Consider the following 144,179-nt stretch of genomic DNA (forward strand, 5'->3'; position numbering starts at 1 on the left):
GACAGACAACGGAAATCCAAAACTCAGACACACTGCAAACTCACAGGATTAAACAGTAAGAGACTAAGGAGAAAAGCAAGAGCAGGAAGGCAGCAACCAAAAGACAACAAGGGTTAACACCCCAATCGCTCACAGGAACAGATCATTACAACCACCAGTAAGTCTGGATCACATCACCTCACCAGACCAGTATAGGTAAGCTATAGCTGGCATTAATGGAATAGTCCAGCCAGCATATATAGGAATGGAGCAAACGTGACCGGCTCCCCCACAGCATGTGATCAAAGAGACTAACAATCAGCCCAGCAAAGACTTATTGCTAGTCTGCCTAAGTTTGAGGGTTGACGCCCGCGTCTTCCTGCGCTGATCAGACATCAGAGAAGTTAGCAGACAGAGTGCCAGAATCTGTAGTCTCCCTCCGCAGATTCTGATGCCACCATGACAGTTGGTGATGCTTGCAAAAATCTCCTTGTGACACATTAATGGCAATCTCCTGCTACTAATGTCTGATCAGTGTGTGGACCAACCTCCGTAATCCCAAAATTACTAAAACCAAAAATCTAATGGTTAAGTGCTGTGCTGCTTTGACTCGTCTGACACTTGTGTGCCTTCAGATGGCTGCAAGGACAGACATTGACTAAAGAGGTAATATCTTGAGCAGATAACAGCAGACAAAGTAACTTGTGGATTTCAGCTTTCAGCAGAATCAATCAGCGCTCAAGATATTGTGGGGGAAATTAACTGTTTTACCTGGTATATATGGTATATCAACCGTTACCATTATTATCACAGCATGGAGGATTAAAGTAAGAAGCAGCATAAATAACTCTGCTGTCTGTATAAGCCTGCAGCTGTTGTGTACTCCAACAGTGGCATTATAGTTTCCTAACATCTCTTGTTTTAGGAATTAGTAGAAGCTTTAGCAGTTGGACCCCCACTGATTGGATATTGTGAAATTAAAGGGGATAGCAAATCACAGAAGATAACATACAGGTAAATTTTTTTTTACAGAATTATAAAATGGTTCCTAAAGGCTACTTTACACACTGCGATATCAGTCCTGATATCGCTAGTGTGGGTACCAGCCCCCATCTGTTGCGCAACACGGGCAAATCGCTGCCCGTGCCGCACAACATCGCCCAGAGTGGTCACACATACTTACCTGTCCGGCGACGTCGCTGTGACCGGCGAACCGCCTCCTTTCTAAGGGGGCGGTCCGTGCGGCGTCACAGTGACGTCACTGAAGCGTCACTGAACCGCCGCCCAATAGCAGCGGAGGGGCGGAGATGAGCGGGACGTAACATCCCGCCCACCTCCTTCCTTCCTCATAGCGGCCGGGAGGCAGGTAAGGGGAGCTTCCTCGTTCCTGCGGCGTCACACGCAGCGATGTGTGCTGCCGCAAGAACAAGGAACAACTTCGTTACTGCTGCAGTAACGATTTTTAAGAATGGACCCCCATGTCGCCGATTAGCGATTTTGCACGTTTTTGCAACGATGCAAAATCGCTTATCAGTGTCACACGCAACGGCATCGCTAATGCGGCCGGATGTGCGTCACAAATTCCGTGACCCCAACGACTCCGCATTAGCGATGTCGCAGCGTGTAAAGCCCCCTTTAGAGCAACTACTATAAGAAAAACACATTCTAAAATCAGGTTTCACAAGGAAAATCAATGGGTTCTTGTAAGCCAAAGTCCAATCTGTCCACCTATACAATAACTGTTGCTTGGCGATCAAATAGTGTTGCACACAAAGGTGTAACTAGAGTTCAATGGGCCCCAAAGCAAAATTTAGACCTGTTTCCCCTTCCCTCCACATGTTGGTCAAATGGAAGGGCCGTTCTAGAGTTCTAAATCCTATCAAGACATGCAGGTTACTCCCCCTTCATTTTATAGTCATGTTCCCCATCCTGTACTAATCTCCACCATCCTGGGCCCCTTCCTAGTATATATGTCCCCCTCCTGGTATATAAGTCTCCCATTCTGTCCCCATCCTTGTATATATGTCTCCCACCCTGATATACTTGTACCCCATCCTGATATGTATGTCCTCCATCATGAGCCCCTTACTTGTATATATGTCCACATACTGGCTTATATGTCCTCATCATGGGCCCATCATGGTATATATGCCCCCCATCCTGGGCCCATCGTGGTATATATAACCTTATCCTGGGCCCCTTCTTTCTATATATAGTCCGTATTCTGTCTCTAACGCATAAAAAAACACACATAAAAAGCCATCCTACCACCTTCCTCTGCCCCCATGTCGTACAGTGCCCTCCTCTGTAGCTGACGCAGTGGCCGGCAGCTGACAACAGTGCGTCTGCTATAGTAACGCATGACGTCACTGTCATTACATCCCCAGTCACGGTTGGGCCAACGTCAGCTACCGGACCTCTGTTTGGCTGGCAGAGTGTATTGCACAGCAGAGACCCAACAGGTCCTCTGATGCACATACAGCTGAAGTAGGTGCTGGGATCAGCAGGCCCCCTCTACTGACAAATCCACCTCCCTCTTTCCAGCTCGGTCACGACCTCTGCGACCACAATCGTTACGCGCCTGGTTGCACATGACCTACCTCCGGAAAAGCATGTGTATTACAATGTCTGATACTAACAACCCTTCTCTAATGTAATTCTTGTGACTTAAATCTGTCTACAATATGCGAGTGCTACAGAAAAGTGAGGTATTTGTCCAATGCACGTCGTTAAAGTAGCAGAGTCACCAAGCCGGTTAGACTGGTGACCTCCTCTTTCCTATAGATACACGGCTGCGCAACCTTATATTTTTGTCATCTGAGTAGGATTATATATAAAGGTTGTCTAGTTTTTGAAAAATATACATATTTTTTTTAAGAAAAGTTTAAAAAATATAAATAAGACGTCTTCTCATCTGTTCAATCCTCGCAGTTGCTCCAGTGGTGCCTATCAGTACTTAGAGCAGTGTTGAGATAACCAGATGTCATTGCCTGGGTAAAGGATAATTGATGACGTTTACTTTGGTTTTAGCGCTCCTGTGCTTTCCACTGAACAAAAATCCGATCCCCAGTTCTTACCTCCCCCAGCATCATCTGTAAGGGGAAAGTAAAGGGGACCCCATACTGTCACTTGGTATGAAATGACTAAATAGGACACCTATACTGGCCCTCAGACTGGGCTCCCCGCGCTGTCTCTGGTCTCAGACGTCCGCTTGATAGTAGTGAGGTCTGAGCCCCCAGCGTGACCCTAACTCCTGTTCGAGCCCTGTTCTTACTCCCCCTTTTCCCCACCCTTAGGGACACACCAAAGAAACCCCAGAAAATGACATGGACAGGGGAAAAACAAAAACTCATACACACTGCACACAAACAAAAAGGAGAGACTATACGTGTACAGGAGGGAATAAAGCATAAGGATGGAAGTAAACACACAACAGGGAAACTTCCACACCACTCAAACAGCAAACTTCTGGTCACCCAGAATATGTTCACCACAAAGACCGGCATCACAGGAGCATAAGCTGAAGCTATTATCGGCAGCAACAGACTCCCAAACCGTAAATAGGGAGGAGACAGTTGAATAGGAATGCCTGAGTCTCAAGGAGTCGCACACCACTACACAGGAATTAACTCCTGCAGAACTGGAAAGCAGTGGAAAAGACTCAACCAAGGACCAGCTGAGGCTGAGCAACTAGGAGAAATCAGGTTGACTCTGCAATGTGAACAGAGTCCAACGCCACTGCGACACCCCGAGAGTGTAGACCTGAACACCGCATGACACTTACACACTATATGGTTGACCCACCCCACCAAAAAGGGAAGGTTGGGACAATTTTTATTTAATGTGTATGGGAGCCTGATGGGCCACAAAAAGCTGATTCTCTCTAGGGAAAAAAGGATAATGGGCCATCCATAGTGCAGGTTCTTTTTCCATCTAAGCCCTTGCCCATTATTTTTTTTTAAAAAGTACCAACCTTCAAATATTTTTTTTATACCATCTCTCCAATCAATGGTGAGAATTTATCATTGGAGGTATTTTCAAATCAGTGGAATGATCTTTTTAAATTGCAAAAGCAAATTGTAAAAAGTGTACCAAATATAAGCACAATGAATGAAGAATTTGTTAAAAAATGTCATCAGCTTTGGGTTTGTACTTTTAAGCACTCATTCACATGACAGCTTTTTCCTCTACAAGTGCAATCTGTGTTTTTTTCCTGGATAGCAGTCGTACATATAGGGCTTTTCATATGTCCGTGTTTTGAGTTCTGTGCAAAATCACTGAGAGATGTCCGATATTGATCTGTGTGTCGGAATAATTGCGTCATGGGTTAGTGAAAAAAAAATCAGACAGCACTTTTCATTTTTTATGGACTAGGAGACGGTAGAGAAACTTTTTTTCTCTCTCGCCAGAGAAAAACTGATGAAACCGTGAGGACACGGGGGTCAAAAACATTGATAGAATTCAGACAGATTTTCTAGGATGAAGTAATCACTGATGTAACTGTGAGAAGTCATGATTTAACACCACTCCTTCCTTACAGTGAAATTGCACCAGGATATGCAAGGAGCAAATCCAAAATCCAATGGAGAACCTCTCACTTCCCAAACCATCCCCAAAGAGGCACAGAAAGTAAAGAAAAGAGCAAAATACATTAAACCTTTAAAAAATGTGGCAGGTTTATTAAGGAGAGCGGAACAAGTTCACTCTACACCAAAAAAATTGGCAAAAATGAAAAATTTTCCCCAATTTTTCTTTCTATTTTTTTATTCTTTTCTTCCAAAGTGAATTCTGTCCTCTACAACAACGCATCTTTGTACAGTGATTGCCTTGGGGAAACTACGTGCCTGTGGACGAAATGTCATTGCCCATTGTCCATTAGTAATCTGGCAAGGAATATCAAACGCAATTCGTCATTGCATTTTTTCCATTTTTTGGGGAATAATTCTCAAATAGTGACTTTTTGATTTGCGGCTCACACCTTTTTTTAACAATCGACTTTTGTTGTTTAGTTTTCTGATTCCTATGTTAATGTGGGTTTTCCAGATATTTTAGCCGATTCATCAAATGTAAAAAAAGAAAATAAATCATAAAATTTGGCATAAATGTATTACAGTTAGTGTTGAGCGGACCCGGATCCGCAAAATCCGGATCCGCACGGTTTGAGAGCCCGATCCGAGTCCGACCAGTACCCGGGATTCAGGGTGCACGATCCGGATCCGGGTTTTTTTTTTTTCTTTTTTTTCTCTCTCTCACCACCTCACCCATTCTCAGAATCATATTATGTCCAATAGTTATTTTTGCTATTTTTTTTTAGCTAATTTGTATTACACAGCGTGGCTAAAAAGGGGTTAAATTGCGCTGCCGAATACAGAACGATCACTGAGGATCAATGTGAGATCATTCCTACGATTTTATTGTTCAACGTGTTTCGGGGTGCATTTACACCTTCTTCAGGAACATAAATCAATAATGTACATTATTGATTTCTCTTCCTTAAGAAGGGGTAAATGCACCCCGAAACGCGTTGAGCAATCAAACAGTAAGAATTGATTTCTGTTTCTGAAGGGATAAATGCACCCGAAATGCGTTGAACAATAAAATCGCAGGAATGATCTCACATTGATCCTCAGTGATCGTTCTGTATTCGGCAGCGCAGTTTAACCCAGAATCAATAATGTACATTATTGATTTCTGTTCCTGAAGAAGGGGTAAATGCACCCCGAAACGTGTTGAACAATAAAATCGTAGGAATGATCTCCCATTGATCGTTCTGTATTCGGCAGCACAGTTTAACCCCTTTCTACCCACAATCAATAATGTACATTATTGATTTCTGTTCCTGAAGAAGGGGTAAATGCACCCCGAAACGCGTTGAAGAATAAAATCGTAGGAATGATCTCTCATGGATCGTTCTGTATTCAGCAGCACAGTTTAACCCCTTTCTACCCACAATCAATAATGTACAGTATTGATTTCTGTTCTTGAAGAAGGGGTAAATGCACCCCGAAATGCGTTGAACAATAAAATCGTAGGAATGATCTCCCATTGATCCTCAGTAATCTATCTGTATTCGGCAGCGCAGTTTAACCCCTTTCTACCCACCTCGCACAATACTGTGAATCTCAGGGTCTGCAGCAGCCAATATTTGGATGCTTCTCATAGAGGCTGTGTCTCACACAACCACATCAGGTTAGTGAATCCTTGAAAATCTTTCCACCCTGGTAACACATGATGAGACACTATTTTCACCTTGTTGTCTTTCCAGTCCTTTCACCACTATTTACCTATTTTGTGAAACACATGACTCTGAAAAGTTGCAAAAGAGACAACAAAGAGCGTTTTTGATTTCCATAAAGCACTTGTGCCATCACTGGTGGACACAGACAGAAAAGGGACCCTGTGCAAAGAACAATATATGGCGAGAGCTCCTCATAATGCACAATTCCACCTATTTTGGAGGTGGATGTGGACCCCTGCCTCTTGGACCCCTGTACGGCTGCACAGTTTGCACCAATAACATGTTAGCCCCGTGTGCCATTTTGAAGAAGATGGCGTAAAAAGAGTAGTGAGAGCTACTAAAAGAAAAAAAATGTCATTTAAAAATAAAAATTATCCAAGTATAATTCACACTACAGTTCAGTGTTATATGTCATCGGGTCTGTACGAGGAACACTGTATCTTTTCTTCGGGTTATTTCCTAAATATATGTGAATCCCGATCTCGTGGGTCAACAAACAGTGACTTCAATCTCGGCAATATCCTTGTTTATACTTCTCAGGAACTGAGGGCGGCATTATTGTAGATCTCAAGAAGATGGAAAACAACATGTAATACCACCACACATGGGACTACGATAATCTGGGGTCCCAGGAGGGTTTCCGGCCGCTTTCCATGGACCATAGAGATGTGTTTTTATTATTATTATTATTATTATTATTATTATTATTATTATTTAAGTCTCAGAATTCATTACTGATCCCCTAACACCATTGACTTGAGACATTTTATCACTATGGTGAACGATACTATTGACTGCATCCATAAGACGACACAGCTACATACATAGCATTGCTGACAGTAACTGTGTAACTGCATTGTATTACTTATCGTGTACTGATCCTGTGATACAGCTGGTATTATACTCCAGAGCTGCATTCACAATTCTGCTGGTTGCCACTGGAAGAAGTCAACAAACTTATTGACAGATGCACTAATAAGAGAGATTGTCCACTACTTTAAAATATATTGTAAATGGGTCAAGAGTGGTTATAAAATAAAAAAAATAAAAAAATAATACTCACCTACTGGACCAGCTTCTCTGTATTTTTCACTCTGGTCCCCCCCACCGGTCTCCTGGCTGCTTCTTCTTCTGGTGGGGGGTGGAGGAGTCACATGACCGTTGAATCTTCAACATTCCGTCCAAGCTAGAAGTTATCTATCTTCCAGCTCGGATAGAATGCTACAGCTGATTGGCTGCAGCGGTCAATAGAAGAAGCAGCCAGGAGATCGGCAGGGGGACACAGTACTGCGTACAGAAAAGCAGCGTCATTCCAGTAGCTGAATATCATTTTTTTTCCCCTCCACCCTGGGCCCACTTGGTAGTGTATATCCCCCAATCAAGTTCACTCACACTTGGGTATAAAACGGAAGAGAAAAAAATCACATCGCACTCGGACCCATGTTATTCAGTGAGGCAGTGCTGATCTGCAGCTGCTGCATATGGTCGCGTATATCGGACGAGACTCAACAATGCAAGTCTGAGTGCAAGGAGAAAAAAACGGACGGCCCATACACAGCTCGCCATTTACACTGAATTGGATCATATTTAATTTCATTAGGTACTGAAAGGGTTAAGGTTAAGGTGCATTTCTATCCTGCAGTGATCTAGCATGTAGTTGTAATCTCAGCTGCAGCCACTGATTTCTGCTATAAATATCCGCTCCTCACTCCTCCCATTGCCAGCTATAGCTCATACCTATACCGTCCATGTTAAAGGAGCTTGTCACTGCATAGCTGTGGTGTTGTTACTATTGCAGCTGCAAAGTTTTCTACTGAAGAAACCTAGGAGTGCTTTTTGTTACGCCTTCACCACCCGTCTGTCTTACCTTCCTCGTGTTGTCTTATTGTAGTTGCGAGACTAGAGTCTCACTGACCTTCACTTACTCAGGGTGAATTTAGGGTCAGTGAGGGCCTGGGCACATGAAGGCGCACAGGGGAAGTATCTATCTAGAGACGTTAGGGAGTGCAGGGATCAGCCTCAGGTGAGTGTTAGGAGGTGACCCCGCTTCCCTCCCCCTAGCACCAGGGCCATCCGTTCTATTGTTTTTCGGTGCACACTGTGTTGCGTCACTTGCCAGGCGTCCACTCAACGGCCCGCGTGACAGCAGATGATCCGTATGGATTCGTATCTGATTTTTTGTTTTTTATGCACACCCATAGACTTGAAAGGATGAAGGGACTAGAGCAGGCTGCAGCTTTTTCACACGGGCAGCCCTATTTAATATCACTGGTCCGTGTGCTGTCTGTTTGCTTTCCGATTTGAATCCGCTCGTCTGAATGAGACCTTATATTGTGTCTTTGGGTAAACTTTAGCAATTAACTTACAACAACACAAGAGCAATACCTTTTAGCTTTCTGCTGGGAGCCATCTTTACTTTTGGTGTATGAATGTTCATGATCGTGAAACTAAAAGAAAAAAAAAAGGCAAAAGATTAAAATTAACAATTACACATTTCTATGGATTCCCGTCTCCCGGGAAAAGATGCCATAAATGTCACATAGAACTCCTATAGAAGGGAATGGAGAGAAATGGAAGCGCAGCCCCCTCGACTTTCCCAGCCTCTATCTGGCATTAGGGCCACATTGCGAGACATATAAATTTGAGCAACTTTTCTTTGACTTTTGAAGCTGTGATTTTTGAGAGCTGTGATTCTTGGAGCTGTGACTTTTGGAGCTGTGATTCTTGGAGCTGTGACTTTTGAGAGCTGTGACTTTTGAGAGCTATGACTTTTGAGAGCTATGACTTTTGGAGCTGTCACTTTTGGGAGCTGTCACTTTTGGGAGCTGTCACTTTTGGGAGCTGTGACTTTTGAGAGCTGTGACTTTTGGGGCTGTGATTTTGGGAGCTGTGACTTTTGGAGCTGTGACTTTTGGGAGATGTGACTTTTGGGAGCTATGACTTTTGGAGTTGTCACTTTTGAGAGCTGTCACTTTTGGGAGCTGTCACTTTTGAGAGCTATGACTTTTGAGAGCTATGACTTTTGGGAGCTATGACTTTTGAGAGCTTTGATTTTTGGAGCTATGAATTTTGGAGCTGTAACTTTTGAGAGCTGTAACTTTTGAGAGCTATGACTTTTGGGAGCTATGGCTTTTGGGAGCTTTGATTTTTGGAGCTATGAATTTTGGAGCTGTAACTTTTGAGAGCTATGACTTTTGGGAGCTGTGACTTTTGGGAGCTGTGACTTTTGGGAGCTGTGACTTTTGAGAGCTGTCACTTTTGAGAGCTGTCACTTTTGAGAGCTGTCACTTTTGAGAGCTGTCACTTTTGGGAGCTATGACTTTTGGGAGCTGTGACTTTTGGAGCTGTGATTTTAGGAGCTGTGATTTTAAGAGCTGTGACTTTTGAGAGCTGTGACTTTTGGGAGCTGTGACTTTTGAGAGCTGTGACTTTTGAGAGCTGTGACTTTTGGGAGCTGTGACTTTTGAGAGCTGTGACTTTTGGGAGCTGTGACTTTTGGGAGCTGTGACTTTTGGGAGCTGTGACTTTTGAGAGCTGTCACTTTTGAGAGCTATGACTTTTGAGAGCTGTCACTTTTGGGAGCTATGACTTTTGGGAGCTGTGACTTTTGGGAGCTGTGACTTTGAGAGCTGTGGCTTTGAGAGCTGTGACTTTGAGAGCTGTGATTTTAGGAGCTGTGATTTTAAGAGCTGTGACTTTTGAGAGCTGTGACTTTTGGGAGCTGTGACTTTTGGGAGCTGTGACTTTTGAAGCTGTGACTTTTGGAGCTGTGATTTTGCACTAAATAAAACAGACCAGTAGCCTGTCTTGTGTTACTTGCACTGAAGTCTATGGCCAATGTGTTTCATACTCCTTGAGATAAAAAATCCAACCCATTTGGAAACATTTGCGACTCTGTAACGCAGTATGTGGAAGGTTGCGGCACCATAGGAAATCATTACATCCAATGTTACAGTGCCGTGCAGTATTTGTCGCCACTGTGTAGCTCTAGTCTTATGGAATTTTCGCTGGCTATGTCATCAATGTCTGAAATGAGAATATGTCTTAAAAACAATAATCTATTTGGAGTTTTGACTTACTTTCAACCAGTGTGAATGGAGGCTTTAAAGGGTTATTCCCAAAATAGGGGATAGCTTGCTAATCGTTGGGAGTCCGACCACTTGGACCCCCAGTGATTCCGAAAACTGGAATCCCTAAAACTGGACTCTGCAGAGCCCCATCTTGAATGGACCTCCGCTCCATTTGTGGGTGGTATCAGCCAAGTAGCTTGCAGCCTAGTTCTGGAAGTCCTGTAGGGAATAAATGGAGCTGAACCAAGCAAGTGCACCTCCGATTTATTCAAGATGGTGGAAGGGGTCCCAGTCGTCGGACCCTCTTTTGGGTAGAAAAACCAAGGCTAGAGCTATCTGGATGGACAGAGTACACCTTACTCTCTCATTTCTCTCTCATAATTCCCAATGTTGAAACCACAAAAAAGATGGTGGACGGTGTGAGGTGAGAGCTTCATCTAGTTGGTACCTATCCTGCACCCATTCTTTGCACAGCTGATTTTTGGCTGATGTTGCAGCTTCTTTAGGGGAACAAAGCTTTATTAGTTCAATCATAAGAGACCGCCTGGTGCTCAGAGACGATGCAATTCATTATAATTTATTTTAACAAATACAATGTGTACGGGATTACACAAATGGGGTTAACAGAAAATTGATTCATTATAATCCTAAAATTTACTGACCAGTTCATGTAGAACTTTCAAAAGTGGAAAAATGATTAATAGTATCATAGATTATAATTGGAAGCAACATCTTCATTTGCTTCACTTACAGCAAAGCCAACAAATCTGGGGAACATGTGAGATGTGAGACTACAGAAGAAAGCCGCCCACTGTCACTTCGGAAGTTACACTGAGGACAACCATGTGATTGGAAGTTTTCTAAGACCGTCAAGTTTTCTATAGTTCCTGGTTAGAAATCCTGGATTCTGTTCCTTCACTACTTCTTATTAATCCATTGACACTATACACAGGATAGATTTGCAGGGCAACAGTGAATAACTTGGGTTTCCCCCTTGATGCCCCCATACACATTGGATGAAAGTTGGATAGACTTGTCAACCGGCTGATGATATCGGAGGAGAGAAGGATCGGGCAGCAGGATTTTCAATGGACGATCTTTTTATTTTCAGGTGACATAAGCAGCTGCCAGAGGAGAAAGAGCACAGCGCCACACACTGTGTAGTGGTCATTGCTGGGTACTGCAGCTCATGTCCATTCAAATGAATAGGAGCTGTTCTGCAGTATCCAGGGGTGCCAAATAAACAGCGGTTTTCCACTCTATACAATGTTAACCACCAGCTTCTGTTGGGTCCATGGGGGGTGCCCATTTAAATGTGTTTTCCATTGCATGTATATGAATGACCAATAGTGATGAGCATGCACTACCATGCTTGGTGCTCATAACTAGTGATGAGCAAGCACTACCATGCTCCGTACTCGTAACTAGTGATGAGCGGGCACTACCATGCTCGGGATCTCGATACTCGTAACTAGTGATGAGCGAACACTACCATGCTCGGGATCTCGGTACTCGTAACTAGTGATGAGCAGGCACTACCATGCTCGGGATCTCGATACTCGTAACTAGTGATGAGCAGGCACTACCATGCTCGGGATCTCGGTACTCGTAACTAGTGATGAGCGAACACTACCATGCTCGGGATCTCGGTACTCGTAACTAGTGATGAGCGGGCACTACCATGCTCGGGATCTCGGTACTCGTAACTAGTGATGAGCGAACACTACCATGCTCGGGTACTCAGTACTCTTAATGAGCAGTTGGATGCTTGGATGGGCATGACTAGAGTGCCGAGTATAATGGAAGTCAATGGGGAGTTTTGGAATTTTTCGGGAGCCTGTCCAAGCGTCCAACTGTTTGTTATAAGTACCAAGCACCCGAGCATGGTAGTTCCGAGTTCTGAGCACTCGAGCATGGTAGTGTCCGCTTATCACTAGTTACGAGTACTGAGCACCTGAGCATGGTAGTGCCCGCTCATCACTAGTTACAAGTACTGAGCACCCGAGCATGGTAGTGCCCGCTCATCACTAGTTACGAGTACTGAGCTCCCGAGCATGGTAGTGCCCGCTCATCACTAGTTACAAGTACCGAGCACCCGAGCATGGTAGTGCCCACTCATCACTAGTTACGAGTACTGAGCACCCAAGCATGGTTGTGCTCGCTCATCACTAGTTACGAGTACCGAGCCCCCGAGCATGGTAGTGCCCGCTCATCACTAGTTACGAGTACACAGCACCTGAGCATGATAGTGCCCGCTCATCACTAATTACGAGTACTGATATACCCGAGCATGGTAGTGCCCGCTCATCACTAGTTACGAGTACAGAGCACCCGAGCATGGTATTGCCCGTGTGACGCCCTGGGCAAGCCAGGGGTCACAGGTCAACACACCACCACACCCTACATCCCAGTTAGGAACACCAAGGCTACTAAAATCCTTGTTGCCTTCCTCCAGGGGCTGATGTTCACACCAGGGGGGTGGGCCAGGCGGTTGGCTCCGCCCACCGAGGAGTTCACAGCCCTGGAGGCGGGAAGAACCAGGCAGAACAATGAGGGAAGTGAAAGTAGAAGGAAGTGGTAGAGGAGCTAAGTGAAAGTGGAGTGGTAGTGAGTAAAGAAGAAAAGAAGCAAAAGTGAGCGTAGAAAGCCCTGAAGTTAGTCCAGCTAAGTGCAGGACAGAGTCAGCAAGGTCAGCAACAGCGGTGATCGTCTGGAGGGGGACTGCTCGGAGGTTGCTGGAAGGACCGCGGACGGGTAGTGGCCCGGCGGTCTGGAGCAGTATACGAAGGACAGTCAGCACCAGGGCAGGGGCCTCTCGGACCCCGGCAAGGCTAGGAGTCGCCATAATTTGCCGAATCTGTCAGTGAAGGGGACGTCGATCCCCCAACAACCAAGTCCCGACTGAAGGCAACAGTCCAACCATTGAGGAGGAACACCGCCACCGCCAGGGCACCAGTTCCTCGGGCCAGCGTCTGCGGGCAAAGTAGGGCTCCTCCGGCCCATATCCAAGCCGGGGAGCGGGTTACCGGTGGGAACCCATTGCTATCAACACAGAAACACTAGGTGCAGGTCAGAGGGACATCACCGTTACCTGCTGGGAGAGCAAGTGCAGCCGTCCGTGGGAACCGTCTTTCCAGCCGTGTGGTTTACCGTAAAATCTGTGTCAACGTCTCAGGCTGAGTGAGTACCACAGTGCCGCAAGGCACAGCGCTGCCCCCGCGTCCCTGCGCCCACCAGGCCCTGCATCTTCCACACCATCCCTGGGCCCCGGGATCACCAACCCCTACCCACGGAGGGGCAATACAACACCTGGCTGCTCCGCATTACCACTCCCGGGATCCCCATATTGAGCAGCGGTGGTGCTACAAATCACCACAACCGTGGGTGGCGTCACGGACAATAAACAATCCCCACACCCAACAACCCCCTTTCACTCATGGGCGAGGAGCGCCGCTAGAGTCCCCGGGATCCGGCTCATCGCTCGAGCCACCGAGCAGCAGCAGGCAGCGGCAGCCGCGGCAGCCGGACCCGAGCAGCGGTGGGAGAGCGCGGCGTCCCCTCCTCCGCCCGCGACAACTGCTCATCACTAGTTACGAGTACAGAGCACCCGAGCATGGTAGTGTCCGCTCATCACTAGTTACGAGTACAGAGCACCCGAGCATGGTAGTGTCCGCTCATCACTAGTTACGAGTACAGAGCACCCGAGCATGGTAGTGCCCGCTTATCACTAGTTACGAGTACAGAGCACCCGAGCATGGTAGTGCCCGCTCATCACTAGTTACGAGTACAGAGCACCCGAGCATGGTAGTGCCCACTCATCACTAGTTACCAGTACTGAGCACCCGAGCATGGTAGTGCCCGCTCATCACTAGTTACCAGTACAGAGCACCCGAGCATGGTAGTGCCCGCTCATCACTAGTTACCAGTACAGAGCACCCGAGCATGGTAGTGTCCGCTCATCACTAGTTATGAGTACAGAGCACCCGAGCATGGTAGTGCCCGCTCATCACTAGTTACGAGTACAGAGCACCCAAGCATGGTAGTGTCCGCTCATCACTAGTTATGAGTACAGAGCACCTGAGCATGGTAGTGCCTGCTCATCACTAGTTACGAGTACAGAGTACCTGAGCATTTCTAGTGTCCACTCATCACTAATGACCTATTCTTTGGTTAAGACAACAATATTAATGTGTAGTGAAAAACCCCTTAAAAAAGTGGGGAGCCCTGGTGTCTACAACAATGGGGGCAAAGGCCTACAACCACAGCAGTAATAATTAGTGATGGGCGAATACTAAATATTCTGATTCAGATTATTCGTACTGAATACGCAGTACTATTCCAGTATTCAGCTCGAATAATGAACCTAATGCAAGACAATGGGGAACCTGAGCATTTTTCTGGGAAATCTTCAAGAAAAATGCCCGGGTTCCCTATTGACTTACATTAGATTTGTTATTTGTGAAGAATATTGGAATAGTACTGGGTATTCAGTATGAATATCCCAAACCTGACCTGAATATTTAGTATTCGCCCATCACTAGTAATAATATATTCAACACATAGTACAATGTCTGTTAATTACTAATAGGGACATAAATATAATAGTTTCCAGGCTATACCTCTGAAAATGACTTCAGAGAATCCCGAAACTTGGGATGAGATCTGCTCGGAGAAGAATCGCTGTGAAATAACCTTTCGATTGGATCCTCGTAGCTGTACTGATTGGACACGTCTGACATCCTGCCGGACAATGATTTTCTGTAATTGTGGTTCTGTAGCAGTAACACGATCTCGCTGCCGCTGACTGTGGCTTCTGCGGTACAAGTGCATGGGCTCCTACCTGGCAGCTAGGAGTGGCGTGTTCCTATGGGGACCTGCACAACACCTGTCCTAATGTCGTATTGTTGTAGTAACTTGTCACTAAGTGGAAGATGCTGCTAAGTCAATATTCATTGAGAAATACTCATTTACTACTATCGATGAAGCTCCTGCCATCCTGTGTGCTCAGTACTCCATGCGGTCATACACAGTGCATGTGACACCCAGGCACCGTATACCATCACAGTCTTGTATGTTGTAGGTTTATACATCGTCCTAGGGCTATGTGCGCACTTTGCTTTTTACCTGCTTTTTCAACTGCAGCGTTTAATGCCAAAATGGTTGTGTTCTGCTTTTCAAGCAAAGTCTATGGGAATTTGGTTTTCTTGTCCGCACTTTGCAGTTCAAACTGCAGCCTTTTTGTTGCAGAACTTTGGTCAAAAACTCAGCTTTGCAGTGCAAAACCCAAATGGCAAAAACAATTGTCCTATTTTTGTTTTTGCCATTTGGGTTTTGCCCTGCAAAGGTGAGTTTTTGACCAAAGTTCTGCAACAAAAAGGCTGCAGTTTGAACTGCATAGTGCGGACAAGAAACCCAAATTCCCATAGACTTTGCTTGAAAAGCAGAACACATCCATTTTGGCTGCGTTGGGTCCCCCACCCGGTACGGTGGTCTTGGCCTTTTTCCTGCACCGTGTTGTGTACTTGGGCTGCCTGCGCTTCAGCGACGGGAGTCCGCTCCCCGGCTTTGTGAATGTCCTTTTGCCCGCAGACGCTGGCCTGTGGGATCTCTCTGCCTGAGCGGTGGCTTTCTATCCCCCTTGTTGGGCTGTTGTCTTCAGTCGGGACTTTGGGTGGGAAAGGACCTATAGTCCAGACCGCAATCAGTTAATTAACTCAGTCCAGTGGATTCTGGACCTCGTTTCAGGGTCTGAGTACCCCCCTTTGTGCTCTGGTTTCCAGTCGGTTCCCCGGGTCGGTACCGGCGGGCCACTACCCTGTCCCGATCCACCACGGTTCAACCGAGCCGTCTTCCCGGTTCCTGCAAGCTGAGGCCACCGCTTGCCTCCTAGCCAAAGGTGCCCGGGCTCCAACCCTGGCACCTGTCAGATTTCTGCAGACCTGGGTACAGGCCAGCTGCTACTCTCTTCACTCCTACTAACAACTCCTCCAAACTTCATCTGACGTTTTCCCGCCTCAGGCTCTCTGAACTCCTCGGTAGGCGTGGCCAACCGCCTGGCTCCGCCCCCTGCTGCTGTGAACATCAAGCCCTGAGAGGGGTGACTAGGGTTTTACTGGTTGGCTGGTGACACCTTATTAGGGGACAGGTGTTGTGCGGGGCGCTATCTGTGACTACCTGGCTAGTCCAGGGCGTCAGATTCACATTTGTTGCTTTTTGAGCGCAGTATGTGAAATGTCACATTATAGTACAACTGGGCGTTTCGTCAGTCGTCTTTGAGTTCTGCTCCTTCACCTGCCCCAGATGCAGCCAATCACAGCTTGGGAGCCTGTGATACTGGTTAATCATCTGCAGAGCTGTGATTGGCAGCACCTGGGATGGAGGAGTGAAAGCGCACAACTCAGGGAAGACTCTGAAGAAACTTCCGGTCGGTCTGCAAGCAGAGATTTCACATACTGCGCTCCAAAAGCTAAAAATGTGAATATCTCTGCAATGGAGCGCCATAGAGCAAAACGGAAAAGAGCGTCAGAATCAGGGGCGCTCAAGAATTTCCATAAGGTCTTTAAGTATTGTTTTTAAGTATTCTTTTTTAACAATGAGTAAAACAGCTTTTTTTTCAAAGCGGAAACGCTCACAAAATGCTCCATATGCTGCTCAGGAATAGTCATGATGATTTTTCAAGTGGTACCCTAACGTACAAAGCGTCTTCCAAGAGAAAACCCCCTGAAGATCAGTCAGGTCACTTCTTTGGCATTTTTTAAAATCTAAAGATGCTTAAAAGACGGAAGATAAGACCAGCAAAGCGCATTTTACATAGAAATGGATAGGACGAGTCTTTGGAGCCACCTCTCAGCGCCTTTTTCGGGCAGTTTCCATTGCACGCCCTCTCCAAATCCTCCTAAAATAAAACTGAGGTGTGAATGTGGCGCCCTGGACAAGCCAGGTCGTCACAGGTACTGCAACAACACACCCCACACCCCGAGTTAGGCACACCAGCCACACACAAATCCTTGTTGCCTCCCTCCAGGGGCTGATGTCCACACCAGGTGGGGTGGAGCCAGGCGGTTGGCCCCACCCACTGAGGAGTTCACAGTCCTGGAGGCGGGAAAGGAAGTCAGAGTAGTTGAGGAGTTTAGTGGAGGGAGAGTGAAGGAGAAGGAGCGAAGTGGTAGCAGAGGAGCAATCTGACCGTGTCCGGGTACGTGGCCCGGGCACCGAGAGCAAGGTTGGCAGACGGTGGTGGCCGTCTGCAGGAGAGGCCGATTGACGCGGAACCGTAGGATCGGGGACGGGCGGTGGCCCGCCGGTACCGAACCGGGGAGCGAAAAGAAGCCAGCACAAACCGTCAGGCCCTATGGACCCCGACCAGGCTTGGAGTCACCGTTAAACCGGTCAAATCCGTTAGCGACCGGAACCTCCGGGGTTTCCTAGCAGCAAAGACCCGACTGAAGGCAACCGTCCAAACCGAGAAAGGGAAATACAGCTACCGCCACAGCTAGAATTCCCAGGGCCAGAGCCTGCGGGCAAAAGGACCTCCTCCGGCACATATCCAAGCTGGGGAGCGGGTTACCGGTGGGAAGCCATCGGGACCGAAGACACACAACAGGTGCAGGGAAAGGCAGCCACCACCAACCTTCCGGGAGTGACCACGGCAGCCGGCTGCAGGACCCGTCCATCCAGCCGTTTGTTTTACCGGAGAGTCTGTATCCATTCTTGGCTGAGTGAGTGCCACCGTGCCATCTGGCACCGCGCTGCCCCAGCACCTCGCCAACCCTGCCTCCCCCGTCACCTCGCCGGGACCACCAACCCCCTACCCACGGAGGGGAGAGAAACATCTCGGCTGCTCCCTGTCATCGCTCCCGGGATCCCCGTCCAGAGCGGCGGTGGTGTCCCAACCTCACCACGAACCGTGGGTGGTGTCACGGACCAACTTCCCAAACCCAAAACCGCCCCTTTCACTCGCGGGCGAGGAGCGCCGCTCGGGTCCCCAGGTCCGGCCCACCGCTCGAGCCAACGAGCAGCCAGCAGCAAGCAGCAGCGCCGGACCCGAGCGTTGGCGAGCGCAGCGTCCCCCTCCCCGCCCACGACATGAACATGGCCCTAGTGCTGTTCCCAACATAGAAAAATCTTTTCTATTGCATGAAATGATATCAGATAGAAATGGAACCGATAAAAAACTTACAGGCTTCAGAAAGAGGTCACAGAAGCCAATTTTGGAACCATTTTCCATCTCCTGGTATTTTCTTTTGTTTTTATAAGGTAAAATTACTACTCATCCTGCAAAATACAGCCCTGATACGGTTCTGTCACGGAAGAAAGAGGAGGAGGAGGGTGAAGAAAACGGAAATTAGCTGCAAGAGGAAAGGGTTAAACGGCCAGTCACGCTACCAGCGCCTGAGGGCTGCGCTTTTATACGGGGGCGGGGCTAACCTCTACAAATTACGCCCATGCACCGTCCTAAGCACGCCCACTTATCGACGCATGCGCAGTGATCTTGCAGCCTCACCACGAGGGTCTGCTTGCCTCCACGGAGTTTTTCCTCGTCCCGCAACATCGGAGTGCTGTGGAGCCGCATCCCCCCGCTCTGTGCAGCCAGCATGCCGGCCCAGCTCCTCAGCGGGAAGGTCGTGTCCGGGTGAGTGCTGCAGCCCCCCCCTCCCCTAACCTCAGCCCAGGCAGTGCAGGGGTTAAGAAAGCGCGTGGGGCCCCCGGCGTATACAGGGGTGCAGTCGGAGGGTCCCAAGTTGCCAGGGTGGGACTGTTCAGCACACCGGGGGTTAAATTAAAAGTTGTGAAACTTTTTAAAGTGCAAAGAGGGGGAGAGGGGGGTCCCAGCCTGGAATCTAGGGGCTCACTGCTGAGGGTTTGTTACAATTGCATCTGCTCCAGGCAAATGACCATTGCAGGAAGCCCACAGCTGAGGGTTTGGTACATTGTGGCAGCCCGTACTTTTTAAGGCCATTGTATTAATCAGAAATAATTTGTAATAAACTCCCAGCTGTGAGAATATTCTGTCAATCTGATGGATTTTCTTTTTTTTTTTTTCTAACAAAACCTGCTGGGTCTTATGAGTGCATAGAGTGGCATTGTAGGGGTTAACAGTATAAAGTGCTGGAGACTGACCCTAGATCCTCCACATCTGTGTGTGTATGTAATATATATATATATATATATATATATATATATATATATATATATATATATATATATATATATATATATATATATATATATATATATATATATATATATTATTCCCTCCAAATGGGTTAAAGAGAAAATGTTTATCTATGATCAGCCCTCTGCTGAGATGAGCGCTGCAGTCAGTTGCTAGCTGCTGATCGGCTGCAGTGTTCACGTTTCACCCAAGCTGGGAGAAACCCCCTGTAGGGGTGCAGCGCTGGTCATCTATTTATTTATTTATTTATTTTTGTATTTGTTCTCTCTCCCCCTCCCTGTTGACCCGACCTTTATATTGTCTCGTTGTTTGATGACTCTCTGCAGTTAAAGAAGCTGCAGTGGTGGTACTATGGCTTTGGCCCCTAGGTGTTAGTGCTTCTGGGGGTCTTGTGTTGCCTCATGGAAGATTAAAGGATCTGTTACCTCCAGGTTTTTGCCACCTAACCTGGAATCACGATCTCTGCCCCTATATCATATAGGGGCAGAGATCCTGATTCCAGCAATGTCTTTTTTTTTTTTTTTTTTTTTTTTTTGTTTCCCTGAGCTGCTTAGTGTAGTTTTAATAAAATCACTGTTTAATCAGCAGTAGATTATTACAGGACTACTTGGCGTGCTGCAGGTAGTCCAGCATGCTCATAAAATCTGTAACTGCTAGATGTGCAGCAGATTAAACAGTGATATTATCAAATTGACAGCAAACAGCTCAGTGACACATCCCTGGAATCAGGGTCTCTGTCTCTGCAGATGGGCCAGAAAAAACTTGGTGACAGATTCCCTTTAATACAGGGTGATGGTGTATAATGGGTTAAATCCTCGTTATTCCAACACATATCATTATAGTTACTTTGATTAGTTTAGAAAAAGCTTTTTGGCCATTTACCCTCCCATCCTCCACTTTCTGGCCTTTCTGGGGTTATCGGCCGCCCTCATTGTGTTCTTGTATGAGTCTCGTAAAGTGACCTGGAAGGGAAAACATTACACTTTGCCCCCTTGTTACATGGTGGCGTGATGCCCGGTTTCTAGTTGCTTGCTTTGCTCTCTTGGGCATGACCCGGGGCGTCACATGCTGGTGATCATATTATGTTATAAGCTGTATAATGGTCATCCGCTCCCTGGGGGGATATATCTGCATCCGGAGGGGTCACATGAGCAGAGATCACACACGTCCGCTGTCCTACACCAAAGGCCCCTCCATAATGTGAGGGTGACTCCCTCCTGTGTATTATACAGCACCCATGCTCCTCCTGCCTGTCCTTCTGAGGCTCTGCTCCTTCTGCATCTCCAATTGACCAGCTCTAGGACGTGTACACCACGGATCGCCATCAGGCACGATCCGGCTAAAAAACTGATGCGATGGATCTGGCGGAAAACAAATCCGTCGCATCGTTTTGTTTTTTTTTTCCATGCGTTCCTTCCGTTTTTTGACCGATCCGTTGTGATACGGAGCGTGCGCAGTTAAAAAAAAAAAAAAAAAACGGATCCCTCATTGGATTCCGTCATATGCTGGATGTTGACGGATCCGGTGTCCATAGGCTTCTTTTATACAACATGCTGGATGACGACAGATATGGCACCCATAGACTTCCATTATACAACATGCCGTATCCGCTGTGGACCATTTTTTTGCTGAAGACAAAAAAACCTTCCATGCTGCGTCCTTTCCGGCAGCTTGATGAAGAAATTTCGCTGTATGCAACGCAAGGCCGTGCGGCACAATCCGACCCTAATACAAGTCTATGGGGAATAAAACTGATCCGATGCTGGATCAGTTTTATCCGCAATTCGTCAGATTGTGCCTGATGGTGAAAACTGGATGTGTGAAAGAGGCCTACAGGACTTGTGGTCAATACCTGAAGAATTTGTATGTTAATCAATAATGACACCCTTGTGGGGGGTGCAAATTCTTATACCTAAATCCATGCATCTATTTTAGTCCTAGAATGGTGGAAGGATGATTCCTCTTCTCTGACAAGCCTTCAGACATTTGTAGGCTGCTAGTTTGCAGTCCAAACAACTTGTTTGGTTTTGGGTTTTTTTTTTGTTTTTTTTTTTTCCAAAAAACCGTCTTATAATAGGATTTCATTAAAGGACCATTCCAGCATTTTTATATATATATATATATATATTATATTATATTATATTATATCGTTCCTTATGGGAGACCCAGACCATGGGTGTATAGCTTCTGCCTCCGGAGGACACACAAAGTACTACACTAAAAAGTGTAGCCCCTCCCTCCGAGCATATACAGCCCCTGGATAACCAAATCTAGCCAGTTCAATGCTTCGTGTTCAGGAGGCACACATCCACACATGCATTCTCATCTGATTTTGATTTTTTGGAAAGAGTTTGAAGAAAAGCGGGTCCAATCCTGGACTCCCGGCATGTCCCTTCTCACCCCACTGTGTCGGCGGTGTTGTTAAGGTTGATTTCAGGGCTGGAGCCCTTCATGCCGCGCTCCTTCACCATCCCCTCGGGCTCTGGCTTGAAGTGGGAGCCAGCACGGTTCTCCCTGCCTTGCAGGAGACCGGTCTCCATCCGCAGCCCTTTCAGGATCCTGCCGGACGGAGCACTCATCCCTCAGGGACCTGGCCCTGCGTCTCACAAGCTAAGTATCTGAGACGTTATTATCCGGGGGTCCCTTGTACTTTATTGTTGGGGAGAGTGTGCTGTGTATGTATTCTGACATTTCCAGCCGGTTCTCTGGTTTTCACCAGAGAACCGCGCCGATGGTGCCTGCGCGCCGGCCGCATCGTTAAATTTAGGCCCCGGCTTCGCCTGAGGCCTAGTTTCGTTTTCACTGCCCCTGCATGCCAATCATGCAGAGGGACAGTGCGGCTCCGCCCAGCAGCCGTTCGGCTCAGCATAGGGACACTCCTCTCTGAGGAAATGTTTCCCTCCCCTGTATATCTCCTTGGCCCTCGGGATCCCGCTCTTACAGTAGGCCCCGCCCCCTCTCCTCGCTCCGGCTTGGGCAGAAGCGCCATTTTATCAACGTTCTTATGTCAGCACAGCGATCGGCGCTGGCTGCAGTATCTCTCTGGGTGTCCGGGCTGTGGGATCTGGAGGGCACAGAGAGGGGTTGGCAGAAGGTCAGACAGTATGGCAAGCCACAACCTCCGGTTGTGGACCTGCTTATATTATATACTCTGCTTATATAGTCTGCTGGGGGTCATTCTGACTCAGAGCCCCCACTTCAGCAGCATGTCTCACACGAGCAGCAAGGCTGTACTCAATATGCACTGCATGTAGGCTCCTACTGCCTAACCACATTGTGATGCCTGCTCTAACATGGTGGTGCCTCAGCCTGGAGTCTCATCCCCAGTGGTTCCTCCGGCTGCTCCGGCTCCGGTGGCTGAACCCCCGGCTTGGGCAGAATCCTTCTCTCCATGGGACAGCTGTCCCGGACTCTGCTGAGCATGCATTAGCCCCCTTCTCAGGGCGCTTCTGCTGCTACAGCTCGCTCAGCAAAGCTCACAGAGGATTCTCCATCTGGTCTCGGACCCCGTCCTCCTAAAAGGAGACGCAGGGTCCCCTCTCCTTCCTCGTCCCGCGGCTCTGATTCACGAGCTGACTCGCAGGACGAGGAGGATGCCTTTACTGGGGGCTCGGACGCTACCTCCATGTACCCCATTGATCTGCCCGAAAGTGACGCAGATGCTAGTGATTTGATTGCGTCCATTAATTTTGTACTGGACCTCAATCCGCCTGTATCAGAGGAGCAACCCTCTCTGGCAGAAAAGCACCAGTTTACCTTGCCCAAGAGAACAAGGAGTGTGTTCCTTAACCACTCCAGTTTTCAGGCCACTGTGACCAAGCCTAGGGCCTGTCCTGACAGACGCTGCCCAAAGCGTGGTTCTGATGACCGTTTTCCGTTTCCACCAGAGGTGGTCAAGGAGTGGGCTCATTCACCTAAGCCTCCGGTGTCTAGACTCTCAGCCCGGACAGTTGTATCAGTGGCTGATGACACCTCTCTTAAGGATTACCTGGCGGGAAGAGTAACTAACCGCCAGGTTGACCTTCTGGCCAAATCTGTATCTGAGGCGGCAGGGGTCTCGTTCTCCCCATCTTTTGCAGCAGTGGGGGCTCTCATAGCCATCTCTGCTTCTCTAGAGGAGATGCATTCCCTCACCAGGGACTCTATGCCCGACATGGTTGCATAACTTCCAGGCTTCATCCTTTTCATCCTATGCCATGTCTGCCATGCTGGAGACTTCTCACCGCACTGCGGTGGCTTCGGCTAATTCTCTCGCTATGCGCAGGATCTTGTGGCTTTGAGAGTGGAAGGCAGACGCTTCTTCAATGAAGTACCTTGCTGGGCTCCCATTTGCTGGGCCCAGGCTGTTCGGTGAACAACTGGATGAAATTATTCAGGAAGCTACTGGCGGGAAGAGTACTTCCATGCCACAAACAAAACCAGGAAACCTGTCCAGGGCAGGAACCAGTCGAGGTTTCGTTCCTTTCGTTCCTCTAAGCCCTCGGCCTCGTCCACTAACTCAGCCAAGGACCAAAAACCCATCTGACGCACGAAGCCGCGTCCTCAGAGCAGGAGCTGCTGCCACTAAGGCAGCCGCCTCTTGACTATCTGGCCGCGCCAGCAACGTCCTTGGTCGGTGGCAGGCTCTCCCGCTTTTGGCGACGTGTGGTTTCAACACATCTCCGATCAGTGGGTGCGGGATATCACCTCCCACGGCTACAGGATAGAATTCTATCCAGCCCGCCAAACAGATTTTTTCTGTCAACTCCCCCCTGCTCCAAGGCCGCCGCCTTCTCACAGGCCGTGGCACCCTTGCAGGCCAACGGAGTAATTGTACCGGTTCCCGCCTGGGAACGGTTCAGAGGTTTCTACTCAAATCTCTTCCTAGTCCCCGAAAGGGACGGTTCCTTCCGGCCCATCCTGGATCTCAGGCTTCTCAAAAAGCATGTTCAGGTGCGGCATTTTCGCATGGAGTCTCTGCGATCAGTCATTGCCTCAATGACCCAAGGAGATTTCCTGGCATCCATCGACATCAGAGATGCCTATCTGCATGTGCCAATTGCAGTTTCACACCAGCGTTGGCTACGTTTTGCAATCGGAGAGGAACATTTCCAATTCGTGGCTCTTCCCTTCGGGTTAGCCACGGCCCCTCGAGTATTCATCAGGGTCATGGCAGCAGTGGTTGCGGTTCTGCACCTCCGGGGGTTGGCAGTAATCCCTTTTTCCTGGACGGCCTTCTAGTCAAGGCTTCATCCAGTGCAGACTGTCAGCGGAGTGTCTCGCTCACTCTCGCCACTCTAGTCCAATTCGGGTGGCTTGTCCTTTTCCCAAGTCCACTCTGACTCCGACCCAGAAGCTCATGTACCTAGGGATGCAATTCGAGACTCTGCCGGCACGGGTGAACCTGCCCTTAGTCAAACAGCAGTCCCTCCACTGGCGGTGCGCCCTTTGCTGAGGCCCCGCCGTCATTCCATCAGGCACCTAATGCAGGTGCTGGGTCAGATGGTGGCGTCAATGGAAGCGGTTTCTTTGCCCAGTTCCATCTGCGTCCTCTGCAGCTGGACATTCTCCGCTGTTGGGACAAGCGACCTTGCTCCTTGCACAGGTTAGTGGCTCTGTCGCCACAAACCAGGGGCTCCCTTCAGTGGTGGCTTCGGCCCCTCTCTCTTCAGGGACACTCCTTCCTGGCCCCGTCCCGGGTGATTCTCACCACGGATGCCAGTCTATCCGGTTGGGGAGCAGTATATCTCCACCAGAGCGCAGGGCACTTGGACCCCGTCCGAATCAGCCCTCTTGATCAATGTGCTGGAAATCAAAGCTGTGCATCTAGCTCTCTTTGTGCTTGCCCACCAAAAGGTGTGAAAGGCTTTCGAGTCCGGTCAGACAACGCGACAGTGGTTGCCTGCATCAACTGCCAGGGCGGGACACTCGGCCGCCTGGCAATGTTGGAGGTACAACGCATCCTCCAATGGGCGGAGGACTCCAAGTCCACCATATCCGCAGTCCACATCCCAGGCGTGGAAAACTGGGAGGCAGATTATCTCAACCGTCAAGCCGTGGACAGCGGCGAGTGGGCTCTGCATTCGGCAGTGTTTCGGTCACTACCGCTAGGGGGGCACTCCGGAAGTGGATCTTCGCTCCCATGATCCTCAGGCCTTTGCAGCGGACGCGCTGGGTCAAGATTTGTCCCAGTTTCGTCTCTTACGTGTTTCCCTCTCTAGCTCTTGCTCAGAGTTCTGCGCAAGCTCAGAATTGAGGGCGTCGGGTCATTCTCATTGCTCCAGACTGGCCCAGGCGAGCTTGGTACCCAGACCTGCTCCATCTGTCCGTAGAGGTGCCGTGGCATCTCCCGGATCGTTCAGACCTTCTCTCACAAGGTCCGTTTTTCCGCCTGAATTCTGCGGCTCTCAGATTGACGGCGTGGCTCTTGAGTCCTGGATCTTGACGACTTCTGGTATCTCTCCTGAAGTCATCTCCACTATGACTCGAGCTCGGAAGTATTCCTCGGCCAAAATCTATCACAGGACCTGGAGAATTTTCCTGTCCTGGTGTCGCTCTTCCGGCCATGCTTCTTGGCCTTTTTCCTTGCCGGCCCTTCTGTCCTTTCTGCAGTCCGTCTGCAGCTAGGACTATCCCTCAATTCCTCAAGGGACAGGTCTCTGCTCTGTCATTGTTGTGCCAGCGGCGTATCACTCGGCTGGCTCAGGTGCTCCTTCATACAGGGCGCATCTCACACCATTCCGCCTTACCGGCGGCCCTTGGATCCCTGGGACCTTAATCTGATCCTCACGGCTTTCCAGAAACCCCCCTTTGAGCCACTTAGGGAGGTTTCTTTGTCTCGTCTTTCACAGAAAGTGGTCTTTCTAGTGGCCATAACTTCCCTCAGGAGAGTCTCTGATTTGGCTGCTCTCTCTTCGGAGTCACCTTTTTTGGTTTTTCATCAAGACAAGGTGGTTCTCCGTCCGACTCCGGACTTTCTCCCTAAGGTGGTTTCTCCTTTCCACCTTAACCAGGACATTTCCCTGCCTTCCTTTTTGTCCGGCTCCTGTTCATCGCTTTGAAAAAGCGTTGCATACTCTGGATCTGGTGCGGGTGCTCCGGATCTGTGTTTCGCACCGCTGTTGTTTGGCGGCGCACCTCTTTTTGTGCTGACCACAGGTCGGCGTGAGGGCCTCTTGGTTTCTAAGCCGACCCTAGCTCGTTGGATTAGGTCGGCAATTTCCCATGCCTACCAGTGTTCTCAAGTGCCTCCCCCGCCGGGGATCAAGGCACACTCGACCAGAGCTGTCGGTGCCTCTTGGTTTCTCAGGCACCAGGTCACGGCTCAGCAGGTCAGTCAGGTTGGCACTTGGGCTAGTCTGCATACCTTTTCGAAGCACTACCAAGTGCATGCTCATGCTTCGACAGATGCGAGCTTGGGCAGACGCATCCTTCAGGCGGCTGTCGCCCATTGGTGAAGTTAGGTTTCGCCTACTTCTCAGTTTTCTGTTTATTTCCCACCCATGGACTGCTTTGAGACGTCCCATGGTCTGGGTCTCCCATACGGAACGATAAAGAAAAAAAGAATTTTGTTACTTACCGTAAATTCTTTTTCTTATAGTTCCGACATGGGAGACCCAGCACCCTCCCTGTTGCCTGTTGGCAGTTTTCTTGTTCCGTGTCTTTTCACCGGCTGTTGTTGTAGACAGAGGTTCCGGTTCTTCCGGGTTTTCCTCTATCTCTACTTGTGGGTGGATGTCCTCCTTCAGCTTTTGCACTAAACTGGCTAGATTTGGTTATCCAGGGGGTGTATATGCTCGGAGGGAGGGGCTACACTTTTTAGTGTAGTACTTTGTGTGTCCTCCGGAGGCAGAAGCTATACACCCATGGTCTGGGTCTCCCATGTCGGAACTATAAGAAAAAGTATTTACGGTAAGTAAACAAAATTCTCTATTTCTCCCACTGGACTGGTGTCTCCATTTTTATACTCTACCACTCTCCCTCCAGTGTTTTTGTCTTTACACCCACTCCATCCCCCCCCCCCCCCCCCCCCCTCTTCTCCAGCATCATTCTGGTCCCGTGGTGCCATCTTGTGACTTTACCTTCTGACTGGCTGGAAGTCATATCGCAGGTTCTCAATGCAAGTCTATGAGAGCCAGAATGAGCTCTCATAGACTTGTATTTATTTCAAACCTCGAATACACTCCATGAAACACTGGAGCTGTCGGCAGGTCACAAAGTGCCAGAGTGGCACAGATAAAGGTGATGATGCTGGCGGATGAGTATGACAGGTAGGTGGCAGGGAACTTGGATTTAAAGCGCCACTCCAGCAATGAAGGAAAAACTGGTGTTGCTTTTAAATCTTTCTGGATTTTTTTTTTTCTTTTTTTTTTTTTTTTTTTTTTCCCCTCCCTCTTTTGCATCATAGTGCATTGCAGACAACAGAATGACTAACTAAGGCTAAATTCACATTTACGTTGTTTTGCGTCAGTCACATGCGTTGCTTGACGCAAGTGACTGATGCGTTGTACACGGATGACAAAGAACAGAATTCGGTGGTGGTGGTTCCTTGTACACGTAGCCAGGGTAAATATCGGGTAACTAGGCAAAAGCGTATTGCTTAGTAACCCGATGTTTATCCTGGTTACATGTGCAAGGCGCCAGAGAGAGCATGCGCAGCGAAAGCCTACGGATTGCGCTGTTCAAAAAACGTTGGAGGATGCAACGCAGCATCATCAGTCACGATCCGCCGCTCATACAAGTCTATGGGAACAACGGAATCCGCTAAACTGATTCCGTTGTTTACCAGAGCAGCGGATTGTGACTGATACAATTTAACGGAAGTGTGAACCTAGCCTTAAACGTAAATCCTTCAGTGAGCGTCTGTTGTACTCCTAAACTGATTCATGATGTGATCCTAAATCTGCCTGATCTCACTGATGGATTTCTGTTCTTCAGCAGCTATGTACAGTGATGCGGAGACGCTGTAGAAGACAAATGAGCCAACATTTTTAATGAACACTTGTTGCAACAAACCAAGCCCAATCTCCCTGCCTATGTCCTTACACTTCTATAAAGCTGCTGTAGTGTCGCCCCTGTGGCCAGGCGTCCTGGATGTGGCCGTCACTTTGCCACATGACCTGCCCCACTTGCCTTGCGCAGCTTTTAAGGCCCCTATACACAGATACTTTCTAGCGATCCCACCAGCGATCCCAACTTAGCTGGGATCGCTACAAAGTCTCTGGTGAGCTGTCAAACGGGCATACCTGGCCAACGACGCAGCAGCGATCCGGACCTGCAGAACGACCTAGCTAGTCATTGGGGACGTGTCAAAGCAGCTTTTTGAAAGGGAAGTTGCTAACGACGTCGTTGTAACGGTGTCAAACACAGCGATGCTTGCTGCACAGCGGGAAACAAAGGACCAAAAAACGTTCCTGAGATATGTGTAGTGATCAGCGACCTCACAGCGGGGGCCAGGTCGCTGATGTGTTTCACACACTGCAATGTCGCTGGGGAGGTCGCTATTACGTCACAAAACCGGTGACGTTACAGCGATGTCGCTTGCGATGTTGCAGTGTGTAAAGAGGCCTTTACACATGGGTGTAGATGCCCCCAGGACATAGTCTCTTGCGTAAGGCTTTCACCAACTAAAAATGCCTCCTCTTCCTTCATTTTATTGCAGACTTGTCCGAGAGCGACTGAAAAATGAAGTTGCAGCCATGCAGGAAAGTCACGCAGGTTTCCGCCCCGGTCTGGCCATTTTGCAGGTTTGTGTTTTGTTTGACCTTGTGTCAATGCTGGAAAAGCCCCGGGGATGTCTGCAGCTGCCTTGGTGGTGGTTGCTTCTGATTTTGCTGACTAAACTGGGTCCAAACCTTATTTTCTACATGTGGCGATGAAAGTGAAATTGTCGGCACATTTTTATATATAGAATTGGGGGCATGACTGGGCCATAAGAATTACACCTTCTATATAGAGATTTGAGGTCTAGTGTAGAAGCTGTTTGCAAATCAGTCGAAGTGCACGGGGCTGTCAGTGCATTGGAAGAACCACTCTGGACCCTTAAACAACCCCCTCCCCCGGGGATATTACTTGTGACTGATCTTAGCCCATTACTGATTTCAAAGGATGTAAAGGCTGCTTTACACATGTCGATGTGTTGTGCGATTGTACCCGCCCCCATCGTTTGTGCGGCACAGGCAACTTGTTGCCCGTGACACACAAACTCGATAACCCCCGTTACACGGACTTGCCTTCCAAATGACCTCGTTGTGGGCGGCGCATATCCACTTCCTGAAGGGGGAGGGACGTTCGCCATAACCGCGACATCACACAGTGGCCAGCCAATAGAAGCGGAGGGGCGGAGACAAGCGGGATGTAACATCCCGCCCACCTTCTTCCTTCTGCATTGCCGGCGGGACGCAGGTAAGCTGTGTTCACCGTTCCCGGGGTGTCACACGGATCAATGTGTGCTGCCTCGGGAACAATGAACAACCTGCATCCAGGAATTTGATTTTTTTTTTTTTTTTTTTTTTTTTTTAAAATGAATGATGTGTCATCGAGCAACGATAAGGTGAGTATTTTTGCTCGATCACCATCGCTTGTAGCTGTCACACGCTACAATATGTCAACGATGCCGGATGTGCGTCACTATTGACGTGACCTCGATGACACATCGTTAGACACATAAGCTGCGGCCACTACCACCGGGCTCTTGTATACAGCATTTTAACACACTGTATATAAGAGCCCAGGCTGCTGTGACAACATAAAAAAAACACTTTATAATACTCACCTAACGGTCACGCTGCGGTGGATGTGGCTCAGATGGGCGTCTCCATACTCCGGTGCCGGCACCTCCTTTTGGCCATCTTCGTCCTTCTGAAGCCTGTGTGCATGATGCGTCTACGTCATACACTCGCCGGTCCCGCACATGCGCACTACAAGACTTTGATCTGCCCTGCTCAGGACCTGAATGCCGGCGAGTGTGTATGACGTTGGCATGTCATGCACCGCGGCTTCAGAAGGTGGAAGACAAAGATGGGCAAAAGAGAAGGCGTTGACACCGGGGGATGAAAACGCCCATTTGAGCGTTTGTTCTACTCAGCAGCCTTGGCTCTTATATACAGTATTTTGGAATACTGTAAAGAAGCCCACTGGTGGTGGCAACAGCTTATAGGGCAAAAAACTGGTGACAGGTTCCCTTTAATGACTGACTACAGTGCATAAGTACAGTAGCAGAAACTGGACCTTGGGAGCGAGAATAAAGCCCAGGGATGTGTTTTTAGTTTTTTTTTTTTTTTTGTTGTTTTTCGAAAATGGAAAAACCCCTTTAGTGCATGTGTGCACTCCTGATTTGGTTGCAGAAATATTGCACCGATTTTATATTTATTTTTTTGTTTATGTATTCTGAGGTGGAAAAATGGAGCAAAAACCACTGAAAGAATTGGCATGCTGCACATTTCTGCACCAAATCTGCAAAGGGGGAGGAAGCAACATGTGCACAAAATGTCTCGATTGACTTTGCTAGCATAAGGATAGGCATGCAGATTTGACAACTGCATAAAAAAAAATAAATAAAAATCATGCACAAGGCCTAAAGAGGTTTTTATCTGGTGCCATTCACGTTTGTATTTGGGTGTGTGGATGATATCCAATCTACATATACCGGCTGGGACACTAGTAGATGCCTTGTCATCAGTACAATTCTGGCGAGCGTGCACGAGCACCGGCCGGTATGAGTAGCTGCGACTCCGCTCATATCCCGATGTGGGAGTGTGTGGTGCCGGACCATCCCCTTTATCACTGTACAGCTGCGTTTTTGTCTGTTTTTGTGCAATAGGTGGGAGACCGAGATGATTCTAACTTGTATATCAGTATGAAGCTGAAGGCTGCGGCCGAGGTAAGAAGACTATATGTAGTCCGAAATCTGTTTTCTCCTTTTCCGCGTTCTCATGTTTTTTGTGTCCTGATGTAACAGAACTCCGCTTGTCTATATGTAAACACTGTATGTAATGGGGTTCTCTGTTTTTGCTGCACGTGAAGGTCCGGGGTCAGTCTACTTTTATCCTCTTGTTTGCTGCACAATGTTCACTGCAAAACTGTAAAATCATCATGTGTCTCTATACAAGAAGCAATAAACCTGACAATTACATTTATTATGGTCAGATTGAGTGAAAAAAAAATCTGCTCCAACAGGACCGGTGAGCTGAGGCGTCATATCTAGTCTCTTTGGCATATGACACTTGGGACTCGTCCTTTTAAAGACCTGTCACTTTTTCGTTAATGTTTAATACCTGGCGTAAATGCCGCTGTTCTCCTGAATCTGGGTTTTCTACCTGAGATATGGCCCCATCTTTATTTTATATGCCTCTAGTTGTTAGTGAAGAGGGTGGGGTTTATTAGAGGACACCCACAAAAGTTGAGGACCATGCCCACTTGGCTAACAAGAAAAAGGAGCCATATCTCAAGAACAGAAACCTAGGAATAAAAAAAACAAATAAAAAAACCCCGGATTCAGAAGGGTGACATTTACACAAAGTTCAAAAAAGAGGATCTTTCACTTGCCATAAATACAAAAGACATATTTGCCCTTTTTGGTATTGCATCAGTGTCCCCCAGTAGTGTGCCTACAATAAAGGGGTAGTCTAATCTTGTGTTAGAGAATAGTTTTTGGATTTGCGATAACATCATGGTTGTTGGGGAGAGGGGGAGAATGCCGTTAATCCTAAAAACGTAAGGACAGTTTTTGCCCTTCACAACAGCGCTACTGACCACCGGCGGCACAGTGACTGGTAGTCCTGAAAAACTATGCCATGTGTTTACTACCCCCTTTATAGATGTCTGTGGGGGTCCTGGAGGATGAAGCCCTGTGTTTTAGTGGGTGACTACATAGGCTGATGTGACGGCTTTTTGTACTGAGCTTCGCCTCTTTAACATATCACTTGATTTCCACTTTTTTTTTTTTTTTCTTTTTTTTTTTCAGATTGGAATTAATGCCAGACATGTCAAGCTTCCGAAGGCGGCAACAGAGGCAGAGGTGAGAGACTTTATCGGGGTATTGTGGAGGCGAGGTAACGAGATTGGCTATGACTGCCGGTGAAATCTTGAGTACCGGTCTAGTAGTCCATAGAGAATGAGTGGGGCGGAGGCTGAGCATGTGCAGCTCTTCATTCAAGTTTGGGTGTGCAGAGCCCGTTATTGGGCTTTGGTGGTTGTGCCCCAGTGTTCAGGGAGTTTCCCCTGTCCTATGGGTAAGGTTAGAGCTGAAGAAAATGCCCCTGATCAAAGTGGCCATGTCAGTAGTCTGTTGCTACTAGACCTGTGAACTTCCATGTGTCCTGGACCTATTAATCAGAATACGTAGCAGGCGGTCTGCGGAGCTCTGGTCCAGCAGCTTTGATCTATTACTACCTATGTACGTTGTACAGGGCTCTGGGTATACGGGCCTCCTGCGCATAGTGACTGTCGATCCATGTTTTGCAGGTATTGAGCAGAATAAAGTCTATTAATGAGGATCCATTGCTTCATGGATTGATTGTTCAGCTGCCTCTGGATTCGGACCACAAAATTGACACGGAGAAGGTCACTAACGCTGTATCTCCTGCCAAAGATGTGGACGGGTGAGTGACATGGGGCTGATTCTGCAAAGTGTCCAAATCCCAAACACGTATTCTATAGCTGTCTTCATGTTGTCATTGTGTTTTTTTTTGTTTTTTTTTAATTGTAGGCTAACAAGTATTAATGCAGGAAAACTGGCCAGGGGCGATCTTGGAGATTGCTTTATCCCATGTACACCAAAAGGATGCTTGGACCTTATCAGACAAACAGGTAATCTCCAGCATTACAGCAGAACGTTGTTCACAATCCAGCATGCTTTTGCTCTTTCTGTTGGCCATGTCTGACCCTGACCTTTTTAAAGGTGTGGTCTTCAGTCAATCTGTTACTATAGACTTCTGAAGGCATGTGGTGCCCACTTTGATTCCCAAATTTTCCATCTGGAACGAGGGGTCACATGACCGCAATTTGCATACTTCCAGCCACATGCCAACTAGACTTGCTCAGCCTAGCTGCATACAAATGGAATTGAGTCAGGCTGAGCACATTTAGTCAGAATGTTGATTAAATGTGCAAATCACTAACTTGCCGTCAAGTGACCACCTGCAATACTGGAGAATCAGAACACTGTAAGAATTCCGGAGTCTGCCGTCAGATTATCTGCAGACTTTTATCAGAAGACCTGACACTTGCTTTATTGCCAAGTGTGCCGGAGCAGAGGCCAGCAGTAGTGCTTGCTGGTGAATTGTGGCCTCTTTACTATTGCACGAAGTGTGTGTGTTAAGGAGCCAGGCTCTGATTCATGATGCTTAAGATTTGAGCACCATCAATAGTGAATCCCTTTTAAAGAATTGGGGATAAACTTTGCTCTGTTCACCTGTGAGGGATGGACACTGATCTGACATTGGTTACCCATTCTTAAAGGGGGTATTCCACTTATGACTATTACCTACACTGTGGATAGGCAAGAACTCCTTATATCGGTGATATGACTGTTGGGAGCTACGGAGTGAACGAAGGCTAGTTTCACACAGCCTTCTTTTTGCCAATTTGGCGGACCCGGCGCACGCCAGTACAGTGTATACAGTACAATGGCAGCGCTGTAACTTCCAGGTCTCATGACAGCATGTGACCGGAGCTTGTTGCGCTGCCATTGTACTGTATACACTGTACTGGAGTGCGACTGATCCGCCAAATGGCGAAAAGGTGTGAAACGAGCCTTAATCTCTAGTAGGAAAGATGTAATGACAGTTTATTCATTGTCCTCTCCCTCTTTTCATCTTTATCCAGGAGTGCAGATTGCAGGGAAGAGAGCGGTAGTCATCGGGCGCAGTAAGATTGTGGGCGCTCCTATGCACGACCTGCTGCTGTGGAATCATGCTACAGTCACCACCTGTCACTCAAAGACTGAGTCGCTCAGTGAGGAGGCGAGTTGTGGAAAATAGAAAATGTTGTAATCCATTTGTGTTCGCCCTAACCTGGAGGGTTACCAGCCCATCGGTAACTGCAGAGACTATTTTGTACCAGGGATATCCTACCATAACTGAAACTTTGACAAAACTGATTACTGGTAGCTAAAGTTGTCTATTTGTAGTCGCTGACTGTTGCAGATACATATCCATGCCGCTGAGGTCTGTGATTGCCGGCAGCCATTGTGGATGCTCCGACCGGCTGGGGACACAGACCTTTTCTAATGATTGTGCCACCAGTGTTGCGTGTTGTGCCGTAGTTTCATATGGTCGCTGCTGCACACTTTACACAGGCGCCAGAGAATACAGTATAAAGTCTGTAGGATCCCGCCAGGATTCAGATGCTGACATTCATTGTCCTGCTTGTACAGGTGAGCAGGGCGGACATTCTTGTCGTTGGTGCTGGTAAACCAGAGATGGTTAAAGGTGACTGGATCAAGCCTGGTGCCATTGTGATCGACTGCGGCATTAACCATGTACCAGGTAAGAGGTGAATGGGCTCCTAATTTGTTGTAAAGGTCAGATTATAATATATATATATATATATATATATATATATATATATATATATATATATATATATATATATATATATATATATATATATATATATATATATATATATATATATATATATATATATATGGACTGCAAGTGGTTAGTAACTTAATTTATTTGCACAAATCCTTTATCCCTTATCCATATGTTACTGATGGCTGGGGGTGTGACTGCTGGAATGGTGGCTATGCAGAGCCCTGTCTTGTATGGAGCAGTGGTGTGCGTGCTTGGCCTCTGCTTCATGTGTCTAAGACTCAGAATAGCAGAGTGCGGAGCGCACACAACGCCTCCATTCAAAACTGGGATCTGCAGGGCCATGTTACCAGGTTCTGGGATATAGAGGTCCTAAGCAGGTTGACCTGAAGCAATCTGCCAATTATCTCCTATTAAATGAGTAGGAGGTGAGTTGCTGGCTTGGGAATAACTTTTAAAAGGTTGTTTGAATTAGGAGATATTGAGCAAGTGCCAAAAATGCGATGACCAGAGCTTATGCAAAACAGCATGTCTCTAGGGGTGTTCCTGGCATCCAGTGGTCCTTGTCTACCTAAATGCAGCTGGTGAGCAAGTGACTAAATAATGGGAGCCCATGATGGGTCAATCCATGTGAGGAGTGAAGGCTTGCCCGTCTGGTTCCACAGAAGTGCTCTTGTAGCATGAGCTGCTGATGTGGTGTCAGACCCTGCAGAACATCTTGGCTTGCCGAGTAATCCAAGACCTGAGTGCCCATACTGACCCTGTACATATGAATGAGCATCAGAAGTGAACTATGGTGCAATGTAAGAGGGTGGCCTGGCCAATCATGGGTTTTATTTTACATTATGAAGACGGCTGGGTACTTGGGCATCACTTACCTGGAGGAGAAAGTGCGTCCTAGTGGCATATGGCAGGAAAGAAGCTGATGTAGGCTGTTTTGGGGGGAGGGGGGGAACCTGACCTTCATGGGGCCATAACACAAACCTTTGCGACTTCACCAGAGAATGACCAACAGTGTTGATTAGACACATGCACCAGATTCTCCTCCCCCGAAGAAAACCTACGACAGAAAAAGGTTTGCTGGAAATGGTCCAAAAAGTTGGACTTCCACCTTGTCACCATGTTTTTACCTGCATAGTACAGGATGAATGTTCAATGGACCATAGTGTGTGTGTGTGTGTGTGTGTGTGTGTGTGTGTGTTTTTGCAATCCTAAATTATCCTTGCCCCTTCGCCCTTTTTATCTGGTTTTATTGTAATGTATGTCTATCTCTCCTGCAAGATAAGTGGCCTCCATCATAAGCCTCCAGCCACTAATGATGGGATGACCTTCAGTTTCTTTATAATTGGCCATGTTGACCTAATGTGAAAAGCTCAATACTTTATTGAATGTTTATATTAGTACACCCTTGTTTTGGTTTTTTTTTTTCATTTATTTTAGACGCCACTAAACAGTCTGGTAAACGAGTTGTTGGAGATGTGGCCTATGAGGAAGCAAAGGAGAAGGCGTCCTACATAACCCCAGTGCCGGGTGGCGTTGGCCCTATGACAGTAGCCATGCTCATGGAGGTTTGTAGAAACAATTCCTACCATAGTCATGCAGAATGCCTCGTGTATGGGATTACAATGGATGCCCTCTTCTCTTCTATTTCAGAACACTGTAGAGAGTGCAAAGCGTTACCTGGAAAGATTCCAGCCGGGCACGTGGAGCATCGAATACACCAAGCTGCAGGCGCAGACTCCAGTGCCCAGGTAATGCCCTGAGAATGCAATGCTATTTGTCAATGGCAAAAAAACCTCATTCATTCCGAAAGTGTGTGTGTGTGTGTGTGTGTGTGTGTGTGTGTGTGTGTGTGTGTTGCAAAATCTCCAACAGTAGTTTTGGACTCCTTCAATAGTATTGGGTTTTCTTATTTTGGGTTAAAGGGACTCTTTAGGACCCCCTGGAGAAACTTTGCCTGGCATCCATTATCGGGAGGGCGTATTGTAATTATTGTGGTCTGTAGCGAAAAGTTTGAGTTGAAGATGGCAATTTATAAGGGTTAGTGGTATGGCAGTTACATGGATGACTACAACTTTATTTTATGGGGAAGGATATAACCTATACAGTTGATCTGCATTTCAGGTGGGAGGTAGGTGGAGTACATACAAAAAAAGCAACAGAGCCGTAGTCTGTCAGCTTTACAGTGATGATGGGTGACCGTAATATGCATGAGGCTGGGCATGCAGATTTGTAACAAAACGGCACCAAAAAAAAGTACACATAGCCTTAAACAGATACATGATCTAGAAGTGGCTGACAGATGCCATATAAGCTGAAGTGGGAGCTGCTGCATTACCCCTTTGATGTAAATCCTTGCACCCGGTGGCCGTGTTCTGCTATTACTGATGTTGTGCTTTCTTTTCTAGGTAAGACTGGTGTCATACCTTCTCCGCTGTGTCCAGACGTCCTGTTTACTGCCGTTTTGTATCTTCAGAGGCTGCTCATGTTCACTTTGTATTACTGTAGTTGTGGGTCTGTAGTGTTGCACTTATCTTATGTATTTCTGCGACTGTCGTGGTCACTTTTGCTGCACTGCTCTTGGTTTTGACTTGAGGATTGCAAATAAAGATGAGGAAAACCTGAATAAGATGGCACCATGAACATTGAATTTAATCAGAACACAGTCATTGTGCCAAAATCCTTCCACCTACTGTACATGGATGGGCGCAGGGTCTAGGTTTGGCATAGATGGAGGTCCATATGGGGAATCTCCACTCCTATTACAGCTGCTCTATGGGCTTCTTCATTGCCCTGATCATCTTCTAAGGTTGGAGTGTAGCTCCCATGTATTAAAGGGAACATCTCTCAAGAACTTTTCTATAAAATCAGGGGTTGTAGAAGATTGGCAGGGTAAATATTTCCATAAATGCCAGTCTCATCGCCCTCGGTGCATTGTTGCCCTAAAACTGGTATTTTATTCATAAGGAAATTGTAGCTGTGTCTGTGTCCACTTCCAGTCCTCGACTCTTCCTTGCTGCCTTCACGTCTTAAAAGGTTATTCCCATCTCAAAGATCCTATCCCAAATTATTATGTAGTAGGGTAATAGCAAATACCTCCAACTAGAAATGTAGTATAGCTCTTCTGATTCACTGTCACTTACCTCATGTGCAAGACCTTTTGGTATTCATGGTTGCAACCACACTTACAGTTGGGTATCTATAGTTATGACCACTATCATCTGACTATATACATGGTCATAACTATGTAGACTGAAGGTCCTCCAATGCCCTGCACATGAGGTAAGACATGGTGAATCAGGTATTTGCTAATATTGTTATTCCTACTACATATTTACAGATATTTAGTTGATGAAACCTTGTGGCTGAGCTTCAGAAAGTAACGTTAGTAACGTGTGGGGGTTTTTTTTTTGTTTTTTTTTTAAATTGTCTGTAAAACATGGACACTGCTTGTATTGCTATACCAGGTCCAAATAAATGCCAGTGTCACACTTGTGTATAGGGTGCTTTACACGCTGCGACATCGCTAGCGATAGCACCCGCCCATGTCGCTTTTTCGTCATGGGGGTGATTGCTGCCGTAGCGAACAATATTGCTGCGGCAGCGTCACATGCACATACCTGCTTAGCAACGTTGCTGGAGACACCGAACGATCTCTCCTCTTTAAGGGGGCGTTTCGTTCGGCGTCACTAAGCGGCCGCCCAATAGCAGAGGAGGGGAGGAGATGAGCGGCCGGAACACGCCGCCCACCTCCTTCCTCATTGCCGGTGAGGCAGGTAAGGAGATGTTCATCGTTCCTGCGGTGTCACACATAGCGATGTGTGGTGCCGCAGGAACGACGAACAACCAGCGGCATGCACCACCAACGATATTATGAAAAGGAGCGACGTGTCAATGATCAACGATTTGTGATGTTTTTGCGAACGTTGATTGTCGCTCCTTTTAGTCACATACAACAATATCGCTAATGGCGCCGGATGTGCATCACGGACACTGTGACCCCCGACGATATATCGTTGTGTGTAAAGTACCCTTATGAGAGTCTTAAGTGCAATGAGAGGAAAATCTCACATTTGCACTCAAACCAATGCTAATCAATTAGGCAGCTCCGATGTGCGCTTCTGCGTCCCATTCTCCCTCCACCATCCTCTTCTTTTCAGCTCCAATCAGACTGAAGGAAGAAATAGCAGCATGCTGCAGTTGTAAAGCTGGAATCACACTTGCCAGTCTAAAATCGGTCCGATTCTCAAGCTAGGAAGTAGGACGATTTCTTCTCACATTGCACACTGCAGCTGCTATTCATGTATTGTTATGTACAGGAGCATTTACAGTGTTCTCTGCTACATGCGTGAAATGTATTGAGAAACTGATGTCACTAGGATGGTGTATGTGCCGTCTGTGTGACTCTTTCCCCCCCCCCCCCCCCCCTCTCACGCACCCGTAGACTTTCATTGAAGAGACTCGTGCAAGAAACTCACAAACGCAGCATGCTGTGTTTTTTTTTTTGTTTTTTTTTTTAATTTTTTGTTTGTTTTTTTTTTTGTCAGATTTGGACTGGAAAAAAAAAATAGCAGATCGGAGCTGCCTCATTGATTAACATTGGTCCTAGTGCAATGCGAGATTTTCTCGCATTAACTCGCACGAGTGCAATCGCAAGTGTGAAGCCGGCCTAAGGTTATCTCTCGTGAGACTCGGGTGCGAGACAAAGACTGATATATATGGATCACTCATCATACATCTGTGTTCTGCGATAAAAACGCATCCAAATCTAATCACATACGGATTGTGCACGGACCACGATTGAAAACAAAATGCTGACTCATGTTGCACACGAATTACCACTCGTACAACTTTCTGGCATGAGAATTGGACCAATTTCTCATACATAAGTGTGACCGTCCCGTGTGTGTGTTCACATAAACCTACCTGTTGGCAAACACCCCCCCCCCTCCCCTCCTCTTCTAACCCATCTGTGGGGAAAAAATATATATATATTTGCGTTCTCAAAGTACCTTCCATTCTTTCATTATACACAGATGCCTGAGTCGTGCCTATCCAGGTATCTGGCTCCTGGCACACAGTAGTGGTAGTATTTGCTTGTTACAAGTGCCCAGCACCTAAGCATGGTAGTATTTGGTCATCACTAGTACTGAGCATGGTAGTGCCTGCTCCTTACGACTCAGAATTGGTGAAATCAAAGTTCATGTGCAAATGAATAGCTACATATTAGAAAGTTATTATGGTAGACGTAGGCGGGCTTTGTACACTACGACATTGCAGGTGCGATGTCGGAGGGGTCATGTCGAAAGTGACGCATTTCCTGTGTCGCTCTCGACATCATAGTGTGTAAATCCTAGATGATACGATTTAACGAGCGCAAAAGCGTCGTAATCGTATCATCGGTGTAGCGTCGGCGAATTCCATGATTACGGTGACACGACGGTCTGATGTTGTTCCTCGCTTCTGCAGCAGCACACATCGCTGTGTGTGAAGCCGCAGAAGAGAGGAACATCTGCTACCTGCGTCACCGCGGCTCCCGTCTGCTATGCGGAAGGAAGGAGGTGGGCTCTTTACAACCCGCTCCTACTAGCCACCTGCCGTGTGACGTCGCAGTGACTCTGCACGACCCGCCCCCACCCCCCCGCCCAGGAGGCAGTTCGCCGGCCAGAGCGACGTCGCAGGGCAGGTGAGTGCATCTGAAGCTGCCGTAGCGATAATATTCGCTACGGCAGCTATCACAATGATATCGCAGCTGCGACGGGGGCGGGGACTATCGCGCTCGGCATCACAGCATCAGCTTGCGATGTCGCAGCGTGCAAAGTACCCTTTAGTGGAACCTAAGACCATGACAGGAGAGAACAGCTATCATGAAACTAGTGATGTCCCTTACCATAAGGGTACAGTTCTGTTAGTGTACAGCTTCCGATGCGAGAGTATAGGAAGTGATCTGCTAATGACCCTCTGCTGCGAGCGTCAGCTAAGGGTCATGCAACTGTGATGCGATCTAGTTACAGCTGTGGAGAAGAGGGAGGGTGCACGTTCTCCCATCTCCTCCGCTGACTCTGTGTACATCGTACTGCGGTCGGATGACATGCGAGTGCAATGTTTCACGGTCTCCCTTAGACTTGTATGGGTGTGTGTGACCCGAGAATCGCTGCTAAATGTAGCATGCTGCGATTCGTTTCGCATGCTGCTATGGCATGAGAAATTAATTGCAGATGGACAGTGCCCCATAGTTTAGCACTAGACTGAGAGCAATCCAATGTTTTATCGGATTGCATGCACCCGTGCAAAATGCAAGTGGAACCGAACCTTTACGTGCGGTGTTATCTGTCTTATGTCTACATGAGCTGTCATATTTCTCCAGTGTTTTATCAGGTGGGTTGTGCAGCATCAGCTTGTTAGCAGTACACAGGGTGCTGAGTAGTTTCTCCTCCCAGCACGTTCTCTTACACATAGATCTTGAAAAGTACGGTACATAGTATTGTAACAATAAGAAAAGGTAGAAAGTAAAGTCACACTATTCTGTCACCTCTAGTAATACTAAGTGAACATTGCAAACCCAGAACACATGGTATGCAGAAGATAATAAACCGGTAAACACGAGGAAGATGGCAGCGGAGAGAAAAGTCACTGCTAATAAAATGTAATTGACAAACACACAGTGCAAGCAATCGTAAATGTAGGTTTTATCACATTCCAATGCTGACACGTGTGATCTATTTTCATAAATTTTTGTGTATGTATATATTTGCACGTGCATGCTAAAAATAACCTCAAATTAATATAAAACATATCACTGTTAAAGAAAAAAAAAAAATTCTATTGCAATTTTCACAATGACCTCTAGGGGCTCACTTCATGCTGGGCACATGCACAGGAGCAGTCAAACTGTTGCAGGCTCGGTTTTTATAGAAGTGTAATCTGAGCATGCTCCAATTGGGGCAAGGTTCATTGTACAGGAGGGGGAGGAGGTGAGCTGTGACATACCTCTTTCTGATTGGTTGATTCTGTTATCTTCTGTAAATGGCAGTGACCACAGCCATTGATAATTTTTTAGTTTAGGATAATGAGACTGCTGAAAAATCACCTGTACCTAACAGGAAATATAGATTTAATAGCATAGTGGTCAATATGAAAATTGCTAAATTATATATAAAGACTTGTATTTCCTGTTGTATACAGATTGCTTTTCCGCAATCTCATTATCATCCTCTAATACACACTGTATTAAATCATTAATAAAGCATATTTAATCACTAGGTCACTTTCTGATAACACATTGGCCCTGATTCATCATTGCTGGTTCTCCACTCTTCTGTAATGTTCTTCTTTTTAGTGGATTTAGTAATTTATCTTCTTGTTTTATGTCACTTTGTAAGTTCCCACCCCACCTTTTGAAAACTGCTTATCTAGTGCTTTAAGATAATTTTTATGGCTTTTTTTTTTTTAACCAAAGGTCGAAATGTTTTTTTGAGTGTACCATTCTCCAATCTCTGCATTAAGTAAGGTTTCAGGCCCAGTTTTCAGTTTGGTGCTTAAAGGGAACCTGTCACCAGTTTTTTCCCTATTAAACCAAAACGATCCCCTTCTGCAGCTCCTAGGCTGCATTCTATGAGGGTGCACCTTGTTGCTGCCCCCCTTGCAGACCCTAAAAAGAACTTTATAAAACCTTACCATTTCCTATGCAAATGAGTTTGGTTGGCCAGATGGGCGGGCTCTAATTCGGCTCCTGTCCCCCCTCCTGCTGCTGCTCGCCGTCCCCCAGTCATGATTTACATGCATGACACAGCCCCCGTCATCGTCCACAGCATCGTCCCCCTCCCCTACTGTTCTTGCCTCCTCTAATGTTCTGCGGTGTGTCCGGTAGCTCCTCCTATCGATTTCTGGCACCAGGGAAAGCTGGGTTCTAGGTGCCGGGAATGATACAGATAAGCATTGGCCAGCGCCTGTGCATAAAGTTAGAGGCAGAGCTAAATGCGCAGGCACGAGATTATGCGCGGGTACGAGGATGACGCTGGTGAGGTCATACACAGCGATGCCCCTAATGTCGCGCCTGCACAACTATATCACCGGCGCTCGCGCGAGGGAAACTTTATGCTCAGCCTCGCCATAGGGGCACAGGGAAATGTGCCTGCGCGAGACTCCAGCAGCGTGGACGATGACGGGGGCGGCGCCATCCATGTAAATCATGACTGGGGGACAGCAAACAGCGGCAGGAGGGGGGATAGGAGACGAATTAGAGCCCGCCCATCTGTCCAACCAAACTTACTTGCATAAGAAACGGTAAGATTTTATAAAGTTCTTTTAGTGGTCTGCAAGGGGGACAAGCAACAAGGTGCACCTTCCTAGAATGCAGCCCAGGAGCTGCAGAAGGGGATATTTATGGTTTAATAGGGAAAAAAAATTGGTGACAGGTTCCCTTTTAAAGGGAATCTGTCAGTAGGTTTTTGCTACCTCATCTGAGAGCAGTATGATGTAGGTAAGGAGATGCTGAATCCAACGATGTATCACTTAGATCAGAGGTTCCCAACTCCAGTCATCAAGGCACACCAACAGTGCATGTTTTCAGGATTTCTTTAGCATTGCATGGGTGTTGGATTCAGCACCTTTGCAGGTGATTAAATTATCACCTGTGCAATACTAAGGAAATCCTGAAAACATGCACTGTTGGTGTGCCTTGAGGACTGGAGTTGGGAACCTCTGACTTAGATGACTGGGTGCAGCTGTTCTGACACGATCAGGATGTTTAGATTTTGCCATGTAGCAGAGCTGATAGCTGTCTTGTCCACACCAGCTGTATAGAGATTGACACTTCACTGTCAATCTACAATCGGAGGAATGAGTGTTCTGGACTGCCCTGCACAAGAGTTTCTACTCCTGTAATGATAAGGGTCCTGCTGCTTAAAAAAAATAAATAAATACAAATAAACGACAGATAGGACTGTGACAAAACAGGCATTCCTGAACTTTCTGTATTAACCCTTGCAGCATGCTGGCTTCAGCTTACATAGCAAAAACCTGCTGACAGATTTCTTTTTAAAGGAATTGCTTCTTTTTTTTTGGTGTTTAACAGGCTGCAAAAACTGGTTAAAAGACCAAAATAAAGAGCAATTTTGTTGTGACAAATTTATAAACTGCATATACAGTTTTGAAGAATTTGGCACAAGAAAAGTCAGCATACTAAAAGACAAAAAAAGTGGCCAATAAATTGCAACTGATGAATTGGGCTCATTGTATGTATGTGGATAGATGTGTGTGTGTGTGTATAGATATATATATATATATATATATATATATATAAATAGATCTATATATATCTATCTCTATCATTAGGGTTCATGAATCACTAGCTGAAATGTATTCATATCTTACAACCAGCCGTAGTTAGTGCCGTATGACTCTTTGCAGTCCTAGGAGTCCCGTTTCGGTGCTGCTCAGTCCTCTTTTTTTCCTCCCCCAGTGACATTGAGATCTCGCGGTCCTGTGTGCCCACCGCTATTTCGCGGCTTTCAGAAGAGATCGGTTTGCTGCCAGAAGAGGTGGAATTATACGGGCAGACAAAAGCCAAAGTCCTGCTCTCTACCATCAAGCGTCTGCAGGGACAGAAGGATGGGAAATATGTTGTTGTCACTGGGTACTTTTGATTTACCTTTCATTCCGTGTCTGGATAGTGGCGAAAGCTTGTAGGACTACTACTCTCAGCATGCCATCACAGCTATATATTCAGAGAAGAGGCGTCTGCTCAATTTCTGTTTGTGTTGTGCGAATGTATCTACACATTGTGTGCAAATGATAAGCAAGCAAATGTATCCAGGAAATCCCTGAAAATCATAAATGAGCTGTCCACCCTTTTCCGTATAGGGGAAGCAGAAATCTTGATCTTGATGGACATTTAAAGGGAGTCAACACAAAATGTTCAAACCAAGTGCACCCTTGATGTGGCCAAAATTCAGTGCACCTTCCCTCCTACTTGTCTAAAATCTATCTCCACCACCATCTTCCTTGATTGACAGCTCTAGCATTCAAGGAGGGAGGAGGTAGATGAGCCATAATAGGACACTTCTTAGGGTATGAGGTCATATATTTAAGGGGGATATCCGGGACGTTAAAAAAACAAAATGAGCGTACGCAGTGCAATGACAGAAGGAATTTGCTACCTGTTGTGTCCGGCGCCATTCTTCGTCGGTACATATCGGTCACAGACTGCTCTTACCGGTGATCAGCTACTCCCGTGGACGTGATAACTGAGCAGTGGGCTGTCATCCGCTACGCTCTGTAGACGGGCCGGGACAGCTGGTTTCCCAGTTGCCTATCGGCATGACGTTGAGCACAGCAGGGCGGATGAGAAGCCGCCACTTGGTTGACAAAGCCATTGTATCACCAGCAGGAGCGGTCTGTGGCTGCCCAGCTGGTGAAGAGCGGCACCAGGCAGGTAGGTAGCAACTACATGTTTGTTAGTGCTTAGGCACTTCTACAGTGTGTCCACCCATATCCTGTCCACTGCCATTAATTTGAGAACGGCGGCAGCTATAGGCATAGAAGTAGTGTCTAGGTATAGTAAATTAGCCATGCGCTACGCAATGAAACCACCTATAGCGCCACCTGGTGGAAAACAACGTAGTTAGCAATTTTATCTTAAAAATGGAACGAGAGAGAGAAAAAAAGTGAATTAAAAAATTGTAGGGCATCATCAATTCAATATGAATCAACACCTTGCATACAGAAATGCTATGATATGAAACCCATGACCCCCCCCTCCCCCCCAAATATTGAATGCTGGTCACGCATATGGCGCTCATGTAACTTTGATGCTCAAAGTGGCCCCCGTCAGCTGCAATGCACATCTGGACTCTGGACAGCATACTGTATCTTGCTGCACGTTGTGCAATGTGGTAGGTGACAAGTTTGCACAAGCATCTGTGATACGTCGTCGTAGATCCTGCAATGTTGGTGGAGGGGTCGCATACACCTGCTGTTTGATGTGACCTCAAAGAAAGAAGTGCAATGAGATCAGGTCAGGTGAGCGTGGAGGCCACGCAGCCACTATACCCAATGACTTGTAGGAAGGTCTCCATGAGGTATCGCTTCACGTCCGCAGCCTTGTGAATTTTACACGTTCTAATCATAGCATTTCTGTATGCAAGGTGTCGATTCGTATTGAATTGATGATGCCCTACAACTTTGTAATTCACTTTTTTTCTATATCTCGTTCCATTTTCGAGATAAAAATGCTAACTCTGTTGTTTTCCACCAGGTGGCGCTATAGGTGATTTCATTGCGTAGCACATGGCTACTTTACTATACCTAGACACCACTTCTATGCCTATAGCTGCCGCCGTTCTCAAGTTAATGGCAGTGGACAGGATATGGGTGGACACACTGTATATACCCTATGTGTTGTCAAGAAAGGCAATTTCCATTGCTTCCTGATTTATTTTTTTTAATTTTTCCTGTGAAATTATGGAAATCTGATGGAGCCGTTATAAGACAGGTCTGTAGGGCTCCATTTATGAGTCTATTATATGTAGTCTGCTATATTCTATATAGCTTGGAAGTTTTCCAGGTATTTTTCTTTACTGATTGTGGTTTTTACCTCCAGTATAACCCCGACCCCGCTGGGTGAAGGGAAGAGCACCACTACCATAGGCCTGGTTCAGGCTCTTGGCGCTCATTTGAAACTGAACGTATTCGCCTGTGTCCGACAACCATCCCAGGGTCCCACGTTCGGGATTAAAGGTGAATAAATGGGGTATTCTAAATATACATCCTAGTAAGAAGAAAAGATGTAACCATGTGCTGACAGGTGTCTTCTATATCTTGTTCTGTTTGCAGGCGGTGCTGCCGGAGGAGGATACTCACAGGTTATTCCAATGGAGGAGGTAAGTCCAGGTTTCCAAAATGAACCTTCCACCTGTCTTAAGATTTCTTTAACACTAGAAGTCCCAGAGAGGGGTCATTTAACATTTCTACCATTGGAACCCTATGGAGCTCGAAATTCCTGGCACTTCTAGTGTTAACTCAGTAAATATTGCAGCATACCAGTATTTAAAATGGAATACGTCATCAGGTTTTTTTCTTTGTAATCTGAGAGCAGCAATAATGTAGGGGCAGATAGCCTGAATCCAGCAATATGTCACTACCTAGACTATGTGTTGACGTTTCAGTACAATCAGTGTTTTATCAGCAGGACATTATCACTGACTTTGGTGGGATAACTGACATAAAGATAGACATGTAGATTTGTGGCACAATCTGCATAAAAAAAACGCAGCCTAACTGTTTTTTTCCAGCTTAAATGGTTCTATATCGTTAGAAAATTGTGTCAGTGAATGATCGCTGGTGGTCTGACCTCTGGGATCTCCACCAATCGTGAGATTACAAGTGGGTGTTGCTCACAGGATCCTCTGGGGCGTGTCTTTAGTATGTGCTGCATAATTATCATGTAAGTCACTCCCCCTTGGAAAAGACCATAAATATGAACACTAAACAAAAAGGCCCAAAGCTCTAAAAGCGTATGGCAGATTTAAAAGAAAAAGAAAACCCCTAAATATACAGGGAGTTGTGGGAATAAATGAAGAACACAATCTAGTTACATAGTTACTTAGGTTGAAAAAAGACCTAGGTCCATCTAGTTCACCCTTCCTCCACCAATTCTACATTTTGTCCCTAAGGCTACTTTCACACTTGCGTTGAACGGCATCTGTTGCATTGCGTTGTGTAATGGATACGTTGCATATAATGGCACAACGGAAGCAACGGATCGTACAACACAATGGAAAGATTTTTTTTTTTCTTCTTCTTCTTTACAGTTTTACCGTCAGCAGACTATTGTGAACGATCAACTGATCACCTGGTGGCCGGGCGCTCAGCTGAGAGCTCTCACATGCCGGCGGCCGGGCGATCAGCTAAGCGCTCTCACATGCCGGCGGCCGGGCGATCAGCTAAGCGCTCTCACATGCCGGCGGCCGGGCGCTCAGCTGAGCGCTCTCACATGCCGGCAGCCGGGCGATCAGCTAAGCGCGCTCACATGCCGGCGGCCGGGCGATCAGCTGAGCGCTCTCACATGCCGACTGCCGTGCGCTCAGCTGAGCGCTCTCACATGCCGGCTGGCGGGCGATCAGCTGAGCGCTCTCACATGCCGGCTGGCGGGCGATCAGCTGAGCGCTCTCACATGCCGGCGGCCGGGCAATCAGCTGAGCGCTCTCACATGCCGGCTGCCGTGCGCTCAGCTGAACGTTCGGCCACCAACAGACAAAATAAAGTTTCTGTGATTAAAAAAAAAAATAAATAAAAAAAAAATGAGCATGCGCAGTGAAATATAGAGGATTCCGCCGCTCAAAAACATTACATGCTGCGTTCCTTCCACCCGGCGGAAGCAACGCAGCATCGGCCAGCGGAAGCAACGCAGGTACTTTTGGCACAATCCGTCCTCCATACAAGTCTATGGGAAACAGCGGAATCCGTTAACGGATTCCGCTGTTTTCCAAAAGGGCGGATTGGGACGGAAGGAAAAAAACGCAAGTGTGAAAGTACCCTAAGTCATTTATATCCAACAATGTTGTGTGTACTGATGAAATCATCCAGCCCTTCTATATAAGCTGTTATAGTATCTGCAATCACTACCTCTTGTGGTCGGCATTCCACAGTCTGACTGCTCTAACTGTAAAGAACCCTTTCCTATTTGGACACTTCTGACCTGGTGACACGTCCTCCTTAAAGGGGTGGTCCTGTTTCCACTTGCCTCTCCATACATGGCCGCAAGAACATCTCCTAGCTCCACTGAGTCTAGAATTATAATATAAAGCATAGTCAAATTACACAAGAAGAGAATAATATAGAAAATCATAAAAATGGGAACATGTTAGTAGGCAGCCAGCGGCCGCTGTTCTAGTCCGATGACTGCTGTGACTACCAGTCCAGGCGGTGACACGGCCGCTGTGATTGCAATGATATTAGAGGGTATTTTCTGTGACATTTAATATTTCTATATTGGAGTGAATCTCAGTCTTTGTGCTTAATTCCAGTTCAACCTCCATCTCACTGGGGACATACACGCCATAACCGCTGCTAACAATCTAGTGGCGGCTGCCATTGATGCGCGGATCTTCCATGAGCTGACACAGTCTGACAAGGTGAGAGCGGGTCCTGGCACCAAGAATACTGACACCGCAGCTGCCATCACTATCTGTAGAAAAAGAAGATATTCACCTAAATCTATTATGCATTCAGCGTTCGGTTCTATCCACTCCACCATCTGCTGCAATGCGCCCGTGTAACATGGAGGTTTGTGGCAGGACTCAGATTGGATTTCATTCCACCACATTATTAAGAATATAGCAGCAAATGACACATTGTTTGACATCAGGTTTTTATGTTAAATGTGTTTTTGTTTGTTTTTTTTATGCTTTTTTTTTCTTTTTTAAATTTCATAGTGTAATCCAGATTTTTTTAAAAAAAAGCCAGCAATAGACCGACTCAGACACTATTTGTGTAGGAATATAAACTAGACATAATGTAACCTGGACAAAGTTATTGTGAAGGGAGGAGGAGGTGAGCTGTGACATCACCTACTGTGAATAGTGGATCCAGTGATATCTACTGTAAATAGGTGTTACTAGTATATATACACATATATATATACACACACACAGCATAATATATAAACTTGTGTGTGTGTATATATATATATATATATATATATATATATATATATATGTGCATTACACAACATAAAAGTCTGACTTAACCCTATCCCAGACATCCAGATGGATGCACTTCGATGCGATGGCAGGTGTTTAGTGGCCTTGGCAGCTGAACCCCATCATACATGGCGAGCACCTGCTGTGTATACTTACAACTTACAGTCTTAGGCCCGTTTCACACGTCAGTGAATAACAGTGACGTTTTTCACTGGCGTGTAAAACACGCACATGTCCCTGCGTGTGCCGTGATTCACGGCACACGTGGGTTGTCTAAGTGCAATCCGGGCTCCGTTCTCCGTGGCCCGTGATTGCACTTAGAAAACAACTCACCTGCGCCCGCTCCCGCTCTCCATGGTGCTGATCGCTCCCGCGGTGCAGCATCCGGCCGGCGGTGACCCCCGCAGAAGCTGCTTCCGGGTCGGCTGTGTCGCACATAATGAATATGCGCGACAATAATGAGCCGGCTCAGAAGCAGCAGGCAGAACGGGCTGCAGAGGACATCGCTGGACGCCGGTGAGTTAAAATGTTTTTTATTTTAAAAGCACGTTTTTTTCTGGCATGTGTTTCATGGACCACACCACTGCGTGGTCCGTGGGACATCAGTGATGCCAGAAAAAAATGGACATGTCTCCGTGCGGCAATCACGCACACGCGGGTACGCCGCACGGAGACATGTGCAGTGAAAAATCACTGACGTGTGAGCAGACCCATTCATTATAATGTGTCTGCCTATGTCAGTGATTCTGGTTTAAAAAAAAAGCACAAACGTCCCAGAATCACTGACGTGTGAAAGGGGCCTTAGATTTTACCTGACACAGACAACCTAGTCGCCATTCATGCTAACAAGCCACCATTAATATCCTGCAGGCTCTGTACAACCGTCTTGTCCCTTCCAGTAATGGAGTGCGCAGATTTTCAGATATTCAACTCAGAAGGCTTAAGGTGAGTCAGACACTTTAAGGAGCACAATAAAAGACTTGTTTACAACTTTGAATGTCTTCTTTCTTTCTCTCTCTCTCTTTCTTTCCTTCTTTTTCCTCTCTTTTTTTTTTTTTCCTTTTTTCTCTTTTCTCTCTTTTTTTTTTTTTTCTTTTATCTTTTTTTTCTTTTTTCTCTTTTTTCTTTGTCGCTCCTAATTGGGAGACCCAGACAATTGGGTGTATAGCTACTGCCTCCGGAGGCCACACAAAGTATTACACTTAAAAGTGTAAGGCCCCTCCCCTTCTGCCTATACACCCCCCGTGGGATCACGGGCTCCTCAGTTTTCAAGCTTTGTGCGAAGGAGGTCAGACATCCACGCATAGCTCCACTGTTTAGTCAGCAGCAGCTGCTGACTATGTCGGATAGGGGACAGTCGGGGTTTCGGTCCTTTCGAGGCTCGGGCAGGTCCCAATTCTCCTCGTCCAAAAGGACTCAAAAGGATCAGAGGAGCTCAGATTCTTGGCGGGCTCAGTCACGCCCAAAAAAGACAGCCGGAAGACCCGCTACCAAGGCGGCTTCCTCATGACTTTCGGCCTCCTCTCTCCGCATCCTCGGTCGGTGGCAGGCTCTCCCGCTTTGGCGACATTTGGCTGCCACAGGTCCAAGACCGTTGGGTGAGAGACATTCTGTCCCACGGGTACAGGATAGAGTTCAGTTCTCGTCCTCCAACTCGATTCTTCAGAACGTCTCCGCCTCCCGACCGAGCCGATGCTCTTCTGCAGGCGGTGTGCACTCTAAAGGCGGAAGGAGTGGTGATCCCTGTTCCTCTTCAAGAGCAAGGTCACGGTTTTTACTCCAATTTGTTTGTGGTACCAAAAAAGGACGGGTCTTTCCGTCCCGTTCTGGACCTAAAACTTCTCAACAAGCACGTGAGAACCAGACGGTTCCGGATGGAATCCCTCCGCTCCGTCATCGCCACAATGTCTCAAGGAGATTTCCTAGCATCAATAGACATCAAGGATGCTTATCTCCACGTACCGATTGCTCCAGAGCATCAGCGTTTTCTACGCTTCGTTATAGGAGACGAACACCTTCAGTTCGTAGCCCTGCCTTTTGGTCTGGCGACAGCCCCACGGGTCTTCACCAAGGTCATGGCAGCAGTAGTTGCAGTCCTGCACTCTCAGGGACACTCTGTGATCCCTTACTTAGACGATCTGCTTGTCAAGGCGCCTTCTCAAGAGGCATGCCAACACAGCCTGAACGTTGCGCTGGAGACTCTCCAGGGTTTCGGGTGGATCATCAACTTTTCCAAGTCAAATCTAACCCCGACCCAGTCGATAACATATCTTGGCATGGAGTTTCATACTCTCTCAGCGATAGTGAAGCTTCCGCTTGTCAAACAGCGTTCACTACAGACAGGGGTGCAATCTCTCCTTCAAGGCCAGTCACACCCCTTGAGACGCCTCATGCACTTCCTAGGGAAGATGGTTGCAGCAATGGAGGCAGTCCCTTTCGCGCAGTTTCATCTGCGTCCACTGCAATGGGACATTCTCCGCCAATGGGACGGGAAGTCGAAGTCCCTCGACAGGAACGTCTCCCTTTCTCAGGCGGCCAAGGATTCTCTTCGATGGTGGCTGCTTCCCACCTCATTGTCGAAAGGGAAATCCTTCCTACCCCCATCCTGGGCGGTGGTGACGACAGATGCGAGTCTGTCAGGGTGGGGAGCAGTCTTTCTCCACCACAGGGCTTAAGGTACGTGGACTCAGCAAGAGTCCACCCTTCAGATCAATGTTCTGGAGATCAGGGCAGTGTATCTTGCCCTACAAGCCTTCCAGCAGTGGCTGGAAGGCAAGCAGATCCGAATTCAGTCGGACAACTCCACAGCGGTGGCATACATCAACCACCAAGGAGGAACTCGCAGTCGGCAAGCCTTCCAGGAAGTCCGGCGGATTCTGACGTGGGTGGAAGACACGGCTTCCACCATATCCGCAGTTCACATCCCAGGCGTGGACAACTGGGAAGCAGACTTCCTCAGTCGCCAGGGTATGGACGCAGGGGAATGGTCTCTTCACCCGGACGTGTTTCAGGAGATCTGTCGCCGCTGGGGGATGCCGGACGTCGACCTAATGGCGTCTCGGCACAACAACAAGGTCCCGGCTTTCATGGCACGGTCTCACGATCACCGAGCTCTGGCGGCAGACGCCTTAGTTCAAGATTGGTCGCAGTTCCGGCTTCCTTATGTGTTTCCACCTCTGGCACTGTTGCCCAGAGTGCTGCGCAAGATCAGGTCCGACTGCCGCCGCGCCATCCTCGTCGCTCCAGACTGGCCAAGGAGGTCGTGGTACCCGGATCTGTGGCACCTCGCGGTAGGCCAACCGTGGGCACTACCAGACCGACCAGACTTGCTGTCTCAAGGGCCGTTTTTCCATCAGAATTCTGCGGCCCTGAACCTGACTGTGTGGCCATTGAGTCCTGGATCCTAGCGTGTTCAGGATTGTCTCAAGAGGTCATTGCCACCATGAGACAGGCTAGAAAACCAACCTCCGCCAAGATATACCACAGGACGTGGAAAATATTCTTATCTTGGTGCTCTGCTCAGGGAGTTTCTCCCTGGCCATTTGCATTGCCTACTTTTCTTTCTTTCCTGCAATCCGGTTTGGAAAAAGGTTTGTCGCTCAGCTCCCTCAAGGGACAAGTCTCAGCGCTATCTGTATTTTTTCAGAAGCGCCTAGCACGACTTCCTCAGGTACGCACGTTCCTGCAAGGGGTTTGTCATATCGTCCCTCCTTACAAGCGGCCGTTAGAGCCCTGGGATCTCAACAGGGTTCTAATTGTTCTTCAGAAGCCGCCTTTCGAGCCTATGAGGGATGTTTCCCTTTCTCGCCTTTCACAGAAAGTGGCTTTTCTAGTAGCGGTCACGTCTCTTCGGAGAGTGTCCGAGCTAGCAGTGCTGTCATGCAAATCTCCCTTCCTGGTGATTCACCAGGACAAGGTGGTTCTGCGCCCGATTCCGGAGTTTCTCCCTAAGGTGGTATCCCCCTTTCATCTCAATCAGGATATCTCCTTGCCTTCTTTGTGTCCTCATCCAGTTCATCAATGTGAAAAGGATTTGCATTTGTTGGATCTGGTGAGAGCACTCAGAATCTACATTTCCCGCACGGCGCCCCTGCGCCGCTCGGATGCACTCTTTGTCCTTGTCGCTGGTCAGCGCAAAGGGTCGCAAGCTTCCAAATCCACCCTGGCTCGGTGGATCAAGGAACCAATTCTTGAAGCCTACCGTTCTGCTGGGCTTCCGGTTCCCTCAGGGCTGAAGGCCCATTCTACCAGAGCCGTGGGTGCGTCCTGGGCATTACGGCACCAGGCTACGGCTCAGCAGGTGTGCCAGGCGGCTACCTGGTCGAGTCTGCACACTTTTACCAAACACTATCAGGTGCATACCTACGCTTCGGCGGACGCCAGCCTAGGTAGACAAGTCCTTCAGGCGGCGGCTGCCCACCTGTAGGAAAGGGCTGTTTTACGGTCCTATCACGAGGGGTTATTATACCCACCCAGGGACTGCTTTTGGACGTCCCAATTGTCTGGGTCTCCCAATGGAGCGACAAAGAAGAAGGGAATTTTGTTTACTTACCGTAAATTCCTTTTCTTCTAGCTCCAATTGGGAGACCCAGCACCCGCCCTGTTTTCTTAGGGATTTTTGTTTTTTCGGGTACACATGTTGTTCATGTTGAATGGTTTCGGTTCTCCGATGTTCCTTCGGATTGAATTTGTTCTTAAACCAGTTATTGGCTTTCCTCCTTCTTGCTTTTGCACTAAAACTGAGGAGCCCGTGATCCCACGGGGGGTGTATAGGCAGAAGGGGAGGGGCCTTGCACTTTTAAGTGTAATGCTTTGTGTGGCCTCCGGAGGCAGTAGCTATACACCCAATTGTCTGGGTCTCCCAATTGGAGCTAGAAGAAAAGGAATTTACGGTAAGTAAACAAAATTCCCTTCTTTTTCTTCTTTTCTTTTCTCTTTTTTTTCTCTTTTAACTTTTCTCTTTTTTTCCTTTTCTTTCTTTCTTTCTTTCTCTATCTCTTTCTTTCCCTGTTTCTTTCTCTTTTTCTCTGTTTCTTTCTCTTTTTTTTGTTTCGTTTTTAATTTAAACTCTTCAAATCTGTCATCTCTCCTAGCAAATCCTTTTATTTTCCTGAAATAACAATAGCTTTTTCTTAGAACTATGCATTGTGCTGTTCCTCTGTAGTTCCTCCTGGAAATGTATGGCTGAATTGATCACTTAAATTTACTATTCTCCTGTTCTTGGGGATATGTCTTTGAACAGTGTGATACTGTCCTTTGGTGCTGACCTTGTAGGTACACTGCTCCATGACTATAGGAGTGGGTATGGATCTGCTCATATTTGCATTGGAGCCTCTGTTGCAGATTCCTTTTAGATGGGAGGTCTGGAGGTACAAGCGAACCCCAAGATTGATCCGGACCTCTTTAGCCGATATCATTTAGGCTCTTATATTCCAGACAAAAAAAAGCTACGCCCTCATTAGTTACTAAGGACAACATAACCTTTTCCCTCTTTCAGGTTTTGCACCCCCCTCGGATTAGTAATCCTTGCGCTGGATTAGTGGCCGCGTGTCTTGTAGTTCGGCATATTAATGAGGAATGGAGAGGTTGGAAATCGTCAAGGGTGTAGAATATGGAGCAGTTGCCCATAGCAACCCTATACCTTCATATTCTAGCACTGGGAACTACATTGGTTGCTATGGACAACTGCTCCGTGTTTTGTTTTCTTAGGCACAAGGCCTACAATTACAGCTCCTTGAGGTATATTTATGAGTCATTTTAGCAGCGATTTACATCAAACATGTCTAATAACTGTTCCTTACAATTCAGCGGATTTCTGTTGCTTTTATCCAATTTTCCTTGACTCACTGTTGATTTGACGCGTTTGATAAATTGCCGTTTGGAGGCAATTTTATATTGCGTTTGTGGCAGAAATGTACTCAATTCAGAGTTTACTTAAAATATTGAAACTATTTGCTCCCAATTTTTTTTAATTTTTTTTTAAAGAAGTTCTCAAAGCAATAGCTCGTGATTTTTGCTTTAACCACAGCGTTATTTTGAGTATTGTCACCCTGTGTGGCCAAAAGTTGGTAAAAATCCAACATGATCTGATAATTTTTTTGCCATGGTCATAACTTTTTGATATGTAGAAATCGGCCTTTAGTCACAGTAATGCTGAGGGGTCGCCATGTCAGCCTGAAGCACGCTGAAAAGCCCTTGTCACCGATAGACGGTAATTTTCACTATATACTGTAGTAATGCCGTATGCAAAACAAGTGATCGAGGGGGAAGGGGGGCTAAAATTAAAAATTAAAAAAATAAATAAAACATGAAAGTTCGAAACCCTCTCTATTTCTAGTTCAAAAGTAAAAAAAAATAACACTTGTTATTTTCAGATGTATAAAAGTCTGATCTATGACATTAACCACCAGAACTGCTATTTTCTGGCCGCTGCACGCCTTCGCAATCATAAAAAAATCAATACAATCCAGTCGCCATGCAAAACCAAGACATCATACTGGTCCATCAACGGAAAAATTAAAAAGTTCCAGATCTCAGAAAGGGGAGACGCAAACGCACAATTTCCCCCTCCAGATTTCTTAATTTTTCCCACCCTAATACTTACACACATACATTATATATATATATACGGTATATATATATATATATATATACTAGAAGGTGGCCCGATTCTACGTATCGGGTATTCTAGAATTTACGTATTGTGTAGTTCATGTATGATTTTTGTTATATATATATATATATATATATATATATATATATATATATATATATATATATAAAATATAGATGTTGTTGTGTGTAGTTACCAAGTGTTTGTGTAGGGCGCTGTACATGTTCTGGGTGTTGTCTGGGTGTGGCGGGGGGTGAGAGCGGTGTTGTTTGTGTGTTGCGTTGTTTGTGGAGCGTTGTGTGTGTGTGTGTGTGTGTGTGTGTGTGTGTGTTGCGCGGTTTGTGTGTGTGGTGTGTTTTTGGGGGAGGTATGTTTTGTGCAATGTGTGTGTTGTGCGGTATGTGCGTATATTTGTGTGTGCAGCGTTGTCTGTGTGTGGGTGTCTGTGTAGGGCAGTTGTTTGTGGTTCCCAGTGTGTGTGTGTGGTGTGTTGTGCAGTGCGCGTGCATGTGTGTTGGGGGGAGGTGTGCACCCCCCATCGTGCTCCATCCCCCATGCTGTGCACTCCCCATCGTGCTCCATCTCTCATGCTGCGCACTCCCAAACATGCTCCATCCCCCATGCTGCGCACTCCCAAACGTGCTCCATCCGCCATGCTGCGCACTCCCCATCGTGCTCCATCTCCCATGCTGTGCACTCCCAAACGTGCTCCATCCGCCATGCTGCGCACTCCCAAACGTGCTCCATCCGCCATGCTGCGCACTCCCAAACGTGCTCCATCCGCCATACTCCGCACTCCCCATCGTGCTCCATCCCCCATGCAGCGCACTCCCCATCGTGCTCCATCCCCTATGCTGCGCACCCCCCATCGTGCTCCATCTCCCATGCTGCGCACTCCCAAACGTGCTCCATCCGCCATGCTGCGCACTCCCAAACGTGGTCCATCCGCCATGCTGCGCACTCCCAAACATGCTCCATCCGCCATACTCCGCACTCCCCATCGTGCTGCATCCGCCATGCTGCGCACTCCCAAACGTGCTCCATCCGCCATGCTGCGCACTCCCAAACGTGCTCCATCCGCCATGCTGCGCACTCCCAAACGTGCTCCATCCAAACGTGCTCCATCCGCCATGCTGCGCACTCCCAAACGTGCTCCATCCGCCATGCTGCGCACTCCCAATTGTGCTCCATCCGCTATGCTGCGCACTCCCAAACGTGCTCCATCCGCCATGCTGCGCCAGCATCAGCTTCTCTACCCGCAGCATCAGCCTCTCTGCCCGAAGCATCAGCCTCTCTCCTCCCAGCATCAGCCTCTCTCCCCGCAGCATCAGCCTCTCTGTCCCCAGCATCAGCCTCTCTGTCCCCAGCATCAGCCTCTCTGTCCCCAGCATCAGCCTCTCTGTCCCCAGCATCAGCCTCTCTGTCCCCAGCATCAGCCTCTCTGTCCCCAGCATCAGCCTCTCTGTCCCCAGCATCAGCCTCTCTGTCCCCAGCATCAGCCTCTCTGTCCCCAGCATCAGCCTCTCTCCTCCCAGCCTCCTCCAGCACGCCATGCTCCTCTGCCGACACTCACACACCCGATCGCATACACTTACGCACACACACATTGACGATATTGCACATACGCGCTCATACTCACATCATCCGGAGATACCACATGCTTCTGGCCATGTGATCCTCCGACAGGTCCTGGAAGGTCACAACAGCACAGTATCGAGGCCGAGAAGCAAGCGATATCGCCGGATGCTGTGAGTGTGTGGATGCGATGTGATGTATGTGTGAGGTGTGTGTGAGAGTGAGTGTGAGCCGGTGTACACTGTTAACTATGATACACATCGGGTAACCAAGGGACCTTAGTTACCCGATGTGTATAATGGTTAACAGCGTTCACGGGCTCCGTCAAGATCCCAGCATCGCAAGGTTATGTGTGGCGCTGCTGGGATCGTGACGGAGCCGGTGTAGAAGCAAGCGATATCCCAGGATGTTGTGAGTGTGTGGATGTGATGTGTGAGGTGTGTGTGAGAGTGACTGTGATCTGATGTGTGTGTGTGTACTCACCTGGGAGTCGGAGCTACGTGTCAGTTGGGTAAGAGCGAGCGTGCATTGCGTGAGGGGGGCGGGGCCTGCAGAGAGCCGGGGCGAGAGGCCAATCCGTGTGGGGGGGCGGGGCCATGGCGAGCCCAGCGGCCAATCAGCTTTGTGTCACCGTAAGGACACAATTTTGGAGCATGACAGACAGACAGAATAAGGCAATTATATATATATATATATATATATATATATATATATAATGTATGTATGTATGTATGTATGTATATAGATAGATATAGATATACTAGCTGCACTACCCGGCTTCGCCCGGGTTAATAACTGTTGTTAACAAAATAGAATGTATTAACAAAAATGTATTCTGCACACAAAAAACACAAAACAAATAGATAGAAATGTAATTATTAAAAGGCAAAAACTAAGCTAATAGAAGCATTTCATAACATATTTCAACACCACAGATATTCCACAGAGATTTAACTAAATTGGCCAAGTAATGTGCTCCGTCTGTCCCTTTCCACGTCTGTCTCTTTTCACGTCTGTAACTTTCCTTGTCTGTCTCTTTCCGTCTGCCTGTCTCTGTCTGTCTCTTTTTTTTGTCTGTATCTATCTCTCTGTTTCTTTCCCCATCTGTCTCTTTCCCCGTCTGTGTCCCCGTCTCTTTGTCTGTGTCTTTTCCTGTCTGGCTCTTTCCCTGTCTGCCTGTCTCTTTCCTTGTCTGTCTCTATTTCTCTGTCTCTTTCCCGATCTGTCTCTATCAAAGTCTGTGTCTTTCCCCATCTATCTTTGTCTGTCTCTCTGGCTGTCTCCTCCTTCCCTGTCTGCCTGTCTCTGTCCCTGTCTGCATGTCGGTCTGTCTCTTTCCCGGTCTGTCTCTTTCCCGGTCTGTCTCTTTCCCCGGCTGTCTCTTTCCCCGGCTGTCTCTTTCCCCGGCTGTCTCTTTCCCCGGCTGTCTCTTTCCCCGGCTGTCTCTTTCCCCGGCTGTCTCTTTCCCCGTATAATATATATATATATATAATATATATATATAATATATATATATATAATATATATATATAATATATATATATATATATATATATATATATATATATATATATATATATATATATATATTATATATTGTGTGTACACACACACACACACACACACACACACACATGTACAAACACACACACACACATATATATATTTGCACACACACACATATATATATATGCACACACACATGTACAAACACATACACGCACACACATATATTATATACAAGTTTATCACCATAATCTTTCTGACTGTCTAGTCAATTTTAGCATATAATGAGCATGACAAATATGACGTTTTGGCAGGAGGGTAGAAAAAAACTATAGCACAATAGTGAAAAATCCCCTGGTCAGAAAGGTGTAAGGCTATGTGCGCACGTGTGCGTATTGCATGCAGTTACGCTGCGTTCTGCACCGCAGCGTAACTGCATGCGTCCTGCGTCCCCTGCACAGTCTATGGAGATTGTGCAGGAGACGTGCGCACGTGGCATTTTAGAACGCGGTTTGCATGCTGTCTATAGGGAGAGGCACCATGGAGAGCGCACGTTCTCTGCCGGCACCATGCGCTTCAGAACGGAGTTTTTCAGCTGCGCTCTGAAGCGCACCTTTGAGGTGCGGTGCAGAGCGCACACGTGCGCACATAGCCTTAAAGTCGGTTGTCTGGCTGGTGTACTTTTATTTATTTATTTATTATTATTATTTTTTTTTAAGGCAAAACGCACACCAACATTTTTTTGCTGTTTCCCCTCCATTCTCTTCTTCATGCTGCAATGATGACCTCTCGACCCAGGGACCAGAGACTGCTACAAGCAAGTGATTGGCTACAGCAGTTAAACATCCTCGAGTTGGGCCATCATTGCTGCCGCAAGAAGTAGAATTTGTCATGAGTTGCGGGAACAGGAATAAGGCCAAGGGCGCACGCTGAGTTTTTGGTGCAGAAATTTTTGCAGCAAAAAATGCACCTTTGTGGCAGAAAATCGCACTAAAAAAACGCATGCTTTTTTTGGTGCATTTTTGTACCATACTTTTTTTTGTGAAATCAATGCCTGGAAGGGCTAAAAATGCAGGAAGAAAATACACCAACAATTGACATGCTGCTGATTTTTTTTTTTCTGCACCCAAAACTGCAAGGAAACAGAAGCAACGTGCACACAGGACTTCAAAATTCTCATTGACTTTGCTGGCATAAGGATAGGCATTCAGATTTGGGCACCAATTTTCATGATAAAATGCACCAAATCTGAATAAAAAAAACTGTGTGCACACAGCCTTACTGGGGAATTACAAGCTAAGCATTAATTTTTATTTTTAGTCTTTCAACCCATTGTACAGTTTTTGTGAAAGTTTTACTCTCTTGAAATTTTAACCACTTGAAGATGTTAAAAAAAATAAAAATGGCTGCCGGTACTTTTTTTTTTTAAATTTTTATATAAACAGCGCCACCTCTTGTCTACAGGTTGTGTGCGGTACTGCAGTTCACTTCAACAAAGCCCATTTGCAATATCCGCACAACCCACAATAAAGCAGAGAGGATTTACTGAAAGGAGAATAATTCAGAAAGTGCCCACCTGGTCCCCCTGCACGGTCTCCCTGACGTGTGATGACGGGGGTGGACTGTGCAACCATTTAGTTTACAAGACAAAGCCATTTCTGTGCCCATGTTTTCGCACACACTACGCTGGCTCAGCGACCAACCTATTGCAACAAATTATATCCTATTTTGGAAATGTCTCCATGGCAACATAAAAATACTTATTTCCACCATATATGGATATTTCCCAGTCTTTCCTTTTGAAAGATCAGGAGCAGCGATGATGGATACTTTGTAGGTAAAAGTAGAATAAAAGCTGGGCGAAAAATCTAGATTTTTCTTGTTGATTTACACTGTATATATTATGTATCCATCTTCTTCTCTGTATTGTATATCTATCATCTAGTTTGTGTCTGTCTTCCATCTGTTTATCTAAAGCAGGGGTGCACGACATTTGTCAGTCCGAGAGCCACATTGCCATATTGCACCAATCCCAAGGACAGCAGTTGTTTTGTAAAGGGGTAGTTATATCCCTAAAACCACCATTAGTGGTTTATAATACATCACCGGAAACAAATTTTGAGTATTTGAGAAGGATTTGGAGAGTTTCTGCTCCCAAAAAGTGAACACAGGCTAACTCAAACGGAGGGGGGGGGGGGGGGGTGTTAAGCAGACAAGTGCCAAATCCAACTCCTAATCTTTTTTTAAGTTTTAACTTAGCCATGAAATAAGTTATGGATTGCTACATGTGTAAAATATCAAAACTACTCTCAGCACATGAATGCAGCACCAGAACTACCATGACTGCATGAATGCAGTTTCAGAAACACTGTCAGTACATGAATACAGCGCTAGAAACACCATCCATAAGTAAATGCAGCTCCAGAAACAGTCACTACATGAATGCAGTGCCAGAAACACCATCAGTACATGAATGCAGGGCCAGAAACAATCACTACATGAATGCAGTGCCAGAAACAGTGAGAACATGTTCCCCCACACTGCCCCTCTATAAAATAACCCCATACACCGTGCCCTTCTCCAAAATATCCCACCACACATCCCCTCTCTAAAATATCTCTTCCACATAATATCCCCTACACAACCCCTCTCCATAATGTTGTTCCCCATCTCACTGATCCCATTTCACAATCATCTCTAATTGCCCCATAATGTCACATTACGTGCTTTTGTAGTAACAACCCTCCCCTCCCCCGGCCCCTCATCTAAAAGAACATGACCAGTGTCTTACCAGTGTTGGCATATCTTCTGCTTGTGCGGCCCCGGCAGCAGTGTGATGATGTCAGCAGTTTGCTGACCTCATCACGCCGCTGCACGTTGGGGCAGGGACTAACGAGCTAGTCAAGGCGATGCTGTGTTCAAATGAACTTGTGTCTGAAAGACATTTGAATATGGGAGAAGGAGTCGTCGCACTCCAATCAGCTCCGTGGGCCGCACAACATCCTTCGGCAGGCCGCATATTGTGCAGGCTTGATCTAAAGATATATGTATAGATAGATCATCTGTTTCTCTATTTTATTTATCTAATATATTGATCTTTATTTTTTTTAATCTATGTTAGTGATCAGTCTTCTACCTATTTACTTATTTATCAATCCATCTATAATCTGATCAATATAAGTATCTACAGTGTGTCCACCGTCATTAACTTGAGAACGGCGGCACCATACCCAATGACTTGTAGGAAGGTCTCCATGAGGTATCGCTTCACGTCCGCAGCCTTGTGAATTTTACACATTCTAATCATAGCATTTCTGTATGCAAGGTGTCGATTCGTATTGAATTGATGATGCCCTACAATTTTTTAATTCACTTTTTTTCTCTATCTCGTTCCATTTGAGATAAAAGTGCTAACTCCGTTGTTTTCCACCAGGTGGCGCTATAGGTGGTTTCATTGTGTAGCGCATGATTACTTTACTATACCTAGACACCACTTCTATGCCTATAGCTGCCGCCATTCTCAAGTTAATGGCGGTGGACAGGATATGGGTGGACACACTGTATATTTACCGTAATCTACTGTCTGTAATCTTTCTATTTCTAATCTTTGCATACTTATTTTAACCTATGTATCTTTTCAGAGTTATCAATCTATCTATATATTATCTTTTTTTTTTTAAATCAGATCTTTTTTTATTAAATCATTAGGGATCAATACAGAGAGTATTTCACTTTTCATATAACTGATTACAATAAACAGATAAACACATATGATTTATAAATCAGGTTCTTTCTCTGCATATATGTAAATATAATAATAGAGTTCTCAAATCATAATTATATTATATAGCTTGAGCCTACAAACCTCGTGGCTCTACAAATAAACAAAACTTAAATTATGCAATAATGCCTCAGACTAACAGGAACACCTCCTCCATCAGCCGTGTCGCTCCACATCATATTGCTATACTCTCCCGCCCCTCCCTCTCCGTGCAGTCATCCATGAAACCATTCCAGTCCTCTCTCACCTCTTCATTCAAAGTCCACTTCGCCACACAAAAGACTAGTTTTAATTCCCTTCCTCACACTGCATCACATCACTGCAGGCACAACAGTAACCGGTCCAGCATTGCATCCCGAACCAGTGCACTAGAGGGTAGGCCCGGCAACTCCATCCATGGCCGCCAAATGCTGTAAAACTTTTTCAATGTTTTTCTTTTTAAATAAACTCCCCTTTCCAATCTTATGACGTTATTTAATTTGTTTTTGAGCTCTGGTAATGTTGGTGGTAGAGGGTCTAACCAGTGATATGCAAGTAGCTTTCTTGCTTGGTACAAGATACGTGCTATTCCCAGAGCTGTTGGAGAATCCGGATCCACTTCTCCTTCCCACAGACTCAACAGGCACAGGCGGGGCGACGGTGGTATTGTGATATGATATATTTGATCTATAAGTCCCAGGGTTTGGTTCCAGAAATCACCAATGTGTCCACACTCCCACATAACATGCATCAAATGGGCATCATCCTGTCCACACCTAACACACTGTGTGTTTGGTCTGAGTCCCATCTTAAATAGTAGACTGGGAGTTTTATATACCCTGTGGATGAGATATATTTGAGACAGCTTTTGACACTCCGATACCGCCAGTTTAGGAACTTGTTCCAATATATCAGACCACTGGCCTTCCGTCAGGGGACCGACGTCTCGTTCCCATTTGCTTTTAACAATCAATGGATGTGTTTCCAGATGGGCAGGTAGTAATTTATATATAATATCTGAAATAAGACCCTTAGAGGACTCAGATGTAAGCAGCCTATGTAATGTTTGATTATGTGTCACTGTTACCGGGTTTGTCCTCCCCTGTCTTTCCAGTGCGTGTCTCAGCTGCAAATACTGATAAAAGAAGACATGCGGAAGGTGAAACTCCGTTCTCAGTTGTTCAAAGCTTTTAAGAGTATTATTTTGTAGTACTTGTGACACTAAATGGATCCCTTTATCCTCCCATCCTCTGAACCCTACTAATTTTTTAATTTCTGGCAAGTCGGGGTTCTGCCACAGTGGCCAGAGCTCTGTAGGTCCGCTTATCCCCAAAAGAGACTTACCCCTGTCCCACACCCGGAATATCATAGCTAGTGTGGGATATCGTGCCCCATTTATCTATCTTTGTCCCACATCCAACCGGCAACCTGGGTACTTCCATACTGATCCCTCTCTCACTATATCACCACTGGTATCATACCCTCCTTCTTTGCCCCAACCCCTCAGATGTTGCATCTGGGAGGCTATATAGTATATATATGGGTTTGGTACCGCCAGTCCTCCCTGCTCCTTTCCCCGCTGTAGCACTTCCAGTCGAATCCTATCTTGCTTTTTCTTCCAAATAAGTTCCAGGAATATTGTATTAATTTTTACAAAAAATTCCCTACATATCCACACTGGAGAATTATGTATAAGATATAGTAATTGTGGCATCATTACCATTTTAATTAAATTGGATCTGCCGATATTTGATAGCGGCAAGCGGCACCAGGTATGCACTTTTGCTCTGAATCGCTGTAACAGTGGTTCCAGATTTAGGGCCTGGAAATCCTTCAGGATTGGGCTGACAATTACTCCCAGATATTTAAACTCCCGGACCACAGGAACTGGAATCTGTAAGTCCGAAAAGTCCCCCGGAAGGGGGTCCAACGGCATTAAAGACGACTTGGACCAGTTGATTCGTAGACTAGACCTCTGTCCAAATTCCCGAATGATATTCATTGCCGGCAAAATCGAGGAACGTACCCTGTCTAAATATAAGAGTAGATCGTCTGCGTATAATGATATCTTTTGTTCCACGGCTCCACACCGAAATCCCTCTACCTCCCTGGATTTCCGTATTGCCACTGCCAACGGCTCCACTGCAGTCGCGAATAGCAAGGGTGAAAGCGGGCACCCCTGTCTAGTACCTCTTCCAAGAGGAAAAGACTCGGAGACCCTGCCATTAGCCCTAACCTTCGCCACCGGTGAGTCATATAGCAGTTTTACCCAATTTATGAATCTATGTCCAAAGCCCATTTTCCGAAGTACAGCCCACATATATTCCCATTCAAGGCTATCGAACGCCTTAGCGGCGTCTAATGACAAAATTGCCCTTTCCCCCGGTACCTCAGAACTATGTTGAATTCCCAAATATAATTTCCTGAGATTCATAGATGTGGCTCTGCATGGAATGAATCCTGTCTGATCACTCTGCACTATAGATGAGATGACTCGGGACATCCTATTGGCGAGCACCTTGGCCAGCAATTTAATGTCTGTTTGTAGGAGAGAGATTGGGCGATACGAATCCGGGATCTCTGGATCTTTCCGGGTTTTAATATTAAGACTATTAAGGCTTCCCTCATAGAGGGCGGGAGGACCCTCTGCCTTTCAGATTTTTCAAATACCTTAAGTAGTTTGGGTAGCAGTAAGGGTGCATAGGTTTTATAAAACTCTCCAGGCAGGCCATCCGTTCCCGGAGCTTTTTCGTTTTGTGTCTGGCCAAGCGCTTCCTCCAGTTCTTCCAATAAGATGTCCCGGTCCAGCAATTCCCTGTTTACATCACTCAGTGTAGGAAGAGAGAGATCATATAAATACTGCTCAATCTCAGTCTCCGTGAGGTCACAGTCTGATGTGTATAGCCGCATATAATACCTCTTTATTTCTCTTATTATATCCTCGCTTTCTGTTACAAAGTCACCTGATTCCGTCTTTAACCTGTTTATATAAGAAGATCCTTCCTGTGCTCTAATGACTGTGGCCAGTAGGTGCCCCACGCCCTCCCCCGCCAAAAAATAATTTTGTTTAAGGAAATAGCGTTTATTTTCTGCCACCGACATGAGATTTTCTTTGAGTGACATCTGTGCCTTCTCTAGAGTGTTTTTAGTTTCTACTGTCGGGTTGAGCACCACCGCAGCCTCCGCATCAGATACCTTCTGAATCAGACTCTGGGTGTAACATTTGGTTTGATTTTTGCGTATGCATATTTCTCTAATATATATGCCCCTTACCACAACTTTCATAGAGTTCCAAACTATGTGTGGCGGTGCAGAGCACTCATTAAGATGAAAGTATTCCAGAATGTTATCATATAAAGATCCCCAATTAGCTGGATCCAGAAGGGATTAAGTTTCCAGATAGGCCTGGGCAGAGCGAGGGGGTTTCCCCATGCAAGCGTAACATGTAATGGTGAGTGATCAGATACACTTCTAGGTAGGTAGGCCATCTTTTGTGTATATGAGGCCATAAGTGTGTTTCCAATAGCCAGGTCTATCCGTGACATGGTGTGGTGAGAGCTAGAGTAACATGAGAATTGTTTGGTTGTGGGGTGTTGGGCATGCCAAAGATCTACAAAACCCAGCTCTGTGAGCATTCTAGCAAATGAAGTTGGGACGGCGTTCTCCGATATGTTTCCCGAGTGTAATTTATCTAGATAGGGATGTAAGTAATTATTAAAATCCCCTATCAAAAGCGTCGGCACAGATGGAAGGGAATCTAAAATAGACAATATCCTTTTTACCGGTCCGACTGAATATGGTGGAGGGATATATATCGCAACCAGAATAAATTGTATACCATACAGCGTGCAAAGCAAGCAGACAAATCTGCCCCCCGGGTCAATCACTGATTTGGTACATGAGAACGGGATGGATTTGTGCACCAACACACTCACACCCCGTGCATGGGTCGAGTATGTGGAATGATATTCATGCGCGATCCATCCCTTCCTCAGCCAATGAACATTATCCCTGACCATTTGGGTCTCGGATAGACATAAAATAGCCGGGAAAAGTTTCTGTAGGTGAGTAAATATAGCACCTCTTTTGTTCGCATCTCCGAGCCCTCTAACATTCAACGCTACAATATTTAAGGATGTCGCCATAAGCGTAGACTAAGATATGATCCGGACGGATACTTCATGCCTGGAGGAGAGAGGCGTTCTCCACCGATTCTCAAAAACATTAGGTTGAGCGACACAACTGAGGCACACCACGCTTCCCAAACAGATTGCATCATACAACAATAAACAAGAAAAACATGGAGAGAGATAGGGCTCCGCACACCAGTGCGCAGTGCCCCTTCCCTCAAAATCAAGTGTATCTTACACATTTCTCCCAAATAGAGAGAATCAGGGCTAAAAACACGCCCCAAGTCCATGCAGGGAGGGGGTCCACAACTCGCTAGTGCAGCAGGTGTCCACAATGAACCAGCCGTCTCCCATCCTGGATCCTAGATGAATTTAACTGTAATGAGCTCACCAGCATAGCGTCCCAAACAAAAGAACGCCTGACGGCAGAAAGGGAAATCTCAGGTATTCTTCCTCCTCAGGGATCTCTCATTGATATCCAGCCAAGACAATGCCGCCCCAGCCGTATCAAAAAAATGAGTCTCTCCGTTCGCAGCAATCCGCAGCTTAGCAGGGTACATCATGGAATATGGCACTTGTAGGTTGCGCAGGCGTTTTTTGATCTCACTAAATTGCTCTCTTTTACGTTGCACTTCCATGGAGAAATCGGGAAATATTGATATCTTCCTCCCATCAATTGCAAGTTCTTTGATATCTCTGGCTCTGCGCAGGATAGTGTCCCTATCTTTATAGTGCAGTAGTTTAATCAGAATAGGACGTGGGGGTGCTCCCGGCTGTGGGGCACGCGCAGGGACCCTGTGCGCTCTTTCAATGGTGAAAAAAGAGGATAGTATGTCTTTCTTTGGCGCTCCATTGGGAGACCCAGACAATTGGGTGTATAGCTATGCCTCCGGAGGCCACACAAAGTATTACACTAAAAGTGTAAAGCCCCTCCCCTTCTGCCTATACACCCCCCGTGCTCCCACGGGCTCCTCAGTTTTTATGCTTTGTGCGAAGGAGGCAGACATCCACGCATAGCTCCACAGCTTAGTCAGCAGCAGCTGCTGACTATGTCGGATGGAAGAAAAGAGGGCCCATAACAGGGCCCCCAGCATGCTCCCTTCTCACCCCACTCTTGTCGGCGGTGTTGTTAAGGTTGAGGTATCCATTGCGGGTACGGAGGCTGGAGCCCACATGCTGTTTTCCTTCCCCATCCCCCTTAGGGCTCTGGGTGAAGTGGGATCCTATCGGTCTCCAGGCACGAGACCGTGCTCCATCCACAGCTCCTGAGGACTCTGCTGGATAGGAGCCGAGTATCGTTCAGGGACATGGCCCTGCTACTTTGAGGTACTCTGTGTCCCCGTGGGGACCGCGCACAGCAACACTCCAGCATTGCTGGGTGTGCTAGTGCACCGGGGACCGCGGCGCTGACTGCGTTTGTGCCTTTACACACTGTAGCGTCGCTGAGTGTGTTAGTGTATGGGTACTGCCGCGCTGACCGCCGCTGCCATTGTTATCACTGCGGCGCGGCTGGGACTGTTAGTGCGCCGGGGACTTCCGCGCCGACCGCGCTTATACGGCGGCCGCGCTTATAACTTTAGTCCCCGGCTTTTGCGGCCTAGTCTCATTCTTTTCCCGCCCCCAGGCCTGCCAGTCAGGGGAAGGGCGGGACGCTGTAAAGGACGTCAGCAACTGAGGCTGGAGCATGCTTTGCATACTCCACCCCCCTCACTGTGCACAGTGGGGCACCAGATTCCCGCACTTTCTAGGGCACGCCCACGGCCCCCTCCTCTCCTCAGGACGCCGGCAGCCATTCCTGTCAGCTCTGCTAACGCTGGAGAAGGGAGACAAGCTCAGGGAGACCCATGCAGGAATTCTGGTGACCACACAACCGCATTGCGCGGGCGGTAAGCAGCACCTAGGTGCTGGCCCCACTGGTGCAGAAGTGTACTTATAGATTATATGATTATAGGCTATACTTTACACTGTATGGTGCACGGTTGTTTTTGGCTATATACCCTCCTGTATTGCTCAGAGGAGACAACAGCATGTCGTCCACAAATAGCAAGGGTGCCAAAGCACAGACTTACTATGCTGCCTGTGCAGCATGTACGGCTATACTGCCGGCAGGTTCCACTGACCCTCATTGTGTGCAATGCTCGGCCCCTGTGGCACTTACTCAGCCGGAGCCTCTGCTAAGGGTGGCCCAGGGAGAACCACCTGTTAACACTGTCCAGGTGACAGGGACGGAGTTTGCTGTTTTTACTGAAAGACTTTCTGAGACTATGGCTAAGATATTAGAAGCCTTGCAGTCCAGGCCGGCATCTCAACCATGGGCACTGTGGAATCATTGCCCCCTGGTTCCCCTCAGTTGGAACAACAATGTTCTCCCGGGGTGTCTCATAGATCCCAGGGTGAGGTCTCTGACATGGAACGCAGTCCCAGACCGACTAAGCGAGCTCGCTATGAAATCCCCTCGACATCATCACATTGTTCAGGGTCTCAGCAAGAGGACTCTCTGTATGATGAAGCGGAGCTAGCTGATCAGGATTCTGATCCTGAAGCCGCTCTCAACCTTGATACTCCTGATGGGGACGCCATAGTGAATGATCTTATTGCGTCCATCAATCAAATGTTGGATATTTCTCCCTCAGCTCCTTCAGTGGAGGAGTCAGCTTCTCAGCAGGAGAAATTCCGTTTCAGGTTTCCTAAGCGTGCAACGAGTATGTTTCTGGACCACTCTGACTTCAGAGAGGCAGTCCAGAAACACCGAGCTTGTCCAGATAAGCGTTTTTCCAAGCGCCTTAAGGATACACGTTACCCCTTCCCCCCTGACGTGGTCAAGGGCTGGACTCAGTGTCCCAAGGTGGATCCTCCAATCTCCAGACTGGCGGCTAGATCCATAGTTGCAGTGGAAGATGGAGCTTCACTCAAGGATGCCACTGACAGACAGATGGAGCTCTGGTTGAAATCCATCTATGAAGCTATCGGCGCGTCTTTTGCTCCAGCATTCGCAGCCGTATGGGCACTCCAAGCTATCTCAGCTGGTCAGGCGCAAATTGACGCACTCACACGTACGTCTGCGCCGCAGGTGGCGTCCATAACCTCTCAAACGTCGGCATTTGCGTCCTACGCTATTAATGCTGTCCTGGACTCTGCGAGCCGTACGGCGGTTGCAGCCGACAATTCGGTGGCAATACGCAGGGCCTTGTGGCTACGGGAATGGAAGGCAGATTCGGCTTCCAAAAAGTGCTTAACTGGTTTGCCATTTTCTGGCGACCGCTTGTTTGGTGAGAGATTGGATGAAATCATCAAACAATCCAAGGGAAAGGAAACATCCTTACCCCAGGCCAAACCAAAAACACCCCAACAGAGGAGGGGACAGTCGAGGTTTCGGTCCTTTCGGGGGGCGGTCAGGTCCCAATTCTCCTCGTCCAAAAGGCCTCAGAAGGATCAGAGGAACGCCGACGCATGGCGGTCCAAATCACGCCCTAAAAAGACCGCCGGAGGGGCCGCTACCAAGGCGGCTTCCTCATGACTTACAGCCTCCTCACACCGCATCCTCGGTCGGTGGCAGGCTCTCCCGCTTTTGCGACACCTGGCTGCCACAAGTAAAAGACCGTTGGGTGAGAGACATTTTGTCTCACGGTTACAGGATAGAGTTCAGCTCTCGTCCTCCGACTCGATTCTTCAGAACATCTCCGCCTCCCGAGCGAGCCGAGGCTCGTCTGCAGGCGGTTGGCATTCTGAAGGCAGAAGGAGTGGTGGTCCCGGTTCCTCTTCAGCAACAGGGTCACGGTTTCTACTCCAACCTGTTTGTGGTTCCAAAGAAGGACGGGTCTTTCCGTCCTGTTTTGGATCTAAAACTGCTCAACAAACACGTAATGACCAGGCGGTTCCGGATGGAATCCCTCCGCTCCGTCATCGCCTCAATGTCCCAAGGAGATTTCCTAGCATCGATCGATATCAAAGATGCTTATCTCCACGTACCGATTGCTCCAGAGCATCAGCGCTTCCTGCGCTTCGCCATAGGAGACGAACACCTTCAGTTCGCGGCACTGCCGTTCGGCCTGGCGACAGCCCCAAGGGTTTTCACCAAGGTCATGGCTACAGTAGTTGCGGTCCTCCACTCTCAGGGTCACTCGGTGATACCTTACTTAGACGATCTGCTGGTCAAGGCACCCTCTCAAGAGGCATGCCAACACAGCCTCAACGTTACTCTGGAGACTCTCCAGAGTTTCGGGTGGATCATCAATTTTCCAAAGTCAAATCTGACACCGGTCCAATCGCTGACATATCTTGGCATGGAGTTTCATACTCTTCCAGCGATAGTGAAGCTTCCGCTGGACAAACAGCGTTCACTACAGACAGGGGTGCAATCTCTCCTTCAAGGTCGGTCACACCCCTTGAGGCGCCTCATGCACTTCCTGGGGAAGATGGTGGCAGCAATGGAGGCAGTTCCTTTCGCGCAGTTTCACCTGCGTCCTCTTCAATGGGACATCCTACGCAAATGGGACAGGATGCCGACGTCCCTAGACAGGAACGTCTCCCTCTCTCAGGCAACCAAAGCTTCCCTTCGGTGGTGGCTTCTTCCCACCTCATTATCGAAGGGGAAATCCTTCCTACCCCCATCCTGGGCGGTGGTCACGACGGACGCGAGTCTGTCAGGGTGGGGTGCAGTCTTTCTCCACCACAGGGCTCAGGGTACGTGGACTCAGCAAGAGTCCTCACTTCAGATCAATGTTCTGGAGATCAGGGCAGTGTATCTTGCCCTAAAAGCGTTCCAGCAGTGGCTGGAAGGCAAGCAGATCCGAATTCAGTCGGACAACTCCACAGCGGTGGCTTACATCAACCATCAAGGTGGAACACGCAGTCGGCAAGCCTTCCAAGAAGTCCGGCGGATTTTGATGTGGGTGGAAGCCACGGCCTCCACCATCTCCGCAGTTCACATCCCGGGCGTAGAAAACTGGGAAGCAGACTTTCTCAGTCGCCAGGGCATGGACGCAGGGGAATGGTCCCTTCACCCGGACGTGTTTCAGGAGATCTGTTGCCGCTGGGGGATGCCGGACGTCGACCTAATGGCGTCACGGCACAACAACAAGGTCCCAACATTCATGGCTCGATCTCAAGATCACAGAGCTCTGGCGGCAGACGCCTTAGTTCAGGATTGGTTGCAGTTTCAGCTTCCTTATGTGTTTCCTCCTCTGGCACTGTTGCCCAGAGTGTTACGCAAGATCAGGGCTGACTGCCGCCGCGCCATCCTCGTCGCTCCAGACTGGCCGAGGAGGTCGTGGTACCCGGATCTGTGGCATCTCACGGTCGGCCAACCGTGGGCACTGCCAGACCGACCAGACTTGCTGTCTCAAGGGCCGTTTTTCCATCTGAATTCTGCGGCCCTCAACCTGACTGTGTGGCCATTGAGTCCTGGATCTTAGCGTCTTCAGGATTATCTCAAGAGGTCATTGCCACCATGAGACAGGCTAGGAAACCAACGTCCGCCAAGATCTACCACAGGACGTGGAAAATATTCCTGTCATGGTGCTCTGCTCAGGGTTTCTCTCCCTGGCCATTTGCCTTGCCCACTTTTCTGTCCTTTCTTCAATCCGGATTGGAAAAGGGTTTGTCGCTAGGCTCCCTTAAGGGACAAGTCTCTGCGCTCTCTGTGTTTTTTCAGAAGCGCCTGGCCAGACTCCCACAGGTACGCACGTTCCTGCAAGGGGTTTGTCACATCGTCCCTCCTTACAAGCGTCCGTTAGAACCCTGGGATCTGAACAGGGTGCTGATGGTTCTTCAGAAACCACCGTTCGAGCCAATGAGGGATATTTCGCTCGCACGCCTTTCGCAGAAAGTGGTTTTTCTAGTAGCAGTCACTTCACTTCGGAGAGTGTCTGAGCTAGCAGCGTTGTCATGCAAAGCTCCTTTCCTGGTGTTTCACCAGGACAAGGTGGTTCTGCGTCCGGTTCCGGAATTCCTCCCTAAGGTGGTATCCCCCTTTCATCTCAATCAGGATATCTCCTTACCTTCTTTTTGCCCTCATCCAGTTCACCAGTGTGAAAAGGATTTGCACTTGTTAGATCTGGTGAGAGCACTCAGACTCTACATTTCTCGTACGGCGCCCCTGCGCCGCTCGGATGCACTCTTTGTCCTTGTCGCTGGCCAGCGTAAAGGGACACAAGCTTCCAAATCAACCCTGGCTCGGTGGATCAAGGACCCAATTCTCGAAGCTTATCGTTCCTCGGGGCTTCCGGTTCCCTCAGGGCTGAAGGCCCATTCTACCAGGGCCGTGGGAGCGTCCTGGGCCTTGCGACACCAGGCTACGGCTCAGCAGGTGTGTCAGGCAGCTACCTGGTCGAGCCTGCACACTTTCACGAAACACTATCAGGTGCATACCTATGCTTCGGCAGATGCCAGCCTAGGTAGGCAAGTCCTTCAGGCGGCGGTTGCCCACCTGTAGGACGGAGCCGTTACGGCTCTATTATGAGGTATTATTTACCCACCCAGGGACTGCTTTTGGACGTCCCAATTGTCTGGGTCTCCCAATGGAGCGCCAAAGAAGAAGGGAATTTTGTTTACTTACCGTAAATTCCTTTTCTTCTAGCTCCAATTGGGAGACCCAGCACCCGCCCCTGTTTTTGTGTACACATGTTGTTCACGTTGAATGGTTTCAGTTCTCCGATATTCCTTCGGATTGAATTTACTTTAAACCAGTTTATAATTTTTTCCTCCTTCTTGCTTTTGCACCAAAACTGAGGAGCCCGTGGGAGCACGGGGGGTGTATAGGCAGAAGGGGAGGGGCTTTACACTTTTAGTGTAATACTTTGTGTGGCCTCCGGAGGCATAGCTATACACCCAATTGTCTGGGTCTCCCAATTGGAGCTAGAAGAAAAGGAATTTACGGTAAGTAAACAAAATTCCCTTCTTTCCCATGGTGTCTTTAAGCCATTTTTCAAAGAAATTCAATGGGTCATTGCCCTCCATCCTCTCTGGGACCCCCACCAGTCTCAAATTACTTCTGCGGGAGCGGTTCTCTAAATCATCCACCTTGTTTAGCAGTGTGGAGATATTTTGCGTGGCCTTTCCCAGCTCTCGTGACATTGGTGGTAATTTATCCTCTGTTGTACTCACTCTTTCCTCCAGCTCCCCCATTCTGACAGTCACCCCTTGCAGCTCACGTTTAATACAGGCCATATCTGAAGTGACAGTTCCCATCTGGCTGCTTAGAGTGGCCAATGTGGTATTGCAAGAGTTAATTGCTGCCAGAATGCCTTTCAGTATGGCCTCAGTGAAAACAGGTGTTGTTTGCTCCACATCTCCCCCTCCTCCCTCTGCCAGCGCAGGCCTCTGTGTCTGCATATCTTGTGCTGCTGAACATGCAGGGGCCAGGGTACTCAGTCTCGCTGTCGGGTATGTTTTCTCCCTGCTCCAGGGCCCGTTCAGCGCTGCCATCGGGTGCCTCGTTGTAGGTAGGCTCTGTGCCAGGGGCCACTCTGGCAAACCGCTCCAACCTGCTTGCTACTCCCACTGCTCCAGCTCGGGATGGTGTGGATGCTGGCGGCGCCATATTGGATTCTTCAGAGGCGTGCTCCTGCGCGTCTCTGTCCTTTTTATTGCTGCTGCGGGTCGGCATATCCTGGCTGTGCTCGCTTCCCTGGGTGTTATAAGTAGTATTGCAGCCCTCCAGGGTCGGTAGTGCCTGTTAGCAAGGCCGGTATGCAGGATATTTCAGGATCCAGGCAGGAGCTCACCCACGCTGCTTCCTCTCTACATGAGGTCCAGGCCACGCCATCTATATATTATCTATTTCTTTTTTTTCTATCTATTGTCTTTTTGTCTATTGTCTTTTCTAATTGATGTATCTTTATATCAATTTCTATTCTATCTATATCGCTTTCTAAGCTCGTCCTGCTGGCGCGTTATCTGGCAGGTATCGATTAGACAGGTCACTGATCCTACTCGCCTCTGGATGCAAACGTAAATTTAGCCAAAATAGCATTTTAATTTCCCTGCAGCGCCTCCACAGGAGAAATGAAGCATTACATGGCGCTCATTCAGACCATTGTGTTGTCTGTGTAATGCAGGATAGGCCGGGTCCTCAAGAGCCAGAGACGCTCCTTATACCCGCTCCACCCTTACCAGGGGGGCCTAGTCTGTTATCTATCCTTAATGATGTGCATGAAAATGGACTTTCTAAACCAGAGAGCCCCTTTAATAGGGTTATTTATGAGATCTGTACTTATATTGTCTCTGACTTGTAAGTCAGGCCCCATCTGCTCCCTGATTCTCCACGCTGCAGGAAAATGTATCATCAAGGTCTTAAATGTGTTTTTCTCCTTTCCTAATTGCAGCCTCCTTCACGGTATACGGAGCATTTGTGATCTTAAAATAGGCTGCAATTATTTAGAAACAGAAAGGAAAAGAGAAAACCTGAAAAACGTCTGCAGTATTGTCACTATAGATTGCTTGTTGGCCGGTACTGATAGTCCAGTAGTGACGGCGGATGGACCGGATGACAAAATCCGCTTTCTTCCAGAAACCGCGCCACAGCTGTCCTTTGGTTGTGCCTGGTATTGCAGGCTAGATCCATTGAAATGATTGGGGTTTAGCTGCATTACCACCCCCAACCTGTGGACAGGTGTGGCGCTGTTTTTTTTCAAGGAAGCTGCAAGGTTTTTCTATTTTTAGTTTTAAGAAGGAAGATTCCGCGAGGAATTAAGCTGCAGCTGTGTTTTTCCCATCCGGTCATCGCCACCAATGAAGCAAAACGTGGTGTAATAGGTAATCCGATCAGGAAACCGGATCAATAAAGTGTTCTGCTGTAATTTCATTTGTACAGAGACTGGGCATCGAGAAAACCGACCCCACCGCCCTGACTGAAGAAGAAATCACCAAGTTTGTAAGACTCGATATCGACCCAGACTCTATTACTTGGCAGAGAGGTACGTGGGCCGGGGTTCAGGGAAAACAACAGCAAATATGAGCGATTTTAATAATTTTAGAATTTACCTTTTATACATTTTATTTTCGTAACCTTTTCACTACTTTTAAGTTTCAGGTCAAATTATATCTATCTAAATATGTAAAAATAATGTAAATATTAAAATAACTATTATAGTGTGTATGTATATATATATATTTTACACTACTCACAAAGAGTTATGGATATTTGGCTTTTGGGTTTAATTTATGTATAATGTAAAATGTTCACGTTACGGTGATATTTTATCATGATAGGCATTTATATAGAAGGAGCAATCATGATTTCCTCATCTCAAGCAATTCATTGGAACAAAAACCAACACCAGTGCTGCGTATACCCCCCAAAATGTCAATGTTCCACTCACTTGCCTTGTGGCCTTGAGCACCAATTACAGCTGACAGCGACACCTCCTCCTGGTCACAAGTGGAGTTAAGCGGGCTTTACACGCTGCGATCTCGCTAGCGATCGTACCCGCCCCCGTCGATTGTGCGACACGGGCAAATCGCTGCCCGTCGCTCTTAACCTCGCTTACCCCCGTCACACAGACTTACCTGTCCTGCGACGTCGCTCTGGCCAGCGATCTGCCTCCTTTCTAAGGGGGCGGATCGTGCGGCGTCACAGCGACATCACACGGCAGCCGTCCAATAGAAGCGGAGGGGCGGAGATGAGCGGGACGTAAACATCCGCCCACCTCCTTCCTTCCTCATTGCCGGTGGAGGCAGGTGAGGAGATGTTCCTCGCTCCTGCGGTGTCACACATAGCGATGTGTGCTGCCGCAGGAACGAGGAACAACATCGCTAATTAAAAGAGAACGATTTTTTGTTTTAGGACGACCTCTCCGCGGCAAATGATTTTGGCCGCCTTTGCGATCGTTTTAGGTCGCACATAAGTGTCACACACTGCGATATCGTTAATGACGCCGGATGTGCGTCACAAACAACGCGACCCCGACGATAAATCATTAACGCTATCGTAGCGTTTAAAACCCGCTTTATTATCTGAGGAGGCATGGCATCCCACTCTTCTTGAAGGGCGGCCCTCAGGTCATTGAGGTTCTGGGGTACAGAGTTATGGCCGCTACACGGCGACTCTGCTGATCCTGTAGGTTTTCTATGGGATTCAGGTCTGGAGAAAGTGCAGCCGCTCCATTTGAGGTCTCCAGTCTCCTGCAGCTGTTGATGTGACCTCGATGAGCTGGAGCATTGTCATCCATGAAGAGGAAATTAGGCTGGTGTTGTTCATGCAAAGGCACAATGACTGGAGTAATGATGTTATTCCAGTAGTAGGGGCTGTCACTGTACCATTCACACAGTGTAAGGATGTTCTGTACTGACTAGACACTGCGGCCCACACTGTAACATCACCAAAGACTTCTCTGGTGACAGCAATGGTTAATGCATCACACTCTCCTTGACGTCTCCAACATCGTTTGCGGCCATCATTTCTACTCAGGGGGACTTGTCTTTCATCAGTGAACAGTGAGGCGAACTGGTCCCTCCCTCTTCCGGTGTAGATGACGCCTGTGCCTGGTGTTGTGGTCAGGTACCTTGCAGGTTGTCTAGCACGCAGACCACACTGATGTAAATGGTTTTGAATAGTCTGACGTGACACTTGGTGCCTCTTACCCCTCTTAAATGGGCCTGGAGTTGTGTGGTATTCATCATCCGCTTCCGAAAGGCATTGTTCACAATGAAGCGGTCATCAGTGTGGGATGTGGCCAAATGACGTCTACTTCTCTGCATTTCTGTGACTCTTCCAGTCTCTCTGTATCTCTGTACAACCTGCTGGTGACACACTGTGATGCTCTAAGCTCAGTGGCTACTTCTATCTGAGAACACCCTGCTTGAAGCCTCACAATGGCGCGGTACTGCTGATCAATTGTTAGGTGTCATCTTGGTCTCATGATGAGGAGGACTGTTTAATACCAATTCTAATTGACTCCCAAAATTTATTGGCGATTCATGGATAAAACACCTGTTGTGAATTTTGCCATTAAACTCCATGTTAAAAAACAGCAAGTTGTACAAAAAGTCCTGAAATATTGAGCAGTTGGACATGAGCAATAAAAAGGTTAGAGAAGGTCAACTGAAAAGGTTAGAGGGCATTGTAGGGTCATCCTGAAATTTCACCGGGAAACCAAATATCACTAACTTTTTGTGAGCAGTCTGTGTCTATGTATATATGTATGCATAGCAGAGATCACTTTCATGGATTTGTTTTCTATAGAAATCTCTCCAGTTGACTTGTCAGTATAGGAATGATTACTCGAGTCACAAGACTTCATCGATTTTGGGTTGATCGTCATCCGTTTTGGGGCATGAAGGGCACCGATGGAGAGGATACTTGTGACATGAGGCAGTGATTAGATTCAGCGTGAAGTCACTGGGGTGGTGACAGATGGCCGCTTTCATATTGTTTTATTCTAACCCTGAGGATTTCTGTCACTTTGATTGCGATTAGCAGTGACAGGAGGTTTCTGAAGAAGAGAAGCAAATGTCCAATCTAATGAAAGGAGCAGAAAGAAACTAGTTACAAGGTCAGATAAAGATGGGAAGTCATAGGGCACGTCAGTGTGGTGCCAGCGGGGGAGCCTTGTCTATCAAAATTATAGGTCTAGCAAAATTCTGATAATCTGACATTTTCTGGATTACTGGAAATAATACACGAAAAATATATACAGTGGAACCTTGGTTTATGAGAACAATCCGTTCTGGGACTGTGCTTGTAAACCAAGTTACTCATCTAGCAAACCAAGATTTCCCATAGGAGATCATTGCAATGCAGACAATTCGTTCCACAACTTATTTAATGCCCCATCCTGGTCCCCTATTGTGCCATTCCACACACGCACAAACACACACATATTATGCTCACCTTACCTTCCTTTCCATCGCCGGCCTCCCAGTTCTTGTAGTTCGCCGGTCCAGGATGTGTATCGGGTAACCATCACGACCGTTGCCAGACCTTCCGCTGCCAGAGCGCTGACATCAAAGGCAGGAGCCGCTTGCCTCTGATTGGCCAGCGCGCTTGCCTTTGAGTAGCAGCTGACAGTGGAAGTTCCTCCATTGTCGCAATGGTTACCCGATACACATCCTGTACCGGTGAAATTACAAGAACCCGGAGGTCGGCGATGGAACGGAAGGTAAGGTGAGCATTGTGTGTGCGTGTGTATGTGCAAGAGCGGGTCAGATTGTGGTGAAAATACAGAACCGGAAGTGTGTGCGGTGAGTATTTGCTCGTACAGCAAAGCTTGCTCGTAAACTGAGTTACAAATTTACAGCAAGCTTTGCTTGTATAGCGAAATGCTCGCACACCGGGTTACTCTTAAACAGAGGTTCCACTGTACAATGATCAAGCAATTTACACCTTACCCCAACAGACTATTTATTTGGTTACTTGCCAGATTGTCTGGATTCTTCTAAACCACCCGGTCCCAGGTTAAAGCCTCATTGACGCCTAATTTTGCAAGGTTTTTTTTACTCATATCTGTCATAGTCTATGGGGCTGTTCACATGTCGGGCCCACAGAAATCACAGAGACATGTCCAATATTTATCCAAGTGTCGGATCAAACTCTGCAATGGAAGTCTATGGATCTGTGAAAAAAAAATTGAACGGCGCTCAAATAAAAACGATGCAACTCTGATGAAACTCAGACCAAGTTTTTTTGTACAAGAAAATCGCTGTCGTCTGAATGAGGCCTTAAAGTGGTTTACTACTTTATCATTGATGACCTATCCTTAGGATAGAGGAATATAGATATGCATTACTGCGTAAAGAAACCTAGGAAAAATTGAGATTTTAGCACACAAAAATGGCCATTTCTATATCTGCCCAGTAGCCACTTCACGGCAAACTCATATAATGGGTACCTAATCTAACGCCTCTCTCTGGGTTAAAAACTTCCTTTGTATGGGCAAGTAGGAACCTGCTACTACTGAATAAAGTCACCTGACGGCACTCCCAACACGCAGTCTGAACAGGTGCAAAATCGAACATCACATATAGTAACAGGGTGTATGGTGGGAGTGCCGTCAGTCTTTTTATCTAGATTATGGAGTCATGCCTTCTGACTGTGCACCCCTCTTCCATTAGCCATAGATGCTCAGATCCGGAGCTGTCGTGACAACCGATAGGGTATTGCTTATCCGCCTTCTGTTCAGATAGGCAGATGTGCAGTACCTGATTGCAGCCGCTATTAGAAGATGGGGCAGGTCCGGAACGGAGCATTCCCTGTCGACACTGAGAACAGCTGATCGGCGGGATTACCGGTTGTCAGACCCCAACCGATCAGACATTGATGACCTATTTTAACGATAGGCCATCATTGTAAAAGATGTGGACAACCCCTTTAAAGAAATTTAAAATGTTGGACCGTTTTGGCTTCTACAGCCTTTTATACATCTGAGAAATAAGATTACATTGAATCTCAGTAAGCTTTTTTTTGATAACAAGGTGTATGATTCTTATCCCTGATTTCCTGAGCTCATCTGTGCTGTTTTATAACAAAATCATAGTTTTTGATATGCTCTTAAATTGGCATAGAAAATGGTTCATAAGAGTAGAGATGAGCATTAGAGACCTGGTGTCAGAATGAGCTATTTGTCAGATTCACTAGTAGCAGGCAAATGGTGCAACATTTTTAATAAAACCCAATTACAAAAATGATTTTTAGCCACGAATGCACACATTTAAGTAAAAAAAAAGGTGTCCAGCCACTTTGCGTTTGCAAATATACTGATCATTCAGTGCAAATTAGTGACATGCCAATTGCAGTGCTCTTAGCCTCATTCTGAAACATTTTCTGTTTTTCTTTTTTTCTAGTGATGGACACAAATGATCGATTCCTTCGGAAGATGACTATCGGCCAGTCTCCAACAGAGAAGGGTTTCTCCAGAACGGTAATATATCTTTAGATCTGAAAATTAATGAAGACTTTACAATAACCTTTCTTTGGGGGGAGGCAAAGTTTGGACATTGAGCATTGGTCAGCCATGGTTATTGGGCGTCTCGGTGGTTGGCATCGATGCGTTGCAGCGCTGGTGTCCTGGATTAGAGGCTGACTAAGTACTAAACCAGTGATCGACTTGTTCTATAATATCATTTATCCGTGTCACGCAGGCTCAGTTTGACATTTCCGTTGCAAGTGAAATCATGGCCGTCTTGGCTCTTACCGACGGTCTGGATGACATGAGGCTACGGTTGGGTAAAATGGTGGTAGCTACAAGCAAACAAGGAACACCTGTCACCACTGATGACTTGGTAAGACATTTTTTTGGTGGAGGATGGGAGCTGTTGTAACGGAATGTAAGAATTTTTGGGAAATGACACAATTTTCCTGTCTTCACAGGGAGTCAGCGGCGCTCTGGCCGTCTTGATGAAAGATGCAATAAAGCCCAATCTGATGCAAACATTGGAGGTACGCGTTGTATAGTTCGGGATGGCGTTTTTTTTGGGGTCTAGAACTTTTGTATTATTAGTATTTTATGTATTTTTTTGATAGGGAAATCCCGTGTTCGTTCACGCCGGACCATTTGCCAACATTGCACATGGCAACTCTTCTATTTTGGCTGATAAAATTGCACTTAAGTTGGTGGGACCGGACGGATTTGTCGGTAAATATCTAATTCCTGGAAATGTGGGGAATGTCCTGTTTGGGTTGTGTTCTCATGTCTTAGCTTCACTGATTGGCCCCAAATCTCCTGACCCAAACTCAACAACCTCATAGACACGTACAAAATTGTTAGTTTGGGTCAGAAGATCCATGCTGGCTGCCGAAATCACGGGCCAAACATGGACCGAGAAACTCGGGTGTGTGAATGCAGCCTGATTTCGGGGTTGTAACCCTGCATTCTTCATCCGTTGTTTTCCAGTGACCGAGGCCGGCTTTGGAGCTGACATTGGGATGGAGAAGTTTTTTGATATTAAATGCAGATATTCTGGTTTGCGCCCTCATGTGGTGGTCCTGGTAGCTACAGTGCGGGCACTGAAGATGCATGGGGGAGGTCCAACGGTGAGTGCTACACTTCCAGTACAGAGAATATTTGTAGCTCCCCCCCCCCCTTTACATATAATCTTGCGTTGATAACTGTACCGTATAGTGTTTACAGCTCGTTTGCAAATTATGCATCTCTGTGGTCACAGACAAGAAGTAAATCCTGTGCATAGACTGATCCTCCACTGCTCCTTGTATTATGGGAAAAAAATTTTACTATGGAAAATCCATCAGCTGCAGTAAATGAGTCACAGTCCGCTGGGGTTAATTGTAGCTTGAGGTGCATATTTTTAACAAAGATCCGTTGCAAATTTGCTTAAGTTTTAAAGGGAATCTGTCACCAGCTTTGGCCTCTATAAACTGCTGCGATCAGCAAGGACCTCTTATATACAGCATTCTAGAATACTGTATATCAGTGCCTAGGCCGCTGTGTAAAACGTAAAAATAAAGCTTTTATTATACTCACCTAGAGGGCGGTCCTATCCGATGGGTGTCGCTGCTCTCCGGTCCGGTGCCTCCTCTCTGCGGCGATCGCCGTCATCCTTCTAACCAGCCGAGTATGGATGAAGTGTCGTACGTCATCCACACAGGCTGGCATTGTGCTCCTGCGCAGGCGCACTTTGATCTTTCCTGCTGAGGACAGATCAAAGTACTGGAATGCACGGGCACAAGGAAAGGTCAAAGATCGCCTGCACGTGAGCACTACAATACTTTCTTTGTCGCTCCATTGGGAGACCCAGACAATTGGGTGTATAGCTTCTGCCTCCGGAGGCCACACAAAGTATTACACTTTAAAAAGTGTAACCCCTCCCCTCTGCCTATACACCCTCCCGTGCATCACGGGCTCCTCAGTTTTATGCTTTGTGTTGAAGGAGGCACACATTCACTCAAGCTCCCATTTTAGTCAGCAGCAGCTGCTGATTGTATCGGATGGAAGAAAAGAGGGCCCTAACAGGGCCCCCGGCATGCTCCCTTCTCACCCCACTAAGTCGGCGGTGCTGTTAAGGTTGAGGTACCCATTGCGGGTACAAAGGCTGGAGCCACATGCCGTTTTTCCTTCCCCATCCCTTAGAGGCTCTGGGAGAAGTGGGATCCTAACCGGTCACCATTCACTGGGACCGGGCTCCCTCCGCAGCCCCTGGGGGAATCTGACGGACAGGAGACTGAGTATCATCAGGGACAGGCCCTGCATCTATAAGGTACTCTGTGTCCCCTTGGGGACGGTGCATGGAGCGCCTGTGTTACAGACGCTGCAGCGGCTGCTGTTTTTTTGTGACGACCGGGACTACCGCGCCGACCGCGCCTGTTTGCCGGCCGCGTTATTAAATTTAGTCCCCGGCTTCTGCGGCCTAGTACCATAACTCCCGCCCCCGGGCCTGCCAGTCAGGGGTAAGGGCGGGACGGTCGACTGGACGTCGGCAGTAAGGGCTGGAGCATACTTAGGTGTTCTCCTCCCCCCTCACTGAGCACTGTGGGGCACCAGATTCCCGCACTTTATTAGTCACGCCCACGGCTCCCTCCTCCCCTGAGAGCTCTGGCAGCCATATTTACAATCACTTCTGCCGGTGGAGGATTTCAGAACGAGCTCTACAGCTCTGGGAGGCCCAGGCAGGGAATCTGGTGGACACACAACCGCTTTGGGCGGTCGGTAAGCCACACCGGTTACCCGGTGCTGGCCCCCCTTGGGTGCCGAAGTGTATATATATATATATATATTTGTATACATTTTCTCTGTTCGGCCGCATTGTTTTGCTTTTGGCTATATACCCTCAGTGATCACTCTCAGAGGAGACTACAGCATGTCGTCCGCAAAGAGCAAGGGTGCCAAGGCACAGGCTTATTTTGCAACCTGTACCTCTTGTGCGGCTATGTTACCTGCAGGTTCCACCTACCCTCACTGTGTGCAATGCTCGGCCCCTGTGGCACTCACTCAGCCGGAGCCTCGGGCACTGGTGGGACCCTCGGCTCAGGTAGAACCGCCGGCTTCCACTGTCCAGGTGGCAGGGACAGAGTTTGCAGTTTTGGCTGAGAAACTCTCTGAGTCGCTTTCACAATCCATGGCTCAGTCTATGGACAGATGGTCTGCTAAGATACTAGAAGCCTTGCAGTCCAGATCGGTCACACAGGCCCCGGGCACTGTGAGTTCATCGCCCCCAGGCCCCTCTCGGTCGGTGCAGCAGAGTGCTCCTGGGGTGACACCTAGGTCCCACGGGGAGGACTCCGACACGGACCGCAGTCCCAGACCGGCTAAGCGGGCTCGCTGGGAACCTTCCCCGGCTTCATCACGCTGTTCGGGGTCTCAGCATGAGGACTCTCTGGAGGATGAGACGGAGGTCGCAGCTCAGGGCTCTGATCCTGACGTTGCTCTCAATCTTGATACACCTGAAGGGGACGCCATAGTAAATGACCTTATAGCGTCCATCAACCAGGTGCTAGATCTTTCTCCCCCAACTCCACCTATAGAGGAGTCGGCTTCACAGCAGGAGAAACACCAGTTTAGGTTTCCCAAACGTACACGGAGTGCGTTTTTCGATCACTCTAACTTCAGAGATGCTGTCCAGAAGCACAGAGCATTTCCGGACAAGCGCTTTACTAAGCGCCTTAATGACACACGTTACCCCTTCCCCCCTGACGTAGTTAAGGGTTGGGCTCAGTGTCCCAAGGTTAATCCTCCAGTCTCTAGACTGGCGGCTAGATCCGTAGTATCAGTGGCAGATGGTTCATCGCTCAAGGATGCCACTGACAGGCAAATAGAGCTCCTGATGAAATCCATCTATGAAGCCATAGGCGCGTCTTTTGCTCCGGCCTTTGCAGCCGTGTGGGCACTCCAAGCTATCTCAGCTTGTCTGTCTGAGATTAATGCAGTCACACGTACCTCTGCTCCGCAAGTTGTGTCTTTGACTTCTCAGGCATCGGCCTTTTCGTCCTACGCCATGAACGCCGTCCTGGACTCAGCGAGCCGTACAGAGGAAGCGTCCGCCAATTCGGTGGCAGTCCGCAGGGCCATGTGGCTACGCGAATGGAAGGCAGACTCTGCTTCCAAGAAGTTCTTAACCGGTTTGCCATTTTCTGGCGACCGTTTGTTTGGCGAGCAATTGGATGAAATTATTAAACAATCCAAGGGAAAGGACTCGTCCTTACCCCAGTCCAAACCAAACAGACCTCAGCAACGAAAAATTCAATCGAGGTTTCGGTCCTTTCGGCCCTCAGCCAGGTCCCAATCCTCCACGTCCAACAGGTCAGAGAAGGGCCAGAGGAACTCTTCTGCATGGCGGTCTAAGTCACGTCCTCCAAAGACCGCCGGAGGAACCGCCTCCAAGGCGGCCTCCTCATGACTTTCGGCCTCCCCAAACCGCATCCTCGGTCGGTGGCAGGCTCTCTCGCTTTTGCGACGCCTGGTGGCCACATGTCCAAGACCGATGGGTGAGAGACATTCTGTCGCACGGTTACAGGATAGAGCTCAGCTCTCGTCCTCCGACTCGTTTCTTCAGAACATCTCCGCCCCCCGAGCGAGCCGATGCACTTTTTCAGGCGGTGAACACTCTGAAGGCAGAAGGAGTTGTGATTCCCGTTCCCATTCAAGAACGTGGTCACGGTTTTTACTCCAACTTGTTCGTGGTGCCAAAAAAGGACGGATCATTCCGCCCCGTTCTGGACCTCAAACTGCTCAACAGACACGTGAGAACCAGACGGTTCCGGATGGAATCTCTCCGTTCTGTCATCGCCTCGATGTCCCAAGGAGACTTCCTAGCCTCAATCGACATCAGGGATGCTTATCTCCATGTGCCGATTGCACCAGAGCATCAACGCTTCCTGCGTTTCGCCATCGGGGACGAACACCTTCAGTTTGTGGCACTGCCTTTCGGCCTGGCGACAGCCCCACGGGTCTTCACCAAGGTCATGGCATCCGTGGTGGCGGTCCTACACTCTCAGGGCCACTCGGTGATCCCTTACTTAGACGATCTCCTAGTCAAGGCACCCTCCCGGGTGGCATGTCAACACAGCCTGACCATTGCTCTGGAGACTCTCCAGAGGTTCGGGTGGATCATCAATTTCCCAAAGTCAAAATTGACACCGACCCAATCACTGACTTACCTCGGGATGGAGTTTCATACTCTCTCAGCGATAGTGAAGCTTCCACTGGACAAACAGCGTTCGCTGCAGACAGGGGTGCACTCTCTCCTTCGGACCCAGTCACACCCCTTGAGGCGCCTCATGCACTTCCTAGGGAAGATGGTGGCAGCAATGGAGGCAGTTCCCTTTGCGCAGTTTCATCTGCGTCCACTTCAATGGGACATTCTCCGCAAATGGGACAGGAGGTCGACGTCCCTAGACAGGAACGTCTCTCTTTCACTGGCAGCCAAAACCTCTCTTCAGTGGTGGCTTCTTCCCACTTCCTTGTCGAAGGGAAAATCATTCCTGCCCCCATCCTGGGCTGTGGTCACGACGGACGCGAGTCTGTCAGGGTGGGGAGCGGTCTTCCTCCACCACAGGGCTCAGGGAACCTGGACTCCGACAGAGTCCTCCCTTCAGATCAATGTTCTGGAGATAAGGGCAGTGTATCTAGCCCTAAAGGCGTTCCATCGGTGGCTGGAGGGCAGACAGATCCGCATACAGTCGGACAACGCCACGGCGGTCGCGTACATCAACCACCAGGGCGGCACACGCAGTCGTCAGGCCTTCCAAGAAGTTCGGCGGATTCTGCTGTGGGCGGAAGCCACAGCCTCCACCATCTCCGCAGTTCACATCCCGGGCGTAGAAAACTGGGAAGCAGACTTTCTCAGTCGCCAGGGCATGGACGCAGGGGAATGGTCTCTTCACCCGGACGTGTTTCAAGAGATCTGTTGCCGCTGGGGAACGCCGGACGTCGACCTCATGGCGTCTCGGCACAACAACAAAGTCCCGGCATTCATGGCACGGTCTCAAGATCACAGAGCTCTGGCGGCGGACGCATTAGTTCAGGATTGGTCGCAGTTTCGACTGCCTTATGTATTTCCTCCTCTGGCACTGCTGCCCAGAGTGTTGCGCAAGATCAGGTCCGACTGCCGCCGCGCCATCCTCGTCGCTCCAGACTGGCCGAGGAGGTCGTGGTACCCGGATCTGTGGCACCTCACGGTGGGTCAACCGTGGGCACTCCCAGACCGACCAGACTTGCTGTCTCAAGGGCCATTTTTCCATCTGAATTCTGCGGCCCTCAACCTGACTGTGTGGCCATTGAGTCCTGGCTCCTAGCGTCCTCAGGGTTATCTCAAGATGTCATTGCCACTATGAGACAAGCCAGGAAACCAACGTCCGCCAAGATCTATCACAGGGCTTGGAGGATCTTCTTATCCTGGTGCTCTGATCGGGGTTTTACCCCCTGGCCGTTTGCCTTACCCACTTTTCTTTCTTTCCTTCAATCCGGAATGGACAAGGGTTTGTCTCTCGGCTCTCTCAAGGGACAAGTATCGGCGCTTTCCGTGTTTTTTCAAAAGCGTCTAGCCAGGCTTCCGCAGATCCGCACGTTCCTGCAGGGAGTTTGCCACATAGTCCCACCTTACAAGCGTCCGCTGGAACCCTGGGATCTTAACAGGGTGCTAACGGCTCTTCAGAAACCACCTTTCGAGCCGATGCGGGATGTCTCTCTATCACGCCTTTCGCAGAAGGTGGCCTTCCTAGTGGCAGTCACATCACTTCGGAGAGTGTCTGAGCTAGCAACGCTGTCATGCAAAGCCCCCTTCCTGGTGTTTCACCAGGATAAGGTGGTTCTGCGTCCGGTCCCGGAATTTCTCCCTAAGGTGGTATCCCCTTTTCATCTCAATCAGGATATCTCCTTACCTTCCTTTTGCCCTCATCCAGTTCACCAATGTGAAAAGGATTTGCACTTGTTAGATCTCGTGAGAGCACTCTGGCTCTACATTTCTCGCACGGCGCCCCTGCGCCGTTCGGATGCGCTCTTTGTCCTTGTCGCTGGCCAGCGTAAGGGGTCGCAGGCTTCCAAGTCAACCCTGGCTCGGTGGATCAAGGAACCAATTCTTGAAGCCTACCGTTCTTCTGGGCTTCCGATTCCTTCAGGGCTGAAGGCCCATTCTACCAGAGCCGTGGGTGCATCCTGGGCATTGCGGCACCAGGCTACGGCTCAGCAAGTGTGTCAGACGGCTACCTGGTCGAGTCTGCACACTTTCACGAAACACTATCAGGTGCATGCCTATGCTTCGGCAGATGCCAGCCTAGGTAGGCGAGTCCTTCAGGCGGCGGTCGCCCACCTGTAAGAGGGGGCCGTTTTTCGGCTCTTTTTATCGAGGTATTCTTTTACCCACCCAGGGACTGCTTTTGGACGTCCCAATTGTCTGGGTCTCCCAATGGAGCGACAAAGAAGAAGGGAATTTTGTTTACTTACCGTAAATTCCTTTTCTTCTAGCTCCTATTGGGAGACCCAGCACCCGCCCCTGTTCCCTTCGGGCTGTTGTTCTTTTGTGTACACATGTTGTTCATGTTGAATTGTTCTTTTGGTTCATGGTTTCAGTTCTCCGAACATCCTTCGGATTGAATTTACCTTAGACCAATTTATAAGTTTCCTCCTTCCTGCTTTTGCACCAAAACTGAGGAGCCCGTGATGCACGGGAGGGTGTATAGGCAGAGGGGAGGGGTTACACTTTTTAAAGTGTAATACTTTGTGTGGCCTCCGGAGGCAGAAGCTATACACCCAATTGTCTGGGTCTCCCAATAGGAGCTAGAAGAAAAGGAATTTACGGTAAGTAAACAAAATTCCCTTCTTTGATTTGCCCTCAGCCGTGCATGTGAAAAGGCCACTTTACACGCAACGATATCGCTAACGAGATGTCGTTGGGGTCACGGAATTCGTGATGCACATCTGGCCTCGTTAGCTACATCGCTGTGTGTGACACTGCAGGAACGAGGGACAACATCGTACCTGCGGCCGCCGGCAATGAGGAAGGAAGGAGGTGGGTGGGATGTTATGGCCGCTCATCTCCGCCCCTCCGCTTCTATTGGGCGGCCACTTAGTGACGCTGCTGTGACGCCACACGAACCGCCCCCTTAGAAAGGAGGCGGTTCGCCAGCCACAGTGACGTCGGCAGGTAAGTACGTGTGACGGGTGTTATCGATGTTGTGTTTCACGGGCAGCGATTTGCCCGTGACGCACAACTGACAGGGGCAGGTGCTTTCACCATTGACATCGCTAGCGATGTCGCTGTGTGTAAAGTGGCGTAAAGTGCACCTGCGTAGGACACATCACCCACAATGGGCTGGGTATAAGGAAGACTGTCATCGCCGCAGAGAGGAGGCACAGGACCGGAGAGCAGCAACACCCATCCGACCAGACCACCCCCTAGGTGAGTATAATAAGTGTTTTTTTACGTTCTACACAGCGGCCTGGGCTCTTATATACAGTATTCTGGAATGCTGTATATAAGAGCCCACTGGTGATGGCTGCAGCTTATAGTCACCAAATCTGGTGACAGGTTGCCTTTTAGGTTTAGAAGCATTGAGACAGTAAAAAAAAAGGTTATTTTGGACATAACCCCCCTTTGAAACATGACTTTTGGAGCCATTTTTTCATTTGTGCACTCAGGAAGAGTTCAGAAATCAATATTTATGATACGTAGGAATCAAGCCGCATACAAGGTTATCCTGAAAAAACAGTTGCTTCCTTCTGCTCAAGCAATGTTCCCCAACTCTGAGGACTGGTTTTCCAGCAGGACCATGCACCATGCCACACAGCTAGGTCAATCAATGTGTGGATGAAGGATCACCACATCAAAACCCTGTCATGGCCAGCCCAATCTCCAGACCTGAACGCCATTGAAAACCTCTGGAATGTAATCAAAAGGAAGATGGATAGTCACAAGCCATCAAACAAAGAAGAACTGCTTACATTTTTGCACCAGGATTGACATAAGGTCACCCAAAACCAGTGTGACAGACTGGTGGAAAGCAGCCAAGACGCATGAAAGCTGGGATTAAAAATCATGGTTATTCCACATATTGATTTATGAACTCTTCCTGAGGTAAAACATTATTAGTATTGTTGTTTCTAAATGATTATGAACTTGTTTTCTTTGCATTATTTGAGGTCTGAAAGCAATGCATTTTTTTTTTGTTATTTTGACCATTTCTCATTTTCAGAAAATAAATGCAAAATTTTTTGTTTGGAAATTCAGAGACGTTGTCAGTAGTTTATAGAATAAAAAAAAAACAATTTACTCAAAACTATACCTATAAAGAAAAATCAAAAAAACTGAAAATTTGGAAGTGGTCTCTTAATTTTTGCCAGAGCTGTACATAGGTATAAAACGAAAAAAAAACAAACTTACATTTCTTTGTCGCTCCATTGGGAGACCCAGACAATTGGGTGTATAGCTTCTGCCTCCGGAGGCCACACAAAGTATTACACTGAAAAGTGTAACCCCTCCCCTCTGCCTATACACCCTCCCGTGCATCACGGGCTCCTCAGTTTTATGCTTTGTGTGGAAGGAGGCACACATCCACTCATGCATTCCCATTTTAGTCAGCAGCAGCTGCTGATTTTATCGGATGGAAGAAAAGAGGGCCCCCACAGGGCCCCCGGCATGCTCCCTTCTCACCCCACTACGTCGGCGGTGCTGTTAAGGTTGAGGTACCCATTGCGGGTACAGAGGCTGGAGCCACATGCCGTTTTCCTTCACCATCCCTTAGAGGCTCTGGGAGAAGTGGGATCCTGACCGGTCATCCATTCACTGGGACCGGGCTCCCTCCGCAGCCCCTGTGGGAATCTGCCGGACAGGAGTCTATGTATCCTCAGGGACAGGGCCCTGCATCTAAAGGTACTCTGTGTCCCCATGGGGACTGTGCATGGAGCGCTTGTTTCACAGACGCTGCAGCAGCTGCTGGTTGGTGAAGACCGGGACTTCCGCGCCGACCGAGCCTGTTTGTCGGCCGCGGTATTAAATTTAGTCCCCGGCTTCATTGCGGCCTAGTACCATAACTCCCTCCCCCGGGCCTGCCAGTCAGGGGTAAGGGCGGGACGGTCGACCTGACGTCGGCAGTGAGGGCTGGAGCATACTTTAGGTTTCCTCCCCCCGCCCCTCACTGATCACTGTGGGGCCCCAGATTCCCGCACTTTACTAGTCGCCGCCCACGGCTCCCTCCTCCCCTGAGAGCTCCGGCAGCCATTTTTACACACATTCTGCCGGTGGAGGATTTCAGGAACGAGCTCTGCAGCTCTGGGAGACCTAAGGCAGGGAATCTGGTGGACACGGGCTCACTGGGAATCACACTCCGCTTTGAGCGGTCGGTAAGCCACACCGGTCACCCGGGCTGGTCCCCCTAGGGTGCCGGAGTATATATATATATATATATTTGTATATATTTTCTCTGTTCGGCCGGGTTGTTTACTTTTGGCTATATACCCTCAGTGATCACTCTCCTAGAAGACAACAGCATGTCGTCCACAAGGAGCAAGGGCGCTAAGGCAAAGGTTTTTTTTTTTGCAACCTGTACCTCTTGTGGGGCTATGTTACCTGCGGGTTCCACCTACCCTCACTGTGAGCAATGCTCGACCCCTGTTGCACTTGCTCAGCCGGAGCCTCGGTCACTAGTGGGCCCCTCGGATCAGGCAGACCCTCCTGCTTCCACTGTCCAGGCGGCAGGGACAGAGTTTGCAGTGTTTGCTGAGAAACTCTCTGAGTCGCTTTCACAATCCATGGCTCAGTCTATGGACAAATGGTCTGCCAAGCTACTAGCAGCCTTGCAGTCCAGACCGGTCCTTACACAGGCCCCGGGCACTGTTGGATCATCGCCTCCAGGCCCCTCTCGGTCTGCGCCGCAGCGTGCTCCTGGGGTGGCCCCTAGGTCTCACGTGGAGGACTCCTGCACGGACCACAGTCCCAGACCGGCTAAGCGGGCTCGCTGGGAATCTTCCCCGACTTCCTCACGCTGCTCGGGGTCTCAGCTTGAGGACTCTCTGGAGGACGAGGCGGACGTCGCAGCTCAGGGCTCTGACCCTGACGTTGCCCTCAATCTTGATACACCTGAGGGGGACGCCTTAGTAAATGATCTTATATCGTCCATTAACCAGGTGCTAGATCTTTCTCCCCCACCTCCACCTATAGAGGAGTCGGCTTCGCAGCAGGAGAAACACCAGTTTAGGTTTCCCAAACGTACACGGAGTGCGTTTTTCGATCACTCTAACTTCAGAGATGCTGTCCAGAAGCACAGAGCATTTCCGGACAAGCGCTTTACTAAGCGCCTTAATGACACACGTTACCCCTTCCCCTCTGACGTAGTTAAGGGTTGGGCTCAATGTCCCAAGGTGGATCCTCCAGTCTCTAGACTGGCGGCTAGATCTGTAGTATCAGTTGCAGATGGCTCATCGCTCAAGGATGCCACTGACAGGCAGATAGAGCTCCTGGTGAAATCCATCTATGAAGCCACAGGCGAGTCTTTTGCCCCGGCCTTTGCAGCCGTGTGGGTACTCCAAGCTATCTCAGCTTGTCTGTCTGAGATTAATGCGGTCACACGTACCTCTGCTCCGCAAGTTGCGTCTTTGACTTCTCAGGCGTCGGCTTTTTCGTCCTACGCCATGAACGCCGTCCTGGACTCTGCTAGCCATACAGCGGTAGCATCCGCTAATTCGGTGGCAGTCCGCAGGGCCATGTGGCTACGCGAATGGAAGGCAGACTCTGCTTCCAAGAAGTTCTTAACCGGTTTGCCATTTTCTGGCGACCGATTGTTTGGCGAACGATTGGATGAAATTATTAAGGAATCCAAGGGAAAGGACTCATCCTTACCCCAGTCCAAACCGAAGAGACCTCAGCAACGGAAAATACAACTGAGGTTTCGGTCCTTTCGGCCCTCAGCCAAGTCCCAATCCTCCTCGTCCAACAGGCCGGAGAAGGGCCAGAGGAACTCCTATGCGTGGCGGTCCAAGTCACGCCCCCAAAAAACCGCCGGAGGCACTGCCTCCAAGGCGGCCTCATGACTTTCGGCCTCCCCGAACCGCATCCTCGGTCGGTGGCAGGCTCTCCCGCTTTTGCGACACCTGGTGGCCACATGTCCAAGACCGATGGGTGAGAGACATTCTGTCTCACGGTTACAGGATAGAGTTCAGCTCTCGTCCTCTGACTCGTTTCTTCAGAACATCTCCGCCCCCATCTCGGGCCGGCGCACTTTTTCAGGCTGTGGGCGTTCTGAAGACAGAAGGAGTGGTGATTCCCGTTCCCCCTCAGGAACATGGTCACGGCTTCTACTCCAACTTGTTCGTGGTGCCAAAGAAGGACGGATCATTCCGTCCCATTCTGGACCTCAAACTGCTCAACAGGCATGTGAGCACCAGAAGGTTTCGGATGGAATCTCTCCGCTCGGTCATCGCTTCGATGTCACAAGGAGACTTCCTAGCATCAATCGACATCAAAGATGCTTATCTCCATGTGCCGATCGCACCCGAACATCAACGCTTCCTGCGTTTCGCCATCGGGGACGAACACCTTCAGTTCGTGGCACTGCCTTTCGGCCTGGCGACAGCCCCACGGGTCTTCACCAAGGTCATGGCATCCGTTGTGGCGGTCCTACACTCTCAGGGACACTCGGTGATCCCTTACTTAGACGATCTCCTAGTCAGGGCACCCTCCCGGGTGGCGTGTCAACACAGCCTGACCGTCGCTCTGGCGACTCTCCAGCAGTTCGGGTGGCTCATCGACTTCCCAAAGTCCAAGTTGACACCGACCCAATCACTGACTTACCTCGGGATGGAGTTTCATACTCACTCAGCGGTAGTCAAGCTACCGCTGGACAAACAGCTTTCGCTGCAGACAGGGGTGCAATCTCTTCTTCGGGGTCAGTCACACCCCTTGAGGCACCTCATGCACTTCCTGGGGAAGATGGTGGCAGCAATGGAGGCAGTGCCCTTCGCGCAGTTCCATCTGCGCCCACTCCAATGGGACATTCTCCGCAAATGGGACAGGAGGTCGACGTCCCTCGACAGGAACGTCTCTCTTTCCCTTGCAACCAAGACGTCACTTCAGTGGTGGCTCCTTCCCAACTCTCTGTCGCAGGGAAAATCCTTCCTACCCCCAACCTGGGCTGTGGTCACGACGGACGCGAGCCTGTCAGGGTGGGGAGCGGTTTTTCTCCACCACAGGGCTCAGGGAACCTGGACTCCGGTAGAGTCATCCCTTCAGATCAATGTTCTGGAGATAAGGGCAGTGTATCTAGCCCTAAAGGCGTTCCATTGGTGGCTGGAGGGCAGGCAGATCCGCATACAGTCGGACAACGCCACGGCGGTCGCGTACATCAACCACCAGGGCGGCACGCGCAGCTGTCAAGCCTTCCAGGAAGTCCGACGGATTCTGCTGTGGGCGGAAGCCACAGCCTCCACCATCTCCGCAGTTCACATCCCGGGCGTAGAAAACTGGGAAGCAGATTTTCTCAGTCGTCAGGGCATGGATGCGGGGGAATGGTCTCTTCACCCAGACGTGTTTCGAGAGATCTGTCGCCGCTGGGGAACGCCGGACGTCGATCTCATGGCGTCACGGCACAACAACAAGGTCCCGGCCTTCATGGCACGGTCTCAAGATCACAGAGCTCTGGCGGCGGACGCGTTAGTTCAGGATTGGTCGCAGTTTCGACTCCCTTATGTGTTTCCTCCTCTGGCGATGTTGCCCAGAGTGTTACGCAAGATCAGATCTGTCGTCGCGCCATTCTCGTCGCTCCAGATTGGCCGAGGCGGTCGTGGTACCCGGATCTGTGGCATCTCACGGTGGGTCAGCCGTGGGCGCTTCCAGACCGCACAGACCTGCTGTCACAAGGGCCGTTTTTCCATCTGAATTCTGCGGCCCTCAACCTGACTGTGTGGCCATTGAGTCCTGGCTCCTAGCGTCGTCGGGGTTATCTCAATTACCTCACTCCGAAGAGTGTCGGAGCTTGCAGCGCTGTCATGCAAATCCCCTTTCCTGGTTTTTCACCAGGATAAGGTGGTTCTGCGTCCTGTCCCGGAGTTTCTCCCTAAGGTGGTATCTCCTTTTCATCTCAATCAGGATATCTCCTTACCGTCATTTTGCCCTCATCCAGTTCACCAGTGTGAAAAGGATTTGCATTCATTAGATCTAGTGAGAGCACTCCGGCTCTACGTGTCTCGCACGGCGCCCCTGCGCCGTTCAGATGCGCTCTTTGTCCTGGTCGCTGGCCAGCGTAAGGGTTCGCAGGCTTCCAAGTCAACCTTGGCTCGGTGGATCAAGGAACCGATTCTTGAAGCCTACCGTTCTTCGGAGCTTCCTCTTCCTTCGGGCCTGAAAGCCCATTCTACCAGAGCCGTGGGTGCGTCCTGGGCATTGCGACACCGGGCTACGGCTCAGCAGGTGTGTCAGGCAGCTACCTGGTCTAGTCTGCACACCTTCACAAAACACTATCAAGTGCATACCTATGCTTCGGCAGATGCCAGTCTAGGTAGGCGAGTTCTTCAGGCGGCGGTTGCCCACCTGTAGGAAGGGGTCGTTTTTCGGCTCTCTTTTATTGAGGTATTCTTTTACCCACCCAGGGACTGCTTTTGGACGTCCCAATTGTCTGGGTCTCCCAATGGAGCGACAAAGAAGAAGGGAATTTTGTTTACTTACCGTAAATTCCTTTTCTTCTAGCTCCTATTGGGAGACCCAGCACCCGCCCCTGTTCCCTTCGGGCTGGTTGTTCTTTTGTGTACACATGTTGTTCATGTTGAATTGTTCTTTTGGTTATGGTTTCAGTTCTCCGAACATCCTTCGGATTGAATTTACCCCAGACCAATTTATAAGTTTCCTCCTTCCTGCTTTTGCACCAAAACTGAGGAGCCCGTGATGCACGGGAGGGTGTATAGGCAGAGGCGAGGGGTTACACTTTTCAGTGTAATACTTTGTGTGGCCTCCGGAGGCAGAAGCTATACACCCAATTGTCTGGGTCTCCCAATAGGAGCTAGAAGAAAAGGAATTTACGGTAAGTAAACAAAATTCCCTTCTTTCCATCAATGGCGTTCTATCAGGGCTTGTTTTTTCTGTGGTGCGCTGTCATTTTTATTGGTACCATTTTGTGGAACAATTGACTTTTTGATCGCCTTTTATTGCATTTTTGGGGGGAGGAGGTGCAGTGACCATAAAATAGTGATTAGAATTGTTTAACATTCTGGTTAATTAATTTTAACTTTTTATAGATTGGACTTTTGTGGACACGTCAATACCAAATAAGTCTTTTATTTTAATTTTTTAAAACTTTAATTTTTAGTATTTTAATTTTTTTTTAATTTAAATTTCACTTTATTTTTTTAACCTTGAGCCTGAGATCATTTGACGTAACGTTCTCTTCCACCCTATGTATTAAAACAGGGGGTGAACTCTATAATATATGCGGTGAATTCACATTTAATAGCTAATTTCTTTCAAGAGACCTGTCTAACGATCATGATCTACAGAATTTTTATCCATTTTTTTGAAGATTATTTATTTTTATTTTTTTTTTTTTGTTTTAGAAAATTGAGAAGGAGTGAATATACCCATAGCTGCTAAATATACGTGGTATTTAAAGGAACTTTTTTTCTTATTTTTCTTCCCAGGTTACTGCTGGAGTCCCATTGCCCAAGGAGTATACAGAAGAGGTGAGAGCCTTGAAGTGGTTGTTTTTTTTTTTCTATTGCTGCCCTATAAATAGAGGAGCGAGAGATTTAGTCATTTGCTCGTGTTCTGCACTGAAACGCTCCCCGCTGCTGTGTTTTGTTTGCTCTGAAACAAGAGCTTTATTCACATCAATTTTCCGTGCCTGAGCCAGGTACTAATCATTATGTTATGAGCCCCGCTTCCTTCTCCTGACTCATGCAAATATTCCAGAGCGCCGCTTGTCAGAGCTCGGGAGCGGAGCTTTGACGTCCTTATCAAGGCTGCAGTCATTTCAGTGTAATGATCGGAAGCCTTTATATTGATTTTAATGAGTACACCGAGCGAACCCAACGTTTAAGAAAGCCCAATCTTACATACCGTGTTTCACCGAAAAATAAGCTATACGGGATTTTTGGAGTATGCTTGAAATATAAGTCCTTCTCCAAAAATAAGCCCCAGTTACAGTCAGGGCTGGTATTAGTGGGAGTCAAACTGCGCAATTTCTCAGGGCCTCCACTCTATTAGGGACCCCAATATTTGTATTCCGAGGTTAAGATTGATTAAGGAGTTTTTGATGATTTCCCAGACATGTGACCAAAGGTCTCTTAATTGCAGGAGTCTAAAAGAAGTGACCAGGAGACAGGCTGTTATGCAGGACTAGCATTGGGGAGAAGGGAGAGCAAACTGGGCAATTTCATAGGGCCTTAATTCTTGTAGGGACCCCAGAAGTTATATCTTGATAAGACTGCTTAAGGACCTTTGTGACATCACGTCTTGTGACCAAAGGTCTCTTAATTGCAACAGTCTAAAATAACTGAATAGGAGACAGGCTGTTATGGAGGACTGGCATTGGGGAGAGGGAGAGCAAACTGGGCAATTTCATAGGGCCTTAATTCTCGTAGGGACCCCAGAAGTTATATCTTGATAAGACTGCTTAAGGACCTTTGTGACATTATGTCATGTGGCCAAAGGTCTTTTAATTGCAAGAGTCTAAAAGAACTGAACAGGAGACAGGCTGGTATGCAGGACTGGCATTAGGGAGAAGATACAGCAAACTGCAATTTCTCAGGAACCCCATTCCCCTAGAGGCCCCAGCATTTATATCCTGATGTTAAGTCTTCTTAAGGACCTTTGTGACATCACATCATGTGGCCAAAGGTCTCTTACTTGCAGGAGACTAAAGCTGAACAGGAGACGGGCCGGTGTGTGCCTGCATGCTGCCCAGAATGCTTACATTATTTTTCAGCTTGCTTAAAAAGAAACAAAATGCCCAACATACTAGTGTGTTGGGTGACTGGCGGTCTGTTTAGACAGGCTGATAATTGGGAAGTATGTATTCTGAGGAACATTCATTCTGATAATCAGCCATTGTAAATGCACTCTAAACTATTCTTTAATCCTAAAATAATCCGCAGATTTACAGATCTTAATTATTCCTTTAACCCCTGCTTGTTCACGATCTGCAACCTGTTTTAACCCATTTTTCCTCCAAGCAATGAATAAATTACTATTGGACTGATTCTGATACCGAATTAAAATGCAGTCCATAATTCTGCAGGTTCCTTAATTTTTTTTTCTGATAATCTCTGCTTGTTCAGTGGCTGCTATCTGCAATGTGTCATTTTTTCCCCCCAGGCTATAAGTAAATTAGCAGCAATTTTGTGCTAATACTGAATTACATGTGTATTCACAATTCTCCAAGTTTCTGACCTCAATGCTGTAAACCCTCCCTGCTTGTTCACCATATTTAATCTGGCATAGGTATTTATTTTTACTCCATGCTATGAGTTCACACTGGTATTCTACTGATAGGGACTTAAAATACAGCCCAGAGATGTATTTACAATCTTGGCTTAATGCCCACTACTTGTTCACTGTCTATATGAGATGGATCATTTTCCTTCCTGGTTAAGACTAAATAAATACTACCCTAATAATAATAATAATAATAATAATAATAATAATAATTATTAATACATTAGAATATAATCCATATCTGTGTTAACAATTTTACAGGTTTCTAAAATTAATAGTGTAAATATTAATCCTGCTTGTTCAGTGTCTGTAATCTCTGATATGTCCTCTCTCATCAATGATATCGGTAAATTACAATTAATCGTTTACTAGTAGTCTTCACAACACAGTCCAGAGCTGTATTCACAATTCTACAGGTTTCTGAGCTCCGTGCTCACTGCTTGTTCAGTGTCTATTACATGAGATGGATCATTTTACCTCCTGGTTAAGACTAAATAAACACTAGCCTTTTACTAATTATAAATTAGAATATAATCCAGATCTGTGTTTACAATTTTACATGTTTCTGTTCTAAGATTAAAAGCCCAAATATTAAATCCTGCTTGTTCAGTGTCTGTAATCTCTGATATGTCATTTGTCATCAATAATAGTAAATTACAATTAGTGGTCTACTAGTAGTGTTCACAACACAGTCCAGAGCTGTATTCACAATTCTACAGGTTTCTGAGCTCAGTGCCCACTGCTTGTTCAGTGTCTATAATATGGGGTGGATCATTTTACTTACTGATTAAGGCTAAATAAACACTAGCCTTTTACTGATTATAAATTAGAATATAATCCAGATCAGTGTTCACAATTTTAAAGGTTTCTAAGATTAATAGTGTACATATTTAATCCTGCTTGTTCAGTGTCTGTAATCTCTGATATGTCATTTTTTATCAGTAAATTACAAGTAGTCGTCTACTAGTAGTGTTCACAACACAGTCCAGAGCGGTATGCACAGTTCTGTAGGTTTCTGAGGTCAATATTAACACCTCCTGCTTGTTCACTCTCTGTATGGATGCACTACTTTATATAAAACTGTGCCTTTAAAACCTACCGGCATGGCAGTGATTAGGCAGAATAACATATGAGAATGGCATTGAGGGCACTGTCGTATAATCATCACTTCTCCTCCCACACAAACTGTTAAATAGCTGTTTGCGTCTCCGATGCTTCCTTGACTATTTTCTCATCAGTGTCCTTCACTGACAGCTGCCTGTGATAGCAGAGCGACCTTGTAATAAGCAGAAACGAATCTGCTTCAGAACACGGAGACCGAGCAATATTCAGATTTATGTTTTAGCGGTACTTGTTGAAGATTGAATGGTTTTGCAGCACCTGGAAAAATTGGCGCCTGCATTTCATGCATAAATAGGTGTCTCACAATGCCATGCGGAGTGCTGAAATCCGGCTCTGCTGGAGTCCCATTATTGAGAGAATTAAAGTGCCGCTGATCTACAACATTCGGGGTGTCACCAGGACTGGGGTACAGTTTGTGATGCCAATTATTAAAGGTTTTAGGTCTTTGTCCCGCAAGCAAGTCACCTTGAAAATGGCGACGAATTAACATAAGTGTATTAGAATGTTGTACAACCATTATTCCATTAAAGTCCAAAAATGATCATGTTTTGGCACAGAGGGGGACCCCCACTTATCAAAGCATATGGGGACCCCCTGACGACGTTTTTCCAAGCAGATCTACGATAAAAGGCAAGTCACTATTCAATAGCAGATGTCAGCCAGCTCCTCTGGTTAAACAAAGGTCATGTTACCCCGATTTTTCAGATAGGCAGAGGCCCTGCAGGTGCTACACCCATTTAGCAGATTACATCCCCCCCAAAAAATGAAGGACTTTCTGGGCGTTAACAAAAAAACTGTTGGTCTAATTATTTTGAAAAGAGATATATAGTTTTTTCCATGAACTCTCTCTACAATTTGGGCAATTTGGGCTCCGCTGCAATACCAGACACCGCCTATGTACACATGTGGCGCTATGGGTAACCCTTTTATGGTATATTTAAACAAGGATCGTCAGGGAACTAAATGATTAGTTATTAAAATGTAAACTTATATACTCAATACTATATTTTTTTTCTCTGTCTCAGAACTTGGAGCTGCTGGAAAAAGGCTGCAGTAATCTCAATAAACAGATCCAGAATGCCACCATGTTCGGCGTGCCTGTGGTCGTCGCTGTTAACGCTTTCAAGTAAGGACCATTAGTTTGACCATTCTGTTGTGCCTTTCGTGCTGAGAATAAAGACCGAACTTGGTTTTGGTAACAGCTCACCTCCTTCCATATATATATAATATATATATATATATATATATATATATATATATATATATATATATATATATATATATATATATATATATATATAGTAAATAACATTGGATCCCCCATTTAATATTAGTGATGTCTCGTCTCAGCTTGCCTGCTTCCTTATTCTGCATAGTAGCTAACATTTCTATATACAGTAAATAACATAGGATCCACCATTTACTATTAATAATGTCACAGCTCACCTCTTCCTGTACAATGAATGATAACATCTATTTACAGTCAATAACACCGTATCCACCATTCTCAGTTGGTGATGTATCAGCTTACCTTCTCCTCCCCCTGAACAACGACTGATAAAATGTCTATATAGAATAAATAACACAGGATCAAGCATTCACAATAAATGTCACAGCTCACCTCCTCCTGTACAATGACTGATAACACCTATATACAGTAGATCACAGATTATCCACCATTAACAATAGATGTCACAGCTCTCCTTCTCCTCCTCCTGTACAATGACTGATAACACCTATATACAGTAGATAACACAGGGTCCAGCATTCACAATAGGAGAATTTATCAGTCATTGTACGGACGAGAAGGTGAGCTTTGACATCTCTCTCGCTCTCTCGATAGTGGATCTACTGTATATAGGTGGCATCAGTCATTGTACACGAGAAGGTGAGCTGTGACATCCATTGTGAATAATGGATCCTGTGTGATTTACTATATATATGGATGTCACATCTCACCTTCTCATGTACAATGACTGATAACACCTATATACAGTAATCAAAGCAAGAAGGCCTGCGGAGACACCATCACATGTTTCTCAACGCTGGCAGGAAACTAGCCAGGTCTTTCACCGGGAAGGAACAACCACGGGAAGGGCAGTCTCCAGTCAAGGAGACCACCTATGCCAATTGGCATAGGTGGTCTCCTTGACTGGAGACTGCCCCTCCCGTGGGAGACCACCTATGCCAATTGGCATAGGTGGTCTCCTTGACTGGAGACTGCCCCTCCCGTGGTTGTTCCTTCCCGGTGAAAGACCTGGCTAGTTTCCTGCCAGCGTTGAGAAACATGTGATGGTGTCTCCGCAGGCCTTCTTGCTTTGAATATTTCCCAGGGGGCATTGCTTCGAGAATCACTGCGTTGAGAAACACGTGATGGTGTCTCCGCAGTGGTGGATGTTGATCTCCCTAAGGTCAACCATCCTTGCTCACCTATATACAGTAGATCAGAGGATCCACCATTCACAATAGATGTCACAGCTCACCTTCTCCTCCTCCTGTACAATGACTGCTAACAACTCGACATACATAAGATCACACAGGATACATCATTCACAGTATGTGAGGTCACAGCTCACCTCCTCCTCCCTTCACTTTGACCTTTGCACAGAGCAGAGCATGCTTTGAAAACTCATATACAAGACAAAGCCATGTGGCTACAAAAAAAGCAAGTATGAGTCTAGTATTAGGTCTAATGGTGATTGTGAAAATTGCAAAATTTCTGTTTTTTGTTTTTTTGTTCTGGTTTGGGTTTTCTAAATATAGATTTGAGATATCAAAAATAACAGTATAAAAATGTGAAAATTCATTGAACCTTATGTAAACAGTGGGTAATTGATGTCACATTCCCTTTTATTATTCTGTATGATTACTAATGGACCTGAATAGAGTCAGAATAGTGCTGCATTTTTACCTCTAGATCTGACACACTGGCCGAGCTGGAGCTGGTTTGCCGTCTGGCTAAGGACGCCGGTGCCTTTGATGCTGTGAAGTGCACTCACTGGGCAGAAGGTGGAAAAGGAGCCGTGGACCTGGCCAGGGCCGTACAGAAGGCGTCGCAGGCTCCCAGCGAGTTTAGATTCCTGTATGATGTGGAGGTATGACGGCCCTGACATTAGGAGTATATCGTCTGCTCAGTACAGTGGCTGTCACCGGATGGATGCGTCTCATTATGTCTCCTTTATCTTCTCAGTTGCCCATTGCAGATAAGATCAGGATAATTGCCCAGAAGATATATGGTGCCGATGACATAGAACTGCTCCCCGAGGCCCAGAAAAAGGCTGAGCTATACACTAAGCAGGTGAGTAATGCAGCTCTCTGTGTATGGATATTGGTCAGTAAATCTTCTGGAGCAAGAGCTCATTTGATCACTGGAGAGAGGAGTTATTATGTGTAACGATATAGAAGTGTTTCCCTAATTCATATTGGGTATCGTACAACCCCACTGTGAAGTATATGAATACTACCAGTCAGCAATCCGTTCTTTGACCATATAAAAGTAGTAGGTCCATAAAGTCCAACCTGTAGTGTTACAGGCCCATAAATCCCATCATATACACCAGCAGGTACATAAAGTTGATCCTATACACCAACAGGTCCATAAAGTCCATCATATACACTAACAGGTCCATAAAGTCCAACCTGTACTTTTGCAGATCCATAAAGTCTATCTTATACAAAAACAGGTCCACAAAGTCCATCCTATACAACAAACAAGTCCAACCTGTGGGTTTTGAGGTCCATAAAGCCAACCGGTGGGGTTAGAGGGCCATAAAGTCCAACCTGTGGGGTTAGAGGTCCATAACGTCCAACCTGTGGGGTTAGAGGCCAATAACGTCCAACCTGTGAGGTTAGAGGTCCATAACGTCCAACCTGTGGGGCTAGAGGTCCATAAAGTCCAACCTGTGGGGCTAGAGGTCTATAAAGTCCAACCTGTGGGGCTAGAGGTCCATAACGTCCAACCTGTGGGGCTAGAGGTCCATAACGTCCAACCTGTGGGGCTAGAGGTCCATATTTCCAACTTGAAGTCAATCTTTATTGATCTAAATTAAAAGATTGAAATAAAACTCCCTAGTTCCTCACCTGAGAAATGTGTGCAGGTGTTTTAAAAAGGGTCATCCTCTTTCAGAAAACTTTCTCCATAGGCTTAGTTCCTTATAAAATAACAAACTATGCTTTATTTACCCTCCCCGGGTCCAGCACAAAGTCCTTGACATTGCTTCAGTCTCTGTTGTTTGGCTGCAGCAGTTTTGTCACATAGACACCACTGCAGCCAATTGCTTAACTCAATTCTTCGTCTGAGGTGGAAGTTGGAGGTATTTAGCAGTGTAATAAATACATGCTGAAAGTATACCACACATTCCAGCGCTTCAACAGTGCCCATCTAAAGAGGGTCCTGTCTGCAGCATTGAAAGGGCATGTTCCCTGGATTATACATAGCGCACCTGCTTTAGAGATGCTTGTAAAAAAGAAAGCGGACAGCTCATGTCTGACAGTGGGTGACCTAGGAGAAGACATTTCCTGATAAATCAGTCTGTGACTGATGTCCGACCACCTCTGCAAGAAGAGAGGAGCTGCTGTCTTCCATTTGGGCTTACATCATATCGCCAACCAGCCATATTCCAGGCTACCTGCCAGAATTTGTGAACCCCTCCTTTCCCCTTCCCAATGTCATCGATTAATGATACTATACCCAATAATTTGTCTCTGGTAATAACACCAATTAATTTAGATAATTACATAATTGGCTGAATGCCACGCTTGCGCCGGCATACTGAGTCATTTCACCTTCACGCCGCGTTCATCAGAATTTCAGCTGTTGTCCGGATAACTCAATTGTCACTGACCAATCGTTCCCATTTTTTCTGACTTGCTCCCTATACAGGGTTTTGCCAATCTGCCCATCTGCATGGCCAAGACCCATCTGTCCCTATCTCATAACCCAGAGCTCAAAGGTGCGCCGAAAGGCTTTGTCCTGCCGATCCGTGACATAAGAGCCAGTGTCGGGGCTGGATTCTTGTACCCATTGGTTGGAACGGTAAGAAACGATTTTTGGGCAAAATTTATATGCACATTTAATCAATTTTTACATAAATGTAATAAATAATTGCATTAGTTTAATAACCTAATTAATAAAATCTCTGTGGTTGTATGCCCGGCAGTGAAGATTTAGTATTTGATGCAGTTTGTGCCTTTTCTTGCTGATTTAGGAGCAGTATATTTGTGTGAACGCATCTTTTTAGGTTTTCGTTTCTTCTTTTTCGCTTCTTTTTTTATAGCTGGTGAATAAATGCAAATGTTTTTCTTTGTTTGCGAGCTCTTCTGCACATGAAGAATGATTCAAGTTACAGCTTTCTATTCAGAATCGCTCTCAATGCAATTTCCAGGTGTAATAATGTTACACATCCGTCTGAGGAACTTTGTTTTTATTTTTTGTTTGCTTTTTTGTTAATTTACATATTGAACCATACTAATCTATCACTTTTTGTTTCTGTAGATGAGCACGATGCCCGGCCTCCCGACCAGACCCTGTTTCTATGATATCGATCTGGATCCTCTAACTGAACAAGTGAATGGGTTGTTCTAATATCTGAAATTACAGGTATTACTAAATATGGCTTCCGGAACCTCAACCACAGTTATATGGAAGCAGTGAAAAATTGGCTGTATAAATACTTGTCCCCCTAATAAAAAAAAACTTGTCTGATTGTACTAGTCATGAAATTTAGTTTAGAAGTTTCATGCAAATCAGTCTGGAAGTGCACTAAGGGTGTGTCAGTGCACTTGGAAGATGCAGTGACACGCCCCAGTGCACTTCCAGACTGATTTGCATATGATTCTTACACTGGATTTCTTATGGTTGGCACATCGGATCTGTACGAATATCGCTAGGATGTGTCATTCATTCTGGGACCTCCACCAATCCTGAGAATGTAGGGGACACATCAGTCCCCTGCCACCCAGCTGTGCCCGAGAGAAATAGACAGACTTGCGTCCCGTTCATTGTCAGAATCGGTGTGACTCTCCGAGGTTTGGACCCTCCACCAAGGGACGGCATATTCCATGGGAATGGTCATCGGTCATGTTGTTCCTCCATAAATTCACATCTGCCAAGTCTTTTGCCACAACTATTGTAGACTGGGAAGTTTCAGGAAACATGATGCCTCCAGTTGCATTTTAAGGGACTGTTGGGGGTATTGGGTTTAGATCTCCACAATGAGAACTTTTTTCAGACATGGCATCTCACTGAGACACTCATGGTTGACCGATGGAAGCAAGTTATGACACCTTGACACCAAATGGGTAATAACTTACTGATCGACAGGGGCCCGACTGCTGGGACGTGCACCGCTCCATTGTAACAGGGATTAAGGTGTCCCGTTCTGCCGATCGGTGCCGTCCCTGCAGGTGGCCTGGGTGGTCCATATTACAGAATAAATGGTGGTGTAAACCGGAGTTGTAATAACATTTTTGTTATTCTCTTTCCAGGTTGTGACACTGGATATCCTGCATTAATGACACGGAAGAGTTGCAATCGAAAATTCTGCTGCTTGAATCTTTTTACTTTTACATTTTTGTAAAATGTCTTTTAATTGTCATTTTCTCCTTGGGCAATTTCCATACGGTCACAAAGAATTAAACATATTTCATGATTTTACATAAGTCACTCGTGTTGTGTGTTTTTTTGGGGTTTTTTTCCCCCTCTATTTTATATTTGTTTTTCATGTGCTACAGTACTAGTAAATTAATTTGTGTAAGAAATCCGCACTGGTAGGTAATGGCAGGGATGCAGTAAGAGACACGCAGATTTTCAGCCCAAAACTCAGTGCTTTATTCATTCACACTGTTAACAAACCTAAAAACAGCCTTACCACAGACAAGAATGCAAAACAAAAGTCCAGCTTGTCAAACAGCATAGCATAGATCCCGGATGTGCCAGACCATTGAGGTATGTTATTACCATAAAACATGCTACAGCTTTCCAGCCCTACCACCCACCATCCTGAGGAGTTAGGGATTTCTATTCATGCTGTCCTAAACCTGCAGCTGTGCAAGTCGGGCGTTACCCCAAAAACCTGGACTAGCAGAGAAGGTCCCTTCCAGGGTTTGAACTCTTCCCTGCTGTTCACCAGTGCAAAAGGCACTTGCTACAAGAAATATATCTCCCATCTACCTCCATACCCGTTACTGCATCACACCTGGTATAAATTACGTTTCTTGGTCGCTTCATTGGGGGACAAAGAACTTTAGGATAGTCTGCTGTCTCTGATATTACATAGCATAAAAAATGCACTCATCCCTAGAAGACTATACCTTCCCCAGATTTTATCTGTCAGTTGGAGGCTGGGTCTATTTCAGACCCGTCTTAGATGTAAGGTTAACCCTTTTTTTCTCTTTTCGAGTCTTCTGGATAAGAGAGTAATTGCACATCATGTGTCACCCACATTGGGATGGAGAGTACAGTCTCAGCCTGTATCCTCTCACATTGCTTTGGCTGGACCAGGGTACCTTGTAGTGTTTAGGAACGGGGCGGTGGTCCGTACCCCAGTAGACTCCTGCTCGTTCGCCCTACGTAGCGCTCATCTGCATGGAGCAGAAGACAGTTTGTCTTTAGGACACATGAGTATTGCTTTCTCCAGTCCCTGTCCCTCTCTTGTCTAAGCCTTTTCTTTTTCGCTCCTAATTGGGAGACCCAGACAGTGGGTGTATAGCTACTGCCTCTGGAGGCCGCACAAAGAACTACACTCAAAAGTGTAAGGCCCCTCCCCTTCTGGCTATACACCCTCCCGTAGGAGTACGGATTCCTCAGTTTTAGCTTTGTGCGAAGGAGGTCAGACACGCACGCATAGCTCCATTGTTTTTAGTCAGCAGCAGCTGCTGACTATGTCGGATGGAAGAAAAGAGGGCCCATACAGGGCTCCCAGCATGCTCCCTTCTCACCCCACTGTATGTCGGAGGTGTTTGTAAGGTTGAGGTACCCATTGCGGGTACGGTGGCTGGCGCCCACATGCTGATTCCTTCCCCATCCCTTTTTACAGGGCTCTGGGTGAAGTGGGATTTACTGGTCTCCAGGCACTGAGACCGTGCTCCATCTACAGCCCCTGGAGAAGATGCTGGATGGAGCGGAGTACATCAGGGACATGGCCCTGCTTCCTCAAGGTACTCTGTGTCCCCGTGCATTTGGCGCTCACACCGCAGCATGCTGGGTGTTGTAGTGCGCCGGGGACATCAGCGCTGCGGCGCTTGTGCCATGGCCTCATTCAGCTCGCTGAAGCAGGCACACTCTTGGGGAACGGTCGCGCCGGCCGCTGGGACTGCGGCGCGGCTGGCACTTGTGGTGCGCCGGGGACTTCAGCGCGGGCCGCGCTTTTACGGCGGCCGCGCTGATAACTCGAGTCCCCGGCTTTTGCGGCCTGGTTCCGTTCGTTCCCGCCCCCAGACCTGCCAGTCAGGAGAGGGGCGGGACGCTGGTCAGTGCATCAGCGCTGAGGGCTGGAGTCGTTTTTACATACTCCAGCCCTCACAGTAGGCACAGAGGGGACACTGTTTCCCGCACTTTTGTTTGGGAAATCCCACGGGCCGCCCCTCTCCACAGACGCCGGCAGCCATTCCTGCTGACACGCTGAACTACAGAGGGGAGCCGGGGAGACCCAGACAAGGAATTCTGCGCCTCTTACCCGCTATTCAGCGGGCGGTAAGCAGCCCTCTGGGCTCACCCCCTCTTGTGCCAGTAGTAATCTTAGTATTTTGTTCCTGCAAATACTTTGTACTGCATAGCGCTGGTCGCCCTTTGGCTATAGACTCTCTCACATTGCAGAGAGCCAACAGCATGTCGTCCACAAAACGCAAGGGTGCCAAGGCACAGACATTATATGCTTCCTGTACCGCATGTGGGACTTTTCTACCGGCAGGCTCCACTGACCCCCATTGTGTGCAGTGCTCGGCCCCTGCGGCACTTGCACAGTCGGGACCTCTGCTGGACGTGACCCAGGGTGTACCACCTGTGAATGCTGTCCAGGTGACAGGAACTGAGTTTACGGCTTTTGCTGACAGAATGACTCTCACTATGTCACAAATTCTTGACGCATTGCGAGCTAGGCCTGTGCTTCAGGCCACGGACACTGTGCAATCATTGCCCCCTGGTCCCCCTCAGCTGAATTACTTCCAAGCTCCGGGACGGGCACATACACCTCAGGGTGAAGACTCTGACTCGGACGATGGCCCCAGGCAACCTAAGCGGGCTCGCTATGAGGGGCCTTCACATTCATCTCAATGGTCAGGATCCCAGCGAGATGAATCTATGGGTGATGAGGCGGACGTAACTGATCAGGATTCTGATCCTGGGACCGCTCTCAATCTAGATACACCAGATGGTGACGCCATAGTTAATGATCTTATAGCGTCCATCAATAAGATGTTAAATATTTCCCCACCAGCTCCTCTTGTAGAGGAGTCAGCTTCGCAGCACGAGAGAATCCATTTCAGATATCCTAAGCGTACATTAAGCACTTTTCTGGACCACGCTGACTTTAGAGACGCAATCCAGAAACCCCACGCTTATCCGGAAAGGCGTTTTTCTAAACGGCTTAAAGATACACGCTATCCTTTTCCCCCTGAGGTGGTCAAGGGTTGGACCCAGTGTCCAAAAGTGGATCCTCCAATTTCCAGGCTTGCAGCTAGATCCTTGGTTGCAGTTGAAGATGGAGCGACACTTAAAGATGCCACTGACAGGCAGATGGAGCTCTGGCTGAAATCCATCTATGAAGCTATTGGAGCGTCGTTAGCGCCATCTTTTGCTGCCGTATGGGCACTCCAAGCTATCTCAGCCGGGCTTGTGCAAGTCGACTCAGTCACACGTGCATTTGCCCCGCAGGTAGCACCATTGACCTCGCAAATGGCGGCATTCGCGTCGTACGCGATTAATGCGGTTCTTGACGCTACAAGCCGCACGGCAGTGGCGTCAGCCAACTCCGTTGTTTTGCGTAGGGCCCTGTGGTTGAGACACTGGAAGGCAGATTCTCATTCCAAGAAGTGCTTAACCAATTTGCCTTTTTCTCGTGACCGATTGTTTGGAGAGCGTTTGGATGAAATCATCAAACACTCCAAGGGTAAGGACTCATCCTTACCGCAACACAGACAAAACAAACCCCAACAGAGGAGGGGTCAGTCTGGTTATCGGTCCTTTCGAGGACCGGGCAGGTCCCAATTCTCCTCGTCAAAAAAGACTCAAAAAGATCAGAGACGCTCAGATTCTTGGAGGTCTCAGTCACGCCCAAAAAAGACAGCCGGAGGAACCGTTGCCAAGACGGCGTCCTCATGACTTGCAGTCTCCGATTCCCACACCCTCGGTCGGTGGGAGGCTTTCCCACTTTGGCGACATTTGGCTGTCACGCGTCAAAGACCGTTGGGTGAAAGATATTCTGTCTCACGGGTACAGGATAGAGTTCAGTTCTCGTCCGCCAACTCGTTTCTTCAGAACTTCTCCACCACCAGACCGAGCCGATGCTCTGTTGCAGGCGGTGGCCGCTCTAAAGGCGGAAGGAGTGGTGACCTCCGTCCCTCTTCAGGAACAAGGTCACGGTTTTTACTCCAATCTGTTTGTGGTCCCAAAAAAGGACGGATCGTATCGACCCGTCCTGGATCTAAAGTTGCTCAACAGACACGTAAAAGTCAGGAGGTTCCGGATGGAATCCCTACGCTCCGTCATAGCCTCAATGTCTCAAGGAGATTTTCTAGCATCAATAGATATCAAAGATGCGTATCTCCACGTGCCGATTGCGCCAGAGCATCAGCGTTTCCTACGCTTCGTCATACACGACGAACACCTGCAGTTCGTAGCGTTACCTTTCGGTCTGGCAACAGCCCCCCGGGTCTTCACCAAGGTCATGGCAGCAGTAGTAGCTGTTCTCCACTCGCAAGGTCACTCGGTCATCCCGTATCTAGACGACCTGCTTATAAAGGCACCCTCTCAAGAGGCATGCCAACACAGTCTGAAGGTGGCACTAGACACTCTCCAGAGTTTCGGGTGGATTATCAACTTTCCAAAGTCTCATCTAACCCCGACCCAATCTCTGACTTATCTTGGCATGGAGTTTCATACTCTCTCAGCGATAGTGAAGCTTCCACTGGACAAGCAGTGTTCGCTACGGACAGGAGTGCAATCTCTCCTTCAGAGTCAGTCGCACTCACTGAGGCGCCTCATGCATTTCCTAGGAAAGATGGTAGCAGCAATGGAGGCGGTCCCCTTCGCGCAGTTTCATCTGCGCCCTCTACAATGGGACATTCTACGCCAATGGGATGGGAAATCGACGTCCCTCGACAGGACTGTCTCCCTCTCTCAGACTGCCAAGGACTCTCTGCGTTGGTGGCTTCTCCCCACTTCATTGTCACAGGGAAAGTCGTTCCTACCCCCATCCTGGGCAGTGGTCACGACGGATGCGAGCCTATCAGGGTGGGGAGCGGTGTTTCTCCACCACAGGGCTCAGGGGACGTGGACTCAGGAAGAGTCCACCCTGCAGATCAATGTTCTGGAAATCAGAGCAGTCTATCTAGCTCTGCTAGCCTTCCAACAATGGCTGGAAGGCAAGCAGATTCGGATTCAGTCGGACAATTCCACGGCGGTGGCGTACATCAACCACCAAGGGGGAACACGCAGTCGCCAAGCCTTTCAAGAAGTCCGGCGGATTTTGACGTGGGTGGAAAGCAAAGCGTCCACCATATCCGCAGTTCACATCCCAGGCGTGGAAAACTGGGAAGCAGACTTTCTCAGTCGCCAGGGCATGGACGCAGGGGAATGGTCCCTTCACCCGGACGTGTTTCAGCAGATCTGCTGCCGCTGGGGGACGCCGGACGTCGATCTGATGGCGTCACGGCACAACAACAAGGTCCCAGTTTTCATGGCACGGTCTCACGATCACCGAGCGCTGGCGGCAGACGCCTTGGTTCAGGATTGGTCGCAATTCCGACTACCCTATGTGTTCCCACCTCTAGCATTGTTGCCCAGAGTTCTCCGGAAAATCAGGTCCGACTGCCATCGAGCCATTCTCGTCGCTCCAGACTGGCCAAGAAGGTCGTGGTACCCGGATCTGTGGCATCTCACGGTAGGCCAACCATGGGCACTACCAGACCGTCCAGATTTGCTGTCTCAAGGGCCGTTTTTCCATCTGAATTCTGCGGCCCTGAACCTGACTGTGTGGCCATTGAGTCCTGGATCCTAGCGGCCTCAGGTTTATCTCATGAAGTTGTTGCCACAATGAGACAGGCTAGAAAACCATCCTCAGCTAAGATCTATCACAGGACGTGGAAGATATTCTTAGCTTGGTGCTTGGCTCAGGGAGTTTCTCCCTGGCCATTTGCATTGCCAATTTTTCTTTCCTTCCTGCAGTCTGGGTTGGAAAAAGGTTTGTCGCTTAGCTCTCTTAAGGGTCAAGTCTCCGCGCTATCCGTATTCTTTCAGAAGCGCTTGGCACGGCTTTCTAAAGTACGCACGTTTCTCCAAGGAGTTTGTCATATCGTTCCTCCTTACAGACGGCCATTGGAACCCTGGGATCTAAACAAGGTTCTCATTGCTCTCCAGAAGCCGCCTTTCGAGCCTTTGAAAGAGGTTTCCCTTTCTCGGCTTTCACAAAAAGTAGTTTTTCTTGTGGCGGTCACGTCTCTTCGAAGAGTGTCCGAGCTAGCGGCGTTATCTTGCAAATCTCCCTTCCTGGTGTTTCACCAAGACAAGGTAGTACTGCGTCCAATTCCAGAGTTTTCTCCCAAGGTGGTTTCTTCCTTTCATCTCAATCAGGAGATCACTTTGCCATCTTTGTGTCCGCATCCAGTTCACCAATTTGAAAAAGGTTTACATCTGTTGGACCTGGTGAGAGCACTCAGGATTTACATTTCTCGCACGGCGTCTCTGCGCCGTTCTGATGCGCTCTTTGTCCTAGTCGCTGGTCAGCATAAGGGATCGCAAGCTTCCAAATCCACCCTGGCGCGGTGGATCAAGGAACCAATTCTTCACACATACCGTTCTGCTGGGCTTCCGATTCCATCTGGACTGAAGGCCCATTCTACCAGAGCCGTGGGTGCATCCTGGGCATTGCGGCATCAGGCTACGGCTCAGCAGGTGTGCCAGGCGGCTACCTGGTCGAGTCTGCACACGTTTACCAAACACTATCAAGTGCATACCTACGCTTCGGCAGATGCCAGCCTAGGTAGACAGGTCCTTCAGGCGGCGGTGGCCCACCTGTAGGAAAGGGCTGTCTGACAGCCCGTTCATGTGGTATCTTTTTACCCACCCAGGGACTGCTTTTGGACGTCCCACTGTCTGGGTCTCCCAATTAGGAGTGAAAAAGAAGAAGGGAATTTTGTTTACTTACCGTAAATTCCTTTTCTTCTAGCTCCAATTGGGAGACCCAGCACCCGCCCTATTTGTTCTTAGGGTTTCGTTTTTCGGGTGCACATGTTGTTCATGTTGTTTCTTAAGTTCTCCGATCTTGTTATCGGATTGAATTTGTTTTTGAAACTGTTATTGGCTTTCCTCCTTCTTGCTTTGGTACTAAAACCGAGGAATCCGTACTCCTACGGGAGGGTGTATAGCCAGAAGGGGAGGGGCCTTACACTTTTGAGTGTAGTTCTTTGTGCGGCCTCCAGAGGCAGTAGCTATACACCCACTGTCTGGGTCTCCCAATTGGAGCTAGAAGAAAAGGAATTTACGGTAAGTAAACAAAATTCCCTTCTTTCACCTTCTGTCCCTTTTGAGGGCCCCGTGCTCACCCCCTGATTTTCTTTATTCACTGTTCCTGTTCCCTTTTGTCTGTCTAATGTTGGAGTCAAGAAAGGACCGTGCCTAGCCCACAGTGGTCACTTATCATGTATGTGCTGTATGTGGTAACAAGTTTTATACTGGCCAATCTGTACCCTATTGTGTTGCCTGTATTCCTCCCCCCATGTAGACTCCCTCTCAGGGGACCTCAATGGTTTCGGAAGTGTGTGTCCCTTCCTCTCTGGGTCTGTGATCTTGCTGAAGCTGTTGCAGAGCGAACTAAGGTGTCCGGACCCTGGTTGCTGCGATTGAGTGACTCCCTGCGACTATGGCCGCCCCAGGAGCTCTGCTAGTGACTGCTCATAGATATCACAGGAATCGCCTGCATTCTAAGCATCCTCGAGTGCCTTCTCCTTCCAGATCTCCGTCTCTGGAGAGGTTCCCTGCGGCCTTTCTATCTCCACAGGGTCTACATTCCCGGAGCATTCTAGCTCTAGTGTATGTCCCTTTATGCTGGCGAGGCACGGTGTCATCAGCAGTATTGTGCACCAGTCCCATTTTTACAGTAGGTATCCGCCACCTCTCCAGTTCAGAAATGAGTAGAGCAGAACTATAGTTAAGGTTATTCTAAGTGCAGCAAATAAAGAGTATACAAAGTTAAAACAAATTCTAACAAAGTCTGGATATTAATTCCCCATGGTTTCCCTGCATGTTGTTAGTGAGTAGGAACTTTTTGTTTTCTTTCGGAGGATTAAAACTTGTCCTGGTCGGTCATGTGGAGATATATTTATATGCAGCAGATTAGTCCATTCATGTGATTGAATCTTGCAGAAATCCCTGTGATTGCAACACATGAATATAACCTAATGATTAAAGCTTGTAACAAGAATCTGCTGATACTCTGTAAGAAACCCAAAAGCGTTGTGATCATCACACGACAAGAACACACTTTTATCCCTAAGGTTCCTATTAATTTACAGCAAGCAAAAGCCTGGAAAACAAACAGTTTATTTAAAAATAAAGTTTAATTTAGAACTGTGTATCTTTTTTTTTAAATGCTTTATTTGCTGAAAGCAGGGAAATCGCCACCACTGAAACCTACAATAGTGTTGTGGCGCTAACCACCAGGGGCCTCAGGTACACTAGAATGATTCAAGCACCAAGGTGTAGTGAGACGCTAGCCCACTAGGGTTCACCAGTACCCAAGCGGGGACAGTCTGCATAGTAGTCGATCAACCCGAGAGTTAGAAGCCGGGAGGTCTCATCAGTATAGAGGAGCAAGAGAAGCCGAGGTCACGTACAAGCCGGTGGTCGGTAAGCCAGGAAGTAGCGACCAGTACAGAAGGGAGCAGAGCCGTGGACAGAGAACAAGCCAAGTTCAGGAGCCAGGAGGACACGTACGCACAGAGAAGCAAGCAAAGTCGGGGGTCACAAAAACAAACCGAAGGTCGGGAGTAGAGACAGGCAGGAGAAGTGAAGGAACAGGGAATGGGAAACTAGGTAACAGGACAAGATCAGAACAACTCTTGAGAACCAAAAACATACACTGCAGAGCAGGAACTATCACTGGTGGCGTTTTGGGTAAAACGGCTCCAAGATAAGGCAGAGCGATTCCCCAGGACGAGACACAACCAAATAGGCCCCTGCCACCAAGCCTGAACCCGGAGAATACAGACATGAGAAAACACACAGAACACACTGGCTTTGCACAGAGCAGAGCCACAAGAGAATCATGCCAAGTGTAGTATAAAAATATTGTAGGATGGTATTTTGTGCCGTAAATGTCAGTGGTGGGTGGTGGGAATTTTTCTTACACAAGTAGTTTTAGCACAAAAACATTGATAGAAAATGTTGGCAGTAGAAATGGTGCTAACTGATTTGCACGTTTCTGGTCCACCAACCATGAGAGTAATCTGAGAACCGCCTCCTACCACCCAAAATCCACCACTTTTTTTCATTAGCTGGCCTGGATCAACGTTATGATAACATCTCTCCAAGAAGGCTAATCAAATGAAGTGCCAGGGACGCTGTCAGTTAGGAAGAGCTTCACTGAGCACCCGTCCAGCAGACACGAATTACTGACGTGGCCGCTCTAGTTAGCAGATACAGTATAATACATTGATGGGGTTTATATGCTGTACCTCTGGGCTTTGAGATTCTATTAGTTTGATAATAGAAGTGAACGAATGAATGGAATGAATCACTGACATGTAATTAATAACATACCAGGCCATAAAACTGCAAGGCAGCGAATTTCTGCACTTAGCTCCGAGGCATCTGACTGTTTCACCAGCTTTGAATTTATTGTAAGGTTAGACAAGAAGCCACAGCAGCCTCCTCCTCCCGCATGGTATCTGAACACAAAGCAAAAATACTGGCGTCTGCAGCGTCTCTAAATACAGTGGACCCTTGGTTTACGAGAACAATCCGTTCTGGGACTGTGCTTGTTAACCAAGTTACTCGTTCAGCAAAGCAAGATTTCCCATAGGAAATCATTGCAGTGTAGACATTTCGTTCCACAATTTGTTAAATGTCCCATGCTGGTCCCCTATTGTGCCATTCCACACACATACAAGCACGCACGCACACACACATACGTATTATGCTCACCTTACCTTCCATTCCATCGCCGGCCTCCTGGATCTTGCAGTTCGCCGATGCAAGATGTGTATCGGGTAACAATCGTGACGAGGGAGGAACTTCCGCTGCCAGAACGCTGATGTCAAAGGTAGGAGCCGCTTGCCTCTGATTGGCCAGCGCGCTGCCTTTGAGTGGTAGCTGACAGCGGAAGTTCCTCCATCGTAGCGATGGTTACCCGATCCTGTAGCGGGAAAGTACAAGAACCATGAGGCCGGCGATGGAACGGAAGGTAAGGTGAGCATAATATGTGTGCTTGTGTGTGTGTGTTTGTGTGTGTTTGTGCGGACTGCAAGAGCAGGTTAGAGTGCGGTGGATTACGGAACCGGAAGTGTGTGCAGTAAGTATTTGCTCGTACAGCAAATCTTGCTCGTAAATTGAGTTACAAATTTACAGCAAGCTTTACTCGTTAAGCGAAATGCTCGCTAACTGGGTTACTCGTTAAGCAAGGTTCCACTGTATATATTTTTTCTGGCTTGGTTATATTGTTTAAGCTGTATTGTTTTTTGCCCAGCATTTCCATAGATAAACATGTTAGAAAAAATTAAATGTAACCTTTGTTGTTATTGAAGGCTATTTAATATACTTGTCTCAAACTGAACAGGACATGAGGGAGGAGCAAGATGTCAGTCATTCAAGTGCTATTGGCTGGTCAATAATACTGAGAACACTCCCACTGATTCTAATTGGCTAGGAGCAACCAATATTTTATCCTTGTGTTCTTTTCAGTTGAATACAAGTGTAATATAACAACAGCCTCCATTACTTTGCAAGTGTTAACGAGAACCTGTCTACTATAAACTGCGGCCACCACTGGTAAGCTCCTACATACAGCATTCTAGAACGCCGTATATAAGTGTCCACGCCGATCTGTATAACAAAAAAAATCAGTTTTCTTTATCGTTCCTTTGGGAGACCCAGACCATGGGTGTTTAGCTTCTGCCTCCGGAGGACACACAAAGTACTACACTTAAAAGTGTAGCTCCTCCCTCTGAGCTTATACACCCCCTGGTAGCCAGTCCTAGCCAGTTTATCGCTTTGTGTCAGGAGGCATACATCCACACATGCATTCTCATCTGATTTGTTTGACTTTTGGAAAGCGTTTGAAGAAAAGCGGGTCCATGTCTGGACTCCCAGCATGTCCCTTCTGACCCCACTGTGTCGGCGGTGTTGTTAAGGTTGATTTACAAGGCTGCAGCCTTACATGCCGTGCTCCTTCACCATCCCTTTTGGGCTCTGGCTTGAAGTGGGAGCCAGCACGGTCTCCATGCCTGGCAGGAGTCCGGTCTCCATCCACAGCCCCTTGAGGATTCTGTTGGACCGGAGCACTCATCCCCAGGGACATGGCCCTGCGTCTCAGCAGCTAAGTACCTGAGACATTTATGTTGGGGGTCCCGCTTCTTTATTGTAAGGGGAGAGTATGCTGTATGTGATTGTTTTAACTTTTCCGGCGGGTTCTCTAGCTTTTGCCTGAGAACCGCGCGCGATGGTGCCTGCTTGTCGGCCTCGCCGCTTAAATTTAGGCCCCGGCTTCGCCGGAGGCCCTAGTTTCATTTTCCTGCCCTCGCATGTCACTCATGCAGAGGGACAGGTTCGGCTCCTCCCGGCGGCCGTTCTACACTGAAGAGGGACACTCCCCACTGCTGGGGCGTCCCTCCTTCCCTGCAGGTCTCTATAGCCCTCCAGTTCCCGCTCTTTTATAGGAACGCCCCCTAGTCCCAGAGTTCACTCTGCTCTGGGACATCCTGCATTCTGCATCTCTGCTGAGGTGCTGCGACTGGGGGACCGGGCTTCGGGATCTGGAGGGCACACAACACCGTGCTCAGCGGTCTGGTAAGCCACAGCCGGTCTCCGGTTGTGGACCTCTGTATATTCTCCCTGGGGTTCATTCTCTGCAAAGCCCCCACTCCAGCATTATTCTGCATGCACTGCATGTAAGCTCCTGCTGCCTGAGCCGAGCATTTATCCACACTGTGATGGTTGCTCTAACTTGGCGGTGCCACAGCCTGGAGTCTCACCCCCAGTGGTCTCTCAGGCTGCTGCTGCACCTGTGACTGAACCCCCGGCCTGGGTAGAGTCCTTTTCTAGGTCCATATCCCAGTCATTTGCTGAGTCCATGGGACTTTTGTCCAGGACTTTGATGAATATGCATCAGCCCCCCTCACAGGGTGCCTCTAATACTCTTGACAGAGGATTCCTATCCTCTGACCTCCATCCATCGGAGCTCACGGAGGATTCATCATCTGATCCCAGACCCCGTCCTTCTAAGAGAAGGCGCAGGGTTTCCTCCCCCTCCCCATCCCACGGCTCTGTCTCAAGAGCTGACTCTCAAGATGAGGAGGATGCCCTCACTGGGGGCTCGGAGGCTATGTATCCCTTCGATTTCTCTGAGGGTGACTCAGATCTTAGTGATTTGATTGCTTCTATTAATTCTGTGCTGGATCTCAATCCGCCAGTGTCAGAGGAGCAACTCTCTTTGGCAGAAAAACATCAGTTTACCTCGCCTAAGAGAGTGAAGAGTGTGTTCTTTAACCACTCCAGTTTTCAGACAAACCCAGGGCCTGCCCTGACAAACGCTTTCCAAAGCGTGGTTCTGATGACCGGTTTCCATTTCCACCTGAGGTGGTCAAGGAGTGGTCTCACTCCCCAAAGGTAGACCCTCCGGTGTCTAGGCTCTCAGCCCGGACCGTTGTGTCGGTGGCTGACGGCACCTCACTTAAGGATTCCACTGACCGTCAGATTGACCTTCTGGCCAAATCTGTGTATGAAGCTGCGGGGGCCGCGTTTTCCCCGACTTTTGCAGCAGTGTGGGCTCTCAAAGCCATCTCTGCTTCTCTAGAGGAGATGCATTCCCTCACCAAGGAATCTATGCCTGAGATGGTTACCTTAACTTCTCAGGCTTCAGCTTTTTCATCTTATGCCATGTCTGCCATGCTAGAGGCTGCTCACCGCACTGCGGTGGCTTCAGCTAATTCTCTTGTTATCCGCAGGATTTTGTGGCTTCGAGAGTGGAAGGCAGATGCTTCTTCCAAGAAGTTTCTTGCTGGGCTCCCTTTTTGCTGGTTCACGGCTGTTTGGTGAACAGCTGGATGAAATCATTAAAGAAGCTACTGGCGGGAAGAGTACTTCCATGCCACAAACCAAGACCAGGAAACCCGCCCAGGGTAGGAATCAATCGAGGTTTCGTTCCTTTTCGTTCCTCCAACTGGTCATCCTCTAAGCCTTCCGCCTCGTCTGCTAACTCAGCCAAGGATCAGAAATCCAACTGGCGCCCAAAAGCGCGTCCGCAGAAGACCGCAGGAGGTTCTGCCACTAAGGCAGCCTCCTTGTGACTATCTGCCCTCTCCAGCAACGTCCTTAGTTGGTGGCAGGCTCTCCCACTTTGGCGACGCTTGGTTAAAGCAAGTCTCCGATCAGTGGGTGAGAGACATCATATCTCACGGCTACAGGATAGAATTCTCTTCCAGCCCGCCAAACAGATTTTTTCTCTCAACTCCCCCCTGCTCCAAGGCCGCCGCCTTCTCGCAGGCCGTGGCGTCCTTGCAGGCAAACGGAGTGATTGTCCCAGTTCCTGCTCAGGAACGGTTCAGAGGTTTTTACTCAAATCTCTTCCTAGTTCCAAAAAAGGACGGTACCTTCAGGCCCATCCTGGATCTCAAGCTTCTCAACAAGCATGTCCGGGTGCGGCATTTTCGCATGGAGTCTCTGCGATCAGTCATTGCCTCTATGACCCAAGGGGATTTCCTGGCGTCCATCGACATCAGAGATGCCTATCTACATGTGCCAATCGCAGTGTCACATCAGCGTTGGTTACGTTTTGCGATAGGAGAGGATAATTTCCAATTCGTGGCTCTCCCCTTCGGGTTAGCCACGGCCCCTCGGGTATTCACCAAGGTCATGGCGGCAGTGATTGCGGTCCTGCACCTCCAGGGGTTAGCAGTGCTTCCTTATCTGGACGACCTTCTGGTCAAGGGTCCATCCAGCGCAGACTGTCAGCGGAGTGTTTCGCTCACTCTCGCCACCCTAGCCAAATTCGGGTGGATTGTCAATCTTCCCAAATCCACTCTGACTCCGACCCAGAGTCTCACGTACCTAGGGATGCAGTGCGAGACTTTGCCGGCACTTGTGAAGTTGCCCTTAATCAAACAGCAGTCTCTCCGGCTAGCGGTGCTCTCTCTCCTGAGGCCCCGCCGTTATTCCCTCAGGCGCCTGATGCAGGTGCTGGGTCAAATGGTGGCCTCCATGGAGGCGGTTCCCTTTGCCCAGTTCCATCTGCGTCCTCTACAGCTGGAAATTCTCCGCTGTTGGGACAAGCGGCCTTCCTCCTTACAGAGGTTAGTGGCTCTGTCGCCACGGACCAGGAGCTCTCTTCAGTGGTGGCTTCGACCCCTCTCCCTGTCCCAGGGGCGCTCCTTCCTGACTCCGTCCTGGGTGATTCTCACCACGGATGCCAGCCTATCCGGCTGGGGAGCGGTACATCTCCACCACAGAGCACAGGGCACTTGGACTCCGTCCGAGTCAGCCCTTTCAATCAATGTGCTGGAAACCAGAGCTGTGCTTCTAGCTCTCCTAGCCTTTCATCACCTGTTGGCGGGCAGGCACATTCGAGTCCAGTCAGACAACGCGACAGCGGTTGCCTACATCAATCACCAAGGCGGGACACGCAGCCGCCTGGCAATGTTGGAGGTCCAACGCATTCTTCAATGGGCGGAGGACTCCAAGTTCACCATATCCGCAGTCCACATCCCTGGCGTAGAAAACTGAGAGGCAGATTATCTCAGCCGTCAATCCGTGGACGGTGGCGAGTGGTCCCTGCACCCGGCAGTGTTTCAGTCAATCTGCCGCAAGTGGGGCACTCCGGACGTGGACCTAATGGCATCCCGTCACAACAACAAGGATCCTCAGGCCTTCGCCGCGGACGCTCTGGTTCAAGACTGGTCCCAGTTTCGTCTGTCCTGCGTGTTTCCCCCTCTAGCTCTCTTGCCCAGAGTCCTGCGCAAGATCAGAATGGAGGGTCGTCGAGTCATCCTCATTGCACCGGACTGGCCCAGGCGAGCTTGGTATCCGGACCTGCTCCAACTGTCCGTGGAGATGCCGTGGCATCTTCCGGGCCGTCCAGACCTGCTCTCGCAAGGTCCGTTTTTCCGCCCGAATTCTGCGGCACTCAAATTGACGGCGTGGCTTTTGAGTCCTGGATTTTGACGGCTTCTGGTATTCCTCCTGAAGTCATCTCCACTATAACTCGGGCCCGTAAGTCTTCCTCCGTCAAGATCTATCACAGGACTTGGAAAATTTTCCTGTCCTGGTGTCGCTCTTCCGGCCATTCTCCTTGGCCATTCTCGTTGCCGACCCTTCTGTCTTTTTTACAGTCCGGTCTGCAGCTAGGACTGTCCCTCAACTCTCTCAAGGGACAAGTCTCAGCTCTATCAGTGCTGTTCCAGCGGCGTCTCGCCCGGCTGGCTCAGGTCCGCACCTTCATGCAAGGTGCGTCTCACATCATTCTGCCTTATCGGTGGCCCTTGGATCCCTGGGACCTTAATTTGGTCCTCACGGTATTGCAAAAACCCCCTTTCGAGCCCCTTAGGGAGGTTTCTTTGTATCGTCTTTCTCAAAAGGTGGCCTTTCTAGTTGCCATAACTTCTCTCAGGAGAGTCTCTGATTTGGCTGCGCTCTCCTCGGAGTCACCTTTTTTTGGTTTTTCACCAAGACAAGGTAGTTCTCCGTCCGACCCCGGACTTTCTTCCTAAGGTGGTCTCTCCCTTCCACCTTAACCAGGATATTTCCTTGCCTTCCTTTTGTCCGGCCCCTGTTCATCGCTTTGAGAAAGCGCTGAATACTCTAGATCTGGTGCGTGCTCTCCGGATTTATGTGTCTCGCACCGCTGCGCTTAGGCGGTGCACCTCTCTTTTTGTGCTAACCACAGGGCGGCGCAAGGGTCTCTCTGCTTCTAAGCTGACCTTGGCCCGTTGGTTTAGATCGACCATTTCGGACGCCTACCAGAGTACTCAGGTGCCTCCCCCGCCGGGGATCAAAGCACACTCGACCAGAGCTGTCGGTGCCTCTTGGGCTTTTAGGCACCAGGCTACGGCTCAACAAGTCTGTCAGGCTGCCATTTGGACTAGCCTGCATACCTTTTCGAAGCACTACCAAGTGCATGCTCATGCTTCGGCAGATGCGAGCTTGGGCAAACGCATCTTTCAGGCGGCTGTCGCCCACTTGTGAAGTTAGGCTCCGCCTACTTCTTAGTTTTTTCTGTTTATTCCCACCCAGGGACAGCTTTGGAACGTCCCATGGTCTGGGTCTCCCAAAGGAACGATAAAGAAAAAGAGAATTTTGTTACTTACCGTAAATTCTTTTTCTTATAGTTCCGTATTGGGAGACCCAGCTCCCTCCTTGTTGCCTGTTGGCAATTTTCTTGTTCCGTGTGTTATCACCGGCTGTTGTCGTGGACAGAGTCTCCGGTTGTTCCGGTTCTTACTCGGTTCTACTTGTGGGTGGCTATTCTCCTTCAGCTTTTGCACTAAACTGGCTAGGACTGGCTACCAGGGGGTGTATAAGCTCAGAGGGAGGAGCTACACTTTTAAGTGTAGTACTTTGTGTGTCCTCCGGAGGCAGAAGCTAAACACCCATGGTCTGGGTCTCCCAATACGGAACTATAAGAAAAAGAATTTACGGTAAGTAACAAAATTCTCTTTTTTATTATACTCACCTGCGGGGTGGTCCAGTCCTCTGGGCGCCGCTGGTCTCGGTCCGGCCCCTCCTCTCTCCTGGTGATCCCCGTCCTCATTCCTTGCTTCATGTGGCTGATGTGTCCCATATCATCCATACAGTGTCCTTCATTGTGCTCCTGGGCATGCGCACTTCTCTCTGCCCAGTTGAAGGCAGATCAAAGTATTGTATTGCGTATGAGCGGGCTGTCTTTGACCTTTCCCCGAGCCTGCGCATTGCTCTACGCGTAGCAAGGCAGAGAGCTGAAAACCGCAATGGAAGACTCTATGGATGACGTAGAACGTGTCATCCACACGTAGCAGCCTTTTATCAGACAGTGTGACATCTGCCTGGAACCATGGTCTCAGGATGGCTGTCAGAGACAGGCTAGAGCCAAGCCGCCCAATAAGCAGGATCCCAAGAACCCCGAAACAGTTTAACCCCTATACAGGGATTTGGAATTAGTAGAGGGCCCAGGAGATCGCTGCCTGTGGAAGGCTGCAATTCCAAGAAGAGTAGTTGTCAGGCAGGGTCAAACAAGGAGATACAGAAAAATCAGCAGACAAGAGTGTAGTCAGGAATCAGGCTAAGGTCAAAAACCGGAGACAGCAAGGTACAAAAAACGGCAGGCAGGAGAGTAGTCAGTGAGCAGGCAGGGGTCAAACATGGGAATCAATACACAGATCAAGGCGAGACCCAGAGACAAGCAGTGAACTATAAGACTAGATCTGGCAGTGACTAGCAGCCAGGAGGGGGAATAAGAAGGGTGTGGTGTCTTCCCATTGGCTGTAGCTGAAACGTGGTAACTTCATCTGGAAGACACACGCCACCTACAGTAAGTCAGTGGTACTGCAGGCCCCAGGGAAACCTAGCTTAGTGGATGAGCGTCCACCAGAGCCACTGGGACTAACTCCTCCCGTATCACCAGCACTATCCACAGCAGGAACATGGCGCTGGCTGGTGATCGAAGCAGAAGTCGCAGGAGCGGACTCTGGTGAGGACATGACAGACAGTGCCTCGTTTGGAGCGGATTCAATCAGGAGTGACATGCACTTTCTTTTCTCCCACCAAAACAGAGACAAATTGTTGAAAACCCAGACAGTGATAAAACCTGCCTGTGGTCCAGTGGAGCGGGAAATGAACCACAGCACAGTAGGCTGCCGGATCAAATCCGAGGCATGACAGTCCCAGAGGCTCATCTCATCTACAGTATATGTGATACATCAGGTATATACTACTCCTCAATACTATTTACTGTCGGGCTATGGTCAGATCCGTTATGCCCTTGACATAAGGTCCATCCAGCTAATCTATTACACATGATGTGGTCCTATCCTAATTTGGAATTGTTCTGGAACTCATAAGCAGGGCCCATACGGTTAATATAACCCCTTAGCCCTTTGTATATTGGGTATGTTGAGGACTTATCTACAGATGATCATGGCAAAACTACAGTGTCACGTATGCTCTATATGGCCAAGATGATGATAGCACAATATTGGATACCAGACCAAGTGCCCACTAGTATGGAGTTCATTAATAAAATCAACAGGGTGGTAATTCTGGAAAGAGGGGTCTATACGAAATGGAATCTTATTGCCAAGTTTGATAAGCGTTGGACCCCCTGGATTGATGAATCAGGCCTGGTGTCAAGGGAGATATCAATTGAGTCTCTTTTAGTAGACAGAAATACCTGTTTTCGTGTACCTAAAAGTATAAATGGTAAATCTACTGGGAAGTGGATGAAATCGCATGGCAACTGAGATCTATGACGTGCACCATGCCAGCTGTTAAAAGAGTTATTCCATAAACATCATTTATCAGAATTATAGTGGTTGCTGAGACCCCCCATGTTCTGGATAAGATGGGACTCTGAGTCCCCTCTGTAAATGGATCAGCACTGAGCATGTGCAGCACACACTCATATAAATGAATGGGAGCAGTGGCTGCACATGCTCAGTACTGCTCCATTCACAACAGGAGACTATATGGCTTTTAAACATTTATCACTTCTGCTGTGGAAAGTTCTGGAATAATACATTTAGCATTTACCGTAATTTAAATGCAAAATGTTTTAGATATTTTAGAACTAATTTGAATGTAGCAGCAGACAAAAATGTGAAAAAAGGCCATTATCGCCGCATGGAAATGAGCATTACACATGAACAGCGGACGGAGAGGTAAAAACACTTAGTCATACGTCCTCGCAGATGCCTGCAGACTTCTAATTAACTCGAGAGGCACATTAGTTCACCCAAGGATCCTGCCGTTCACTTGGTGATGTGATTAATGAGGTGTTGATTCCGAAAATCTCACCTACATGACTTGCAATGGCAGAGAATATGAATCGTTCTCGCTGAAACAAGTGCAATTCTCTTATTTGTGCCTATTGTAAAAACTAATTGGGATTGAGGTGAAAATATAAATCACGTTTGGTCCGTGTCACTTCAATGGACCTTTTTAGCACGGATAATTACAACTCTAGTTCCTGACGTTGTAGATTTTGGACTTGGCGCTACCTGTCACATACAAAGTGGAGGATGCCACAGATTTTAGAGCTCCTCGTGCTTTGTAGTGCCATAACAGGACACCCATGCCGTTAAAGGGACACAGGACACCGGTTGCTGTGATTGATGGGGCTCCTAGGAATTCAACACATTTCACCTATTCTTAGTGATAAATACAGTAGCAAATAAGGGCCATCATGCACACAGCCATATAACAGATCTGTGTTTTATGGGATCGCAATGTATTGCCCATAGTCTGTTAAGGACCACGTTATACCTCTGCTTGGTTGTATACAGAAATGCAGAGTCCCAAAGTTATCAAGCAGTTTACACCTTTTTTGGGATCAAAAACTTGCAAAAAGTTGCAATTTGTGCAAAGTTTTTCATTTTAGGACCAAGTTTACCAAACGTAAAAAAAAACCAGGCATATTGTACAAGAATTGGGTGTGAACATGTCACGTGGCCACCGGAGTTCGCTCCTGCAACGTCTGCTTTGAGCACCAGGCGCCACCGTATATCCTCTGTGGGCGATGCTGGTGATAGGGGAGGATTCGGTGCCAGTGGCTCTGGTGGGCACACACTCCGCTCATCCTCTAAGCGGGGTTTCCCTGGGGCCTGCAGTACCACTGGCTGACTGCAGGTGGCGTGTATCTTCCAGCTGAAGTTATCACCTTTCAGCTACAACCAATGGGAAGACACCACACCCTTCTTATTCCTCCTCCTGTCTGCTGGTTGCTGCCAGATCTAGTCTGGTAGTTCACTGCTTGTCTCTGGTTCTCGTCCTGTTCTGAATATTGATTCCCGTGTTTTGACCTCTGCCTGCTTTCTTACTACTCTCCTGCCTGCCTTGTTCTGTACTTCGCTGCCATCTCCGGTTTCTGACCTTAGCCTGATTCCTGACCACGCTCTTGTCTGAGGATTTGGTCCCTTTTCTGTATCTCCTGGGTTGACCCTGCCTGTCGACTACTCTTCTTGAAATTGCAGCCTTCCACAGGTAGAAAACTCCAGGACCCTGTAGTAATTCCAAATCCCTTTATAGGGGGTATAAAGAGTTTTGGGGTTCTCGGGATCCTGCTTAGTGAGCGACTTGCCTCTAGCCTGTCCACGACAGCCATCCTGAGACTGTGGTTCCAGGCATTCATCACAGAACATCAGCTTTTAGCCTAAGTTCAGATATCCATGTATCATGGTCCAAGTACAGACTGGATGCAGGTTTCCTGATCTGACTTTGAAAGCCTTATAAAATGAGAAAATGGAGACACTTCTTAACAGACAAATGTAAACAGGTGCAAACGGAACATGACATATACTGTAAAAAAATGTACAGCTGCACTCTGAGATGCTAAGGTATACAGACATTGAATATATCAACTTGGACATGCATTACTGCTAAGGAAATAAATGTAAGAATTGAGACACATAGCTCATAAAATAAGGCCTGTTTATGTGAGCCCAGCAGACAGCGTCAAGGCGTGTCTCTTAGGCTGGGTCCCTTCCTAAATGCCTCTACCTGGGCTGAGAAAGCCTACAATTTTATTTATTAGGAAAATGAAATTTACCTTAAGCTGGTGGTAAGGAGTGCTCAGTCAGAAGGCATGACCCCATAATCTCAAATGAAAAACTGACGGCACTTCCTAACAGACAAATGTGAACAGGTGCAAACTGAACATGACATATACTCTAACAAATATACAGCTGCCCTCCGAGGAGCTAAGATATTCAAACATTGAATATAGGAACTTGGACATGCATTACTGCTAAGGAAATAAATGTAAAAATTGAGACACTTAGTTCATAAAATAAGGCCAGTTTTCTGTTACCCCAGCAGCCAGCGTCAAGGCGTATCTCTTAGGCTGGGTCCCTTCTTAAATGCCTCTACTTGGGCTGAGAAAGCCTACAATTTTATTTATTAGGAAAATAAAACTTACCTTAAGCTGGTGGGAAGGAGTGTTCAGTCAGAAGGCATGGCCCCATAATCTCAGATGAGAAAATTTACAGCACCTCCTAACAGAGAAATGTCAACATGTGCAAACTGAACATGACATATACTCTAACAAATATACAGCTGTACTCTGAGATGCTAAGGTATGCAAAAACTCCATATAGGAATTAGGACATGCATTATTCAATGTTTGCATACATTAGCGTCTCATAGGCATAAATTAGGCTGCGGCGTTTGGGGCAGGAGATCTGCGGTCAGCAGCATAGATAAAGAGATCTTTAGAAAAGGTATTTCTAAAGATATTTTACCGTATGCTAATGAGCGAGGGACTAGTCCCCTGGGCGTTAGTTCCCCGACCAGTCGCCACCATTAGCATGTAGGGCGGCACGGTGGCTCAGTGGTTAGCACTGCAGCCTTGCAGCGCTGGGGTCCTGGGTTCGAATCCCACCAAGGCCAAGGACACCATCTGCAAGGAGTTTGTATGTTCTCCCCGTGTTTGCGTGGGTTTCCTCCGGGTTCTCCGGTTTCCTCCCACACTCCAAAAGACATACAGATAGGGACTCTAGATTGTGAGCCCCAATGGGGACAGTGTTCCCAATGTATGTAAAGTGCTGTGGAATTAATAGTGCTATATAAATGAATATATATATATATATATATATATATATATACACAGTATATACACGTACCTGTGGGCGTGCTAACATGCTAATAAATGCACAGCGTCACAGGATGATCTCAGTCACCTCTCTGCCGCTATCGCGTTCGACGCTGGATTTCAGCTCAGTGCACATGACCCCGGAGTTTGGGTCATGCGCACTACTTCAGTTTGAAGCCAAGACGCGCACACTTGGCTTCATAGTGCGCGTGACCCAAACTCCGGGGTCATGTGCACTGAGCTGAAATCCAGCGTCGAACGCGATAGCGGCAGAGAGGTGAGTGAGATCATCCTGTGACGCTGCATATTCATTAGCATGATAGCACGCCCACAGGGGCCCACAGGGACGTACTAACATGCTAATGGGGGCGACTGGCAAGGGAAGTAACGCCCAGGGGACTAGTGCCCCTCACTCATTAGCATACGGTAAAAGATTTTTAGAAATACTTTTTCTAAAGATTTCTTTATCTATGCTACTAGATACAGGGACGGCTAGGCAGGGATTAGCAATATGCACCCAGAAATGCTCATGGTTCTGGGTGCATATTACACCTGACAGGTTCCCTTTAAGTCCACCTTGCTCCATTCAAGGAAATCTGCGCAGATCCTGTCCACGGCCAGAGAGTGCGGACCTGGACCATGGACCAAGGTTGCAAGAAGTGATACGCTGATCTCTACTTGCCTCCTAAATTACAAAAAGGAAACCAAATTGCATATTTTTATTGTTACATTTGTGGCACCAGTGACCATCACAGTTGGTTTATTACTTGCTGGATAAAGATACATTTCTTCAGAGGAGATTTGTCTTGTGTGCTACTTAGAAATTCTGCCAGGACATTTATGATTTTTTTTTTCCATAGATCTATAACCGCTCTCTCCCTGTAATCTATGTAAATGAAATACAGTGAAAGCGGGTTAATAAGCCATGCATCAAACAAGCTAACAGACCCTCATGACTCACGTAACCTACATACAATGAAAGGGGTGACTTCATATTTCTGTTTCACCTAATAAAATGGCAGCTCCGTACGTCTTATTTTTAGAATATGAAGAAAAAAATTGAAAAATCCACCTGTTCCTTCAGTAACGTGACTAATAGGAAATGTAGGAGAACATTAGAATTCCAGGACTGTTGGAGAAGAAAAGCTTCTGCTATCAGCTCATCCGCACAAGGAACCAGACCAAGCAATCCTAACGAGAATAAATGGACGGCACTTGGCAGCAAATCTGTCGAATGTGAAAAAATGAAAAGAAACCTATTAGAGAAATTTGCCTTTCAGCTTTAATAAATCTTAGAGTCAATCAAAGTTTATCTGAATCTGCAATCTGGTAAATGGCCTAATGCTATGAATCCTCTGAAGAAGGCAGCCAAAGATTTGTCCTGCCAGGAGTCCAGAAACGATGAATTGGACAGCTATGGGGTACTTTAAAATTACACTTCCCTTGCCGATATAAATGCTGTGATCAATGGGCCTGATGTCCGTATAATATTCATCAAAGATAACTACATTTTGCTCCTGCTTTGACAAGCATTAGCAAAATTTGGAACATTTACCTTCAGAAGGAAAACTAGACCTTTTGTTTATTCTTTAAGAAAGAAAAGGCACTATAAGTCGGCATGTTACTGCCTTATTAAACAGTTTATCAGCACACATGACTCTTCAAACCAAGCAAATGCGCTCAGTGCACCCTTGGTGTGGTCAAACAGTTGGTGTACCCTTGGTATGGCCAAAATGTTCAGTGCACCCTTCATGTGGCCAAACAGTTCAGAGTACCTTTGGTATGGCCAAACAGTTTAGTGCACCCTTGGTACAGCCAAACAGTTCAGCACACTCTTGGTGTGGCCAAACAGTTCAGAGCACCCTTGGTTTGGCCAAACAGTTCAGTGCACCCTTGGTGTGGCCAGACAGTTCAGTGCACCCTCAGTGTGGCCAAACAGTTCAGCGTATCCTTGGTGTGGGCCAAACAGCTTAGTGCACCCTTGGTGTGGCCAAACAGTTCAATGTACCCTTGGTGTTGCCAAACAGTTCAGAGTACCTTTGGTATGGCCAAACAGTTTAGTGCACCCTTGGTACAGCCAAACAGTTCAGCGTACCCTTGGTGTGGCCAAACACTTCAGTGTACCCTTAGTGTGGCCAAACAGTTCAGTGCACTCTTGGTGTGGCCAAACATTTCAGTGCACTCTTGGTGTGGCCAAACAGTTTAGTGCACTCTTGGTACAGCCAAACAGTTCAGTGCACTCTTGGTGTGGCCAAACAGTTTAGTGCACCCTTGGTACAGCCAAACAGTTCAGTGCGCCCTTGGTGTGGCCAAACACTTCAGTGTACCCTTGGTGTGGCCAAACAGTTCAGTGCACTCTTGGTACAGCCAAACAGTTCAGTGCACTCTTGGTGTGGCCAAACAGTTTACTGCACCCTTGGTACAGCCAAACACTTCAGTGTACCCTTGGTGTGGCCAAACAGTTCAGTGCACTCTTGGTGTGGCCAAACAGTTCAGTGTACCCTTGGTATGGCCAAACAGTTCAGTGTACCCTTGGTATGGCCAAACAGTTCAGTGTACCCATGGTGAGGCCAAACAGTTCATAGTATCTTCTCACCTTCTTATATTCCAACTATCTCCTCCCTTTAACTACTGCAAAGCCAGAGCTGTCAATCAAGGAAGAGAAGGGCGGAGATTAACTGAAATTAAGTAGGTGAGAAGGTGCACTGATCTGTTTGGCTGCACCAAATGCCTGTGTTTGGTTTGATCAGTCATTTTGTACTGATGAGATGTGCACCCTCAACCTCAGCTTCCGCCCCATTCATTGTCTATGGGACTGGCGCAGAAAGCTCAGATATGTAAAACTTCGCACCATTCAAGATAGGGCTCAGCAGAGCCAGGCTTTCAGCGTACAGACGTGCATTCTTGGGATCGCTGAGGGTCCTTATTACATTAGGAATAACCTTTTAACACTAGAAGTCTCAGAGAGGGGTCATTTAACATTTCTACCATTGGAACTCTATGGAGCTCGAAATTTCTGGGACTTCTAGTGTTAAACGCTAGTTGTATCATCACTTCATTGCTACCAATAAATGCCTAACTACTATTTTGCATTGATATTTTACACACCAATGTCTACTTTCTTTAAGGCATGAACTGATGTACAGTTTGGTGGCTGTGAAAAGTTTAAGGTCGGTAAGTATGAAAAATGTAGAAGATTTTTATTACCTTAAAATTCAATTATGTTCATACCAATGCATTGTGTTCCTCAACAGTACAATGCCATGGCTCAGGACTTTATTCTGACTTCAAGGGGATTGCAAGGTCATTCCTGGGCTAAAAAGTACTATATTGTCATTCAGTAAGACTAATGACGTGGTGTCAAAGCAAACGCCATCTAAAGATGAGAAGAGCTCATTATGGCACTTGTGTTGGACTATATAATAGGAAGAATATAGTAAAACTCAATGTTCTTCAGATTCAATGAGCCGAAAAATTCTAAACATCTGAAATGCTTCATATTTTATTTAGCAAACATCCAAAAATACAATCCCTCACACCTCATCACCATGTGTATTGTGTTATTGCTTAGTAATATCAGTAATAATCACAATTAAAGGACCGTGGAGATCAATGATATCCAACCCTGACAAGTAGAGGTTTGTAAGTACTTGTTGGCTCTCCGGATGTGACTGTTTTAGTAAATTATTGCATATCCTATCATATATAATGTCTGGATTATCTTTTCTCATATTTCTGTTTTGTGCTGTTCCTCTGTTCTTCCTCCTAGACATTTATTAATAAATTGCACCAGATGCGGGAACTCTGTTCTGCTCCACCTTGGGCTTTGCAAGTCGCCTGCCGAGCTCTCATGTGATCGTCTGCCTGGGCCTATATAAGGCTGACAAAGACACACTCCTGTGTCTTGGTGTTAAGACTTTTAGTATTTTTGTGTCTTGTCTGCCTACGGCCTCCAGTACATCTACTACCTGCTTCCCAGTCTGCTGTCTGCCTGTCTGCATTCTCCAGTGCTTCTGCTACCTGCTTCAAGGTCTCCTATCTGCCTGCAGCCTCCAGTGCTTCTGCTACCTGCTTATCGGTCTCCTGTCTGCCTGCGGCATCAAGTGCTTCTGCTACCTGCTTCATAGTATCCTGTCTGCCTTCAGCCTCCAGTCTTTCTGCTACCTGCTTCCTGGTTTCCTATCTGTCTGAAGCCTCCAGTACTTCTGCTACCCGCTTCCCAGTCTCCTGTCTGCCTGCGGCCACAAGTTCATCTACTACCTGCTTTACAGTTTCTTGTCTGCCAGCAGCTTCCAGTGCTTCTACTACCTGCTTCCCAATCTCCTGTCTGCCTGCAGCCTCCAGTTCTTCCACTACCTGCTTCCCAATCTCCTGTCTGCCTGCAGCCTCCAGTTCTTCCACTACCTGCTTCCCAGTCTCCTGTCTGCCTGCAGCCTCCAGTTCTTCCACTACCTGCTTCCCAGTCTCCTGTCTGCCTGCAGCCTCCAGTTCTTCTACTACCTGCTTCCCAGTCTCCTGTCTGCCTGCAGCCTCCAGTCTTTCTATTAAATGCTTCCCGATCTCCTGTCTGTCTGCAGCCTCCAGTGTTTACACTACTTGTTTCTCAATCTCCTGTCTACATGCAGCCTCCAGTATTTCTACTACTTGCATCTCAATCTCCTGACTGCCTTGGACCTCCAGTGCTTCTACTACCAGTTTCTCACATGTCTCACATGCTTGATGCACCAACGCCCGTGTACCCACCTGGACCCTGGGCTTGGAGGATCCACCTCACCAGATGAGCCGAAACACCAACACTAAAAAAAAATTAAAGGTGCTATATATTTCTCAAATATTAATCTTCATTTAGAAATTGATAAAAATGAAATACATAACACAGTACTTAAAAATTAAAGCCACAACCAAATGACAAATCAATTATTAAAGTGCAAAAATAGGTATTCCCTATATGCATAAAGTGAAAGTGTAACACATAATTTCTATGTACAAAAGTAGATGCTGGAAAGTCCAGGTAAATACCGTAACCTCATCTATTGAGCAGATAACCACAAAAAATAATTGTGAGCTTAAAGGGAAGTTACAAAAATAAATAAAATATTTAGTTATTCAGTGTAAACGACTACCGACATATGGCCCTGTGCCCTATCTCATATATCGCCTTGCTATGGCAGCTGGATACAAACATGTCCAGTATTTTTGTCTCATTCACGTCTGTGTTCCCACCAATTCAGAAAACATGCATGTCTGGCCGAGTTGAGCATGATTCTTCAGAGGTTCCTTGGAAAGAATAACTTCTAGCAGAACAAGCGCTTGTCCGACATCTAAAATGTATGGTCGGGTTTTAAGACAGAAAGTGAAACTGTGGGAAAGCTTTAAAGAAGGTATTAGAAATAAGTTAGATCCTAGAATGAATAATGCTTAATATTCTTTAATGTCTATTTAAAGGGAACCTGTCACCAGCATTTTCGCTATTAAACTAAAAGAATCCCCTTCTGCAGCTCCTGGGCTGCATGCTATAAAGGTTCATCTTGCTACTGGCCCCCCTTTCAGACCTAAATAACAACTTTATATAATACTAGCTGTACTACCCGGCTTCGCCCGGGTTAATAACTGCTGTTAACAAAATAGAATGTATTAACAAAAATGTATTCTGCACACAAAAACCACAAAACATAACATCCTATGACCTCACACATACTGAGAATGTCTTTTGTTGCCTATATTAAACAATCAGAGCTCAGATTAATTAACTGTAGCAAAATAGAAGCTAAGCTGTGATTGGTTGCTATTGGCAGCCTGATAAATCTCCAGGCAACAGAAAGCCCTCCCCCTGACAGTATATATTAGCTCACACATACACATATAGACAGGTCATGTGACTGACAGCTGCCGTATTTCCTATGTGGTACATTTGTTGTTCTTGTAGTTTGGCTGCTTATTAAGCAGATTTTTATTTGTGAAGGATAATACCAGACTTGTGTGTGTTTTAGGGCGATTATGTGGTGAGGTTGGTGTATGTGTGGTGAGATGTGTGCTGAGGGTGTGGTAATTGTGTTCATGCACGTGGTAGTGTGTGGCGCATTTTGTGTGTGTGTTCATATCCCCGAGTGTGGTGAGTATCCCATGTCGGGGTCCCACCTTAGTAACTGTACGGTATATACTCTTTGGCGCCATCGCTCTCATTCTTTAAGTCCCCCTTGTTCACATCTGGCAGCTGTCAATTTGCCCCCAACACTTTTCGTTTCACTTTTTCCACATTATGTAGATAGGGGCAAAATTGATTGGTAAATTGGAACGCGCGGGGTTAAAATTTCACCTCACAACATAGCACCCGGCGCTGCCCGGGATAGTAACTGTCTCTCTGTTTCTCTCCCATTCTCTGTCTGTCTCCCCCTCTGTATATATCTCTCTGTCTCTCTCTCAATCTCTTTCCCTGTCTGTCACTTTCCCTGTCTGTCTCTTTCTCCGTCTGTCTCAATCTCTTTCCCTGTCTGTCTATCTCTTTCCCTGTCTGTCTATCTATCTCTTTCCCTGTCTGTCACTTTCCCTGTCTGTCACTCCCTTTCTGTCACTTTCCCTCTCTTTCCCTGTCTGTCTCTTTCCCTGTCAGTCTGTCTCTTTGTCTGTGTCTGTCTCTTTGTGTCTGTCTCTTACCCTGTCTATGTCTGTTTCTTACCCTGTCTGTGTCTGCCTCTTTCCCTGTCTGTGTCTGTCTCTTTCCCTGGCTGCATTGTGACACGCCAACATTCCATATAAGGGCGTGGCTGCACATTCTTCTGAAGTTCTGGCTGCACTGTGGCTCCCAGCTCCATTCCCTTTAATGGAGGCAGGTTTTTTGGCGAATAACTGTAAAGAGCGGGGTTAAAATTTCCCCTCGAAACATAGCCTATGACGCTCTAAGGGTCCAGAAGTGTGAGTGTGCAAAATTTTGTGGCTGTAGCCGCAACGGTGCAGATGCCAATCCCGGACATACACACACACACACACACACACACATTCAGCTTTATATATTAGATTACCTTTTGCTATGGTAATGAGGTTTGCTGGCCCCGTGGGCGGGCTGTATTTCGTCAGTTATCCCCCTTCTTGCCGCTGTTCGCCGTCCCCCAGTGTTCATTTACATAGATGAGGCCGCCACCCTCATCTTCCGCAGTGCTCCTGAAGTCTCGCGCATGCGCAGTGGCACTATCGCGGGACTGAGCACTGTTTTCAAATCGCGAGCGCCGGTGATGTTATTGCGCAGGTGCGAGATTATGGGCGGCGCTGTGAATGTCATCACCAGCGTAATCCAAGTAACCGTCCATAATCTCGCGCCTGCGCAATAACATCACCGGTGCTCGCAATTTGAAAACAGTGCTCAGTCCCGCGATAGTGTCACTGCACATGCGCGAGACTCCCGGAGCACTGCAGAAGATGAGGGCGGCGGCCTCATCTATATAAATGAACACTGGGGGACGGCGAACAGCGGCAGGAGGGGGAATAACGGATGCAATACAGCCCGCCCCTGGGGCCAACAAACCTCATTACCATAGCAAAAGGTAATATTTTATAAAGTTGTTGTTTAGGTGTGAAAGGGGGGCCAGTAGCAAGATGAACCTTTCTAGAATGCAGCCCAGGAGCTGCAGAAGGGGATTCTTTTAGTTTAATAGCAAAAATTCTGGTGACCGGTTCCCTTTAAACATACGAGCAAAAAATGACAACAAATAAAGATGTTAATTTTCCTAAAAAAAACAATAAAAAGAAAGTGCAACAATCTCCAAACACTCGTCCTAGAGAGGTAATAATTAAGATAAGTGCTAAATGTAACAAGCTCAAGACTGTCGAGATCTTTCTCAAGTCGATACAAACATTATAATATCACACGTAATTGCATAAGTGATAGAGGTGCAGCGAGCATTGCTATGGGAACAGTGAAAACGTCAATGGCACTGGTAGCTGCGCCTTGATACCTTTTTAATTTTTCTCCACAATAATTACCTTCTACCCTTTGTTGGGAAAAAGTGACATAATACAATCTATCTGGGCCCATAAATATAGAGATACTGGGACTGAAGACTTCATCAAAGGCCTATACAATACATTCAGGACATACACCAGGAAATCTACTGGTGTATACGGAAGATGTGTCTATAGGACTCCAATCACCAGATGAATGGCAAACAAAAATGTCCATTGACATCCACCTCAGAAAGTATACACCAATGTACCTCTTTTTTTTTACTTGCAAAGGATGCATAGTCTGCTTTGCTCTCCTGTACAGGTGCATCTCTAAAAAAAAGAAATCCTATACTCCAGATCTTATTATCATGGGAGCCTATGAGCAAGAAATGCAATATGTCCATTGCTTGGCATCAGATGTCCCATGGAAGCCTCCAACATCATGTAAGCAGAGCGTAAAGGCGACTTTACACACAGCGACATCGCTAGCACCCGCCCCCCGTCGGTTGTGCGTCACTGGCAAATTGCTGCCCGTGGCGCACAATATTGTTAGTCCCCGTCACACATACTTACCTGCCTAGCGACGTTGCTGTGACCAGCGAACCGCCTCCATTCTAAGGAGGTTAGTTCGGCGTCACAGCGGCGTCACTAAGCAACCACCCAAAAGAAGCAGAGGGCCAGAATATCCCGCCCACCTTCTTCCTTCCACATTGCGGCCGCAGGTACGATGTTGTTCCTCGTTCCTGCGGTGTCACGCATAGCGATGTGTGCTGCCGCAGGAACGTCGAACAACCTGCGTCCTGCAACAGCAACGATATTTGAGATTAGAATGACGTGTCAACGATCAACGATATGGTGATTAATTTTGATCGTTAGCGGTCGTTTGTGCATTTCACACGCAACGACATCGCTAACGAGGCCGGGTGTGCGTCACTAATTCCGTGACCCCAACGACATCTCGTTAGCGATGTCGTTGCGTGTAAAGCCCCCCTAAGGCCCTGTGCGCACGCTGAGGATTTACCGTGGACTTCATTGCGGTTTTGGAGCGATTTTTTTACCGCGGGTGCGGGATTCTTCAAGAGGGTCCATTGTTTTCTTAAGAAATAGTCACTTTCTAGTGCACACATAGCCTTAGGCGGCTTGCCGCGGATTTACCACGGATTTTCTGCAGGTTGGTTCCTGCGGATTTTTACCATTATAATTATCTATGGCAAAAACCGCAGGTACCTGCAGAAAAGAAGTGACATGCTCATTAATTCCGCAGCGGAAAATCCACGGGTAAATCCGCGGGTATAAAAAAACGCAGTGTGCACACAGCATTTTTTAAAACAGATAGGATTTGCTGGGGAATGACTACAGCAATGTTAGACACATGTTCTGCAGCAAATCCGCGGCAAAATCCGTGGTAAATCCGCAGCGTGCGCACAGTGCTTACGGCTGTTTTTCCTACAAGTCTTTCTTGTACAGATCCATAATATAATGTCGATATATTGTTATACCAAAATCTGTGAGAACGTGGATCGTACCATGTTCCATCACATGCTGTATTACGGCAGTAATAATTAAGCTTTTTTTTCCACCAAATGGCAGCGCATATAGTGCCTTCTGTTCCGTAATACATGATAATATGCGGCCATGCACACAAATTCAGTTTTATCAGCAGCAAGCCAAGGGGGTTCCAACAAGAACCACAAGGAAATGTCAAATTCACTGGTGTTCCATTGCAGAATAAAGAGTAAACCTGGGCTGCATGTCATGTCTCACCAGGTAAGGTGGATCCTTGAGACCCTGGTCCAGAAGAGCAGTTTTTCAACAGCATAGACATGAGGTAATGATGCAGATAAATCTAGGAGTTGGACTATAGTGAAAATGCCGAACAGATGTAACAAAGCTGAGACTGCGAAACTGATAGACAATGGCAACTGATGTGACAGAGCTGGAACAACGGAAACTAATGTGACAGAGCTGGAACAATGGAAACTGTTGTGATAGAGCTGGAACAATGCAAACTGATGAGACAGCGCTGGAACAACGGAAACTGATGTAACAGAGCTGGAACAACTGAAACTGATACGACAGAGCTGGAACAATGGAAACTGATGTAGCTGACCTGGAACAATGGAAACTGTTGTGATGGAGCTGGAAAAACAGAGACTGATGTGACAGAGCTGGAATAACGGAAACTAATGTGACAGAGCTGGAGCAACAGAAATTGATGTGACAGAGCTGGAACAGTGGAAACTGATGTGACAGAGCTGGAACAAGGGAAACTGATGTGACAGACCTGGAACAACGGAAGCTGATGTGGCAGAGCTGAAACAACAGAAACTGATGTGATAGAGCTGTAACAGTGGAAACTGATGTGATAGAGCTGGAACAACGGAAACTGATGTGACAGAGCTAAAACAACACAAACTGATGTGACAGAGATGGAACAATGGAAACTGATGAGACAGAGCTGGAAAAATGCAAACTGATGTGTCAGAGCTGGAACAACTGAAATTGATGTGATAGAGCTGGAACAACTGAAACTGATGTGACAAAGCTGGAACAACTGAAACTGATACGGCAGAGCTGGAACAACTGAAACTGATGTGACAGAGCTGGAACAATGGAAACTAATGTGACAGAGCTGGAAAAATGGAAACTGATGTGACAGAGCTGGAACAACACAAACCGATGTGACAGAGCTGGAAAAACTGAAACTGATTATACAGAGTGGAACAACGGAAACTTATGTGACAGAGCTGGAACAACTGAAACTGATATAGCCGAGTTGGAACAATGGAAAGTGATGTAGTCGAGCTGGAACAACAGAAACCGATGTGACAGAGCTGGAACAACAGAAACCGATGTGACAGAGCTGGAACAACAGAAACTGATGTAGCCAAGCTGGAACAACAGAAACTGATGTGACAGAGCTGGAACAACAGAAACTGATGTAGCCAAGCTGGAACAACGAGGTAGCAGTGGAGGCTGACAGTAGGGCACTATGAAATTTCTTACAGGGTGCTTGTGGCTTGGAAATTCCATTTTCAAATACCTTGTAAGGACATTTTACTAAAGATCGGACCCTCATTTAGGCTCCCATGCCAAAACTTAAAGCAGCCACAAGGATAGTCTCTCTTCTAGGCTATGCATTTCATTGGGCACCATGTAATCCTTCACTTCTCCAGTGGTGGCGCTGCAGGGGAATTAAACATTTGTTACAAGGTTTCACTGTAGATTATAGCTGAATAATACATACGTATGATCAGCTAATTATTTTTACGGAATATGATTAAAGTTTTAAAGTGTCCTCATTTCTACCATGCACCATTTATAATTATCACATCATCTTACATGGAAATATGGCCTTTGGACTCCTTCAGACATAAAGGCCCTGATGAGTGTACTATCTCTGCACTGCCTTCAGATGTGCCCCAAGTCAACCGTTTTATAGAAACCAACACCACATCAACTGACCACAGGGGTTTGGCCCTTGAGGGGAAGTTCCCGTCTCCTGGTATACATTGAAGCCATTCAAAGTTGGCCAGAGCAAGAGTTATTGATTAAGGATGGGGCTATTAAGCAAGCGCCCCCCCATCTGTGATGTACATATGGTTTTCAGAGACTTATGGGTAAAAGATGCCCTGAGAGAGCATTGGTTTCAGCTGAACATGCATGATAGGCCCCTTTCACATGTCAGTGATTCCGGTACTTGTGACGTCCGTTTACATACATACTGGAGACAAGGACATACGCAAACCCATTAAAATCAATGGATCCCACATCAGGTTTTTTTTAAGAGGACTGTGTGTTCCCCACGGAGACAAGTCAGTTATTCTCGTGTGATCAGTGTGACAAATACCAGAGAAAACATGTCTTTGAAATAAAATGATTTTCTATACTCACCTGTCTCCAGCACTGCTGTCACTTGCTTCAGGGCCCGCTCATTATAGTCATGAATATTCACTGCACCGCGAACCTGGAAGCAAGTGTGCCATCCGCACTGGAGACATCAGCACCATGGAGAGCAGCGTCGGGGACAGGGGAGTAAAAAGTTTATGATTTCCGTGTGCTATCACGGATAGCACACAGAGAGCTCACGTGTGCCAAAATCACAGCACACGGATGGGCCATACGCACCTTCATCACGTCTGGGAAAAACGTGTGTTTTCCACAGACGTGTGAAAGAGGCCTAATGTAAAGAGAAGGGGTGAACGGCTGCTGAACATTTCAGATTCTGGTAAGCCCAGGAAAAAAAAGATGAGAACCCGAGAAAGCCACTAAAGCCTGCTTTACACGTTGCAATTTCGCATACAATATCGTATGCGATTTGCAACGCCCCCATCGTATGTGTGGCACGTTCAATTTGTTGAACGTGCCGCACATACGAGTAACCCCCGTCACACGTACTTACCCGTCCATACGACCTCGATGTGGGCGGCGAACGTCCACTTCCTGGAGTGGGAGGGACGTTTGGCGTCACATCGACGTCACGCGGCAGCCGGCCAATAGAAGCGGAGGGGCGGAGCTGAGCGGGGCATAAACATCCCGCCCACCTCCTTCCATCCGCATTGTGGGCCGGGAGCCGCAGGAGGCTGGTAAGATCTGTTCATCGTTCCCGGGGTGTCACACACTGCGATGTGTGCTACCCCGGGTATGATGAACAATCTGACGTTCAATTCGTCAGGAATGAACGACGTGCATGCGATGAACAGTTTTTCGTTCAATCGCAATTGCACGTCGCTGTCACACGCTAGAACATACCTTACGATGCCGGATGTGCGTCACATACGACGTGACCCCGCCGACACATTGTAAGATATCTTGTAGCGTGTAAAGCAGGCTTTAAGTAGTGGAATTGTACAAAAATGAGCTCTTCAGGATACAACGGTAGAAGCTTCCACAGCAGGACTGCCAGTATTAATGAAGAGGTTTTCAATGAATGCGTTTTCATGACTGACTCATAGTTAAACCTTTGCAATTTCCTTTATATAGCATCCAATCTGAGACCATTGAAAAGGCCATTTTGTGTCATTGTTACTCACACAAAAAAAGAAAGAAACTGAAAGAGAAAAAAGAGAAACAAAGTGTATTGGAATGAGCCGTGCTTCTGATAAAATGTTCCTTTATAGGTTTAAACCGTCAATATAAAACACTGGAAGGACTGTTATTACGATTCTATCAAGTTAACCACTCCAGTGTTTGTTTTGTTTTTTTTTCATTCCACCTCTGGAATGGTGCTTTAAATTTAAGCCCCCTCTGCCCCCCTCGACCCCTGTATTATATTCATCTGCTATCACCGCCGCTCCAGTCGGTCTCTGGCACTTTGTGACCTACCAGTAGCTCCAGTGCTTCATTGGGGTCAAAACTCAATACAAGTCTATGGGAGCCTTGTGCTGGCTCTCATAGACTTGCATTGAGAACTTGTAAAGTAGCTGTAACGGGGTCACATGAACAGAAGGGTAGTCAGGAGAGCCAGGGTCTGGTAACAGAAGGTTACGTATAATCATAAGGAGTAAACAGAGACGTAGTCAGGGCACAATCCGAGGGTCACAATACCAGAAGAGCACGTAGTAGTAAAAGGAAGCAAGCAAAGATGTAGTCAGATAACGGTCCGGGGTCAAAGACAGGAATGCACGACAGGAATAGGGAGCGTGCAGAGGGAAGTCCAATAACAGTCCGGGGTCAGAATACCAAGATCAGAATACTAGCAAACACACAAACTATGGCAACACAGCAGAGCCAGAGTGTTCTGGGGGAGCATGCTCAGTAAAGAAGCCTGAGCAATTACCCGAAAGATGCAAGAGCTGAGTAACCAGCACCCCCTAGAACCAATCTGGACTCCTGTGTAGTGACCAAGCTGCTAGTTCATTAACAAGGACGGCGCCGCAGAGTATCACCAAGGGCAAGATGCTCTGCACAAAGGAATAGACACACTGCCAGATCCGTAAGTGCCACAGAGCATCTCCAAAGGCAAGATGCGCTGCACAAGGAATGGACACGCTGTCAAATCTGTAAGCGCCACAGAGCATCTCCAGGTCTGTGAGATGCTCTGCACAGAGAATCGTGACAGTAGCTTCTAACTTTCGTCCAGTGAGAAGATACAGGAACAAGATGGCACTGCGGGACCGGAGCAGAGACAAAAGTATGAAAGCACGAGATGGTGAGTATAACGCTAGAGGCAGTGGACTTGCATTTAAAGTACCACTCCGGCTCTAAAATAAAAAACAAAAACAAAACACTGGAGTGGTGTTTAAGCCTATTTATACAGATGTAACCTTTGTGACTGACCATATTGCACAATGTTGCTACTTCTAATTTTATCTTAGCGACATCTGTATTTACAAACTCTTAACTGTCCCAAAGGAAGAAAAAACATCAATTTGCCATAAAGTACACTGTGTGCAGAATTATTGGGCAAATGAGTATTTTGATCACATGATGCTTTTTATACATGTTGTCCTACTCCAAGCTGTATAGGCTGAGAGCCAACTACCAATTAAGTAAATAGGTGATGTGTATCTCTGTAATGAGGAGGGTGTGGTGTAATGACCTCAACACCCTATATAAGGTGTGCTTAATTATTAGGCAACTTCCTTTCCTTTGGCAAAATGGGTCAGAAGAGAGATTTGACGGGATCTGAAAAGTCCACAATTGTGAGATGTCTTGCAGAAGGATGCAGCAGTCTTGAAATTGCCAAACTTTTGAAGCGTGATCACTGAACAATCAAGCGTTTCATGGCAAATAGCCAACAGGGTCGCAAGAAGTGTGCTGGGCAAAAAAGGCGCAAAATAACTGCCCATGAATTGAGGAAAATCAAGCGTGAAGCTGCCAAGATGCCATTTGCCACCAGTTTGGCCATATTTCAGAGCTGCAACGTTACTGGAGTATCAAAAAGCACAAGGTGTGCCATACTCAGGGACACGGCCAAGGTAAGGAAGGCTGAAAAACCACCACCTCTGAACAAGAAACAAAAGATAAAATGTCAAGACTGGGTCAAGAAATATCTTAAGACTGATTTTTCCAAGGTTTTATGGACTGATAAAATAAGAAGAGTGACTCTTAATGGGCCAGATGGATGGGCCAGAGGCTGGATCAGTAAAGGGCAGAGAGCTCCACTTTGACTCAGATGCCAGCAAGGTGGAGGTGGGGCACTGGTATGGGCTGGTATCATCAAAGATGAACTTGTGGGACCTTTTCGGGTTGAGGATGGAGTGAAGCTCAACTCCCAGACCTACTGCCAGTTTCTGGAAGACAACTTCTTCAAGCAGTGGTACAGGAAGAAGTCGGTATCGTTCAAGAAAAACATGATTATCATGCAGGACAATGCTCTATCACATGCATCCACCTACTCCACAGCGTGGCTGGCCAGTAAAGGTCTAAAAGATGAAAAAACAATGACATGGCCCCCTTGTTCACCTGATCTGAACCCTATAGAGAACCTGTGGTCCCTCATAAAATGTAAGATCTACAGGGAGGGAAAACAGTACACCTCTGGGAACAGCGTCTGGAGGCTGTGGTGGCTGCAGCATGCAATGTTGATCGTAAACAGATCAAGCAACTGACAGAATCTATGGATGGTAGGCTGTTGAGTGTTATCATAAAGAAAGGTGTCTATATTGGTCACTAATTTTTGGGGGTTTTTGTTTTGCATGTCAGAAATGTTCATTTCTAAATTTTGTGCAGTTATATTGGTTTACCTGGGGAACATAAACAAGTGAGATGGGAATATATTTGGTTTTTATTAAGTTGCCTAATAATTCTGCACAGTAAGAGTTACCTGCAGAAACAGATATCCTCCTAATATAGCCAAATCTAAAAACCCACTCCAACTTTCAAAAATATTAAGTGTTGTGAATGTCAGTTATGCTTTGGCTGTGGGAGGCTCCCTCTGGTGGCCAGGAATGGTTTTGACTTAAACCAGGTGTGTTGAGCAATGGGCATTTCCATTGCTAACTCTCTGCTTATTTAAATCCTGGTCTGATAGCAGGCTATGCCGGATGTCAGTTGTTCTTTGTATCACCAGCCTGCTTCATTCTGCTCCACACCACATCTACCCCAGATAAGTGCTTTGCTCTTTAGTTATTGTTTGGTTCTTTTGCTCTTATCTGGGTTTGTAATTTGCTGTGGTTGTTTTCAGTTTATTTGCATGCAGGGATTTTCCCCCTCAGTTGCTTGGCTGGGGAACTCCCTGCAGTTCTGTTTGGAGTATAGCTCCTTTAAGTCCATTTGTTGGTGGCTTTCTGAATTTGTTATGATTCTTGTTTTCTGTTCATTGGTATGACAAGAGCACCTGGTATAGGACGGAGTTCAGATCGTGCGATCTGAGGGCCTTTTTGTACTATCAGGAATTAGGGATTTTGCAGGGTT

At 47.4% G+C, this 144,179-nt stretch overlaps 1 protein-coding gene across 1 annotated transcript; it reads left to right on the plus strand.

The window, feature by feature from the left end:
* The first annotated feature begins 18,766 nt into the window (after positions 1–18,766).
* On the plus strand, positions 18,767–106,334 carry MTHFD1 (methylenetetrahydrofolate dehydrogenase, cyclohydrolase and formyltetrahydrofolate synthetase 1). The gene is made up of 28 exons (XM_075331222.1): positions 18,767–18,919; positions 29,103–29,187; positions 31,263–31,322; positions 32,406–32,459; positions 32,906–33,042; positions 33,150–33,250; positions 34,268–34,404; positions 34,818–34,929; positions 36,418–36,545; positions 36,631–36,728; positions 44,441–44,614; positions 46,580–46,716; positions 46,813–46,859; positions 49,005–49,112; positions 50,550–50,624; positions 76,076–76,178; positions 81,043–81,119; positions 81,340–81,480; positions 81,569–81,637; positions 81,722–81,833; positions 82,092–82,231; positions 96,768–96,809; positions 100,710–100,810; positions 102,602–102,779; positions 102,875–102,982; positions 104,567–104,719; positions 105,179–105,283; positions 106,171–106,334. Exons 1-27 carry the CDS (start codon positions 18,882–18,884, stop codon positions 105,266–105,268), a joined length of 2,805 nt encoding a protein of 934 aa, XP_075187337.1. The 5' UTR covers positions 18,767–18,881; the 3' UTR covers positions 105,269–105,283; positions 106,171–106,334.
* Positions 106,335–144,179: the final 37,845 nt, after the last annotated feature.

This window comes from Anomaloglossus baeobatrachus, chromosome 12 (genome assembly GCF_048569485.1).
Source record: "Anomaloglossus baeobatrachus isolate aAnoBae1 chromosome 12, aAnoBae1.hap1, whole genome shotgun sequence".
Lineage (NCBI taxonomy): Eukaryota > Metazoa > Chordata > Amphibia > Anura > Aromobatidae > Anomaloglossus > Anomaloglossus baeobatrachus.

What these genes read in the sequence shown, in the direction of transcription:
- MTHFD1 (XM_075331222.1), top strand. Translation starts at nt 18,882, where the DNA reads ATGCCGGCCCAGCTCCTCAGCGGGAAGGTCGTGTCCGG. An exon ending in AGCTGAAGGCTGCGGCCGAG is followed by an intron (nt 31,323 to 32,405) that starts GTAAGAAGACTA and finishes TTTTTTTTTCAG; the next exon opens with ATTGGAATTAATGCCAGACA. An exon ending in TTCAACTCAGAAGGCTTAAG is followed by an intron (nt 50,625 to 76,075) that starts GTGAGTCAGACA and finishes TCATTTGTACAG; the next exon opens with AGACTGGGCATCGAGAAAAC.